This window comes from Hemiscyllium ocellatum, chromosome 11, assembly GCF_020745735.1.
Source record: "Hemiscyllium ocellatum isolate sHemOce1 chromosome 11, sHemOce1.pat.X.cur, whole genome shotgun sequence".
Lineage (NCBI taxonomy): Eukaryota > Metazoa > Chordata > Chondrichthyes > Orectolobiformes > Hemiscylliidae > Hemiscyllium > Hemiscyllium ocellatum.
Window position 1 is genome coordinate 70,372,985 of NC_083411.1, and position 144,179 is coordinate 70,517,163.

The following is a 144,179-nucleotide window of genomic DNA, read 5'->3' on the forward strand; positions in this document are numbered from 1 at the left end:
TGCGATATTAAGAGTGCTCAACGTTTGGCAAGTCAGGTCAGATAGGAAGTTGAATATTAATGGGAGCAAGGTGAGCTGTTAATACATGTATTTAACAAACTATAATCCCCCTTAATTACCACTGCCTAGTAGGAATAACGACACCACTGGGCAGATATGTAAATGACACAGCAAGTTGCTCTCGCCATCAAGATATGCCTTGGCAGACTTTTCCACAATACAAGATCATGGCTGATCTGCTAATCCTCACTTTCCTGCCTCTCCCCTATAACTCTGGATTTTCTTATTGTTTAAAAAACTCTCTTTGTACATAGGCCCTGACACTGTGATATCTATTTAAGACCTTCCCCCACTTCTTAAAAAGCAACAGAGTAAACACAACTCACAAATTGGATTCAGTAACTTGCTTTGTAAAGATGCAGCAATTCTGTCCTCAGTCCTTTTCCCATTTCAGTCCACAATCAACAATCAAGTAAAATAAAGAGATGCAATCTTTACAATGTCCCCTATCACAACCTCAGGTAATCCTAAAGCAGTAGTTATGAAGTTTAGTTACTGTTGCAATGAGAGAAACATGACAGCTAGAGCAAAGCCACACAAATAGCAGTGCATTATAATAGAGCGATTCAAATCAATGAGTTATTCCCCAGATCATTTCCCCCTATCCTTCCCATAGCGCTAATCAACAGATAATCATTTTACTCCCTAGGTATTGTACCGAAGTCTGAGCAAAACTAAGGCCACTTTTTCTAGCGGGCCACCCCCTGCCAAATATTACAAACTAATTTTACCTTCTCAGTTACTACCACAGGTAAAAACAAAACCAGGTTCAAATCCTGCTTCCTTTTCCTTCCCTACAACTGATCCATTATCTAAATTATCATCCACTTCTGCACTTACTCTATCCCTAAAACAAAATCCTTTATCAGCCTCTGGTGATATATCTCAGTTGGGCAAGCACTAGACTGAAGATCTAAAGATCTCTGGTTCAACTGGCAGTGCATATATTTAACTTTCCTTACCCAAAGATGACAAGCCAAATGGTTTCTTTCTATTGTGACTGGTCAGGATATCATTGAGGGGGCTTTACATTTAGTTTTGTTAAAAAGGGAGATCTTTCCTTTGAGTTTAACAGTGTAGAGCAAACTTTTAGCCTTTACCGAACCCTGTGCTTTCCCTAACCTGCAACCATTTGATAGGGACAGTGTACTTGGGACATATATTTTCTGTTTAAAGGAGTAGAGAAAGCTTTATTTTCAGTTTACTTTAAAAGAATAGATCAGGATTTGTGCTGCATGCTGTACCTGCCCTGAGTGTTTGATGAGGACAATGTAGAAAGAGCTTAACTTTCGGTTTAAATGGGTGGAGAGTGCTTTACTCTGCCCATGCTGTCACGGTACAGGCAAAGTTAAAAATCACACAACACCAGCTTATAATCCAACAGCTAGCACTGCTGCCTCACAGCGCCAGGGTCCTGGGCTCGATTCCTGCATGTCTGTGTGGAGTTTACACATTCTCTCTGTGTCTGCGTGGGTTTCCTCCGGTTTCCTCCCACAGTCCAAAGATGTGCAGGTTAGGTGAATTGGCCATGCTAAATTGCCCACAGTGTTAGGTGCATAGTCAGGGGTAAATATAGGGTAGGGGAATGGGTTTGGATGGGTTTCTCTTCGGAGGGGCGGTGTGGACTTGTTGGGCCGAAGGGACTGTTTCCACACTGTAGAGAATCTAATCCAATCATCAGGTTTAATTGGAAACACACTAGCTTTTGGAGCGCCACTCCTTCATCAGGTGGTTGTGGAGGACACAATTGTTAGACACAGAATTTGTAGCAAAAGTTTACACAGTGTGATGTAACGGAAATTATACATTGAAAAAAACCTTGATTTTCTGTTGAGTCTTTCATCTGTTCAAATACCATGATATTCTTCTTTCACACACAGAGCCACATGCACATACATATACGTTTATGGGGTGAATTTGTACTTACAGGGTTGCATTGTGCATTGCTCAAAAACTGTATGAATTCATGTAAAACTTTGTTATCTCACTTATTAGATTAGAATCAATCTAAACATCATGGCACAGACAGAGAACACAGGGGGTTAACATCTTCAACATATTGTCTGGCTAACACCAATTGTTACAGTTAACCTGAGAATGCAATTTTAAAAAGAAAAGTTTTGTGATTTACACATGAAAGAAGTGAAACTATCGTGGTATTCGAACCGATGAAAGACTTAACAGACAATCAAGGCATTTTTCAATGTATAATTTCAGTTACATCACACTGTGTAAACTTTTGCTATAAATTCTGTGTATTACAATTGTGTCCTCCACAACCACTTGATGAAGGAGCGGCACTCCGAAAGCTAGTGCTTCCAATTAAACCTGTTGGACTATAACCTGGTGTTGTGCGATTTTTAACTTGGTACACCCCAGTCCAACACCGGCATCTCCAAATCATGACTGTACAGGCAGCGTTTGATGGAGCCAGTGTCAAGAGGCCCTGAGAGTGTTTAATGTGGACAGTGTCAAGGAAGCTTAATTTTCATTTATTTTTAATTTAAAAATGTACAGCATGCTTTACTTTCAGTTTAAAAAGAGTTGAGGCAGCAATACATTGTCCATGGCTGATCTGTGACCCAAGTCCTGCATTTGGTCCAGACCCTTAGCTTATCTATCTCAGATTTAGACTTAATTGTTCCAGCACCCACTGATGTTTGTGGAAGAGAGCTCCAAACACCTACCACCTTACATGTAAAAATGCTTCCTAACATCTCTCCTGAATAGTATGGTGTAATTCTCAGACTATCATCTCCAATCAGTGGAAATAGTTTATAACTGGAATTGTCCATCTTGCTCCATCCTATGTAAACTCTGCACCCAGAATGCTTCCCCACTGCCATCTTGCCAATTTCACACAGAACCAGATTTAAATTTCAGACAGATACCTGTACTGTCAGTGAAATCATCCTCCTTTTTTCTTTGATGTTAATTCCCCCTCCAATTCCTTCTGACCATGCCCACTGTTGTCAGTCACTGCTCGCTGGACCTCACATCAGTGCTGCCACTTAGTTTCCTTCTTCCAAGGCAATGATCCTTTTCTTCTGTCGCTTCTACACAATCCATTCACTATCCCACTGCCCCGCCAAGCATCTTGAGACCACACCCTCTATATAAAAGTTAAAGCTATTGGGAAGAATATGCATCCAAGGTCTGCTCTTGTAACCATTACATCTGGGATTCTATGTATTAGGAGAATGTAGTAAGACAGGACAATGTGAAATGGATAGAATCACAGTAGGTTTGAGGGCTTTTGTAAAGCTGTGTTTGAGTGCGAACCAGGGAGGGATGGAAAAGACAAAAACACAAATGTAGCCACGACTACAGCAAAATAAAAATCACGGTCACTTGAAGAAAAGGCACCACGCTGCAACAAATGTAATATTTATTAATTTCACTTTTATTTTCTTAATATACATCTTAACAGCCAATGCAACAAATCAAAAGACATGTTCTGGTTTTTAAAAGATTTCTCAAACACAAACTGCAAGGTATCCCACAAATCATTGGAAAGTCCACACTGACAACACTGGTATTTTCTAAAGGTTTCATCAAAACTGGAATATAATGCCATGATGGCTCTTCTGCAGTCATAGAGCCATTGAAACCTGCAGCCACTTCTCCAGATTAGGGGGATTTAAGAATGTCCCCCACGTCAAGCTCACAAGTGCAGAACAAGCGTGTGATTTCCATTCTTCACCTACCTGAAAGCCCCTCCCTTAAAAATTTCATTTTTAGAACTGACAATCAATTAGATTGGCCAAAGTGTTAGCCATTATCTATAACAGGTGTTACCATCACTTTCAAAGTTGTTTTTCAGTGTTTCTAATAGTCTGGTACTTTTTCACTGAATGCTTAGACGATGGAACTAAAGAGAAGCAGAATAGCATATTTGAATTGAAGGAGAAACTAACTGGATGATGAAAAGAAAGGATATATCAACAGGATGTTTTGACACAAGGTGACAGTATAAAGAATAAACATTGGTATAGATATGTTGCACTGAATGCTGACCACATATATTCGAGTAATAGTCAATTTCATATAAAAGTTGACCCCCTATTTTTTCCCAAATAATCTGGGATTTTCCATATATCTTGTGTAAAGGTCGACCCCAGTTTTTTCACAGATTAATGTTTATGAGTCAGTATGGCAGCCGTTGTGAGCTGCTCCAGCTTTCCAGTGTGTCGTTGTTCTGCTCCGCTCCGAGCCCGGCCTTCCAGTCCGCTGGTTGCAGTGCTCAGCTCTGGGTTCTCAGAATTACTCTAACTCATTTGTTTTTCCTTTATTCGTTTAGAGATCAGTTGGGCTTCTGCTAATGATATAGCATGAATTTTGATGGGCGTGAATTTCAGCCCCTCAAAAGTACTAACCATGTAATAGTTGACCCCATAAATGTAACCTTAAAAAGTAGTCAAAAAAATGTGACTATGACTTGAGTATATACGGTATTTCTGTTGTCTTAAGTGGTATGTGTTCTATCTAATTCTAAGGTTATTTTGTACAGCAAAATGAGTGATTATAAGTGAGGTTGCAAGGTGGGTCAGTGGCTAGCACTGATATCTCACAGCACTAGGGACCGGAGTTCAATTCCAACCTCTGGTGACTGTCTGTGTGGAGTTTGCACATTCTCGCCGAGTCTGTGTGGGTTTGTGTCAGGAGCTCAAATTTACTCTCACAGGGCAACGTTATGCAGGTTAGGTGGATTGGTCATGCTAAGTTGTCCATGAAGTGCAGTCTTGATGGATTAGCCATGGGAAATGCAGGAATAGGGTTGGCTCAGGGTGGGATACTCCTTGGAAGGTTGATGTGGACTTGATGGGTCAAATGGCCTGCTTCCACACTGTAGCGACTCTATGATAAGCATTTTGTTTCTGAGGAAAATTATGACTGTGTTTAGCACCATTCTTACAGGAGCAACACAGATATTACCATTAATGGGATTATTTCTGGGGACAGTTAGCGAGTATACAGAAATATTTAAAGAAAATGGGTCAATGATCTTATGTTAGATCAGGCTGTAGAGACAAAGATCTCCCAATTAGGTGCAGCTTTCAATTGGACCACAGGGGGCAGCAAATTCTAGCTTCTTCTGATATTCTGGATGTCCAGATAGCATGAGTATTACACTGAGCAAATGGTGTTGTTGACAAAGAAAAAGTATCTGCTACATGTGGTGGGGACTGTATTAGGATGAGGAATTTGCTGCATCTTTCCTGTCATACTTAAAGCAAGTTATTGTAGAAGGCTGCTTGACCTCAAGATATAACTGAAGATAATTTAGAATCTGAGATTAGAAATGTTGCAAAAATAACTTGTTACTGTACTGGGAAGAAGCACGAGTAATTGGTAAATATTGTTTCACCCTTCTCAGTGATTTTTAAAAGACATTTCAGTGTATTAAACCTCTCCAAAATAATTATCAGTATCAAAGTGTGAGTCTGCATGTTGTTAGCTGTCAAACAGCTCGGAAAATGGCAAGAGGACGCTTATGTTGACTGGAGGAAGCTTAAATTGTACATCAGGTAGTTTGGGAAGAGAATTTTCTTCTTAAACATTCTATTAATCAGTTCAGACATCACATCAACCAAACAGGACAAAACACATTTGCTGTTGTTTCAAAATGCAGTTTAAAATGTACTTGGTTATTGAAATAATTTAAATGCAAAAGGATGAGGATTTGTTAAAAAAGATTAGATAAAGCCTGTGTCATCAGGTTGCATCTAAAAACAGACTCAGAGGCAATGCTGCCCTGTAAAAATAAAGCAAGCTTTTATATTAGAGTAGAATAAATGTGCTGAAAACAAGGAGATGCAGTTTAACTTATTAAAGACCAGAACTTGACTTTTCTCCAGCCGCTTCTATTTGATCATTGTTAAAAACCTGAAACAACATTACAATATCCATTAAATTAATCAGGTAACATGGCACATTTATCTTATTTGTCCTTTGGTTCAGGTATTGGATTCCAAGGAGACCAGCACAAGATATCAGAACAAAACAAGCTCCCTATATGTGAAATAAAGAGTTGAAGCAGATAAGAGACCAGAAGAGTGTGGAACTGTAGAATTAGCAGTGAAATTAACTCAATGCTCACTCTTCAGCCTCAAGAGAGCTTGTTTTGCTGGATTGTCAGAATTACAACTATAAAATTTGGAAAGAATAAACATGCTAGGCAAAGAAATGTTTACTGCAACTTTTCTTTTGGTAATATGTTGGGTGTCTGCTTAAATCAGATGACCAAGTAGAAAAATAAGCTCAAATAAAACTATTAAAAAAGCAATTGTATTCAATACACACTTCATATAAACCTGGTGGTCCACTGTCACCCAGTTACTAGTTATTAATAAAATCTACTGGGTGTTTTAACTAAGTGAGAGAGGCTTCTTTATATCTCACATGGTCCTCTCCAATAAATTGTATACAATCCTAAATCGTACTTTGCTCACACTAGAATAATCTGGTTAGCTGATAATATTTGATGAAATGAAATTGGAGTTCAAGATTCTTGTTTTGCAAGGGCTTCAGCTTCCTGAAAAGGCAAAAACATGAATTAATATTATATATCATAAAATAAAAGCATCACACAACAAGACCGGTCAATCATTTGTTTTCCTTAAGCACCAAGACTGGGAACACCCCAGACATGCACACAAATCAGAGCACTGCTCTTAAACTCACACCCTTGGCAAACTATAAATGAATGTAAATAAGGCTATTAGGGCCAGAGGAACGCAACTAACTTCAGAAGGGATGGTTCCAGAATACTTGGAATAAACGTAACGTTTTTGCTTTCCTGTTGTCACGCACCTTAAAAACAATGTTTGTTTTCTGCAGCGTTTCACACAGGAAATTGGTGATAGCAAACCCTTAACTGTTGTAAACAGTAGTTGTTAGAAAGTGATTGTTGCAGCCACTACTTTCATCTGTTCTCACTTTACTTTAGGCAACACCATACAGAATGGGTGTTTAAACACAGCCTTTACACTAATGATGTAACGCCTTAGATACAACATGCACATTGGATGATAGCACCTGTAACTAATGGTACCTGTTTCCTGCATTGGGAACACACATCTCATTTTATCAATGTTTCCATATATCACAAATTGCGTTTATCACAAATTGCAGATGTATTATGTAATTTACAGAAGTTCAGAAGACATGTTGAGGTTGTACAGAACATTGGTGAAGCCTCTTTGGAGTACTGTTTCCATTTCTGGCCGCCCAGTTATAGGAAGGTTTTAATCTGGTGGAGAGGGTTGAGAAGAGATTTACCAGGGTGGAATTGAGGGTTTGAGGTATAAGGAGAGGCTAGATAGGCGGAGACCCTTTTCACTGGATAAAAGGTAAAAACAATGACTGCAGATGCTGGAAACCAGACTCTGGAGTAGAGTGGTACTGGAAAAGTACAGCAGTTCAGGCAGCATCCGAGGAGCAGCAAAATCGACATTTCGGGCAAAAGCCCTTCATCAGGAATACAGGCAGAGTGCCTGAAGGGTGGAGTATAGGAGATTGAGAGGTGACCTTATCTAGGATCATGAGGGGTATTGATAGGATTAATGGTAGGTGTCTCGTATGGGGAATTTCAAGACTGGGGGGCACATTAAGGTGAGAGGAGATTTAGAAAAAGATATGAAAAGAAACTTTTTGTTCACAGAGGATGGTTTGTGTGTGGAATGAACTTCTACAGGAAGTGATCAATGTGGGTACAATTACAATATGAAAGGTTTGCAGGCATTTGGGCCAGGAGCAGCCAAGTGGGACTAGTTTAGTTTGGGATTATGTTCGGCATGTATTGGTTGGACCGAAGGGTCTGTTTCCGTGCTGTATCACTATGACTCAGGAAGAGGCCACATGGTCTTTCATGTTTTTTTTAAATTCTTTAAACGATTCTACTTTACTGCTTAGCCCTTATAATTCTTCACTTACACGTGGGTGTATTCAATGTTAAAAGTTACTGTCACTTCTGCTTCCAACACTCTTTCCAGTCAGTGCATTCCAGGTTGCAACATTGTATTAGAAAAAAATTCCTCATTGGTCAATTAAGATATTTTGTTCTCTGGTTATTCACCTTAACGACACAGGAAACAGCTTCTCCTCTCTACGACACTGAGTCCCTTCATTATCTTAAACTGCTCCAATAAGTTTTTTTTTGCCACAAGGCTAACTGAGATGTGTCGCTGTGTCTTGCCAAACGCACATTAACTACTCACCCTGTCCTAACAACAATCATAATAACTGATTCTAGCTCCGATATATCATGTGCCATTCCCAGAAGAGATCACCATCCAGGCCAGATCCACTAAAAGATTGGAATCCCTTGTGCTTGTGCTACAGGGTAATGCGTTTACAGTGCATCTTAAATGGGTCCAGTGGTTAGCACTGCTGCCTCACAGGGCCAGAGACCCGGGTTCAATTCCCGCCTCAGGCGGCTGACTGTGTGGAGTTTGCACGTTCTCCCCATGTCAACGCGGGTTTCCGCCGGGTGCTCCGGTTTCCTCCCACAGTCCAAAGATGTGCGGGTCAGGTGAATTGGCCATGCTAAATTGTCCTTAGTGTTAGATAAGGGGTAAATGTAGGAGTATGGGTTGGTTGCACTTCGGCAGGTCGGTGTGGACTTGTTGGGCCGAAGTTTGTGAATAAGGGATCGGAAGGTCCTGCTGGATGGATCGTACAGTGGGCTAAACAGTGGCTGTGTCATTGACCTCCATTACAATGTGTAACGGTTCCCACCTCACTGACTGTGTCCCCTGCTGCTGCACTCCCTCATCTAGATAATTAACCAGCAGTCACCACTTCCTTCTGCTAACAGCCATTGTGGCAATTTAGGACCCATACTGGAGGCAACCCACGGTGTGTATATGGAAAGAGCATGTATGGAAAAAGTGGTGGAGACTGGTACAATTACAACATTTAAAAGGCATCTGGATGGGTATATGAATAGGAAGTCTATACGAATAGTAAAAGGTTTAAAGAGATATGAACCACATGCTGGCAAACGGGACTAGGTCAGATTGGGATGCCCAGTCAGTGCAGACGAGGGGGATGAAACAATCCATTTCCTTGCTGTACATCTCTATGACTCTACAATCACGAGAGGAGAAAATCAGATGAAGATCTGGAAAATGTCAAGCGAGTTCAGCCAGGGGTTTAGAGAACATCAAACACCTCTTCGACTTCCAAGTTGTGCAACATTATATAGCAGAATTGTATGGAGTGGCCTGGGTTATGGTGAGCTGTGCGTTGAGAGAAAAGTCCACCGAGGCCCATGTCACTATTGAGATCATCTTGATCCATCTCCCATGCTTTTCACAAGCAGCGTGATGAGATTCTTGCTGGGCAACGGCGAGATGCCATCTGATGAGGACAAATGCTTGTTAATACAATGTGAGTGAGTGAAAGTGAGGGAGGGAGGGAGGGAGGATGTTGTAGGCAATATGACAGTGGTAGAGCATTAGCCTTGCTGCAAAGTGGGTACAGTACAGGGGTAGAGTGAGTGCGAGGTATTGGAGAGAAGATGGCGGTACTTACATTGGCACAGTGGAAAAGTACATTGACCTTCTTGCTGCAGTGCTGAGCATTCCTCCACATGTCAGGATACTATAGTGCAGGTGGAAACTTTGGACCAGGCTGGGAGGGTCTGGAGACCTTCACTGCTGCTCTGGGGGAAAGAGCAAGTTCCATCTGTCCAGCAGAACTTTCAAGGTCCCTGTCTGCAAAGCGGGGTATGGATATCCACAGTCTGCCATATCTGGGGCAAATGTACAGGGATTGTGCAAGGCAGACCCGGACTGAGAATGATTGCCTTGGTGCCCAGCCACACTGTAAAGATGGCGCCAACGCCATAAATAATGAATGAATTCTGGGATACCCAATGAGTGCAGAGTTCTTCCAGGAATGGAGTGTGGTAAAATGGGATGGAAATCAGGTGCAAGTAATATCACTGGGGTTGGGGCCATTTTGGCAAGAGACACCGAGATACTTGCTAGGCCTCTTGGTGAGAAACCCTCCAAAAAGCTCCACTCAACTTAGACTTAACAAAAAGAAAAACCAAGATTCAATCCATAGAGTTTCAACAAGTTGGTCACAAGTCATTGGAGGTTGGGCTCTCCACTTTTACTCCAAACACAACTAAGTTAACTTGCTAGGCGTACTGTTTGACTGGGACCAGCCAAAGGACATTTCTTTTGAGGAGTGCAGGAGAAAGGAGTGCATCTGCCCATTGGCAGGAATTAGTAAGTCTGGGAATGCAAGTCAAAATCAGATTTAAAAAAACACCCTGCAAAAAAAAATGGCTGGATTCATCCAATTTCCTTCAAAATCCAAATGATTTCTATTATAATCTGATTTAAAAGATACTAACTACCTGATTAACTAATGCAAAATGATGTTTCAGCATATCACCATACAATCACGTGGAGTTCTTAATCTGTTTTGTGAATATTACAATTGATTATTTTCCCCTTTCATAATGTTTGATGCCCGTCCCATTAAAGGAGTGTTGTGACTAACTTCATATATGGATAATCATACAAATGGCATGATTAAATCTGAGTCACTGTAGGGCACCAAAATGATTTGTAATGAGGAATGGTCATTTTAGAATAATTGGGTATTCTAGTTAACACAGTCCTCCAAGATCAGCCTAAATAAATTATTGGAAGTGCACAGCGAAATATAGGTCCAAGGGAGGAAAGCTGGAACAAAAATACATCCAATTATAAAACCTATGCATTATAAATTGTAACTCAGAATTTTACACATCCAGAATCAAAGCCTTTTAAGACCAAATGTGGTCTTCTAACTTGACAGTCAAGTTGTGCAAGTACATTACCATGACTGGTACATGAAGGGCTTATGCCTGAAATGTCAACCCTCCTACTCCTTGGATACTGCCTGACCTGCTGTGCTTTTCCAGCACCACATACTTTCTGACTCAGACTCTCCAGCATCTGCAGGGCTCACTTTCTCCTGGTAACATTATAGCAAATAGAACAGATCATTTCCGAATGGTTGGACACTCGATTTTTATGCCAAGGTGCAAGAGTTTAACTTGTTTCATTCTGTTAAGGCTGGAAGTGATTTTGATTCAGTTCTCCAAATGGGAATGGCCGCAGAAATTGGCCACTCTCATCCCATCCCAGATACTTGTCATCTTTGTCCGGGGCTTTTGTTGCCAAGTTGCCATCAGAACTAGCTCAGAGTCTCAGTGGAGTCCACAAGTCAGGCTGCTATGGCATACAGAAACAAACCCTCCAGTTTCAAATTCAAGATACAAATTAGATGCAACAAATCCCATTTGTAGCAGGTGTTGAGGAGCTATCATGAGAAAGGTGCATTGTAGGCAGTTCACAGAAGAACACAGGAAACATACTGTTTTTCTGATGGGGACATGTGAGCAGATTACTCCTGGGCCCATGAGATTGAGGCCTCTGTTGATCTGACTGTATATCCACAGGATTACCTGCCTTCCTAGAAGGGACAAACTGCAGCAAGATGGCCACTATGTGCATGCAGGTTAGGTCAGCAAAATGGACTAGTCGTCCTGGTGAGTTCCTCCTTCTTTCTCTTTCTCATTCTCCAGCATCAGGTAAAATCACCGCTACTGTTTTATAAATGGGGAACCAGGTAAACATGACCATTGCTCAGATGAATAAAGTCAATCAGCTTCACATCTCGAGCGGAACTTGACCAAAAAGCTAGAAACTCGAGTTAGAAGCTATAATCCTTCTCCCTTCAAACAGTGCCTGTAACTCCCTTGTTGTACCAACGTGATGCCTAAGTAAAACACTGGCGTGATTCCATTACAATCTACAACCATATTATTTGCTTATGTACTTTTGAAAAAAGGAGGGCAGAAAAAGACATACCTTGTAACCCTATCATATCTCCTTTACACAATACATCTTCATTAATAGGGAATTTATGGAGAAGTCATGGCCTTGTGGTATTATCACTAGACTGTTAATCCAGAGACCCCAGTAATGTTCTGGGGACCTAGGTTCAAATCTGGCCACGGCAGACGGTGGAATTTGAATTCAATAGAAAACTGAAATTAAGAATCTAAAGATGACTTTATTTGTCAGAGTATTGATACAGGAGTTGGGAGGTCACGCTGCAGCTGTACAGGACATTGGTTAGGCCATTTTTGGAATATTGCATGCAATTCTGGTCTCCTTCCTATCAAAAGGATGTTGTGAAACTTGAAAAGGTTCAGAAAGGATTTACAAGGATGTTGCCAGGGTTGGAGGGTTTGAGCTATTGTGAGAGGCAGATAGGCTAGGGCTGTTTTCCATGGGGAGTGTCAGAAGCTGAGGGGTGACCTTATAGAGTTTATAAAATCATGAGGGGCATGGATAGAGTAAATAGACAAGGTCTTTTCCCTGGGGTGGTAGAGTCCAGAACTAGAGGGCATAGGCTTAGGGTGAGACCTAAAAGGACCTAAGGGGTAACTTTTTCATGCAGAGGGTGGTGTGTAGAATGAGCTACCAGAGGAAGTGGTGGAGGCTGATACAATTGCAACATTTAAAAGGCAGCTGGATGATATATGAACAGGAAAGGTTTGGAGGAATAGGGCCAGTGCTGATAGGTGGGACTAGATTAGGTTAGGATATCTGGTTGGCATGGATGAGTTGGACTTAAGGGTCTGTTTCTGTGCTGAACATCTCTATGACTCTATGACCATGAATCCATTGTCGATTGTTGGAAATAAAAACATCTGGGTCGCTCATGCCTTTAGGGAAGGAAACTGCCTTCCTAATCTGGACTTACCTACATGTGACTTCAACAGATCCATAGCAATGTGGTTGACTCTTAATGGCTCTCTGGGCAATTAGGGATGGGCAATAAATGCTGGCCTAGCCAGTGAGGCCCTCATCCCATGAGTGAATATATTTTTAAAAATTAAATATGAAAATATACGTTATATACTGTATCCTCCACTTATAAGCATTTCCAAGTAAGAGTTTGTAAAGAAATTTGTTACCTCACACTGTCATCAATATCTCTTATAGAAAAAAAAACTGTTCAACTCAAGCAGAGATATTCATCATTCTGACTTAATTCACCTTACACTGGGTATCAATTGTTGGGATGTGATTATTAAATGTGGAAGAGTATGAACTGTCTGTCACTCATGAGAGAGAGCACTCGCTCTCTCTTACAACAGTGACTACAATTCCAAAGTAGTTTGTTGTTTTGAAACTCCAAGGGATGTTCTCCAATCAGGAGAGATGCTCTGTAACTTCACCACACTGCCTATAGAATTTTTCAAACCTCCTTCAGAAACAGCTAGACTCACTGGTGACCACATGAGAGAGAAGATATGTCCTGTCATTCTTTAGCACATTATATCAGTACCCAAACACACTGTACTTATACTTTTGAATGTTTAATTCTTTTGATATCATTAAGCTCCTGAACCATATGCAAAATTTACATGCTTCACATTTTACATTCAATCAATCTCAGACATATGAATGAGGAATGGGAATAGGCCACTCAGCGACAGTAAAGACTGCAGATGCTGAAAGCCAGAGTCCATAGATTAGAATTAGAATTCCTACAGTGTGGAAACAGGCCCTTCTGCCCAACAAGCCCACGCTGACCCTTCGAAGAGCAACCCACCCAGACCCATTCCCCTAACCTATATTTATCCCGGACTAATAAACTATGCTATGGGCAATTTAGCATAGCTAATTCACCTAATCTGCACATCTTTGGATTGTGGGAGGAAACTGGAGCACCCAGAGGAAACCCACACAGACACTGAGAGAATGTGCAAACTCCACACAGACAGTCACCCGAGGCTGGAATTGAACCTGGGTCCCTGGCACTGAGACAACAGTGCTAACCACTGAGCCACCGTGCCACCCACAATAATAGATGTGGAGCTGGAGAAGCAGGTTGGTCAGCATTGGACAAGCAGGAAAGTCAATGTTTCAGGCTGTGACCCTTCACTCTGCCTGTTCTGGTTTTCAATAATAGTGTGGCATCAATTTCACTTTCTTGTCTATACCCCTCCACTCCACCCTTTGACTCCATTGTCAAGTGAAAATGACTTAAAAAATTACATCGTATTCATGAGTGCGTAGTATGTGCAAATGCATCACTGCTAAGATTTACAATAATAGAGAAAAAGCATTTCAGTAATTTATATTATTTTCATAATAAATTATATTGGTTATATGTTGAAGACTGGAAACCATTTCCCCATAAAACATACTTCTGTTCCAGTGATACCTGCTTTGCTATACCCTACTAGATTAATCTTGACTGAGCTAAATTTGGCACAATCCCTGGAGAATTTCAGGTAGTTGCAAGATCAATTGATGGAGAACTTAAAGTAAACTGATGGATGAACTCTTTCAATAATGTAATGAAGAAACTCGTGAATAAGAATGTGAATCACCTCTGCTTCGTATAAACTGCTGAGTTAATAAAAAATTCAGTTTTTGTAGCTGTTTGTCATGATCTGCCTTTGTAGCTGGAACTAATATTCTGTAAGAAAAGGAATTAATGGGCCAGAATGAGTGGGGTACTGAAAGTTCCAGTGTGCTGACCTCAGATAGTTGGCATTTCCATCTATGATTTAGACAAGGTAAATAAGGGCGCTGCATCAAAGTTTGGTAACAAAGATGAGAAAGTAAGCTCTGAGGAGAATGCAAAGAGGCTACAAGGGAATTAGAGACACGAGTTGAGTCAGCAAAAAAGTGTCCCCTATGGAATATAACGTGGAAGAAGTGAAATTATCCACTTTGCTGAAAAAAATGGAAAAGCAGAATTTTTTATTATAAAAGTGATAAACCCAAAACGTTTACTGATCAAAAACAGTGTGCCCACACATAGGAATCACAGAAAGTTATTGTGCAGGTAAGGCAAGCAATTGGGAAAGAAATTAGTATGTTATTACAAAGGATTAGGTGATAAAAGTTTGAAGACCTTAATGAGACCATATCTGGAGTTCTGTGTACAGTCTTGGTCCCTTACTTATGGAGGGGTATACTGCCCAGAGATGGGCTTCAATGAGGTTTTGTTTGTCTACCTCATCCCTGGAATGATTAGATTGTTCTTTGAAGACTAGAAGTTACAATACTGTGTAGTCTAGGGGCTCAGTGTCACCACATGAGACCAGGCATTTAGGACTGAGATAAGGAGAAATACATTCATATGAAAAAACATTGAGAACCTTAGTAACTTTCTACATTGAAAAGGTGTGGTAGTTTAGTCAGTGGGTATATTGAAGTCAGAGGACTTGTAGATTATGGAGACTTATGGAATCAAGGCATGTGACAATAGAGTGGGAAAGTATTGCCAAGTGAGATAAGCAGCCAAATTGGATGTTAGTGCAGTCCAAAGAGTCAAATAGCCTATTACTGTTACTATCTGCTATGTTCTTAACTAAAATGCTATTGTATCAGCCTTCATTCAGTGACAGCAATTTCATCTGAGACTGTAGATTGAAGCATTGCTAAGGATACTTAAACACAGGATCTAGGCTGATACCTCAGTGAGACACTGAGAAACAACTGCAATGCCAGAGGTGTCATCTTTCAGTTGAGACATTGAACCAATACCCCATCACCCTCTTAAATGGACAAAGGTAACAGGCAGCTATTTCAAAAGAAAGGTGGGAGAGCACTCCTTGTTCTGGCCAATATGTATTCCTCAAACAGATTAGTTTGTCATTCACACTTCACTGTTATGGGAGCTGTGTGCAAAGTATTTTGTATGCCATACTAGGGACTACATTCTATAGCATTTTATTAAGTGTAAATGGTGTTAGGTGATTTTTTTCAGTGTGAAGGGAAGAGATTCCCACACACTGTGGACTCAAGATATCCAATGAATGAGATCTAGTTAGTCAACATTTTGGAAAAGGGATCTATTGCTGAAATTAACCAACCTGCTACAGCAGAGATACCTGGATCTGTCACTAACAGTTAAAATTCTTCCCCAAAAAGGTTCAGAGAACTCTGATGCAAACCAACATTACAATGAGTATGTAAGTCCAAACAGGAGCAGATAGGACAGTGCAATTACTAAACTGTAACTGAATCTGTGATTACATCAGAAAGGGTTTTGCAGATTTTAAGCTAGAATTATCCTACGGGGGCATATCTTGTTATTTTTGTCGATATGTTGAACATCTTGGAAATATTATTAATATTGGAAATATTCCTTCATTGTCACTGGATCAAAATCCTGAAACTTTCTCCCTACCAATAGGAATACTGACACCACACAAGAGTAAGAGTTTCAGATGGTACATTACCAACGCTTTCTCAAGGGCAGTTAGGGAGAAGAAATAAATTTTGAGTTATTTCTAGCAATCTCCAAATCCCATAAACAATTTTTAAAAACTTTTCTTGATACAACTGGAATTGGCTTTGATAATTAATTGAGCAGTGATAATTAATTAGCAGAGACAAACAGACATTTAATGTTACATAAAAATGAAAAGATAGACTTTAAAAAAATCTCTAAAGATCACTTTGCCTCCCCCTTCACAGCTCTGTGCACCCATCCACACCTCTCCCCAACCACCAATTCCTCTCCACTCAATCACACTACCACTGCCCAATCCCAACTGTCTCTCACTGTGGGGTCATGACATTTTTCACACCTTGTGATGGGGTCACACTGGCTAAAGGCTTAGGGAGCACTGTTCTATGTTGACACAATATCCAAGGCACACTCCTCCATGTACCATTCAGTACAGCGAGTGCCAGGAGCTCTGCTTCCCCAGTTTTCCATGAAGAGGCAAGTTCTATCCTACAAATTTGTTGGGAGTAAACGTGAGGCTATGCTATTTGCAACATAATCCTTATAAAGATTAAATTGTATAGTAGGTGGGTAATGCCACATCAGTCGCGAAGGAGCTAATGGTGATAGGATCCATCAAACAGGAGGCTAAGATTGAAATGCTGTACCTTCCAGGATGGTGATCAATGATTTAGAAAAGGTTATGATGAATTGGGGGAAAAAAAACAGATGTACTTTTGAAATTATGCAAAGACTACAAAAGCTTAATGCATTTTTAAAATTAATTTGTTGACTTAGGAAAAGCAGTTACCAATTTTATAATGAGACGGTTTGATACTTATGTCTTGCCATGCAAGCATCAATGTTTTTAATACAGATTCTCTATTAGATACCTACAGTTATTGTAGAAACAAGGAAGTATTGATGACAGGAACCCAGATTGGCTTCTCACTGGAAGAGCTGAACTCAGAATTGTGAATTCTCTATATTTTCAGGTAGTCCCTATATAAACTATACTACTTTATTAATATAGAAATAGAAATATGTATCTATATATATTGTGCATATTTAATATGTATGAAATGTAAATTATGGGTTAAGCCATTTTATATTACAATAATGGTATCATATTCAATGTATCATGCAAAGTAATTTCAAGGTCATAGTGAATGGATCAAGTGAAACTGTCCTGCCATTACACATTGATTAAAATATTACAAAGAAATACCAGCACAAACACGAGAAGCTGGACTTTGCTGACAATGACCCAGTAATAAACGAAAAACCAAGACATGTTGGTGACATTTTAACCCAAACATCCTGAATGAGATTAATCATTGTCCCTACCAATTATATTGAGCAGGCATGATAATGAGTGCATGCCTTCATCCCAGGAACCAGCCTCCTGAATCTCTTTTGCTTGGCATCCATTACCAGAATACAGCTTTGTTTTTAATTACAGGGACCAAAACTGTACATAGTATTCCAGATACAGCCTCACCAATACCCTGCACAGTTGTCACAAGACTTTCCCACTTCTAAACTACAACCTCCTTGCAACAAAAAGGTCAAAATGGCACTTGCCTTCTTGAATACATGCTGCACCAGCATTCTAACTTTATGTGTTTCATGAGACAGGGGGACATCACTGGAATCTTGTGAGCCCCAGCCATTAGAGATAAGGCCACTCAGCTTTTTGGTGCCACATTTAATTATTAGACCGACTTGTAATACAAGACACTGTTGACTTAACATAGTTCACTCATTTCGACTGAACTATGACAGACAGTGAGGTGGGTAGTGGGTGAATTGAAGACCTTCGGCCATCTGATAGTCTCTCTATGGGCTTGGCGATTGGGGGTTGTTGGGTTGGAGGCGGTGGTGGTGGTTGGAGGGACCTTACAGATTGGACACCCTGGGTCAATGAGAGAAGCAGGCCCTCTCATCATGCCACCAACCCACCCACCAAAACAAGACATTTACCATTCTGACACAAAGGCAGCAGCAAGTCCTCATCTCTGAATTGAATTATTGTTCGGCCTGAGTTTTTGAGGAGTGGCTATGTCACACAGGATGCCATTCTGCCTTTTCCTTTCTCACACTTCTACATTTCTGGAAAGGTGATTCCATTCTGGACTCCCTCAAATGAGGAGCCATACTTGCATTCTGACAGCTCTCTCATAGCACCGAGGCAAACTGCGGTCCCGTTTCTCAGCTGTCAACTGCCATATTCTGACATTGAAAGGTCCACATCGGCCGCTGTGGAAAGCAGCTCATCACCACCTCCTCAAGATCAGTTAGGGATGGGCAATAAATTCTGGCCAGTGTTGTCTGTGTCCCAGACAGGATTACAGAAAATAGACAGAGGTTGGTTCTGAGTTAAAATGATTTTAAACTTGTTACTTTACTTATTTGTTGAGTGAGGGAAGTAATTATAACTTGAGGTTTAGTGTTAACAATCCAGTCGCCTTAATACAGTGTGAATGGTAGTAATGTCACTGGGAAAGGACCTGTCGAAGGAAGAGTTTAGTGTAAGGGCCATTGTCGTGTTTGGCCACAGTATTCATTTGAGCTGGTCCTCATGGTGCATTTGTGGTCCACCAGAGGCAGTGTCATAGTGGTACAAGGTCAGGAGGGAATTGTACTGGGAGTCCTTGACATTGAATCCTGACTCTGTGAAATGTCAGAACATCAGATCGAACACAGGCAAGGAAACTTCCTGCTGATTACCACCCTACATAGCTGACACGCTACCCATCTGGCACACTACTCCTTCCAAAGCTAATGTTCCTCTTAGTTGGCAGCCAACCCACTTGACTCCAAAATTAGCTGGCATCATTTCCCCCTTTTGTCCATTGGCATGCTGCACTTCCAGCACCCTAACATTCCTCTGTATGTAGTTGCTCGATAGCAGCTGTCACAGCGGCCGATGTGGACCTTTCAATGTCAGAATATGGCAGCTGACAGCTGAGAAACGGGACCGCAGTTTGCCTCGGTGCTATGAGAGAGCTGTCAGAATGCAAGTATGGCTCCTCATTTGAGGGAGCCCAGAATGGAATCACCTTTCCAGAAATGTAGAAGTGTGAAAAAGGAAAAGGCAGAGTGGCATCCTGTGTGACATAGCCACTCCTCAAAAACTCAGGCCGAACAATAATTCTCCTGGTAACTGAAAGAGCAATGCAATTCAGAGATGAGGACTTGCTGCCGCCTTTGTGTCAGAATGACAAATGGCTTGTTTTGGTGGGTCGGTTGGTGGCATGGTGAACAATTGCAGTCCATTTGATGCAGGTACAGCCATAGTGCCATTCAGAAGGAATTCCAGGATTCTGACCCAGTGACAATGAAGAATCAAAGATACAGGCCCATGTCAGGATGGTGTGTAGTTTGGAGGGGAATGTTAGAGAGAAAACCCCACCCACTCCCCTTTCAATGTCCTCCTTAAAACCTACCATAGATTACATTTACCTTTGAAAAGTTAAACATTTACCTTTGAAGCCTCAAGAAATCTTTCACAAAAAGAAGTTCCCTTTATATGCCAAGTTTAAAGGTCAAACAGTAGAATTGAAATAATGTTTAGTCCTGTGGACTCAAGTTACAAAAGAACAGGAATACAGTGAAGAGTGTACAATGTCGTCACACACAGCACCATCTTAGGTACAAAGTACAAAAAGCAGGTATTGATATATATATATATAGGCGGTCAACATTTAGGTGAAAAATACTTTTAACTCCAAATTAAAGCAATATATCACATTTTATTTCAAGAAATAATTCTACAAGGATAGTTTGAGACACAATCATAGAGGTGAATCTTAACTTTTTAAACCAAAACATCTCGTCCATAAGGTTTCAAAGAAGGATTTCTTGCTGTGAGGCGTGACACGTTTTCTCAAGCATATCATTAATGACTTATTCCATCCCTACGCCCCACTGCTGGCCTGATACTAGCCCCATTCCACCACTCTACACACATAGAACAACTCACTACTGCCAGGATATCCCAGAATTCACCAGCATCTCTGGCACTGATGCCATCATTAAAATTGAATGGTGAATCTGAACGAGTACTGTCAATCTGGTGCTGCCCTACACGACACCTGGCATTTGTCCTGGGCAGGGCAGTGAAGAGGAAAATTGGTGCCCTGCTTTGTGGGCAGGCTCCTGAAAGTCCTGGTGGGTGCAGGTGGAGAATGCTCTCTTACCTCAGGACCAGAGGAGGTGATATCAGCAGACCATGGTCCCTGGATTAGTGCAGTCTTAGTCATCTAGTGAAATGCCCAGCAAGTAGGAAGAAGTTCAATGACATTCTCCACTCAATGCAAGTACCACTAGTTTCCTTACATTTACTCTTACACTTGTCATCAATGCTCAAATAATAAATTAGATGCCTTTATACAGGGAGTAAATCTACAATAACTAGATAAAGTAACTAGATAAAAGATTACACACAAAGGGTCTTCTGAAGTGTATGCAATGGGTTCTGTTACACAGAAACAGATGCAGTGGCTGCTCACAGCTAAAAGTCTTCAGCCATTTTATGTCGACTTAAACTACTTTCAGCTGCAAATGTGTTGCTGGTCAAAGCACAGCAGGTTAGGCAGCATCTCAGGAATAGAGAATTCGACGTTTCGAGCATAAGCCCCACTTTCAGCCATTTTATACGACTTCAGCCACAGGCAGCCCTAACACTCTACAACCATTCCTGCCCTCTATACCGTCTGCTCACTCATTCAGGGCACCTCCTCCTGAAAGTAATAGTTATGCCATCCACTTCATCTCCCTTGATACCTGTCTCTCATTCCAGGGGAATAGGGCAGGGAAAGAGTTAAGATGGATAGTGACCTCCTTAAAAGGATAGGACACTGACTTTAACCACCCCAAGGGGTGTTATGACCATGTCCAAGCCCCTGAGCTAGTGTTGGAGGTTGCCCTTTCTTACTTTGTGCTGGGACCTCTAAGCACCAACTTGACTAAAGACAGCTGACAAGCAAGTTCCTGGTTTTCTGTCTGTGCTAAACAAGGAGGTAACACAGCAATACAGAGAGTCTGTTGAGGCTGAGGAGCAAAGTACAAAAAGGCAAGGCAAAACAAGAGAAATGCTGTAGTTTGGATGATGATGGGATAGTGTAGGGGGAGGAGCTGAGAATAGTTCACAGGTCGGCGCAACATTGAGGCCGAAGGGCCTGATCTGCGCTATATTGTTCTATGTTCTAAATGAGTGAGCGCGAAGAGAGTAAGTAAACAATGCAGAGATGGAGCCGGATCCAGTCCATGAGCTGGGTTGGTGTCCCTGAGTGTACAGTATACTTACTGTTGCATTACAACAAGAGCTACTGGTGCAGCATTGAATTGCGGAAACATACTGTAAATGGATCAGAGATGTTTCGTGAGGGATCTTAGAGACGGGCATATGTCAGATGCCAATGTTTGTGGATTTGGCCAGCGACTGTCTAGCGCTGACAGCAGCATGCCCTGAAAGGTTGGGGTGCCTGGGGTCCCCGTTGAAGAGATGGTAATTGGTGGCAAGCTGCAGTCTCCAAGTACCTGCTTTGACCGCCACGTTGAGAACTCTTGGTCTTCAGTTTGCTTGTGGTTGCATTTTAATGAGGAGAAATGTGTATTTAACAGGGAATAATCCCCCCAATAACAGGCAACTCATCATTCCCTGGTGGGAATCTCACCTCAATGCTCAGAACTCAGTTAAAAGATGCAGTGAGTTCCTCCCAACATCGTGACAAGCCTCATTGGACTTTCCATGTGGTTCAGCAACATTCCTTGCCATAGCCCATGTCATTCAGGCCCTTGTAAGACTCTACCTATAACATTTTCAAATTCATCATTTTTGGAATACCCTGCAAAATATTCGTCCAATTTATTCTGAATCACCATGAGGATTCCACATGGGATCAGCTTTGTGGCCTTCAGTTTGAGAACTCTCTCTCCATAAGATTATCTTCATGGCAGATTCCTTCTTCCATTTCTGGGCCAGGTTTTCACTTACATCAAATTTTCGCAGTCCAGTCTCATTACTTGATCGGTTTGCAGGCGTTATAACTTTTTGTTGGTAACCAGCTTCGTATTTCATTCTTTTCACAGAGGGACCCATTTTCTGTTCGTCAGCCATCATGTGAATTCTCTTTTCAATGAACGTGTTTTAAAAGTCTGTGAACCTCCTTTACAATATGGTCCCTCTAGCTACCTTATTCCCATACATCAACTCATTGGGTTAGTAAAGTCCAAAACATGCAAATATTAGTTGAAATAAGAGACAGTGTGTTGGCTTATACACAGCATATCAGCAAAAGCATGCATTTTTGAGGATGGCAAACGATGGTGTCATCTTGTGGAGATGATTATGCACAGTGGTGTGGTAACTCTCTATCCAAGCTTTTAGTTATGCTTATATCTCCTTATACAGCTCAGTATCAAAGCTCCTGAGAAATACTTTGGAACCTTTTAACTATCCTGAAGGTGTTCTATCAGCATGTCAGAGATTGTTGTTGTGTTATTGCTGAGTTGTGTCAGAAACCACATCAAGGGCTCAAGTTGTACCTCCAAGTTTCAATGGCATATAAACTCTTGACATGCCTATCGACCTGACCAATAATCACGGTTTGCAAACAGTCCTTATTGTGGCTCCTTTGTGGGTTTAAATCAACAGTCTGAATTTTACAATGAAGTAAATTTTGATTTTTGGTGAAAAGAAATCTCATCCTCCCTCTTACCCCACCTTTTCAACTCTGACCCCTTCTCCTACAAAGCTGAAAAGGTCCACTTCCAAGCAATAAGGGCCCTTATGTACTTCAGTGACATGATAACTATACCTGTCGAGGCTGAAGCTGTCAATAACACCAACTGTTCAACAGTAAATCTCACAGCAAACCCAACCCTGTGCTCAGCCACACACTTGTTACAGTCTGGAATGCACTGCCTAAAAAAGGATTCAATGAAGAATTTCAGAAAATACTAATTGGGTAAACACATGAAACAGAAACATTTGCAGAGCTGTTGGAGACAGATGTGAGAACTATCAGAGTTACCCTGACTCAAATAGTCTCCTTCGGTTCGTAATTATTTTAGGCAAGAGCACCAGGTCAAATGCAAGTAAGTACTTTCAATGTTGAGGCAGAGTAGACAACCTTTTTTATTAACACACTACAAATGAGAGCGATAAAAATCATAAATCTAATCAATAAGGATTGCAGAAGCCAGGGCCCATAATTTGAGAGTGCACTTGCATCATGAATTCCAGGGTAAACAAATCTGGACAATAGTACAGAATAAATGAACCATGGCATTACCCTTAAGATGTCAACATAATTGAAAAATCCCCTCTACTATTTCTGTGGAAGACTTGACTCATCTGAAGTAGAGCTTCAACACCGGTATCACAGCAGAAATGGGACATTCGGAAAAGCACAATATATGCTAGCTTTGTTTAGTTGGTTTCTTTCAACACTATATAATGGCAAACAGGTGCCTTTAACTTCAGTGTTTACACATACTACGTAACAATGCACTGTACAAGCTTGTACGCTTTTACATCTGAAAGGAACTTAATGTGTTTTATCATTTGATCTTGGGATGTGTTTAACACTGTCACATCCCTAGTTGCCCTTGAGAAGGTATTGGAGAGCTGCTTTCTTAAACTGCTGCCGTTCATCTGATGAACATCCATTAGGGAGAGAGTTCAAAGACTTTTACCCAATGACAGCTGTATGGTTTCAGTCAGTCAAGGTGTGTGATTTGGAGGGGAACCTGTAAATGCTACAATTGTCAGCCATCTGTCTGTCCCTGTCCTTCTAGATGGTAGAAAGTCTGGGTTTTGGAAAGTGTTGTCAGAGAAGCCTTCACGAGTTTATGTGGTACATCTTGTAGATGGTATATACTCCAAATCTCAACGTTGGAAGTACTGTTAATAACGTTGGTTAGGTTAATATTTGTACAGATAGATTCATGTGAAATTTCTGTTTCTAATATGTTTGGTTAATGTTTCAGTGAAAATTGTTTGACAATATTAAAATGCGTTCATGAATGTAATTTCCACATTGTGAATTGGAGCCCAAGCACAATTACCCACATCCATAAAAATGTCTGGTTCATTCATTTGTCAAGACAGAATTAATGAAAAGTCTTGGTTTATTTTCATTCTAACCTTTGATCCAGGTGGAGCTGTCAGGCCTAGAAATGCATAGACGGCATTGTTCTCTCTGGCATCGAAAAATGCTTCAAAGTTCTAAACAGAGAAGATAGAATTATTGAATGACAATACACTGAGGGCATTCGGCCCATTATACCGGTGTTAGCTCTTCGAGAGCATTGTCTACATTGTTCCAGTCGCATGTTCTTTCTCTCTAAGTCCCGCAGATATTTCTATAAATACCCCATAAATACAAACAATTCCCTTCAATCTGGTTACTGACTTTCTCTTTTATCTTTCAGTAATTTCTGGATGAACACTGAGATGCAAAAGAAAGTGTGAAATGTAAAATGACATAGTAAAGGCATACAAGGAAATTTGTATTGGAGAATCTGCATTTCTTGCAAATAACAAGTGTAAAATGAATGTCATCTGTTGTGATAGGAGTTGTATTTTCCTTAAAATATTGAATAAGGTCATCATAATTAAGTTAAATTACTAATAATTATTTCACTGATTTATTTATTGATATGTAAAGAAAGGATAATTACATTATGCAGGAAAGGATAAATTAAGATTAGCAGCATCAGCATTTACTATTATCGGTAACAGATCAGCAATAAATGTCCCGATGTGATTCTTTATGCAGTTCAGAAATGGACAGGAAAAACCAAAACATTTTTACATATCGTTAGAAAGTGCCAATATAAAACTGAGCTAATCAGAGCTGGTGTGGACAAAAATGATTGTTCATATTGAATCAGGTGATGGGCATTTCAGGGCATACAGAAGGAAGGGTTTTGACACATATGAATAGGGAACAACTTGGCCCTCTAACCTACTCCACCCTTCAGTCAGTTCTGATCTGATATTCACCCCAACTGTCTATTCCTGCACTGAAAATGTGTTGCTGGTTAAAGCACAGCAGGTCAGGCAGCATCCAAGGAACAGGAAATTCGACGTTCCGGGCCAGAGCCCTTCATCAGGAATGAGGAGAGGGTGCCAGACAGCCTGTCTGGCACCCTCTCCTCATTCTTGATGAAGGGCTCTGGCCCGAAACGTCGAATTTCCTGTTCCTTGGATGCTGCCTGACCTGCTGTGCTTTAACCAGCAACATATTTGCAGCTCTGATCTCCAGCATCTGCAGACCTCACTTTTTACTGTCTATTCCTGCACACTACTGAAAATCTTTCCTCCCCCTTGGTTATCAAAAATCTATCTACTTCTGCCTGAAAAATATTGAAGGATTCTTCACCCACTGTCTTTTCAGAAAAGGAATAAAGACTCACAACCCACAGAGAAAAAAAAACTTCTCATCTCGATTTTAAATGCATGGCCCCCTTATCTTTAAACTATGACTTCCAGTTCAATACTCTAAGAGAGACCATAAGATCTAAGAGAAAAGTTAGGGTATCTGGTCCATTGAGTCTGTTCCACCATTCAATCATAGCTGATATGTTTCTCAACTCCATTCTCCTGTCATCTCCCATTGCCATTGACCCCCTTACCAATCAAGAACCCCTGTTTTAAAATACACTTACTGACTTGGCTTTCACAGCCCCTTATGGCAATGAGTTCCACAGATTCACCACCCTCTGGCTGAAGAAATTCCTCATCTCAGTCTCTCTTCACTCTGAGGCAGTGTCCTTGGGTCCGGGTCTCTCTTACTAATGGAAACATCTCCTCTATGTCCACTCTATTCAGGCCTCTCACTATTCTGTAAACTCCATTGAACATAGTCCCAGAGCCTTCAATTAGCCCTTATATGACAACTTTATTCCTGGGATCATTCTTGTAAACCTCTTCTGGACATGCTCCAAGCACATCCTTCCTGAGGTACAGAGCCCAAAACTACTCACAATATTCTAAATGTGGGCTGACCAGAGACTTATACAGCCTCAGCACTACATCTCTGCTCTTGTATTCCAGTCCTCTCGAAATGAATGCCAACATTGCATTTGTCTTTCTAACTACCAACTGAACCTGCATGTTAACTTTAAGAGAATCCTCAATTAGCACTCTCTTTCTGCTTCAGATTTATGAAGTCTATCCCGGTGCAGAAAATAGTATTTGCCTGTTCTTCCTACTGAAGTGCATAACCTCACACTTTCTCATATTGTATACCATCTGCCACTTCCTTGTCCATTTTTCTAGCCTGTGCTCCTCAACACTGCCTGTCCCTCCACCTATCTTTATGTCATTTACAAACGTAGCAACAATGTCTTCAGTTCATTCATCCAGATTGTTCATGCATAGTGTGGGTGGCACAGTGGTTAGCACTGCTGCCTCACAGCACCAGAGACTTGGGTTCAGTTCCCACGGCTGTCTGTGTAGAGTTTGCACATTCTCCCAGTGTCTGCGTGGGTTTCCTCCGGGTGCTCTGGTTTCCTCCCACAGTCCAAACCTATGCAGGTTAGGTGAATTGGCCATGCTAAATTGCCCATAGTGTTAGGTGAAGGGGTAAATGTAGGGGAATGGGTCTGGGTGGCTTGCTCTTCGGAAGGTCAGTGTGGACTTGTTGGGCTGAAGGGCCTGTTTCCACACTGTAAGTAATCTAATCTAATCTAATGTGAACAGTTGTGGTCCGGTTTGGACCCCTGTGGAACTCCACTAGTCACCAGCTTCCATCCAGAAAAAAAAACCCTTATACCCACTCTCTGCCTTCTGCCAATCAGCCAATCCATGCCAGTATCTTGCCCCAAACACCATTAATTTTAGCAGGCTCCTGTGTGGTACTTTGTTAAAGGTCTTCTCAAAATCCAAATTGATCATGTCCACTGGCTCTCCTTTGTCTAACTTTCTCATTACCTCCTCAAAGAATTCTCACTGGTTTATCATGCATGACACCCCCTTGATGAAGCTGTGCTGACTCAGCCCTATGTTACCATGCATTTCCAAGTCCTCCTCAATCTTATCCTTAACAATGGACTCTCAAATCTTACAAACAACAGAAGTCAGGCTAACCAGCCAATAGTATCCTGTTTTCTGCCTCCTTCTCATCTTAAACAGGGGGTTAAATTAGCTATTTTCCTCTGGCACTATCCCTGACTGCAGTGATTCCTGAAAGATCACCACCAATGCCTCTACAGCTATCTCTTTCAGAGCTCTGAGGTGTGGTCCATCTGGTCCGGCTGAATTATCCACCTTCCAGCTTACCCAGCAGCTTCTCCTCAGTTGATGGGCACTACACTCACTTCTGCCCCGTGACTCTTGAGGTTCTGGCATGCTAATGGTGCCTTTCACCAGTGAAGACTGATGCAAAGTACCGATTCAGTTCCTCTGTTATTTCTTTGCTCCCAACTATGACTTCTCCAGCCTCATTTTCAAGTGGTCTAGTGTCCAGTGTTGCTTCTCTCTTACCTTTAATATATCTACAACAACTCTTCCAATCTTCTTTAATATTATTACCTAGCATATTCTCATATTTCATCTTCTGCCCTTTTGTTACTTTTATAGTTGCCCTCAGCTTGTTCTTAAAGGCTTGGTTTTCCAATAATCCTCACCACATTCTTTTTGCTGTCCCTCACTTCCGTTGTCAGGCATGGTTGCCTCATCCTCTCAGTGTGTTTCTTCTTCCTTGGGAAGGATTTCTGCTGTGCCTCCCGAATAACCCTGAGAAATTCCTGTTTTTGTTACTGCACTACCTTCCCTGCCAGGCTCCCCTTCCAATCAAATCTAGCCAGCTCCTCCCTCAAGTCTTTGTAGTTAACTTTACTCAATGATAATTCTGTTACATCTGATTCCAGCTTCTCCTTCTCAAATTCCAGGGCGAATTCCATCATATTACAGTCACTGGCCCCCTAGGGGCTCCTTCACTTAAGCTCCTTAATCAAGTCTGCCTGATTACACACCACCAAATCCAGAATTACCTGCTCCCTGATGAGCTCTAACACAATTTGCTCCAAAAACAGAAACCATGCCATGGACATTTTATAAATTCCTTTTTTTTTAAAATCCACTACCAGCATGATACTCCCCATCCACCTGCCTATTGAAGACCCCCATGCTTATTATAATGGTGTCTTTCTTACATGCCTTTTCTACCTCCTAATTTATTGACTGATCCACATCCTGACTACTGCGTATAACTCCCTACAGGATCTTTATCCTTTGTGGGTCCTCAACTCTGCCCACACAGATTCTACACCTTCCAACACTATATCATTTCTTGCTATCGATTTAATTTCATGTCTTACAAACAAGGCAGCCCCACCCCCTCTACCCAACTGCCCGTCCTCACGATAGAAAACAAATCCTTGGATATCTAGTTGCCAGCCCTGATATCCTTGTAGGAGACAGTGAGGACTGCCGATGCTGGAGATCAGAGTTGAGAGTGCATTGCTGGAAATCATGATTCCTGATGAAGGGCTCCAGCCCCAAATGTCGATTTTCCTGCTCCTCGGTTGCTGCCTGACCTGTGCTTTTCCAGCAACACACTCAACTCTGATACCCTTGTAGCCAAGTCTCCGTGATGCCTAAAGCATTGTACCTGCCAATTTCAATAGAAAACATACTTCCCACACCACTTGGTCAAATCACTTCACGATCTTATTAGTTTTAATTCAGTCGCCTCTGACTATTCTAAACTCCAGACAGTACAGGTGTACTCTATCCAGACTCTCCTCATAAAACAACCTGCTCATTCCAGACACTAATCTGGTAAACCTCTTGAAAGTAAAGCAGGAAGAGAAGCCAAGGAGGTAGCTTCTTAGCATGCGTGAGCAGTCGTGGGGGCTGGAAGCTAACACACCCTTACCAGGGAAACTAAACAAGCAAAACAAGGTAACAAACTTCTCCTGTTCAGTAAGCTCATGAGTGATTTATGATCTGTTTGAAATTGGAAATTACTGTCTATACACTGTACTATGTTCATCTTTGTACCAACAAATGTTTAGCTGTCACTAACTGGAATCAGACATGCTTCATCACTGGAAGCAAATCTCTTTATTTATTCTTTCAAAACTAGTCATAATCGTGAACTTCTTTTGTGTCTTCTCTTCACCCCTTTGATCAAAGGAGAATAGCCTCAGTTTCTCTAGTTTCTGCATGATTGAACTTTTTCATCTCGAGCACTGTTCTAGTGAATCCCCCCTTACATCCTTCTTATCTTTCTTAAAGTTAAGCTTGTATCAAACAGTATTCTTGCTGGAGCCTAACCAGTCATTTGTAAAGCTTTAGTACAACTTTCCTAATTTTGCACACACTGCTCCGGTTTATGCAGCCATTTATGGATCTGATGTTTTGAAAAGGAAAACCATCTTTGCAACTTATCTCAGTAAACTTTCATCTGCCATGTGCCTGGCCATTTCACCAGCCTGTCAGCATCTTCTTGAAGTCTACTACTATCACTTTTCGCTTTTCACAACCTCTGAGTTTTGTATCATTGTCAAATTTAAGTACTCCACACCCAAGCCCATATAATGAGCACAGGTCAAAAACAGCAGAGATTCCAATGGCAACACTTAAGAAACACCCTTATGCACTTTGTCAGAACCACATTGCCATTAGGAACAATGAAACGTCAAACTCAGCATCTATATTTGGACATCATCCTTGGGAATGGGTTAATGATTCCAACAAGCCTCTGAAATGAAACAACCATTCTACTGATCCCTAGAGCTTAAAATTATTCCAAAGAATCTCCATGGATCTATGGATGTTTACGGGGATGTAAGGAATGCATCAATATTTCTGGTGGACAACACAAATGTGTCAAAGTTTGTATGAAGATTTGTAGCTCGGGTTCTTGTTGTGGTTCTGTTCGCTGAGCTGGGAATTTGTGTTGCAGACGTTTCGTCCCCTGTCTATGAGTTTGACTGGGACAACACTACTATTATAGGACAAGCCAAACAGAGAACAGCCAGGGAATTCCTAGAGGCATGGCACTTATTCACTGACTCAATCAACAAGCACATCGACCTGGACCCAATATACTGACCACTGCAGCGGACAGCTGGAACCGACAACCGGAAGCGGCAGAGACAAACCACTATAAATGCCGGAGGAAACATCACAGAAGTGATTCACAGGGAGGCTCCCAAGCACTGAGGATGTCACCTAGACAGGGGGCAAAACGTCTATAACACAAATTCCCAGCTCGGTGAACAGAACCACAACAAATGTGTCACTTTGAAATCCTGAAATTATTTAAATGGTTCCAATGAATCCTGATCATCAACTTTACGTTAGTATGAGAGATTCATTAAGTCAATTAATGGATTGGTACTCAAAAGTATCACCAAGCCTTAAGTTGAAAGATGTGGTCCGGCACAGTGGCACAGTGGTTAGCACTGCTGCCTCACAGCGCCTGAAGACCCGGGTTCAATTCCCGACTCAGGCGACTGACTGTGTGGAGTTTGCACGTTCTCCCCGTGTCTGCGTGGGTTTCCTCCGGGTGCTCCGGTTTCCTCCCACAGTCCAAAGATGTGCGGGTCAGGTGAATTGGCCATGCTAAATTGCCCGTAGTGTTAGGTAAGGGGTAATGTAGGGGTATGGGTGGGTTTCGCTTTGGCGGGTCGGTGTGGACTTGTTGGGCCAAAGGGCCTGTTTCCACACTGTAAGTCTAATCTAAAAATCTAATCTAAATGACATGAGCATGAGAATTCGGAGGAAGAGGAGAATGAAAATGATGAAGAAACCCAAACTTAGACCGATCACAAGGTAATGTAGTCCTGCAATGAATGTGATAGCCACAGACTCCTTTAACTGTGCAGCATTGAACAGTAACCGTGCTTCGATAGTATGTGGGACGCAGAGTAAAATATGATCTTGATTCACTAATTTTGAGGATTGATGGAAGATTGAGGAATATGGATGTAGGTTTGCTTGCTAAGCTGCAAGGTTCATCTCCCTACTGGGTAACATCTTCAGTGGGTCCCCAGGTGAAGCACTGCTGATAATTCCTGCTTTCTATTTATATGTTTGGGTTTCTTTGGGTGACGAAACATCTGGAAATGAACCTTCTAACGCAGCGAGCAAACCTACATCCAGAACCTCAACCTGAGCTACAAATCTTCTCAAAACACAGTGAGGAATATAAAAAGAATTACTTGCTTTAAGCTTAGTGATGACAGTACATTGCAATCACCAAAGATGATTTTAATTCCATGAAAAGTTGCTGAAATGAGTCATTGAATAAGCAATGACATAGTTTACAATTCGATGAATTTGTCTTCTGTAAAAATGGTCCAGATAAAACCTCACACGTCACAATTTGGAGGGAAAGGAAATGTTTAAAGATAAATATGTGGATGCAAGTCATAGGTGTCAGATTGTTAAAAAAAATGCAGATATGAAGAAATTATTCATGGCCCTAGATGAGACGTGTCCAATGATAGAGTGCTGTTTACAGAATACCCTGTGATTGATTTAACCTATTTTAAAATTTTGCTTGCACAAAAAAAACAATTTTATTTAGATGAAGGGGAATATGTTAATTAGATTACTTACAGTGTGGAAACAGGCCCCTCGGCCCAACAAGTCCATACCAACCCTCTGAAGAGCAACCCCCCCAGACCCATTCCTCTACATTTACCCTTCACCTAACACTATGGGCAATTTAGCATGGCCAATTCACCTAACCTGCTCATTTTTGGCCTGTGGGAGGAAACCCGCGCAGACACTGGGAGAATGTGCAAACTCCACACAGACAGTTGCCCGAGGCAGGAATTGAACCCAGGTCTCTGGTGCTATGAGGCAGCAGTGCTAACCCCTGTGCCACCCAATTGTAGGTAGGGGATGCTATCAGGGGATTCACTTAAAGTCTACAAATAGGGGCAGTCTATAACGTTTGGAGTAGATTCATCTCAGTAAATGACAAGCTTAGAAAAAAGTGTGTCAAGATTTGATTCAGGTCTATCTGGAATATCAGACTGAGTGTGTTGATACTTTCAGGGAAACCTATCAATATTGGGCAAAAGTGAGGACTGCAGATGCTGGAGATCAGAGTCAAGATTAGAGTAGTGCTGGAAAAGCACAGCAGGTCAAGCAGCATCCGAGGAACAGGAAAATCGATGTTTCGGGCAAAAGCCCTTCATCAAGAAACATTAGGCTTTTGCCCAAAACGTCGATTTTCCTGCTCCTCAGATGCTGCCTGACCTGCTGTGTTTTTCCAGCACTACTCTAATCTTGAACCTATCAAAATTGTCAGATGGCCCCGCACAGAGTTTGCAAACTTCTTGTCTCCAAAAAAGCAAAATCCCCATAAAGTCTTGGGAATTAGTTTCAAACCATATTAAGCTCATGCGATGTCACTGAACTCCAATCTGATAAATGGTTACTGCCTGCACTAATGAATTCTAACACATTCTCGGTGACCTTCAAAGTTGAAAATCAGTGCTACATTTCAAACACATTAGGCAAAGGTTTATTTTGAAGACGTTAGCCTTCACTGCACGGTCAAACTCCCATAGGTTTATTCACTTTGGATCCACTCAGCTGGTCTAACAAATATTCATATTATTACATCTCCCAATTCTCCCAGTAACTAATTAGTTTCATTTTTATTTCGACAGCTGTTTAATTCAGCCTTCAAGACTATTTCGGTCATTTAGTGTCAGTGGTGAGGAAGCGTAATAAAAGATTCTTCAAATGTGCATATACCGGACAAATAACTTTGCATGTTAATTACCAAAGCCTGCCATGATTAGAATCCCCAGCTACTGATCAATACACACACACACTTTTTTTCAGCAACACAGAGCCCTTTGCTAATTGGAAACACATTAATTCCAAAGCATTGATTTCTGGTGTAAATGTGTTATTAAAAGAAATAAATGTAATAAGCTTTTACAATTTGATGTTGTTTGAGCAATTTTAACAAGGTGACATTATAACTCAAAGTTTACAGCGAAGAGGGATGTCATCAGTTAGAGATTATTCTTGGCACCACGAGTGGATGAAAGCAGAGTGTGTTCATATATTCCTCTACAGTCATTTTAACCTGATGCAAGAAGGTTCATGATGCCACTCAGAGTGGTCAAAGAGAATAGCACACAGCAAGCTGCAGATCAAATACATTGTTCACATATTCAGGGCAACACCTCAAAAGGCTTCAGTTAAAGAGTGGACATTGTATGGGAGGAGAGTGGACAACATTGGGGTTATATTGTATGACCAAGAGAAGGTTGTTGTAAGTATATAGGCTGGTAGTAACTTGGAAAGAATGAGGTGTAAGTTCTGAATGACAGGAGCGAAGCGACCACCAGTGACGAAAAGGGAGAAGAGCAGTTTTAAAGCAGTGCAGGACATTTATTGGAACCCTAACAAGGCAGACTACTAATATACAGTGATGTGCATCATGTCGTTCACCCATTTATAACATCAACATTCACTGCTAAGTCTATTAAAAGCTTTGCACATTACTTGACTGACTTACTGTACTTCATTTTCAAGAATAGGTTCATGTAAGCAATTGAGCAATATTCTTTTTGTGAAAATTTGCCTTACCCCACAGTAATGGTCATTATTGAAGATCTGAGGTGGAAGTGGGTTTCCACCTACAGGTCGGCAGTTCTCTGGAACATTCTCCCTCATAAACATTTTGCTTTCGTCACTGATTGCAATGTCACATCTTTCAAACTCAATTTTGTTTGCCTGTAGGTAGTCCAATACCTCCTGTTGCTGCTTCTTAATCTAGAAATGAAACCAATACAATGATTACTCAATGCAGGAACCTATGAAAGCTGTTTCCTATACTTGAGATGCTAGTACAAAACCAGGCACATGGCTCATTGTAAAATTATACACTAAATGTATATATATAGTGCTCCTCCTTTGTCAGTTGTCATTCTAAAGATGCTTTCCAGTTCTATATAAACATACTACTGTTGCATGTTTATCAGAAAATGATACAAAATGTGGTCATGAATTAACAAGAGTTCTGCATTCCTGAAAGTGGAGGCATAGGCAACGGTCAAACCTTAACACTAATTCAGACACCAGAATGTTTCAAATTTGCCTTCCTCTCTACTTTAAGACGACATCAATGCAGCTCACTCCCTATCAATCCATCATGTAATCATTGAGTGTTCTCCTGACTTTCTCTCATTTCCATTTTCTGCAATGTTCACAGCACATCCCCTGGAATGTGTTTTTGAAACATTCACAAAACAATCAATGTGTAACCAACAACACGAACTGCACTGTATCAAATTAGCCCTGATTTTGTGTCCAGAGCAGTTATAAACGCTGAGAGGTTCACAGCTAAATTGAGGGTCACAACAGTTCCCTAAGTTCTGGGGAGTTTTCTTACCCTCAAAACACTTGCAGCGAATTATGACTGGCTGTCTCAGATCCTCAGGACATCCCAAGATTGCTGCACCAAACCACTGACTATTCTAGTACAATCACTGTTCTGTGGAAAGCTATCGTCAAAGGTGGCTTTGTTTGACCTGTGTTTGCAGTTTCAAAGCACGAGAGTTACCCATCCTGCCACTCTCCACTCTCCCCATGGTTCCACAAGCTCCTCCTACTGCTTGCCACCACTGGGCTGCAGTGGAATGCAGGAATGAGAGGTTACTGCTAGGGGGAGAACTGCAATTAAAAGTAGGTGAAATTAAAATAATTGACAATCAGTTAAAACACTTAACCATCACTGAACTGAAGGCAACTGTGTTGATACCAGGCTTTAGAAAGGTGCCTTTTTTTTTTGAAGAGAGGTTTTCAGTCAGAGGTACAGAGCTGTCGATTGAAAGTCCATAACTTAAACAGCTTTTGAGACCTTGGGTTTGTATTTCAAGTTGAAACAATAGAAGCAGCCTGAAAGAGATGAGCAAGCTCCCACAAAAGCAAGATTTCTAGTTTCAGTTTTTCAGTAGTAGCAGTTGCTAGGTTTTGAAGTTGCAGTACACCTCTGCCTACTCCTCTTTCTCGCTCTCTCTCTTTCTCTCTCTCTCTCTCCCCCACCGCCTCCCCCACACAGAGTTTTCTCTTGATGATTTTCTTCCTGGACTGGAGAATTGGATGGGAGACAATATATTTTACTGAATTTACTTTTGCCAAGGGTGTGTTTATGAGATGCTACTATATTATAAAAGTTAATTAGTAATAGCTACTATATCTAATATTTTGTTAAGTCTTTTGAAAGAGTTACAGCTATTCCAATTTTGTTTTCTCTTTTGTTGTATTTTAACTGTGGGGTATGAATAAAGCATATTTTGCTTCAAGCCTGGTAGTTTGACCAATCAATTTGCACCCAGAATACAACATCTGGCACTTGCCTTGAAAATAAGTTAGGGTCCAGGCTATCATCTTAACATATTTTGAGGGGGCTTGGACTGGTCCATAATACAGGCTTCACAGAAGTTTGGGATTATGGTTGGCATGGACCGGTTGGATCTATTTCTGTGCTGTGTAGGTGACTCTATGACTGGTGAAAATGTTCTCCACCAGTGACACCTTCACTGAACATAGGTCTGAAGACAAAAATCAACAAGGTTTATGAGAAAAAGCAGATACTGAGCACAAGAATAGGCTGACAAATCTTGAGCTGAAGTTGTGCAGTCAGCAAAGCAGCTGCAAATTGTCAATCAACTGACAAACCAGATTTGATTTTGTTACCAGATGATGACTTCACCCAAGTTCAAAAGCAAATGTTCAACTGTTCGCTTCCAAAGGAAGAATTATCAGCACCAATGATAACCATCATGCTAAATTAGGCAGCAGCTCTCCAGTAACACAACTGAGCATCTGAAAATATCTAGCTCCCCACAAATTACCTGTAGATGGCAAGTGTACATGTCTAACCCAATCAACAAGTTGTAATAAGGAATGTAGGAGCTGAAAAATGTCCATATTACAGAGGAGGAAGTGCTGGATATCTTGGAATGCATAAAGGTGGAAAAATCCACAGGACCTGATCAAGTCATAGAGTCATAGAGATGTACAGCATGGAAACAGACCCTTCGGTCTAACCCATCCATGCCGACCAGATATCCCAACCCAATCTTGTCCCACCTGCCAGCACCCAGCCCATATCCCTCCAAACTGTTCCTATTCATATAACCATCCAAATGCCTCTTAAATGTTGCAATTGTACCAGCCTCCACCACTTCCTCTGGCAGCTCATTCCATATACGTATCACCCTCGGTGTGAAAGAGTTGCCCCTTAGGTCTCTTTTATATCTTTCCCCTCTCACCCTAAACCTATGCCCTCTAGTTCTGGTCTCCCCGACTCTAGGGAAAAGACTTTGCCTATTTACCCTATCCATGCCCCTCATAATTTTGTAAACCTCTATAAGGTCACCCCTCAGCCTCCAACACTCCAGGGAAAACAGCCCCAGCCTGTTCAGCCTCTCCCTGTAGCTCAGATCCTCCAACCCTGGCAACATCCTTGTAAATCTTTTCTGAACCCTTTCAAGTTTCACAACATGCTTTCAATAGGAAGGAGACCAGAATTGCAAGCAATATTCCAACAGTGGTCTGACCAACATCCTGTACAGCCACAACATGACCTCCCAAATCCCATACTCAGTACTCTGACCAATAAAGGAATGCCTTCTTCACTATCCTATCTACCTGCGACTCCACTTTCAAGGAGCCATGAACCTGCACTCCAAGGTCTCTTTGTTCCACAACACTCCCTAGGACCTTACCATTAAGTGTATAAGTCCTGCTAAGATTTGCTTTCCCAAAATGCAGCACCTCGCATTTATCTGAATTAAACTCCATCTGCCACTTCTCAACCCATTGGCCCATATGTTAAGATCCTGTTGTAATCTGAAATAACCCTCTTCGCTGTCCACTACACCTCCAATTTTGGTGTCATCTGCAAACTTACTAACTGTACCTTTTATGCTCGCATCCAAATCATTTATGTAAATATCAAAAAGTAGAGGACCCAGCACCGATCCTTGTGGCACTCCACTGGTCACAGGCCTCCAGTCTGAAAAACAATCCTCCGCCACCACCCTCTGCCTTCTACCTTTGAACTAGTTCTGTATCCAAATGGCTAGTTCTCCTGTATTCCACGAGACCTAACCTTGCTACCCAGTCTCTCATGGGGAACCTTATCAAATGCCTTACTGAAGTGTACCCTAGAACTATGTGGGAAGCTAGGGAAATGATTGCTGCACCTCTTACAGAGATATTTGTATCATCGATAGTCACAGGTGAGGTGCTGGAAGACTGGAGGTTGGCTAACGTGGTGCCACTGTTTAAGAAGGGTGGTAAGGACAAGCCAGGGAACTATAGACCAGCGAACCTGACAGGTTGTTGGAGGGAATCCTGAGGGGGGTGTACATGTATTGGGAAAGGCAAGGACCAATTAGGGATAGCCAACATGGCTTTGTGCGTGAGAAATCATGTCTCACAAATTTGATTGAGTTTTTTGAAGAAGTAACAAAGAGGATTGATGAGGGCAGAATAGTAGATGTGATCTATATGGACTTCACTAAGGTGTTCGATAAGGTTCCCTATGGGAGACTGGTTAGCAAGATTAGATCTCACAGAATACAGGAAGAACTAGCCATTTGGATACAGAACTGGCTCAAAAGGTAGAAGACACAGGGTGGTGGTGGAGGGTTGTTTTTCAGATTGGAGGCCTGTGACCAGTGGAGTGCCGCAAGGATCAGTGCTGGGTCCTCTACTTTTGATCATTTATATAAATGATTTGGGTGTGAGCATAAGCGGTATAGTTAGTAAGTTTGCAGATGACACCAAAATTGGAGGTCTTTGGACAACAAAGAGGGTTACCTCAGATTACAACAGGATCTGGACCAGATGGGTCAATGGGCTGAGAAGTGGCAGATGGAGTTTAATTCAGATAAATGAGAGGTGCTGCATTTTGGGAAAGTAAATCTCAGCAGGACTTATACACTTAATGGTAAGGTCCGAGGGAGTGTTGCTGAAAAGAGAGACCTTGGAGTGCAGGTTCATAGCTCCTTGAAAGTGGAGTCGCAGGTAGATAGGATAGTGAAGAAGGTGTTTGGTATGCTTTTTTTTATTGTTCAGAGTATTGAGTAGAGAGTTGGGAGGTCATGTTGCAGCTGTACGGGATGTTGGTTAGACCACTGTGGGAATATTGCGTGCAATTTTGGACTCCTTCCTTTGGAGGGATGTTGTGAAACTTGAAAGGGTTCAGAAAAGATTTACAAGGATGTTGCCAGGGTTGGAGGATTTGAGCTATAAAGAGAGAGGCTGAACAGGCTGGGGCTGTTTTCCCTGGAGCATCGGAGGCTGAGGGGTGATCTTATAGAGGTTTACAAAATTATGAGGGGCATGGATAGGGTAAATAGGCAAAGTATTTTCCCTGGGGTTGGGGAGTCCAGAACTAGAGGGTATAGGTTTAGGGTGAGAGGGGAAAGATATAAAAGAGACCTAATGGAAAACTTTTCCATGCAGAGGGTGGTACGTGTATGGAATGAGCTGCTGGAGGAAGTGGTGGAGACTAGTAGAATCGCAACATTTAAGAGGCATTTGGATGGGTATATGAATAGGAAGGGTTTGGAGGGATATGGGCCGGGTGCTGGCAGGTGGGACTAGATTGGGTTGGGATATCTGGTCGGCATGGACGAGTTGGACCAAAGGATCTGTTTCCATGCTGTACATCTCTATGACTCTAAGCGGAGGAGAGGGCAATTCAGCCCCTTGAGCTTGCTCCATCATTTAATATAATCGTGGCTGATCTCAACTAGGCCACAGTTTCACTTTCCTGCAGCTCTCCATAACCCTTTAACACACAGAAATAAAAATCTGTCTATCTCCTCACATTTATTCAGTGTCCTGACATAGAATTCACTATAGGATAGTGAATTCCACAGATTCATGAACTTCGAGTGGGGTGACCTTATCAAGGTTTATAAAATCATGAGGGACATGGATAGAGTGAATAACCAAGGGTTTTTTTTGATGGGGTAGGGGAGTCAAAACTAGAGGGCATAGGTTTAAGGTGAGAAGGGAAAAATTTAAAAATGACCTGAGGGGCACATTTTTCATACAAAGGGTTGAGAGTGTATGAAATGAGCTGCCAGAGGAAGTGGTGGATGCAGGTACAATTACAACAGAAGGCATCTGGATGACTACACGAATAGGTAGGAAGAGTTTACAGAAATATGGGCCAAACACTGACAAACAGGATTAGGCCAGGTTGGGATGTCTGGTCAGCACAAACGAGTTGGATCAAAGGGTCTGTTTCTACACTGTATGACTCGAAATAATTCCTCCTCATCTCTGTTTTAACTCTGCCAGCCTTTATCCTAGAAGTATTCTAGAACAGCTTTCTACTTCAACACAGATAGATCAGCAAATTGAGAATAAAAAAATTGCTTGAACAAAATGGAGATAAGCTCCATCTTAGCTTACAGATATTCAGTGGGATGGTGCTAATATTATTGGACTAATGAGCCAGATCCCCAGCTTATTGGTTCACATCCTTCCAAGGCAGATTTTAATTTTAAATCTACTAATAAAATCTGGAACAATAGTTTTCACTGTATCTTGGTACGTGACAATATTAAATCAAATTTCAAATCAAAAAATAAGGGTTGTCACTAACCTTTAAAAACTCATCTTATGCCCTTTATGGAAGGTAATCAGCCATCCTTTCCTGGTTCACATGTGATTCAAAACATATAACAATGTGCTTCACCCTTAGTTACCCTGTGAAATGGTCATGCAAGCCAGTCAGCTGTAATTTATCATGACAAAATCTAAAGAAAAGATGTATAACACAGAATCGACAACTGCAGAGTCACCCTTATTAACCTCAGGAGGGCTTGTGCCAAATTTGGGAAAGTTGTCCCTCAAGTACTAGCTTGCCATAGTTACGCTCATATCTTACTGACAGACAACGTCCCAGGTGCCACCATCCTCGAAACGTCCTGTCTCACCAACAGGCCAGACCCATCAGAAGTTGCATTGGGAGCCCTCCACATTCAATCCAGACCCCGGGTAGTGTAGGTACATCGGGTCAAAAATGGGCAAGGAATCTCCTCTTGATTACTATGTACTGTAACCATCCCCTCATCCCCAGCAGTTGATGGGTCAGTACTCCCTCATGTTAAATACTAGTCGAAAGAAGCACTGAACGTGACAGAGGCACAAAGCGACCATGCTGGTTGAGTTCTAAAGTTGCTGGATTGATCTGTAATGAGTGGAGAGGGCACCAACAAGAAGGCAAAAGGTACATGAAATCTCCCTTGCCAAACTACCTGTAGCAGATGCATTTGTCTGTGATCGTGTTGGTCAGACATTAAAGAGACAATGTTCTATCTTCACGTGTGGGGAAATTCTCCACCATGTTGGCTGGTACCTCCACCACATTAACTGGAACAGTCTCAAATACATCCAGCGACTCAAAACTGGCTACCCAGAAAGCTCTGTAGGCCTGGAAAGTTGATCGCAACTGTGGCCTATAAGCACTTGAGGGCCAGATGGTCCAAGGAGTAGCAACCCCTCACAGACTGCCACACCGCTCTTCAATTTTTGCCGTGAATGAGATCCGTAATTCTCAGAGGAGATTCCATTTTGACAGTCCCCTCATTGAGCAGAACTGTCAGAGGAAGGCAAACTTTAATGAGCAGTTAGTGTCATACTCTAAAGTTTAAAAGTCCAGAGTCACAGATCGCCACTTTGGCAGTCACTATCAAAGGGTAATAAATTTAACATAAAAATGTGAAGTTAGGATGCTAAGAGGGTAGGATGCCTAGTCAGTAGGTAGTAGATTACCAGGGGGTATGGTGCCAGGTGGATAGGAGTACACTGCCAAGTTGGTTAGGTGCCAAGATGCAATGTGGCCAGGGACATGTTGGAGTGTTTAGGGTTGAGACATATTGAGTCTAGTGAAGGGGTGGGGAATTGGTGGTGATGGTGGCCATGTCAGGTCCTTTTGGAGGGAGGGGACAAGGAGGGGGTTTTGGATCTGGATCAGGGGAACGATTGGATGCAACAGCAGGAACAAATGTGCTGAGCCCGCAGTGGGTGAAGAAAGGTCCGGCCAAAGGCAGGGGAATGGGAAATTCAGGTGCTATGGGGTTGGAGAATGTAGGGTCCGTCAGCAAGGAAAGGGAGGTTGAATACAGAGGGATGGTGAGTGGTGTAGGGGGCATTTGCCAAGTGTCGTGCACAGAGGGTTTGGTGTCAGGTGAATCAGTGGAGGTTGTTGGGGTCTGAGAGTAGGTGGGAGGGGGGAGTGAGGGAATTGTTGGATCATAGGGTCTCCATGCAAAGCTCCTGTGAGAAACGAAGCTCACTCACTTCAATAATTTCAGTCCGAGACAAGATCTGAAGCGATCAGTATGTTTACTATACGCTTGCAAATGTGGTGTCTAAAATAGACACTCCGAGTTTAGCAAGTACATATCTTATATAGGATTCACTACTCCAAACCCAGTGCCCATTACTGTTGTTTATTTCTTGCCGTATCCGGCCTTGTGCATAACAAAGTACAAGTTTTACTCGGCCATTTCACCACATCCTGCTGTGGCCCATTGTTAGACATATCCTTCTTCATGATTATCTACTTTCTCCACATGTGCAATTTCCTCCCTTTCCCTAACCATATTGATCCTTATGACCTTTTAACTGGGGTTTGTTTTTGTGTTTTTGCAAAAGTGGGAAACAGATGCTTGCACAAGCATATCTGGCTTAACCTACATCTTCACAGCACCTTATCTATTTGTCTACCATTGTTTGCAGGCACCCTCCACATAGTTTTTATTCTTGTTGACTCAGCTCTTAGAGTGAAACAATTATACACTGGTGTGAGTGCATTTACCTTGCATAAGTAATTATGATTGCAGAAGTAACACTAGTTTACCTATATTCCACACTCCCAACTACTCTGGAATAACTGCCAGAGTAAAACCGAAAGCCATAGTTTCACACCCCATCAGCAATGTACACCTCTGCTTCGCCACTGATGAAAAGATCCATACAACTATGATTGTAACATGGTTCTAAGCTCTCACTGTGATTGGAATTACAGGAATCAAAATTTCACCCTTCTTGTTGCAAAAATTAAGCAGCTTACAGTGACTAAATGGATCTTGCATTTGTATCTTGTATCACAGTGGTCTGAATGCTAGTCAGGAATAGAATGAACTTGATTGTAGAATCTACACTGCTAAACAATGAGGTGGAATGGGGGAGTAAATTGGACCACAAAACTTTCATCTATGCTGTACAATATGGAAATCTGAAGACATAGAGTTAGCATCATTTATGTGCCATCATTTGGAGATGGTTAGAGTCCCTGCAACATAGGAACATTACGATCGAGCCCTCTACAATCACCCGATGAAGGAGCGTCGCTCCAAAAGCTAGTGTGCTTCCAATTAAACCTGTTGGACTATAACCTGGTGTTGTGTGATTTTTAACTAGGAAATTAAAGGTGGTGATCTGATTAAGACTTTTAGGACTTGGAAGAAGTGAGAGTAGACAAAGTCCTAACCTGGGATTTTGTTGATTGATATAGCTCAGCTACGGAGATTAACAGTTTCAGAATTCGGGGGGGGGGTCACAAAATGGTTGATGTCAGTCAGCACAGTAGAGTTGTAGAGCTGTAGTGAGGACTGCTTTGGGTTGATATTGGGTACATAACTGTGGCAATGAAAACAAGGCTTCATTGCATTCCACCAACCGATACCTTAATCTGGTAAATGTATAAAAAAGGAGGAAAATGTTTATTTTTGCCAAGACTGCAACAAAAATTTGCAACAAATATTCCAAAACTTCAAATGATTTTGTCGAGATCACACAAAACAAAAATACTTGCAGGGCTAGGAACTTACAAAATATTGCAAATGAAACCATTTAAATATGCTTTGTTTTGTGTAGAAACAAGAAAGAAGCCAAGAAAACAAACTGCCCCAAACAGCAAGTCTTCTGAGCAGATAAAAAAAGGACTTGTTTTGCTTCATGAAATCATTTATGAAACAGGAACAAGAGCAAAACAAGAGGCTAAATACTTTTGCTGCTAATGCCATCAGGGGTGACTGAGGGGTCACTTGCTTTGAGAATAATGGCACAGTGCCATTGTTTTAGTGTTAACATTGACAGCACAAGGTAAGGTCCAGTGGGCCACTGCAACTTGAATCCTGCCAGGTCAGTCTAAACACAGTCCACAGACGATCCCAGAATGCCAAAACAAAAAAAAAAGCAACCGTTAACAAGGAATCAAAAATAGCATGTATGGTTCATCCAGTGCTGAGCTGTAAGTGTATCATGGACTGTGCCACTAATCGGAATCAAATAGAATGTAACAGTAATGCAATGCAACCCCTTATGTCTCTCATTTGTATCTGAAGCCTGGTGAATTTTACCATGGAATTACCACTCCCAATACGAACTTCATTTCTCAATAAAGTATGCTTAGGTTATAATGCAACTGTTGCCTGGATATTAATGTAATCCATAGCAAGACAGCAATGACGATCTTCCCATTTATGGGAAAGTAAAAACAAACTGACTCTGAACTGAGCTGCTGCTCAGCAGTTGATGGCCAAATTTGGTAGCAATAAGAGGCTGCCTGATTTCAAATTCAAGCACGACTCAAGGTCTGCAAAGGCAGCCAAGATACCAGCATTCAGACTCAAAACCTTAAACACGTTAACAGCTACTCCAAGGACCTCTTCAAAGTGTGCCCACCAGCATGGGGATTCAACTCATGGGTTTTGGCATAAAATGGGTTGGAACGGACTCTTCAACTTCCATTCTAAAGTCATACCTTTAAAGTCAAACAGAGATCTCCACACAAGGTCTTGCAAATGCTGCAGCAGCTATTTTCGAGTGTACCTCAGGGTCACATGGACGCCAAACTCTGCCAACTTGGCTCCATATGTGGTTACATTTCCTACTTTGTGAATCTGGATTTTTCGGAAGTGTCTTTTTAGCATTCATCATAATTAGTGGACAAATTGAGACATACATAATCTTTCCAAGTTTCTCATCTTCAGGTTGAGGGCTCTGTGTCAATCAATGCCCATCTCTAATTGCCATTGGGAAGGTGCCTACGTATCTTGAACTGTTGCAATCCGTGTGGTGTAGGTGCAACCACAATGCTGTTAACTAGCGAGTACCAAGATTTTGACCCAGACACAAACCACTGAATTTAGACGTTGCATGTGGCACAGGCCTCTGAACATCTACTTTGCACACAACAGGAATAAAAGCCTCAACTGCATTGTTCAATCCCAAATCCCTTTTGATACTCTATGTCAGGACTATGAATGATGACTGCAGATGGAGGTCTTTTGGCAATCGTGCTCACGCCAGTTTTCTTCAAAACCAATTCAGCCTGCCCGATTCCCTGACACTTTCACCTATAGCCTTTGCAAATTCTCCTTCGTCAGCTGATTATTCAATTCATTTTTGGAAGCTATCTTTAAATCTGTCTCCCCCACACTCTGTGCTCCAGATCCAAACAATTCACTATGTAAAAGTGCTGCCTGTCACATTGCTTTCCGTACAGTTAGATGACAGATTTTCTTGTGCCTGATTATCCTGTGGACAGCAATAATCCAATGCTGCACTAGACAGTGCATGACCCCTCATGGTTTTGTGTGAATGCACTGAAGTATTCAACAGTGGCCGGCTGCCGATAAACTGGGTTCAGCTTCAGAAGCACATAACTTCAGAACAACCTATCCTGTAGTTGGGCAGGATAAAAGGAGGAAGAACTTCTCTTTTATATCACACCTTTCTTGACTTCAGGACATTTGCAGCCAACCGTGTTCTTTATAAATGCAGGAAAAGTGACAGGAAAATGGTCCAAAGCAAAGTGTCACAAACAGTAATGCGCCAATGATAGTTTTAGTGACATTTGCTGAGGGACAAACATTGACAAGGAGACCGAGAAATGTTGTTTTACTCATTTAAGAGAAGTACATGAGATCCATAAGAGTTAGAGCCTTTGTTTAAATGGCTCATCTGAAAGATGGCACCTCCAACAATGCAGCACTATCTCAGGACTGCACTAATGCAGTCCAAAGGGTTAATAGCCTACTCCTTTCCTGTGTTTCTACCTCCTTATTCTAACATATATTTATAATTCTTAAGTGCATTACAACAGTGCAGGATCATTTAGCACACTCAACAATGAGTTCAACTCCCACCACAGCATTAATTGGACAAAATTTTGGGCCCCATTATATAAGAATGATATAGGCATCTGAACCAGCAAAGACAAGCTGTAACCATGAATAATAGTAACCTGTGATCCTCTTTCAAAAACCAGGGTTTAAGTAGTTTTGAAAAGTAAATTTAGGTACAAATTAAATCAAGACTGTTGTTGAGAGGTAACAAAATGTTACCTGATATCAGTTATGGAGGGGAACTCTCAATAATAAAACAGTATTTTCTTAGAGCAACCAACTTAGATGTCTCAAGTACTGAAAAATCATTTACAGTACACATTTTCTCAAGGGCTGGACAGCAAATATGGAAAACTCCTTGCCCTCTCTCGCCCCGAGATAATCCGAATTACAGCTAAAGAGTTGTTCAGCAGCTTTGAGTAGATTGGAAAGAGTTAAGTGGAGTAATGAAGCAGATCTGACCAATTCTCTAATGTGACCTGCTAAATGTAGTATTATTATGCTGCATTCTTCCTATCACTAGGGTGAAATATTAATCTTTCACACACAAAAAAAATACAATTACGCAGTTTTAGACTTAATTTCAACTAGCTAGTCGATATGTTGAATATTTGAACTGAAGGTGCTGCAAAGGAGATGAAGGAGGACTATTGACTCAGTTAAATGCAGCGAAGGTCATACAGAGGTCAGAAAGATAAATGGAGTTGGCATATGGCAGTAGTTGGAGTGCAATTAACTACAAGGAAAGAGATTCCACCTGGGAAGGGAAGTTAAGCAGATTGCAGTAACTGCACTTCCTGAGTCAGTGATAACCACTTCATTCCAGTGTTGCCCATTGCACAACAATGAAGCTCTATGCCGTGGCACCATTATTCTTCCCTTTGTCTGTCATAAATAAACATTAAATTGATTTTAGCTATATATAGTATATGTATAAAATTGTCTCTGATTGGAAGGGCCAAACTCAAATTTCACTCAGGAGACACTATCCTCAGGCCAGCTTAATGAAAGACAGGTCACAGTAAACTTTCGATAAACAATATAAACTTGGAGAAGATAATGACACCCTAATGCTAAGGTGTCAATGCAATGTGCATTGACTGACAATATTCAGGCTCCCCATAAAGTCCTCAAGATTATCTCCAAATAGAGGGAAGCAAAGGTGAACCAATCCGTCAATGGGATGGAAAGTGGGGAGAAACAACAATAAAGAAAATGGGTTGATAGCCAAGTTTTTCCCATTATTCCGTAACACTACTAGGCACAGATCAGAACAGTTCAAAATGGGGAAATGTGGCTGGATATGAGGTTCACGAAGGAGAACCAATGTTAGACTTGGATGAGACTTAGACTTTGAGATGAGAATCATAAGTCGGAACATTTCCTGATGTTGTTGACCCAATTCCGTGCCCAGTAGCAGCCCCTGCTATTTATGTCAAGAGGTGACAGTAGTGGGAGGAGGCAGAGCTGCTGTTGAAGCACAGTAAGATGTGGGAACATTGGCAGGTGAATGCCAGTGGCGGTGCAGGCTAAAAGTGCATTTTGCTTCCCTGGAATGTCAGCCCAGTGCAGTAGATGGGTCTTAGGCACCATCACTTTTACACATGTCCCTTGCCTCCTCCAAAAATCATCCCTGGCCCCTCCATATCCACCATATGCCACCCATATCCCCTTTGTACACCTTATCTGCCCCAATAAACCCATTCCCCATGTCCACTCACCCAATATCCACAATGGTCAAAACCCCTGAACATTGTTGTGAAATACATCCCATACCGAAAGCGGAGCCAACTCCATGGAAGATGCAGGTGCTCTAAAATGCCAACATCCCAATGCAACTCCAACCACACAAGTCAGGGTGCCATCTCTAGGCTCACCAGCCACATCCTTATCCTGCACCACTAACAATTACCATCCATCAGGAATGGAGACAGGAATCCTGGCATGGAGTCCTATTCCGCCACTCCTACACAAAAGGAAAGTGTGGCCCGAGCTGAGGGAGATTTATGGAATTCAACGTGAACAAATGCGAGGTCTTGCACTTTGGCAAAAAGAATAAAAGCATAGACTACTTTCTAAATGGTAAGAAAATTCTTAAAGCCAAAGTACAAAGGGATCTGGAGTGCTAGTCGAGGATTCTCTAAAGGTAAACATGCAGGTTGAGTCCGTGATTAAGAAAGCGAATGCAATGTTGTCACTTATCTCAAAAGGGTTGGAATATAAAAGCACCGTTGTGCTACTGAGACTTTATAAAACTCTGGTTAGGCCCCATTTGGAATACTGTGTCCAGTTTTGGTCCCCACACCTCAGGAAGGACATACTGGCACTGGAATGTGTCCAGCAGAGATTCACATGGATGATCCCTGGAATGGTTAGTGTAACACACAAGAAACGTTCTGAGGATCCTGGGATTGTATTCATTGGAGTTTAGAAGATTAAGGGGAGACTTAATAGAAACTTACAAGATAATACATGGCTTGGAAAGGGTGGACGCTAGGAAATTGTTTCCGTTAGGCGAGGAGACTAGGACCCGTGGACACAGCCTTAAAATTAGAGGGGTCAATTCAGAACAGAAATGCGGAGGCATTTCTTCAGCCAGAGAGTGGTGGGTCTGTGGAATTCATTGCCGCAGAGTGCAGTGGAGGCCGGGACGCTAAATGTTTTCAAGGCAGAGATTGATAGATTCTTGATGTCACGAGGAATTAAGGGCTACGGGGAGAATGCGGGTAAGTGGAGTTGAAATGCCCATCAGCCATGATTGAATGGCGGAGTGGACTCGATGGGCCGAATGGCCTTACTTCCACTCCTATGTCTTATGGTCTTATGGAGATCAGAATATTGCAGATTCCAAAACTTAGAAATGAAGGCAGAAATTGCTGGAAGTGCTCAGTAGATCCGGCAGTCTCTGTAGTACAAGAAACAAGGTCAGCAGGCAGAACCTTCAGGGCTCAGGAGATGTTAGTCAGTCTGGACCATTCATAACCAGACAGGACAGATGCCAATGGTCTGTGGCACTGGAGGAATGGCGGCCCCCATAGCCAGAGGTAGGCACTGCCACTGTCGGATATTGAACACTTCAAAAAGGTCAATCTAGATCGAGATGCTCTCTGGAGAAATTTGGATTTTGTTTAACAGTCTTTACCCAGAGCCGTGACCCCCATAGAGGGGAAACTCATTATTAAGATGGTCAGTCCCATGGAGTCAGTGACATGTGAAAGGAGACTTGATATCCCCCACTGTAAATGGCTTCCAGACACCAGTATACTTTTTTTAAAAGTATTCACTCATGGATGTGTGCCCCACTGGCATTTATCACCCATCCCTAATTGCCCAGACGGCAGTTAAGAGTGAATGACATTGTTGTGGATCTGGAGTCACATGTAGGCCAGACCAGGTAGGGATGACAGATTTCCTTCACTAAAAGATATTAGTGAAGCAGATGGGTTACACAACATTCAGTAGAGTTTACATGGTCATCATTCTGATCGTGTTTTTTATTCCAGATGTTGAATTTAATTCAAACTTCACTGTTGGCCTAGTAAGATTTAAAACCATGGCCGCAGAACTTTCCTAGGATTTGTGGATTATTGGTCCTGTGACTCTTGACCCCTAGCCTCTGAAATTCTCCCAAATCTCCCCTTCAAGCTTATCCCTACGTATCAGGTCAAAGACTCAGCTGCAAGTCACAAAAAAGACAGAAATTAAATATAGGAAGAAAGAAACAGTTCGAAGATTTCGCACTGATGGATATTAATAGATGATCAAAAATAATACAGTTTTAAACAAAATGGTTGATACTCTAAATTATATCATGTAATGCTGCATGGTGTCAGAGAGAATGGGTAGCACTGTGGCTCAGTGGTTAGCACCGCTGCCTCACAGCACAAGGGACCCAGGTTCAATTCCAGCATCAGGTGACTGTGTGGAGTTTGCACGTTCTCCCCGTGTCTGCGTGGGTTTCCTCCACGTGCTCCAGTTTCCTCCCATAGTCCAAAGATGTGCAAGTTAGACGAATTGGTCGTACTAAATTGCCCGTAGTATTCGGTGCATTAGTCAGAGGGGAATGGGTCTGGGTGCGTTACTCTTCAGAGGGTCGATATGGACTTGTTGGGCCGAAGCGCCTGTTTCCACATTGTAGGGATTCTATGACAAAACCCAAATCGTAATTCTTTCTGTGAACAAGGAAATGAGAGGTTTGCAAATCTCTGCTGCAGAATTTTCCAGTTAGCTAATATTGTGCAAATTCTGCAGCATCTATTGAGAATCCAAGGACTGTCTGAGATAATGTTATTTAGATTGGAAAACAGCCATCTTCCACAGAGTTCAGAATTCAAATCGAGAAAAATCAGCCAGCAATAAAGATTAATTGTCAGTCTGAACTTGCCAGCACTGAAAAATAGCAGGGTGACATTTGGGCACATTTACTGGAAATTTTCTGTCAACAAAAGAAGGTTTTAGGCTTAATTGAGGAAATCAGCATCTGGTGTTGGTTACTCTTTGTACAGCAAGAATCTGGATTCGGGATTTAATATGAAGAAATGACTTCGAATAACAATTGCTTTCTCATAAAATCCTCTGTGATATAGATAGAGTCATAGAGATGTACAGCATGGAAACTTCGGTCCAACTCGTCCATGCCATCAGATATCCCAACCCAATCTAGTCCCACCTGCCAGCACTTGGCCCATATCCCACCAAACCGTTCCTATTCATATACCCATCCAAATGCCTCTTAAATGTTGCAATTATACCAGCCTCCACCACTTTCTCTGACAGCTCATTCAATGTATGTACCACCCTCTGAGAGAAAAAGTTGCCCCTTAGGTCTCATTTATATCTTTCCCCTCTCACCCTAAACTTATGCCCTCTAGTTCTGGATTCCCCCACCCCAGAGAAAAGACTTTGTCCACTTACCTTATCCATGCTCCTCATAATTTTGTAAACCTCTATAAGGTCACCCCTCAGCCTCCGATGCTCCAGGGAAAACAGTCTCTGCCTATTCAGCTTCTCCTTATAGCTCAAATCCTCCAACCCTGGCAACATCCTTGTAAATCTTTTCTGAGCCCTTTCAAGTTTCACAACATCCTTCCAATAGGAAGGAGACCAGAATTGTACGCAATATTCCAACAGTGGTCTGACCAATGTCCTGTACAGCCACAACATGACCTCCCAACTCCTGTACTCAATACTCTGACCAATAAAGGAAAATTACCAAACGCCATCTTCATTATCCTATCTACCTGCGACTCCACTTTGTCTCGTCACTTAACAGATTTCTGGTGACCTTCTTGCTGCTCTCCTCTTTTGTAGTGAAAGTTAGTTATTAATTGTCAAATTAACCTACTGCTTAAACACCAGAGGTCTTGACAATTGAAAAGTCAATATCTTGCTTGATTTGTGTGCAATTCTGTTGATATTCCTATCAGAAGGATGTTGTGAAACTTGAAAGGGTTCAGAAAACATTTACAAGGATGTTGCCAGGGTTGGAGGGTTTGAGTTATATGGAAAAGCTGAATAGGCTGGGACTTTTTCTGTGAAGCGTCGGAGGTTGATGGGTGACCTTATAGAGGTTTATAAAACCATGAGGGGCATGGGTAGAGTGAATAGACAAAGTCTTTTTCCTGGAGTGGGAGAGTCCAAATCTAGAGGGCATAGGTTTAAGGTGAGAGGGGAAAAAGTTAAAAGGGACCTAAGGGGTAACATTTTCACACAGAGGCTGGTGCTTGTATGGAATGAGCTGCTAGAGGAAGTGGTGGAGGCTGGTACAGTTACAACATTTAAAAGGCATCTGGATGAGCACATGAATAGTAAAGGTTTAGAGGAAAATGGGCCAAGTGCTGGCAAATGGGACTAGATTAATTTAGGATATCTGGTCAGCATGGATGAGTTGGACCAAAGAGTCTGTTTCTGTGCAATGCATGTCTACGACTATGACCTATATACTTTTTAAGCACACAGGCTATCACACTAAGGAGCAAATCTCTTAACAAGGCTTAACCTACATTTAAAATCATTGATAAGTAACATTTTTGTTAAAACCATCTTTAAAAATCTTCAGTACATTAATTCTTACAGATACACCTCAATGCTTACACTGAGCCAAAAAAAGATGCACAGTCAACAATATGACAGGAAGAAATTAGAAAGTTTCCACTTAACTTGTGGTTGTCCTAATCAAAGAACATTCACAGACAGTTTCCAGCCAATGCAGTATTTTTGAACGTACCCAATGTTGTAATGTGGGAAACATGACAGACAAATTAAGTTCTCACACACAGCAATGAGATAATGGCCAGATCATTTCTTTTGGCAATAATATAAAACAAAAAACTGCAAATACTGGAAATCTGAAACAAAAATCAAAATTACTGGAGAAACGCAATGGGTCTGGCAGTATCTGTGGAGAAAGAGCTGAGTTTTGCAACCAGCGATCCTTCTTCAGGAATATCTCTTTTAATAATGCTAATTGAGGACTCAATATCACATGTACAACTGAGAACAAAGAACAGTGTAGCACAGGTGCAGGCCCTTCAGCCCACCAAGACTGTGCTGTCACACACTTCTTTCTCAACTAAAAATCCTTTGCCTCTACTCAGTCTGCAACTTCAATTCCCTGCCTATTCACATAGCTGACAAAATGCCTCTTAAACATTGCTATTATCTCCCCCTCCACCACCTCCTCTGCAAGTGCATTCCTGGCACTTACCTCCCTCTGCATAAGAAAACCTGACTCTCACATCTTCTTTAAACTTTCCCCTTTTACCTTGAACTGAAGTCTCCTAGTAATTGACATTTCTACCCTTGGAAAAAGACTCCAACTATCTATTCTATCCCAAGCCTCTCATAATTTTGTAAACTTCTATCACGTCAGCCCTCAGCCTCCAACGTTCAAATGAAAACAAACAGAGTTTGTCTAATCTTGCCCTGTAGCTAATACCCTCCAAACCAGGCAACATCCCGGTAAAATGTTTCTGTACTCTCTCCAAAGTTTACCAGAAGGATGTGGAGTGTGGTGACTAGAGCTATACACAATATACTCATGCACAATGTCTAGTTGTTTAGACAGTGGTGTCACAAGACAAGGGCAAAAACAATGACTGCAGATACTGAAAACCAAATTCTGGATTAGAGTGGTGCTGGAAAAGCACAGCAGTTCAGGCAACATCCGAGGAGCAGGAAAATCGACGTTTTGGGTAAAAGCCCTTCATCAGGAATAGAGGCAGAGAGCCTGAAGGATCCTGCAGGCACCCTGCCTGTATTCCTGATGAAGGGCTTTTGCCCAAAACGTCGATATTCCTGCTCCTCGGATGTTGCCTGAACTGCTGTGCTTTTCTAGCACCACTCTAATCCAGAATCTCAAGACAATCTCTAATCCAGCCCAGATTACAGAGATACATTCTTTGTTCATTCAGTCAGACAGTATAGATGTCTTAAAATCGAGTTTGAGTTCAGGAACAAGAATATTTTGCTGCAGTTATATAGGATATTGGTGTGTTCACACCAGAAATACTGTGTGTAGTTTTGGTCTTCTTATCTGAGGAAGGATTTTCTTGGTATAGAGGGAGTGAAGCAAATGTTTACCAGGCTGATTCCTGGGATAACAGTACTGACAAAGGCGGAGATATTGAGTTGGTTAGGATTGTATTCAGTGGAGTTTAGAAGAACTGCGGGGGGGGGGGGGGAATTTCACTGAATCCTAAGTAATTCTGCCGTGACTGGACAGATTGGATGCAAGAAGGATGTTCCCAATGATGGGGGAGTGGTTAACCAGCACCATAGTTTAAAGTAAGGGATAAATCTTTTTGGACCGAAATGAGGAGCAATTTCTTCATCCAGAGGAGTAGTTATTCTGTGGAATTCACTACCATGGAAAGTGGTTGAGGCCAAACCATTCTATATTTGCAAGAAGTAGGTAGATATAGCTCTTGTGGCTAAAGGGAAGCGATAAGTGGCTGGAGGGGGTGAAGGATTAGGGTATTGAGTTTGATGATCAGCCATGATCATAATGAATAACAGAGCAGGCTCAAGGGGTTGAATAATCTACTCCTGCTCCTATGTTTCTATGTTTTTGGTTGATGCTGTTGGACATGAACTTACAGCAGAATAATTTATTGAAAAGCAAACACTCAAGGGCACAACAGATGAACAGTACACATATGCAGTCACATGTACATACAGATGCACATGTACAACATAGAAAGGTATATTTCTGTACAATGATCAAGGACAGAATCTTCAGTTGGGAATTTTCTCCTCTTTATTTCAAAGTGCTCAGTTTATGCCGACACAACATAACAGGATGCAAAACGAAGCAGAGCAAGATTGCAGACGAAAACACACCCTTCCCCGATGTGGCCAATGTTTTCTATGCTTGGTTCAAGTAGAATGCCAGTTGTACTGACAGCTCTGGATCACCGCTGCAGATCAGTCTTCCTGGAGGTCAACACAAGGAAAGCAATGGGTCCCGATCACGCACTTAGATCCTGTGCAGACCAGCTAACGGAGACATTCAGTGACATCTCCAACCTCTCCCTCCTTTAAAGGGTAATCCCCAACTGCTTCAAGAAGGCCACCATCATCCCCGTACCCAGAAAGCACATGCAACGTGCCTTAATGACCATCGCCCAGTGGCTCTGACCTCCATAATCATGAAGTGCCTCAAGAGGCTGGTCATGGCCGACATCAACTCGAGTCTCCCTTGATCCCTACAACTTGCCCCCTGACTTAACAGGTCCACATTGGAGGATATTTCCCTCACCCTGTACTCATCCCTGGAACATCGGGACAACAAGGACACCTACGTCAGACTCCTGCTTGCTGACCACAGCTCTGCCTTCAACACCATTATCCCCTCCAGACTGATCACACTCTCTGCAACTGGATCCTCAGCTTCCTGACCCATAGACCAAAATCAGTGAAGATGGACTGCACCTCCTCCATGATAACCCTCAACACTGGAGCTGCCCCCACCCCCCTCAAGAATGTGTTCTCAGCTCCCTTCTGTACTCCCTCTACAGCCACAACCGTGTAACCAAATTCTGAATGAACAACTATTTACAAGTTTGCTGATGACACCACCATGGTAGGACAGATAACTAACAATGACGAGTCAGAATACAGTAAGGAAATAGAGGGCTTAGTGTTGTGGTGCAATGGGAACAACCTCTCTCTCTTAATGTCGGCAAAACAAAACAACCAATCATTGACTTTGGGATGTAAGGAGGACATGCCCCCATCTACATCAATGGAGCTGAAGTGGAGAAGGTCAAGAGTGTAAAGTTGCTTGGAGTGACAATATGTGACAACCTGTCCCACACCTCCCACATGGATGCAAAGGTCAATATAGCACAACGACAACTCTTCTTTCTCAGGCGGCTAAGGAAATTCAGCCTGTCCATCAGGACCCGCACCAACTTTAACAGACGCACCACTGAAAGCATACTATCCAGGTGCGTAATGACCTAGTACAGCAACTGCTCTGCCCAGGACTGTAAGAAACTACACAATGTTGTGAACACAGCCCAGACAATCACAGAAGCCAACCTGCCATCCGTGGACTCTGTTTACATTTCTCGTTGCCGTAGAAAGGCTGCCAACATCATCAAAGACCCCTCCCATCCCAGTAATGCCCTTTTCCAACCTCTTCCATGAGGCAGAAGATACAGAAGCTTGAACACATGCACCAATAGGTTCAAGAACAGCTCCTTCCCTGCTGTTAGTAGACTGCCAAATGGACCTCTCTAACTTCAAATCATGTTGATCTTGCTTTGTGCAGCTGTAACCTTGTATGCCTCACTCTGTCTGATCTGTATGTCCTTGTTTGCTACAATCTGCACTGCTCACAGAACAAACCTTTTCACTGTACTTAGGTACATGTGACTACAATAAATCAAATCAAAATAAATTCAATTTATCTCTCTGACTGAGCCAAGGTTAATTTTTTTAAAAGCTTGAGTCAGATTCTTTGATATTAATTCATCAGTAAAACACACTTCTTTGAAAAATGTCTTCCTAAGTTTTAAAGCTCTAAACATGCAGATATCAAATATGATAGTATTAGCAGGATTCTTGCAAGTTTTTTTTTCCCCAATGTGGGAAACACAAGATAACAGAGATAGGCTGCATCATCATCTCCCAGTCTCACAAGAACCTGACTTATATCATCTATTCCTCAATTGTTACTAGGTCAAAATTCTGAAATTCATTCCTTAACACGACTGTGGGAGTGTCCTAGCCACATAGACTGCAACTTCTCAATATTAACAGAGGAATTGCAATACAGGCAGTGAGCCCAGTAGTGTCCATATCCTGAAAAATGAAGTTTTATTATCTTTGAAGGACACCAGAGTTTGCTTCAGCAGTTATCCAGCCTGGCAGAGACTCTGGTGTGCTGAGTTTTTTAAAAAAATGTTATCCAGCCTGATCAGCTTTTGGTGTTCCTCCATCTCTGGGCTGTATACCTTACAAAATTGAAGCAGACCAATTACTTTCACTGGGGGAAGCAGAGGAGGTCTTATATAAATGCCAGAACCGCCAAGTGCCACACTGATTTGACAGTCACAGTTTGTCTGCCCTGGTTTTACATTACACTGGACACAACAATCAAATCAGTACAATGGTAGATTTACCAGCAAAGAACCACACAAAACCACAGCTGTCTGTCAGTCTAATTTGAGCTTTCAGCATAACTAACATAATTTCTGTTTTAATTTGTTTACAGTTTGTTACACAAAACTTAAACACATGCTGTTCCATTGCTGTCAGAAACTGAGCCAGCAACAACTCAGTAATTCTTCATATTCCCCAGTATTCCAAATATTCAGTGTGTCTTAAACACTCAATATCATGAGGACTATTCAAACTCTCCTTCTGACAGTTAGTGACTATAATTCATGATCACGGATTAACAAAAGGAGAATGAGAATATTATTCCAAAAACCTTCATTCTTTTCTTAAATCTCTTTGTGGTCTCTGTAACCTTCTTCAAGTCAAATGTTTTAATATCAAAATCTCTTATTTACAGAGTATTAGGTGTTTTGCTTTGAGTTCCAGACCTCAGGAAGGATATATTATCCTCAGACGGAGTGGAATGCATAGTTATCAAAATGATAAAGGAATTTAAATGGTTAAGTTTTGAGGTTGTAAATAGAAATGTAGCATTTATTCCCTTCAATTTAAGAGTTTCTTTTCTTTCTTTATTCCTCCTGTATTTAAATACATTCCCCATATATGAAACTATGTTAAAAAGGAAATGAGAAAAAAAAGGGGGCAACACGATGGCTCAGCGGTTAGCACTGCTACCTCACAGTACCAGGGACTCAGGTTCAATTCCAGCCTCGGACTACTGTCTGTGTGGAATTTGTGCATTCTACCGGTGTCAGCGGTGATTTCCTTCGGGTGCTTCAGCTTCCCCCCATAGCTCAAAGATTTGCAGGTTAGGTGAATTGGCCATGCTAACTTGCTTATAGTCTCCAGGTATGGGCAGGCTAAATGGATTAGCATGGAGAATGCAGGGTTACAGGGTAGAGGGGGGTGGGTCTGGGTGGGATGCACTTCAGAGGTTATAGAGTCATAAGAGATGTACAGCACAGAAACAGATCCTTGGCTCCAACACATATCCTAAATTAATCTAGTCCCATTTTCCAGTACTTGGCCCATATCCTTCTATAAACCCTTCCTATTCATACACCCATTCAGATGCCTTTTAAATGGTGTAACTGTACCATCCTCCACAAAGTCCTCTGGCAGCTCATTCCATACATGCACCATCATCTGCATGAAAAAGTTGCCCCTTAGGTCCCTTTTTCAATCTTGCCCCTATTACCCTTAACCTCTGCTGTCTAGTTCTGGACTCGCCCACCTCAGGGAAAAGACCTTGTCTATTTACCCTATCCATGCCCCTTCTTCAAAAAACTCAAATCAAATTTGTGAGACATGATTTCCCACTCACAAAGCCATGTTGATTATGCCTAATCAGTCCTTGCCTTTCCAAATACATGTACATCCTGTCACTCAGGATTCCCTCCAACAACTTGCCCACCACTGAAATCAGGTGTATAGTTCCCTGGCTTTTCCTTGCCACCTTTCTTAAATACTGGCACCACGTTAGCCAACCTCCAGTCTTCCAGCACCTCACCTGTGACTATTGCTGATACAAGTATCTTAGCAAGGGGCCCAGCAATCACTTCTCTAGCTTCCCACAGAGATCTAGAGTACACTTGATCAGGCCCTGGGAATTTATCCACTTTTATGCATTTTAAGACCAGCACCTGCTCCTCCGTAATATGGATATTTTTCAAGATGTCACCATCTATTTCCCCACATTCTCTATCTTCTATGCCATTCTCCATGTAAACATGGATGCAAAGTACTCCTTTAGTATCTCTCCCATTTCCTGCAGCTCCACACATAAGCTGCCTTGCTGATCTTTGAGGGGCCTTATTCTATCCATAGTTACCCTTTTTGTCCTTAATATATTTATAAATTTTCTTTGGATTCTCCATATTTGCCATTTCATGTCTGCTTTTTGTCCTCCGGATTTCCCCCTTAAGTATACTCCTACTGCTTTGATACTCTTCTCAGGATTCACTCAATCTCTGCTGGCTATACTTGACACACGCTCCCTTCTTTTTCTTAACCAAACCCTCAATTTCTCTCGTCATCCAGCATTCCCTATATCTACTAGCCTTTCCTTTCACCCTCACAGGAATATACTGTCTCTGGACTCTCGTTATCTCATTTCTGAGAGTTTCCCATTTTCCAGTGGTCCCTTTACCTGCAAACATCTGCCCCCATTCAGCTTTTGAAAGTTCTTGCCCAATACCATCAAAACTGACCTTCCTCAATTTAGAATCTCACCTTTTTGATCCAGACTATCCTTTTCCATCACTATTTTAAAACTAATAGAATTATGGTCGCTGGCCCCAGAGTGCTCCCCCACTGACACCTCAGTCACTTGCACTGACTTATTTGCCCAGAGGAGGTCAGGTTTTGCACCTTCTCTGGTTGGTACATCCACATACTAAATCAGAAAATCTTCTTGTACACACTTAACAAGTTCCTCTCCATCTAAACCGTTAACACCATGGCATCCCCAGGATTGGTGTGAAATAGAAGGGCCAAATGACTTGCTTCCACACTGTAGGGGTTCTATGGTTCTAACTTCCCTTTATATAGCATCTTGTTTTGTAGAAGATGTTTGGTTCTGAAAGTGTTAATGCTGAGGACTGCTTCAAATGTGATGGATTTGGGTGGAGAGGATATCTCTGGATCTCAAAGAGGCAGACCTACCATCTAGGGTTACCCTCATACAGTATTAACAATATTTATCATACCAATGTTACTTCCGTTTGCTTGCGATCATACAGCAAACTACATTCTGTTTAAGACAAGAGCTGCTTGGCATTGGAGTACCACATGGATTTCCTCCAGCAGGCTCATAGAGTAGGTCCCGTAAATCCAAATCTCAAAGGAGGGTGGTGGCACCAAATCTATCTTCTGGAGCCCACGAGTCCAGTTAGTGCATTCACATGATGAGCAGTGGTGAGGAGTAATCATACAACATCTTTCACAACTTGACACAATTCCAATAAAATCATTAAAGTCAATTAAATGTTTTAAGTTATATATTACCAAGAAAGAGCTTACATTTTGGAAGTAAGTTCCGCAAACAACATTTTTTGAGTGATGTTGGTTGTGGGTCAAAAACTAGTCAGAACTTCAGGGAAGAAATCTTATGCTTTTCTTCAAGATAATGTCATGGGATTTTTTTTGTCCAACTGAGAGTGTGAACAGGACCTTGCCTCAGCCTATCATCTGGCACCTTCGGCCACATCCTTGGATCTGCACTGGTATGTCAGCATCAATTTTGTGTTCAAGGCTCTAGAGTGAGAATTCAACTTTCTGGGTTGGATCTTGAATCTGGATAAGGAACCTGACTCCCAGATGAATTCTGCAAACCACTCAACTGGAGTGCTCAACCTGCTCTATTTTTTTAACTGTTTAAATTTTAATTGGCCTGGAGGTAGGAGTTGCCTGCCTAGAACCTGCTTCAAAGGCAGGCAGCAGCCATGTTGGGGAACGCTGCTCCCTTTCTTAATGGAGCAGGCTGTTCCCCAAAAGGGCCAGCAGTACAACGCAAGTGATGGAGGGTCAAACTGAGGACATGTTTACAACGGCTTTTGTTTCCCCTGAAACAAACACGAAAGCTGTGCACCAAAACACACAGATTGTTTATGCTCACTCCAGTATCATTAACAACTTCAGTAAAGGGTTAATTATACCTTTACTCTATGAATCGTCCTTGAGCATATACGTAACAAGGTCTGACACAGTGACACATTAGTGAGACCAAACGCAGACTAGGTGACCACTTTGTGGAACACCTCCGACCTGTCCGTGGAAATGAGCCTGACCTTTCAGTTGCTTACCATTTCTAGAAACCATCTCGTTCCCATGCTAACAATTCCATCCTAGGCTTGCTACACAGTGTTCCAGTGAAGCTCAACATCATCTGAATTAACAAGACTTTGTTTTCTGCTTAGGCACTTTAAAGCCCTTAGGACTCAACACTGACTTCCAAAACTTCAGAGTATGACTTCTGTCCTCCATTTTACTTGTACATGTCCTCCCACCTCATCCCCCACCATGTCTTGTTGGCCTTATTCTCTGTAGAATGGATCCATTTTCTTCCTTTTCACACCTATTTTGTATCTCTATCATTCCTTCATCACCATTAGTACTCCCTTTATCTTTTGCTCTGGGCACTCACTCTCGCTCCTCCATTGCTCTATTACACACAAAAATAAATTCTCACCCCTTGCAGGCTCTGAAGAACAGGCATATTGGAATCAACAGTTAGTTGTGTTTTTCTCTCTCACCAGACCTGCTGTGTTTCTCCAGTACTTTTAGTTCAAATTTCCAGCGTCTGCAATATTTTGTTTTTATGGGTTAATGATGTCCACTCTAATGAAACCAGGACATGAATAGGTAGGGTTTCAGGAAGATCCTCTCCTTCCATCTTTTGTATATAGTGTGAGGAGTTAATAAGGGGCTGTCATGTTCACTGACATGGGGATGGGCTGCTTTCTACTAAATCCCTACTCCTAACCTCACTACTATGGCCAGCTTCCCCAACCATGAACTATCTCTTAAAGAAACTTAATTAGCGGAGAAAGGGTTTTCTGATCCCTTCCTCCTCTCCCTTACACCCTGTTCCCAAAAGCATAATGTAAATTGAAGACATTAAGCTTACAGAAGCTCTCTGTGAGTGGGTCCTCATCAGGTACTATCCCCACAGTGTTTTAGTCCAGTCCCTCTCATTCAAAAACAGTAAAGTTCTGAGCCACAGGCGCTAAAAGAAAATGAGGCATTAAACAGACAATAGAACATTTACTCAATGACTAGTGCATTCCCTATCATGTCCCTGAACCATATTAACTGCTTTGAAAATGTAAACGATTAGAATATCACATGGCACATTGGCGTTCCTTAATCATTAGTGCATTTAAATCCAACTGACTCATTCAATGGTTTATTTCGTCAGCCACTTTAGGCACCCAAATCACGAAAATCCCAATCATGTTCAGACTAATTCTCTGGGCAAATATTCAGCCTACTTCAAGCAAAGGAAGAAAATAATGACAAAGTTTGCCTCTCAATTCCATTGGATTTCATTTGAACTTAAGTTCAACTTAGGGTTATGATTAATCTAAATGTTAAAGGGGTTTTGATGCTTTCTGTAATTTGATGAAACAAAAGTTGGTCATTACTTTACATTTCTGTAACAGGATAAGTTGAAAATTTATGAATGTATGTAGCCATTATAGATTTCATAGAATCCCTACAGTGTGGAAACAGGTGATTGGATCCAACAAGTCCACACCAATTCTCTGAAGAGCATCCCACTCAAACTCACCACCCTAATCTACACCTGTAATTCTGCATTTCCCATGGCTAATCCACCGAATGTATACATCCCTGGACATTCTGGGCAATTTAGCACGGCCTATCCACTTAACCTGCACATCTTTGGACTGTGGGAGGAAACCAGATCACTTGAAGGAAACCCAGGCAGACATGGGGAGAATGTACAAATTCCACACAGTCACACAAGAGTGGAATTTAACCCTGAGACACCATGCTGCCCTGACAGATAATTTAATAATGGATTGAATGTCATACCAATGCAAACTTGTATCTATTGATATCACACAGTTCTCTATATCTTGGTTAAAGATAAAAACCTCTTGTTGTTAGATGGCCTAGTAATTTTTTTACCATACTAGACAAAATAGGGCCTGTAAATCCCAAGCCGAAAGGAAATTGAATTTCAGATACTTGTTTTGAAATTCGCAATACAGCCTTCTGTCTAACACTGTGGAATTAGGAGTAGTTTTGTACCATCCTCAAGAACAGGATACAGTACTTTTGAATTTGAAATCACCTCTTAACTCCTTGTCCTCAATACCCAGAACCAAAACGGTCCTTAACCTCAGAACCGCTCCCCAGCTCCCACCTCTCATTCATAATCAAACACTGTGGCGTCACCATCTAAAACCATAAAGATATGTCACAGTAAACTGGTGCTAATATGCTCACTGCCTCAGTAAACACAGCGCCCTGTAGTTAACCATTTTGTTTGTGTCCACCCACAATAGCAGAAAGCAGGTAACTTTCCCACTCAACCTTGTCAGATCCTAAATTTGTCATGTCTCACTTCCAGCAACTGTTAAAACATGGAAGATGTAACGTGTTTGGATGGAATCAATGTGTGGTTCTCGAAGCACTCCACCAGTGATGGGGTTTTCTCAGCTTGGCCTGCATTTTCGCAGAGATAGATGGGCCCTGCACTGAGCAAAATAGCACTGGAGTTTCCAACCTGACATACTATCCAGGAGGTGGTGGTGATGGTGATGGTGGGGTGCAGTGGGGAACACAGATGGAGCAATTTCACACGTCTGCACTTCATGGGGGCAGCAGCATATTTAAAACTACAAATCTTAACCACTGTTAGCGTTGGATAAAGATACTGGCCTACAGCAACAGCCCATAAATGAATAAGAAAAATAAACATCTGGACAGCGGGGCCAAATTCAACAGGCATAGGATTTGTTCTGTCCAGATTCCAAGAAGGACAGCATACTTAAAAAATGTTTTTAAAAAACAAAAAAAAACCGTAATTTTAAATCATGGGCCATTATGCACAACACAAAATATTAATCCCCAAATGCTTGTTGGAATGACCCATATTAAACCTGCTAGATCTGGAAAGAAGCATGAAAAACTGCAGTGCCTTAATTTTGCCAATGGATGGCTCAACCTGCCTCTGAAACAAACGCCAGAGTTCTACATGACTCAAGTTCCTGTGAAATGTTTGAAATTTTCTAGATTTTGACATCCTGGCAAACTACATCCATAGAAGAAACTACCCACCCCTTAATAAGGAGGAAAACTGGACAAAGAGAATGATGCCTCTGGATAACCGCCAGGAAATAGTTTGAAATCTGCTGACAACTTTTGTTTTGTATTATACAGCTGTAGACATTTTTGCACTGTAGGTCATTACCATGTGAATTCTGTTCAAGATGGTTCGTTGGACTGAAACCTGTAGTTTACAGAAACAACAACAGAAACATTGTAGGTACAACCTACTGTCCGCGCACAAACAAGAAGTACAGAGTAACAGGGCTTTCGCCAAATGTTAACACTTCAACTTCTGAGAGAGAAGATTGTTGTCCTCTTCACCCATAATTCTTTAGTCACTGAATTGACTCCCACTCTGGCAATGCCTCAACTTTAAAATGCTCATTATTCCATGGCCCTCCTAAACTTCCTAGCCCTCCAAACTCCAATCCTCTGAAAACGTCACAAGCATCTCATCCTGATTCCTCGGATATTCCCAGTTTTCTTCACTTCATTAGAACTTCCAGCTGGTCTCTAAGATTGTGCCCCACAAGCTTTTCCCTCTCTATGTCTCTCACCTCCTGAGGCACTCCTTGAAACTTACTGTTTTGACCAAGATCTAGCCTTATGGATCTAAATACCAAATTCTGTTTGACAGTTTTTATTATCAGGTGGCTTGAAGTAACCATGACATTGTGGCTACTTAAAAGAAGGTGATTGTTTTTGTTCTCAAGTCCTAATTTAGAGATTTGAACATGTATAGAGCACCAGCCTGGATTACAACACCAAGGGACTGCTGTATTGCCGATTCACTATAATGTGGGTGACGCATTAACCTGAGACCTACTCTCCTGTTACAGATGGACATAAATGACCCAGGGCACAAGGTAAAAGAAAGCAGAGGAGCTCTCCTGATGACAAAATTTATGATTTTTTTTTATTTTGTGGAAAAAGAAGAGTCTATTAGAGACCACCAGGATAATTTGTCTGCAGATATGTAAGATGTTGGTATTGCTCCTAATGAATAGTTTGTGTCTTTTTTCACAAATAAGAGACCAAGCAAAGGCTGCAGTTAAGGAGGAATGATGAATATTGGATGAAATAAGCATAGTGAAGGAGAAAATATTAACATATTTATCATACTTGAAAATGGATAATGGATTGATTAATTGTATTCCAGGCTGCTAAGCAAAGCAAGGGATGAAATAGCAGAAATTCTGACTATCTTTTTCCAATCCTCTCTGGTTTTACGAACGTGACAGAAGATTGGAGAATTGCTAACACATTACTTTTCTTTACAAAGGGCAGAAGGGAGATCCAGAGTGATTATACACCATAGTTTGGTAGCATGCAAATTTTGGGGAAAAACTTCTGGAAGACATTATACATTGGCATTTACACAGACATGGATTACTCAAAGGTCAGTTTGTTACTGGTAGGTCCGGTCTAAAGAATTTGAATTGATCTTTTAAATAGGACAGTAGATGTGTGCAGCACATTTGAAGTCCGTGTTGAATTTTGCAAGATCCTTGTTGTGGACCCACATGGTAGACTGGTCAAAAAATTAAAACCAACTGAATTCAACTAACAAGTTTGATGCAAAACTGGTTGAACAGCAGAGGGAAAGAGCTCCAATTGACAGGGGTTTGAGACTACAAGAGAATTTCCTTCAACATCCTGTTGGACTTGGTAGTGAGTCCCTTGCTGTTGGTGCTAAGTATCAATGAATTAGACCGATACATGGAAGGTCTGATGAAGAATTTTCAGATCATACATAAGTTGGGTATGTGAATGATGATGAGAAAGCAAGGAATTATCAATGGATTAGATAGGTAGGCAGGAAAGTGGAAAAGTCTCAAGTTGTGTGGAAGACAAATAAAAGGTAAGAAAATGAGTAATAAATGGTAGGATTCCATAAAATGTAGATACAGCAAAAAAGAGAGACATTGGAATTCATCAAGTTAGCAAGATACGGTGGTCAAGGACATATAGGATGTTTCCCCTGCTAGGGCAAGCTCTCAACTTTAAAAGCAAAGAGTCTATGAAGTAACCGTATAGAATATTGCTTAAACCACAGCTGGACAATTGCATACAGCACTGATCACCACACCACAGGAAGGATGTGATTGCACTAGAGAGGGTACAGAGGTGATTCACGAGGATTTTAGGAATTTTCGCTAAGTGAATATATTGGATAGGCTAGGGTTGTTTTCTTTGGAACGGAGGAGGCTAAGGGGAGATTTAATTGAAGACCATATAAAATATAAGACCTAGAGTGAGTAAGAATGATTGAATTCCCTTAGTAGATTGGTCAATAACCAGAGAAGATGGATTTAAAAGTAATTGGATGGAACAAGTAGAGGGAGATCAATGAGAATATTTTTCTCCATGAGTTTGATGGGCGTCTGGGACTCTCTGCCTTGTCAGGGGTGGAGGAGAATAGGGTGAGGTAGAAACCCTCCTCATATTAGAAACATGTTTGGATATGCTCTTGAAATGCTCCAAACTACAAAGACCGTGGACAATAGCTGGAGATTTGATTGCTCTTTTCCAGCTGGCATAGAAATGACAGAATGACTGGTCTCCTCGTGCAACAGAAATCTTTATACACATTTCTTTCTCAAGCAGCATCAGGAAATGGTCACCTGCCTAGTCCACGACATTGCAGCTGTTTATTGGATCTTGCTGTACACATGTTCGCTATTCCAACAATACAATTTGCGACTCTACTTCTACACCTTGTTACTGGTGCTATACAACACAAGGTCCTTCTTTCTCTACTTGTAAGGCACTTGAATCTGGTTTCTGAATTTAAACAGAACTAAATACAAATGTGAACAAACTAGCAGTCAAGGAAGGTTTTGTGTGGTGAGGAGGAGGGCGGATGGAGAGCTAACATAAACTCAAAGTCAGAAAATTGAGATTCATAAAAGCCAGATACATAGCAGAGCATGTAATCGGTTTGTACTATGCCAAAATTAGAGGATTATTGCTAACGAACAGTGAGAAATAATGAGAGTCTGTAGAAAGAATCCAGATTCAATAAGAAGGATTTAGATTCAGACTAAAAAGTTATTGGAAGATAAGCTTAAATATTTTTGTGTAGACAGAAGGATGACCACAACTTGGATTATAAAACCCACATTATGCAGAATCTTTCACAAGGTCAGAGAAAAGGATATTATCAGTGGAAAGTACACCAGAAGATGCAGTGAAAAGGTTTGGGAGAAGAATTTCAAAAGGTCAGGGTGCAGTAACTGACTGAGTGATGGCGCTCATGAGAGATGAAAGGAAACAGGAATTAATCCCCAATTTACAGTACAGAGGGATAAAAGAGATATGTGGCTAGAGACAACAGTCCAGGGCATGGGCAGTTCTGACACAAACCAGATCACTGGAGTACAGGTGATAAGGGGCTTTCCAAAAACAGGAAGAGTGATAGGCAAACATGGTATGATGGGATATTCTTGTCTTTTTACACTGTTCCAGTGTGTAGACCGTGATGTCAAGGCCAGAATCTATTGTCCATCCCTGGTTCTCCTGAAGAAAATGGTGGATCTATATCCCTTCGCCCCCATTCCTCCTTCAAACACTGCAGTCCACATGGTGAGGTTACTGTAATATGGTGCTCTGGGATATGACAAATCTAATTCTGAAATTGGCTCGCCAACCCCTAGTGAAAAGAATATTCAAATCTGGCCTCTCGAGGTTGGACAACCCCTGCTGGAGATGGTAAATCCCACAGCCATTGCGCACAAGTGGCATAGGGGCAGAACCTTTAACATGATGCATGGAGTGCCTGCCAAGTAGATGACTTGCTCTTGGCTAACCATAAAGCTTCGTGAGTGTGGAAAAGGACCAATATTAAACATCTTCAAGGTTGGAGACTGGGGCTTCAGAGAGGGGAATGTTTTGTGAAGTCAATTTGCTGACTTGCATTTAAATTTCAGATCTGGAAGTGAGGGAAAGGCATGAGAAGGTATATGTTACAGAGGAAAAATATTGAAACCCTGTGATGGGATAAATCTAGGGGATGAAGCTAAACTCAGAGTAAGGCATGCTGAACGATGGGCCGAATGGCCTTACTTCCACTCCCACGTCTTATGGTCTTATGAACAATATTGTACCCAAAAGGGAATCAAAGCCAGACACAATAATGCATCGGAAAATATCAAATGGACAATTCATGTCAATGACATGCTTGGTGCTGAGTGGGTACTCGACAATAGCAACTTACTTCTGTAACACATCTTTAACAAAGCATTTCTCAAGTGTATACTCAATCAAAAACAAAACTGACATCAGGTAAGGGAGGACACAAGCAAAAGTGATGAAAAGTTTGGTTAAGAGGTTTAAAGGAGCATCTTTGAAAAGAAAATCAATGAGGCAGAGGGTAAAGAGAAAAACAAAGAAGTGCAGAAGCTGGAAATCAGAAACAAAAATAGAAATAACTGGAGAAACTCAGCACGTCTTACAACATCTGTACAAAGAAAGCAAAGATAACGTTTTGGGTCCAGTGACCCTTTGTCAGGACTGATTATAGTTAGGAAACTGTTGGCATAAATGTTGAAGACTAGTGATGGGGAGGGAGGGGGAGAAGCGAACAATCTGTGAAGATGGAGCCTGGAGAGGGAGGGAGAACAGTGGTTGGGCAGACAATGGAATGGATAATGCTGAGCTGAGGGAGAAGAAAAGCTGAGAGTAGGGGCTGACAATAGATTAGCTGTGATGAAAGCAGCCCATGTCATAAGAGGGCCTGGTGTGTGCAGGTGGGAGAAGGTCATGGGAAAAGGTGGTCAGGCCTTAAAGTTATTGAAGTCAATATCAAGTACTGAAGGCTGCAGGCTCCCAATGGGTGAAATAGGATGCTGGTCTTCCAGCTTGCGCTAAGCTTCACTCAAGCACTGCAGCAAGCCCAAGACAGAAATGTTGGCCAGGGAACTGGGCAGTGTGTTGAAGTGGCAGGCAACAGGAAACGCAGGGTCTTTTTTGTGGTCAGGACATAGGTGTTCTGTAAAAGTGCTCACCTAGTCTATGCTTCGTTTCCCCAATGTAAAGGCAACCACATTGTGAGCAGCGAATGCAGTAGAGTAGATTGTGCTGCTTCACCTCCAAGGTGTGTTTGGGCCCTTGAATACTGAGGAAGCAAATGGGCAAACGTTACATGTTCTGCGATTGTAGGTGAAGGTGCAGTGGGGCTGTGGGGAGGCGTTGGCAATGGGGAAGTGAACCAGCGTAATCTGGAAGGTGGACAAGGAAGGGGAGGGGAATATTCGTCTAGTGGTGGCATCCTGCTGGAGATGGCAGAAATGGCAATTTATGATCCTAGAGTAGGGTAAAGGGTTGAGTATCTGTGTAACTGGAAGCATGACTACCAATGCTACAGCACAAGACAAGGAAGCAAAATAGGCTAAATATGGAAGAGCACCGAGTTTTCTGAAATATTTCAAGTTTAATATTTGCGCAGCAATATGTCGGATAAGCTCAAGTTTATGGAGGATGAGAGGCCAGAAGGTAACAAGCAAAACATTAAAATTGTAAAGCCCCAACGCTGTCAGCTTAAGCATACAACTGAGGAAGACATTTGAATGCAAGTTTGTGGGGGTGCAACTTTGGCAGAGGTGCTATTGTTCAAATGAGCTGCTGAACTACAATCTCATTGGAGCTCTCGGCTGGAAGCAAATTTAAAGGCAAGTAGAGTCTTGTCCTGGTCAACAATGTCACTCAAAACAGAATAATTTGTTCACCTGATTTACGGTTAGAGATTCAAGCAATTTGCAACTGTACTTGCCACAGTTTCCTACATATTAATGACTATTCTTAGTAAAATAATCATCAGATGTAAATCACTGTGGGACCTTCCAAGGGAGGTAAAATAAATTTCTGATTTTGCTGGCGTTGAATTGAAGGACATTTTAACTTAACCCAAGAATAGAAGGCAGGTTGCTGATACAAAGATGAACTGTGGTGTCAAGAGCAGTGCCTGACTCAAAGGTAATTGTTATCAGGATTTATATGGAAGCTGCCCCTATAATTGTAATTAATATGTTGGGCAGGAGCAGAGATAAATATAATGAGACCAACAATGGCACCTTCTGGACAGGGTTTGTGAAACATGGTAAATGTACACTGAAGATATATCCTGAACTACTGACAATCATTACCACTTACCTGGATGGATGCAGCTCCAACCAAACTCAAGAAGCTTGACACCATCCGGGACAAAGCAACCCACATGAATGGCACCACATCTACAAACGTTCAATCCCTCCACCCCCGGTGCTCAGGAACAGCAATCTGTACTGTCTACAAGATGCACTGCAGAAATTCATCGAAGATCCTTAGACCACACCTTCCAAACCCACGACCACTTCCATCTCGAAGGACAAAGGCAGCAGATACTTGGGAACACCACTACCTGCAAGTTCCCCTCCAAGCCATTCCCTATCCTGACTTGGAAATATCCTGCCGTTCCTTCACAGTCAGTTGGAATTCTCCTCCCTACCAGCATTGAGAGCCAACCCATAGCAAGTGGACTGCAGCGGTTCGAGAAGATAGCTCACCACCATCTTCTCAAGGGCAAGTAGGGATGGACAATCAATGCTGGCCCAGCCAGCGACGCCCACGTCCCACAAGTGAATCAAAAAAATTCAACAGTGTGAGCTCCTGAAGGTGTGGGAACACTTGAATGAATGTGTGAGGGCAAATCAAAGCTTTATTGTTTAATTTAGATTGTGTGATAAGCACAATTAATATTATTTCCTTTTTGTTTGGAAAGAAACTTGCAGGAAAGTTTCTGTGGGCTGTTTAGAAGTCACAGCACTTAAACAGACATTGAACTCGCAAGCAGATTTATATTATAAGGAAATTGTTGCAGTCAAAAGAAGGGTGAAAAGAAAGGGGAATCATTCCACACCACTGCTTACCTGACTATATAACCCTATTAGCCACTGACTGTACAATCAAACACATTCAAACTATGTCAATTTCCAAATAATAGCTCCTACACAATTTGTTGGAAAAATGCACCACAAATTAAAGCAATCAGTGTGTAAATTAACTTTAAAAATCAACTCAGTGCTATGCCTGACTTCCTAAAGTTCCTGTTGGTTAATGTTGGCAGGAGAGGCATAACAAGAAACTATAGCCAGAAATAAAAAGGTGCTCAAAGATCAGACCAAATGAAAACAAAAGTTTTGAAGTCCAATCTCAAACATGTTGTGGCTATGGCGTTGTCAAAAATGAACATGTTATTCAGGAACTTTTCTGCAGAATGTGAGCGAGGAATAAAGGTCAGACTTGCTCACTGTCTTTATCAGGTAACTTGCACAGCCTTGAGATATCCCAAGGCAATTGTGATGGAATTTGTAGATGTGACTTTTATTTCATTGAGACAGATTCTAATTTTTAAAAAAAGGGAAACTGAGATAAGAAACTGACCCTCCCAGTTTCTGAGAGAACCGAGATTAGAACTAAAAAGGTGTCTGAATTAAATGACCCCGAAGGACTCAGAGACAACAGAGCACAGCAGAGGTTGATGAGTTCAGTGGTATAGCAGGCTGAAGACAGAGGACTACATCCAGAAGCTGAAAGAAGCAAATGCACATTGTTACAACTCTTTCTGTTAAAACTGAAGATAACATTGGGAGATCTACATCACCCTAGACCTAGTTGGGGAACATTCTAAAGACATGTGCCATGGCATCGACCACAGAACTGGAAGCAACAACAGCAATCTCTACCCTGACGATCAGGCAAAGTCCTCCTCACTAATCTCTGTGGACCAGTGACAAAATTGAGTGCAGTCTACCGCAACCTAATCAAGCAACCATTTTGATAATAACAGGAGCAGTCTGCACGGCATGGTTTCATGAGTATGACAATGGCCCAGACACCACCATCACCATCCCTGGGCAGTCTGGTCCGACTTGCAGAACAGGCCCAACAGAGATGGCAGCACAGTGATATACTTTCAGGAGGGAGTTGCTCTGGGAATCTTCAGCATTGACCCTAGATCTCATGAAGTCTCATAGCAATAGATCAAACTTTGGCAAGGAAGCCTCTTGCTGGCTACTCTATACCATACCTCTTACAGCTGATGACTCAGCACTCCATGTTGAGCAACATTTGGAGCAGACAAGATGGACGATCCATCTCGGCCTCCTCCAGTGGTCCCCAGCATTACAGATACCAGTCTTCAGGCAATTCGATTCACTCCACATGATATCAAGAAGCAGTTGGCAACACTGGATAGAGAAAAGGCTATGGACCCTGACAACATTCCTGTAAGAGTATTGAAGGCTTGTGTTCCAGAACTTGCCACTCCCCCAGTCAGGTGGTTCCAGTACAGTTATAACACTGGCATCCAACCAACAATGTGGGAAAGTTGTCTCGGTATGTCCTATACATAAAAAGCAGACAAATCCAGCCCATCCAATTACCATCCTATCATACTATTCCTGATCATCAGTAAAGTGATGGAAAGTGCCATCAGCAGTGGTATCAAGCAGCACCTGCTCAGCGACACCCAGTTTAGGTTCTGCCAGGGCCACTCAGTTCCTGACTTCATCACAGCCTTGGTTCACACATTGACATAAGAACTGTATTCCAGAGTTCAGGTGAGAATGACAGCCCTTAATGTCAAGTCCACATTTTACTAAATGTGGCATTGAGGAACTCTAGCAAACTGGAGATACTGGAAACCAAGAGGTAATCTCTCCAATGGTTGAAGTCATATCTGGCTAATGGGATGGATGGTTGTGGTTTTGGAGGTCAGTCTTTTCAGCTCCAAAACATCTCTGCAGGAATGGTGGGGCTTCAGTTCCAACATGCTATCTAAGTGAGAAAATAGTGTTCACTACAACTACATCCATTACACATACCCCCCACTCTACAAACTCTCACTCCACTCTGTCCCTATCCAGCACCTCACTCGCCCTTTGCAGCTATTTGGTGTCACCCGCCATGTCTCTTGCTGACTCCTGTCAACCACCTCATTATACCAATCACAGTCTTGGTCCTCTTCTGTATTTGCTACTGATGGCCCCACTCTGAACCTGAACCTATCAGCAGCAAGTGTGGAAGACAGCCGTACCGTGATTGGAGCAGTAGCTCCTCACCATTTCCTCCAATGCTATTTACAATGGTGACTTTGCTCGGACTGGTTGTCCCCTGAAGTGAGTTTTTGTGGGCAATTTGGCAGTTTTAAGGTGAAATCTGCCTGTAGCCCAATGTGTATTTTGAGCGCAGCTGGACAGTTTTTCTTCTGGAGATGTTGGTCGAGGAATCACTACCGGCCAGATGCTTATCCTGGGGCTTTTCATGAGCCATTATCGAAAAGAACCGCACTAACAAGTCTGATTTACATCTGTACTTTTCAAACAGGACCCATGGATTACTTTGAAAGTCCTAATGTGAAATCAGAACTTTTGTCAGTGACCTCAATTAGCTCAGAGCGAGGAATCTGCAGGAGTTGGGTCAAGTTCTGCCTGCCTGTAGGAAATGCTTGAAATGATTACTTTAAATGCATAATTTTCAGTGATCAAAAAGATCTTGGATATTACAAGGCCATAAGGCGACAATCGCACAATACATTTAAACTGTTCAACCTATATCCCAGGTCCCCAGTTTTCCAGATTAAGGTTATGTTAGCAGAAACAATCCCGATTTATGTTTTCTAACAAAGAGTAACAGCACAGATCAATTATAGTTGAAGGATCTAGTGTAGAACGATCTTCATTATGGAGTGTAAGATATTATACAAAGCATGGCCACAGGCTCTATTATTTAACTTAAGATTCATTAAGCCATATACAAACCTTCATTAGAAATGAAACCATCCATACAGCAAAGTCTTGTAATGTAGATATAAAAGCTTCAGAAACACTTCCATCCATCATTTCCTTTCAAAGCCTTTCCACATTGCCTCTTGGCTTTCAAACAAATGTAAACACAAAATGAAAACTGCTAAGTGTTAGCTATTTTCCCAACTCAACAAGCTAGATGTATAAGTAAGCACTGTCCAAATGTAATCAATTCTCCCATCAGCACTTCACGTCTGAACATTGGGGAGCTACATGTTTATTACTGCTTTTCAGAAGTTTGGTTATTCGAACGTCTCTAACTGGTAAACATGGCAATGAACTAAATCACAAGAGTCAAGTCCACCGATGAAGAGAGATTGTTTATAATCAAAAGCTACTTTTTCCGCTCCTATTATCCCAGTTCTGTCAATATAAAAGTCTGCTGTTCCCACTTCTCAGTGCAGTTAGAAAGCCAGTGCCTTTCCAAGCATGCTGCAGATTCCAAGCCAAATCTACTCATAGTTAAGTCACATAAGATCCATTGGAATGTATGTGTGTGTGCGGCAGTGAATTATGATCGTCCTTCTCTCACTGCAAGAACCCACCACTCTCACCATTAATTATCCAAGGGGTGCGATAGGTAGGAGTGGGCCAGACAGTCATTCCAGAGTGGTTCTGGTGCTTTGGTTCAGCTCACTCCAGCAGTGACCACTCCATGACCTGTCTCATGACAGTGCAGCGTGGAACATGAATGTTGATGTGAAAAACCTGTTTATAAAGAAAAAGACTGACTCCCCTGCAGTCTACCAAATGTTATGGATTTGCGCTTTGGAATACTTCCAACTTCTTAAAAGCCACAATTCTGTGTTAACTTTAACTCTTTGATATCAGATCTGTCACATTTTTAACAGCCTGAATTAATCCAGTTGCTTTCTTTCCTGAGTAAACAACTGACTGGAAACGCTGGAATTTCAGTGCAGTATTGGAAGGATGCTGCAGTGTTGATGGTGCTGTCTTCTGAATGCGGTATTAATCTGATATCTCTTCTATAGTGTGCAGTGGATGTAAAAGGTCCCATAGCACTCAAAACGAAAAGCAGACTACCTGGTTATTATTGTATTGCTGCTTTTGGAAGGGTGCTGTAGACACACTGACTATTGTTTGGTATGGCACAACTATGTCCACACTGCAAACACTTCTGTGACTATGAGAGGCTTTAGGGACATCCTGAGATTGTAAAAGATGCTCAATAAATGAAGGTCTCTCTTTCGTTTCCACAAATGTCCATTCTAATTTCTGAAAAAATATGCTAGTCTGCATTAAATTCAATATAAAACCAACTTCTAACTTCCAGGGCTTACTGGGGTCATCAGATCCGAAACGTTAATTCTGATTTCTCTTCACAGATGCTGCCAGACCTGCTGAGTTTTTCTAGCAACTTCTGTTTTTGTTTCTGTTTAAAACCCTGAGGGGGAGGGGGGTCATGTTAATTGCCTGCTGCATTACTAGAGTCTGACATTGTCTGTGATGGCATCCTGCCCCGCCCAAAACAGCAGGAAGTGGCCTTCAACCATCTTGATGACCAACCCTCATTAATAAATGGCCAACACATTATAATAGTTGAAGATGCCAGCTCACTAACCAGATAGGACAAGAAATTATCTGTTCCTTGCATTGGGCTGGCCAATAACATAGGTCTGGAGTGCTGTGGAGTGAAGGACAACCAAGGACTGAAAGGAAGGATGGACAGAAAAGGAAGAAAGGATGGGTGGAAACATGTAGAAACACTTTTTCCTCCTCTTGTTGGATATACTTTTTAGCTGAGCTTATTGTCACTGCACCCATCAATTCTACACTACAAAATGTGTGGATTTGGAGCTATTCAATTCTAGTGATTGGTATTAAAAGCAACACATCTAACCGCAACTTTTTTTACAAAAATAAAGACCGGCAACAAAAAAAATTTCAGTTCACCGAGCTTGATGTCAAAATAGGGAGCATTAAAGCTATACCCTGCGGAATGATGGCTGTCACAACCATTTCATTGGTGGCTGTGGATAGCACACTCTCATGAATGGGTCTGAGGTTGCGACTTTTAGGCCTGAAGAGAGAGCCCGAGGTATCTCAAAAACTGAGCATCAGGTGAACTTAGCTGCTTCACGCCGCGAGTGTGCAGCAGCAACAGAACTAGTTTTCGCAATGAACAGGATGCTATCAAGCTGCAAAGACATTCTACCCACCACAGGTTGTGTCCATGAATTTCAGTGCTGTTACACAGGCTGCATTTCCCAATGGATCAACAACAATCTCTTGAATAGGCAAATAGTGACCATACTAAACTAGCCCATACTTTCAAAACTCAGAGCATAACATCTAACATTAAATATGGCTCTGTTGATAGACAGTGCCTGCAAACAATCCGAAGTATTCTAACAATTATATTAACAACCAGTCACCAGTTAGATTCACAATATGGTTCATTTTCCCATGCTACCAAAGGTTTTACATAACATCCCAGAAATAACTGGAAGTGGGAAGGAGGAACTCAAGAAAATGAGAATCACCACAGAACTGATGCTTGGTGAATTGTTCATCCCAGCATCTTCAACCAAAAAAAGGCCTCGTGCAATAGCTGATTCATTGCATTTAATTTTCCAACATTTCCTTAATTTGATTGCATTAGACTGAAAGTTAGCAAATGTAACTCCTTTATTTCAAACAATGGAGTGAGACAAAAAGCATGAAACTACAAGCCAGTTCATATTTGTCGTAGGGAAGATGTGGGAAACTATTATAAAAAATATCAAAGCAGGTCATTTAGATAAATCCTGATAATGATAGGTCACGGTGTAGGATACACACAACATCTGAATTGAGATGGATGGAAAATTGAGGTAACGTGAAGCAAAGTGCAAGTATTAATGGGGCATTTTCTGGTTGGCAAGTTACAAAATATCTGGGATCAGCATTGGGGCTCAGTTTATAACAAGTTATGTTTATAACTTGGATGACAAGAACAAAGGAATGGCTGTCAAAATAGGTGGGAAAGTAAGTTACAAAGAAAATAAAGAGAGGTATAAAGGCATATAAATAGGATAAGAAAAATCTGGCAAATGGATTTTAATATGGGAAAATTTGACAGGAAGAATAAAAAGACATTTTTTCTAAATGGTGAAAGAATGCAGAGCTCTGAGATTAAGAGGAATGTGTGTGTGGTCACGCATGAATCACAAAAGGTTAGGATACAGATACAACAAGCAATTAAAAAAAGCTCATATAATATTATTGTTTATTGCAAGGGGAATTGAACACAAAAGTCGTAAGGTCATGCTTCAGTTATACAAGACACTGGTGAGATCCGCATTTGCTACGCTGTGTACAGGATTCATCTCTTTATTTCAGGAAGGGTGCACATATATTCAAAACAGTTCACAAAAGGTTGCCTAGACTATTTCTTGGAGTGAACCATTTTTCTTATGGAGAAGACTCTTTGACTTCCACATCCAGTGCACTTTAAAACAGCAACATGTTGAATTGAAGTAACTTTATTGTCATTGGATTAGAACATGCAAGATCCTGTGCGATCTTGACAGAGTAGATATGGAAAGTATGTTTCCATTTATGGAGAATTTAAAATTGAATGCCACAGTTTAAAAATCAGAGGTCACCCACTTAGGACAGCGATGAGGGGAAACAGTTTCTCAGGAAAGGCTGAGGGGTTTTAGAACTCTTCTCCTTAAAAGGCAATGGAAGCAGAATCTTTAAAATATTTAAGGCAGAGGCGAATAAATTATTGATAAGAAAGGAGATGAAAGATTATCAGGAGTCAGTAAGAATATGATGTAATTAGGCCAGTCATGATCTTAACGAATGATGGAGCCAAATAGTCTACTTCAGCCACTGATTGTCTTGTTCATGAGTCAGCTTCATATCCAGATTCCGGCCCTCTGCAAGTAAAAGGAACATGTCTGGGCATTGCACCTTTCCTTAATTAGACAAAACCCTGGTGTGGAGGAATCAATAATTTCTTGGTGCATTGTCCATTGCAGTGCCTCAACTGATCAGCACGTTTTCTTGTGCATTATAAGTTGCTGTGACCATTTGAAGTTTGGCATTTGTGTGGCTGTGATGAAGAGTTCAAGGTGAAAAGCTTTAACATCGTGTCTCATTTCTCATCAACATCAACCAGCATATTTCAATCCTTAATTTTTTTTATCTCAGGATCTACAAGAATCTTTGCTTCTCTTCTATTTTCGTGTTAACAGACAAATAGCAATGTTGGAATATGATCTTATGCTCATCCTTTCTCCTTTTTCCCACATTATGGCACAAAAACTAGTGAGTCATCGTTATCTTCTGCCACTTGATTTAATGCATTACAAGGGGTTAGAGATGAACTTCCCAAACCCTTGATGTAAGCATTTGTTTGCCTTTTCCAGGCTATTTCAAGGTAGCTAAAGGGTGGAGGTTTGGGGGTTTGGGGTACAGAATTGCAACAGTATAGGACTGTCTCAAGGTGGCTAATCCTTTCCTGTTTGCCATTTTTACATAATTTTATATTCCTAGTTACCTTGCCCCTGACTCTGGAACTCTTATCCTAAACATTTTACACTTGTTTCCTAATTTTTAATTCTTCTCTCTTGCTTTAATTTGGCTCCTCTCTGTAAAGTTCCTTTCTAATAATCACCAAACTCAATGACAGTTTGTTCCATACTTTAGACATGAAGATATTGCTTAAGTGACAGTTAATTCATTTTCATTTAGCTTAGCTTTATACTCCATTGTGTTTTAATCCTCATGGTCTGAAAACACCAGAATCTTTCAACTGCATTCATCCTTGAAAAGTTCCATGTCATTTGGGTGAATAAGTGGCCCATGAGTGATTCATGTTTGGAAACAACTGACACGGAACGTGCAATTATATCAGCACATTAACCATCCTGTTTGCACAGAAGAAATTTGCATTAGTTAACAGCACCACAATCTGCTACTTCATCCCAAACTAAATGATTTCATTTGTTGGGAAACAATTTGTGAGAAAGCTCATACCCATAACACACCCTGATCATCTCCTATTCCTCTAAGTTCCTCCAATGGGAGGCACATTGAAATATTTTCCTCATAAGAACATAAGATCAAAAGAAATAGAAGCAAGAATGGGCCATGCAGCCCATCCAACCCACTCTGCCTTTCAATATGATCGTGATTTCAATTTTAACAAAAACCTGCTGAAAATCACAATGGATCAGACAGCATCTGGTGAGAGAGAACAAGCTAATGTTCTTCACCAGAGCTGGTTTCAATTCTATTTGCCTGTTTGCTCCCTATAATCCTGGACTCCCCTCAGGAATCTCTCTCTCTCTCTCTGTCTCCCTCTCACTCTATCCGAAGTGTGAACATATTAAGCTTCCCAGCCTCCACCTAACTCTCTGGGATAGAGTACACCAAAGATTCATAACATTGGCAAAAACAGAATTTGTCCTCATCTCTATCATGTGAGTGACCCCTTATCCTGACCCTCTGCCTCAGAGTTCTAGATTCCCCCTTGAGGGAAAACAATCCTCTCAACATCTACCTTGTCAAGTCCACCTGGAAACATATGATCACCTCTCATTTTTGTTCAACCTTCCTTCAGAAGATAATCCCTTTGCTGCAGGAATCAACCCAGCGAACCTTCTCTGAACTGCTTCCAATGCAGTTGAATCCTGCCTTCAGTAAGGAGACCAAAGCTGCACACAGTGCTGTAGATGTAGTCTCACCAGTGCCCTATATAATTACAGCAAGACATTGGTACGTTTACATTCCATTCCATTCACAATAAAAGGCAACATCCTATTTGCCTTCCGAGTTACTTGCTGTACTTGTAAGCTGACATTTTGTGATTCGTGTACAAGGACACTTGTATCCTTCTGTATTGCAGCATTTTGGCATCTCTCACCATTTAAATAATATTGCATTTTTCTGTCCTTATACAAACTGGACAGCCTCTCAGCGACATATATTGTACTTTATCAGGCAGGGTTTCCCCATTTACTTGCCTATGGATTTTCATTTTTTTAAACTAACCCATTCACAAATGTTATTACACACCCCTGGTGTGTGTGGAACTTGAACCCAAGTCTCATGGTCCAAAGATAGAGACACTATCACTGCTTCACAGGCTGTATTTTCACCCGGGGAATGGGAAACAGGAATCATCTGGTGCCCAATCTCAAACCCATGCCCAGGAAGAAACAATCACTTGCGTAATTGATTTTGGCTGGGAGTGGCCCTTAGTTGGCATGGTAACAGGTTCCTGTTCAAGTAAGGATGATGGGAAGACTCTCAAAGCTGCAGGGGCAAACAGAGGCCTACCAGTTGAGAACAGCAGCAGCCTTTGAAGCAAGTTAAGAAACAGAGAGGGTACCTCAACATGAATGGACCCTCTCCAAGTTACTTCGATCTTTAAGTAAAATAATAAAATAGAACAAAGGAACAGGAAATTCGACGTTTCAGGCATAAGCCCTTCATCAGGAATCCTGATGAAGGGCTTATGCCCGAAACGTCGAATCTCCTGTTCCTTGGATGCTGCCTGACCTGCTGCGCTTTTCCAGCAACACATTTTCAGCTCTGATCTCCAGCATCTGCAGACCTCACTTTCTCCTCCAATAAAATAGAACACCATGCCACAGTTGGGAAGTATCAAAGTGATAGGGGTGAAAGAGGAATTGTATAGCAATTGGTACTTTTCATGTATGGTCACCATTGTAGAGCATGTAAACAACTTAAACACAGTTAGGTTTTACAAACAACGTTGAACTGAATAACCAGATACTCTTGAATAACATCACTGTAACAGAATAACGATTGGTCAGGATGTCAAAAGTATTGATCCTGTCAGTCATTCTTTGGATGGTGCTGTGGCATCTTTTAAAATGGATCGGAGATTGCAGGGATTACTAATATTTACCAGTATTAGTTGTAGTTACTTTTGACAATCAAAAATGACAGGTAGAAGCCCCAATCCAAAAAGCCTGAGCACAGAATTAAATGCTGACACCCTCAAGCAGGACGAAGCAGCGCTATATTGTTAGGAAATATTAATGTTCTGATGAGATCTTCAGCCGAAGTGCTGTCAGACCTTTCAGCCAATGATGAAAGATTCTATAGATTCAAAGCAGGGCAGGGAAGATCTGACCAATAGTCATCCTTGAACTAACATTATTAAAACAGATTACCTAGTTATTCACCATCATAAAAAAAACAGAAGAACTGCACATGCTGGAAATCAGAAACAAAAACAGAAATTGCTGGAAAAGCTCAGCAGATCTGGAAGCATAGACTCAGAGATGTAAAGCATGGAAAAAGATCCTTTGATCCAACTCGTCCATGCCGACCAGATATCCTAAGCTAATCTAGTCCTATTTGTCAGCAATTGGCCCATATCGCTCTATGCCCTTCCTATTCATATACCATCCAGCTGCCTTTTAAATGCTGTAACTGTATCAGCCTCCACCACTTCCTCTGGCACCTCATTCTATACACATACCGCTCTCTGCGTGAAAAGGTTGCCCGTTAGGTCCCTTTTAAATCTTTCCCCTCTCACCCTAAACCTATGCCCTCGAGTACCGGACTTTCCCACCCCAGGGAAAAGACTTTGTCTATTTATTCTATCCATGCCCCTTATGATTTCATAAACATCTATAAGGTCACCCCTCAGCCTCCGATGCTCCAGGGAAACAGCTCCAGTCTATTCAGCCTCTCCCTACAGCTCAAACCTTCCAACCCTGGCAATCTTTTCTGAACCCTTTCAAGTTTCACAACATCCTTCCAAGAGCAGGAGACCAGAATTGCATGAGTATTCCAAAAGCGGCCTAACCAATGTCCTGTACAGCCATAACATGACCTCCCAACTCCTATACTCAATGTTCTGACAATAAAGGAAAGCCTGCCAAATGCCTTCCTGACTATCCCGTCTACCTGTGACTCCACTTTCATGGAATTATCAACCTGTGGAGAGAAATCAGAGTTAACTGAACTGGAAACATTAACTCTGATTTCACTCCACAAATGTTGCCAGACCTGCTGAGCTTTTCTAGCAATTTCTGGATTCACTTATTCACCTTAACGTTGTGTATGGATGAAGACCACCTGCAAATTGGTGTTTCCCTGCATTGCAAAAGCTACTACCCTTCAAAAGTGCTTCACTGGCTGTAATACATTTTTATGAGGTTGTGAGAGATGCTATATAAATGCAGGTTGTTTTCTTTTCCAATGTGACAAAACTAAAATGCTGCTTTAAAATTCAATAGGGAAGTTTAAATCAGGAAAACATGAAATGAACAGGTTACCTGTAAACCTGCACAGAGTGTTTGATGGTTAAATCACAGGGGCGAAGAATTACATATAAGGATGAATAGATGCAGAATTCCTAACCTCTATAAATGGACGATCACTTAATTGCAAAATCCCAATGAGCAAAAGCCTCCTATGTGGACTGTCAAACTACCTGCAACTAGTAACTGGTGAATAGCACGCAAACCCTGCAATCTCAGAGAGATGTTAAAAGGTGCTACAGTACTATCCATAGAAGTGTCTGAGCTGTGACCGGTGAAAGACTGAAACCGAGAGACCTGCAAAAGTACAAGAGGAAGGGAGTGTACCTTTATTGCAGCTCACATCCTGGTTATGCAAGGGGTTTGGAAAGCTCAGTCTGTTGGCCCAAGAGAGTGAGTTCTATTCCCAAACCAGCTGAGGTTACCATAAAGGATTCTCGTGCTCAGCCTCTTCCCTCGCCTGAGGTGTGGTAACCACTAACAATCATCTCTCTCGAATGACACGGCTGCCCTATGTGAACTAGACAGAAGTGGGTACTGCAGATGCTGGAAATCAGCATCAGCTCCCCCTCCCACTCTGCCGAGAACATTCAGGTCCTGGGCCTCCTCCACTGCCACTCCCACACTGCCTGACGCCTGGAGGAAGAACACCTCATCTTTCACCTCAGGACACTTCAACCCCAGGGCATCAATGTGGATTTCACCAGTTTCCTCATTTCCTCTCACCCCCCCCCCCCCCACCTTACCCCAGTTCCATGACCTGTCCTACCTGCCAATTTTCCTTCCCACCTATCCATTCCACCCTCCTCTTTGACCTATCATCCCCTCCTCCATCCACCTATTGTACTCTTGGCTGCCTTCTCCCCACCCTCACCCTCCCATTTATCTCTCCACGCCGGAAGCTCCCTGCCTTAATTCCCGATGAAGGGTTTTTGCCTGAAACGTCGGTTTTCCTGCTCCTCGGATGCTGCCTGATCTGCTGTGTTTTTCTAGCATCATTCTAATCTAGACTCTGCCCTATGTGAAGACTAGGTGACATTACGTTTACCCCTTCCTGGCTATATACCTATCTATCTGATCTGAAGGTAAGGCTTTGGCAACTGGCTGTTCCATGTTTTTTGTAGAACACTCGATTGATTAATTCATCAAATTTATGCTTTCGCAGACCGTGAGAAGTTATATGTTTTCCTTCAACCAGAGATTAGGTCTTTTTTTTTAATAGTTGCTGGTGCTTTACATCAACATTATTGAAAATCAAGCTGACAGCTCAAAACAGTGGAAGCAAGACAGGAGCTCCAAATAGGCATATCAAGAAAACTCGGGCAACAAAGCCATTTGAACTGCTCAGGGCACGGACTCCACTGCCTGACTAAACTAACCCGCATTTAAAAAAAATTCATGACTCCCCACTAAGTCTGCAAAACCTGAGAACTTTTCATGTGCTCAACTCCTCAATGGACATTCCAAATCAGGCAATGACTTGGATACATCAAGAAAAAACAAAATGTATAAACAAAGACTTAATTCAGACCATTTTCTCCAGAGGATTGATGGTTCGGAGTCAGTTTTTGTCTTGTCTTAAGGCTCCTGTTGCATTTTGCGAAGTCCATTTCCACCTGGTTGCTTAAACACTGGATTTTTTGGGAGATCTTCCACGACGCGCTGCATCCTGTTCAACCCGTTTTGAAATAACAGCAGAGCAAGCCCCCATCAGGCTCATTGATATCCCCATTCCCCCGGCCAGCTGATGTAACCCTCAGACTGGCGGATCAGACCAGACACTGCAAAGGTCTCTCTCTCTCTACATACTGTACCTGTATACAGATTTAAATTCCATGGCATGCAAATGTAATGTCGTTTTTTGCGAAAAATCAAAGCCATTCAGGGAAATTATCAGTGTGTTCAAGAAACTGCCATCTTAAAAGGAAATGTTTTAACAGAGAAGTAGCCTCAACAATGTCAAATCCCGAAATATTTAACAATGCCCCAACGCTTCAACGATCACTGAATAAATCACTTGCAAATGTTTAACTCAGCTTCTTGGGGAAAACAATTGCTTTTAACTCTTACACGTTTCTGTTTTCGTCTTCCTGCACCATATAAAGAATATTCTGTAAATTCTGACTCAGGGGTATATTCTTACCACTTTGGAACCGGAGGAGGATGCGATGAACACTTTAATCACCATGCTGCAAGCTGGATGTGTGACGGTGGAATGCCAGGTATGTAGCAGCTGCCAGGGAGAGAGAGGACACAGTCTGAACACGGCTGCTCAGTGTGCAGAAAAGCGAACGTTCAAGCAATATTTCCCCAGCATTAAATACTCAAATCCCGGGTAACCACGCGAGATCATAGGGAAAAAAAACAGCGACGACAATCTTAGAACTATTCGTCCAGAATTTTGGATTGTAGAGTTTTAGAATGACGCTTTGTGGAAAATGATAGAATATTAGCAGCCTTAGAATCATTATCTTCAAATATAGGTGTTTTCTAATCAACTTGTTGGGCGTTGTTATTTTTTAACTTTTTATTTCTTGTTTTCCAAGTTTAAATTATGACTAGTATAAAGTATTACCTATTTCTTCATTTTTCTAATAGTCTATGAAGTAATGCTTAACTTTTTAACTCTTGTTTCTGTTACTACGTTGTACCTAAGCTTTTTTTTGAACCTAGGTCCCTTATCTAAGATGGCACCAAGTGTGATGACATTGTACACTTTTCACTGTACTTCTGCTCTTGAGTACACGTGACAGTAAAATCTCAAAATCTTAAACACTCTGGAGTAGATGGGACTTGAACCTATGTCTGCTAGCACTTCGTAATCACATACTTTTAGCTTTGAGGAATGATACAATCATAGAGGTTCAGATTTAAGGACATGTAGAAGCTTAGAATCATAATTCTGACATTATGGAATCTGAGAGTCAGCTTGTTTCATAATTCTAAAAATCTTAAAATTATAGTATTTAAAATTAAACAATCGCAGAATCTCTACAGTGTAGGAGCAGGACATTCAACCCATTGAGTTCACACCGACTCTCAGACCATCCCACACAGACCAACCTTCCTACCCTGCCCATCACTGATACACCTAGCCTGCACATCCCTGGACACTATGGGCAATTTGGCATTGCTAATCCACCTGACCTGCACATCTTTGGACTGTAGGAGGAAACTGAAGCATCCAGAGAAAACCCATGTAGACGCGGGGAGAATGTGCAAACTCCACACAGACAGTTGCTCAAGGCTGGAATTGAACTCGGATTCCCATCACTAACCACTGAGCCACCATGCTACCCTAATCATAGACTAACAATTGTAAGTTGTAAATTCTATAGCACCCATACACTTTTAAAATTGACATTTTCATATTGTATGCATACTTCTGATACAATCAATGTCACCTTCGTTCAGGTATTAATGCTCACATAGATGATGGGCACAAGATGGATACAGAATAGGCAGATCATGACACCAAGCAGCACAAAATCTCCATTGTCACTTTTGAGCACAGTCCAGAGCTAACATTCCGTATCAAACATACACAGCTAAACTTACTTGTATCATCGATAGTCACAGGTGAGGTGCCGGAAGATTGGAAGTTGGCAAACGTGGTGCCACTGTTTAAGAAGGGTGGTAAAGACAAGCCAGGGAACTATAGACCGGTGAGCCTGACCTTGGTGGTGGGCAAGTTGTTGGAAGGAATCCTGAGGGACAGGATGTACATGTTTTTGAAAAGGCAAGGACTGATTCGGGATAGTCAACATGGCTTTGTGCGGGGGAAATCATGTCTCACAAACTTGAGTGAGTTTTTTGAAGAAGTAACAAAGAAGATTGATGAGGGCAGAGCAGTAGATGTGATCTATATGGACTTCAGTTCGACAAGGTTCCCCATGGGAGACTGATTAGCAAGGTTAGATCTCACAGAATACAGGGAGAACTAGCCATTTGGATACAGAACTGGCTCAAAGGTAGAAAACAGAGGGTGGTGGTGGAGGGTTGTTTTTCAGACTGGAGGCCTGTGACCAATGGAGTGTCACAAAGATCAGTGCTGGGTCCTCTACTTTTTGATATTTACATAAATGATATGGATGCGAGCATATGAGGTACAGTTAGTAAGTTTGCAGATGACACCAAAATTGGAGGTGTAATGGACAGCGAAGAAGGTTACCTCAGATTACAACAGGATCTGGACAGATGGGCCAATGGGCTGAGAAGTGGCAGATGGAGTTTTATTCAGATAAATGTGAGGTGCTGCATTTTGGGAAAGCAAATCTTAGCAGGACTTATGCACTTAATGATAAGGTCCTAGGGAGTGTTGCTGAACAAAGAGACCTTGGAGTGCAGGTTCTTAGCTCCTTGAAAGTGGAGTCGCAGGTAGATGGGAGAGTGAAGAAGGCATTTGGTATGCGTTCCTTCATTGGTCAGAGTATTGAATACAGGAGTTGGGAGGTCATGATGTGGCTGTACAGGCCACTGTTATAATATTGCGTGCAATTCTGGTCTCCTTCCTATCGGAAAGATGTGAAACTTGAAAGGGTTCAGAAAAGATTTACAAGGATGTTGCCAGGGTTGGAGGATCTGAGCTACAGGGAAAGGCTGAACAGGCTGGGGCCGTTTTCCCTGGAGCGTCGGAGGCTGAGGGGTGACCTTATAGAGGTTTACAAATTATGAGGGACATGGATAGGATAAATAGACAAAGTCTTTTCCCTGGGATCGGGAGTCCAGAACTAGGGGGCATAGGTTTAGGGTCAGAGGGGAAAGATATAAAAGAGACCTAAGGGGCAACTTTTTCACACAGAGGGTGGTACGTGTATGGAATGAGCTGCCAGAGGATGTGGTGGAGGCTGGTACAATTGCAACATTTAAGAGGCATTTGGATGGGTATATGAATAGGAAGGGTTTAGAGGGATATGGGCCGGGTGCTGGCAGGTGGGACTAGTATGGGTTGGGATATCTGGTCGGCATGGACGGGTTGGACCGAAGGGTCTGTTTCCATGCTGTACATCTCTCTGACTCTAAACATGCAGGGAGGACCTGGGCACAGACAATTTAAATGAATCATTCATATAAGTAGTGAGTGCAAGTAAGTAACTGGTCCAGAAATAGCTAAAATATATACCGATCCAACTCTCTGAATAGTTTGTGAACAGTGGATAAAGGAACAAGTGATTTGTGGTATCTTGAGTTTTGGAGATTGAAATCTTTTTGTCTTGTTTTATTTTGTCAATGGTTGGCAAATAGTACTCAGAATGGGACAGCCCTTGTTATACTGTTTCCTTCCGACTTGTTTGCGAGCTATTTTGCTCTAGCACTCAGAGTGAGGGAGTCCTTTCACCTGTGATAGAGAGGCTTCTCATAGGTGGTTCTTGAGCTGTGACCTTCACAACATACTAGCAGGCAAACCCAGGCTAGTGCACAAAGCTGCCTGTGTTCACTAATGCACCTCTTCCCATAAGCACACCTATTTCCACTAGATCAGGGTCGCAGTCAGATTTTAATCTTTTTTCTCTGGAAGGGCAGGACAAAAAGGGTCTGCAAAAAATGGCTCTTACTGAAGGAGGCAAGATAGTCAGGCCCATTGTTACCTCTTCTCATTATGTCTGTGTTACCATTTGATGTTTCCCTGACACTCTGCAGGTGTGGCATTCCATGGGTCCCACACAGGACTTGACCAGACCAGCAAATGAATCCATTTTTGTTTTTTTGTTCTGTAGGTGTCTTCTTGAAAAAACAAATTCTGGAGTAAAAGTTAAAAATATTTGTTAAAAACCTTTGAGGCTCAGGATTTTGTGGTCAACGAGAGGCAGCCAATAATGTATATCAATTTTCAGATACTTTATTGAGCAGCAGCAGTTTAGATAAGGTACATTAGTTAATTAGATGAAGAAAAAGAAGTACACAACTCATGAAGGATGCGAATGCTCTTCCAGTCCCAGAGCCACACTGTAGAATGGAGTAGAGGCAGCACACTCCCATGTCCCACTAGTCTTATACCATTTTGTGCTGGTTTTTGATATTCTGCAGTGGCCTTGGTGACAACAGTTTTTGCTCTTCCCTCAGGCTAATGGAAGGGAACTCCTGGTCTTCATCCAAGGGGATGATGTGGCTCATCTCCCTGGATTCTTGCTTCTTCTTCTCCCCCTATGCCTTTTAATGTTCCTTATTTTGGGATCTGACCATTGATGATGTGACAATCACCAGTCTAACCCCGCTTGGCCAATGGCCTTGATGATTCTGATGGCCACCCCTTTGTTTCCAAATTGAGATTTATTTCTGTATGCAGAAAATTAGTTATTAATGTGACACAGTTAGATGCCTCCTGTTACACAGAAAATACCAAGTATGGAATGCAGAGTTAACATAGGTTTAAAGAGTCCCTAATTCTTAACACCAGGTACATGGCAAACAGCTGAGGAAGAAGGACAGAATCTAGTGGACAATGAGGAGGTGATCAACATCTCCCATTGTCCGCTGGACTGTTCATGATTAGCTCAACTGGTCAGTACATGGAACACTGATTCCTCTGTCACTACCAGTCCTACAGCTGTACCACTGGTTAGCCCTCACTGCCACAATGCTGAAATAGAGGCCACTATAAAAGAAACATTCCAAATCAACTCTCTCAATCAAAACAATCCAATTTCTCATCAAAAAGCAAATGAATCAGTCTTGTGCATTCCCATTGGTGCTGACCGTCTGCATTCCTTTACATGGCCTGGTGTTCCTTTACAGAGTGCTGCTTGGGAGAGGGTTCTTCCTATGGTTAAACTCATGTATAGACATGTAGGAGTGAGTGTTTGTGTTCAAAATGGCAGTGTTAGAATCAAATCAGTGTTACAGGCTAAAAGTCAGTGTAAATGTACCTACTGTGGTCGTAGCTGCAAATGTGTTGCTGGTCAAAGCACAGCAGGTTAGGCAGCATCTCAGGAATAGAGAATTCAACGTTTCGAGCATAAGCCCTTCATATTGCTACCTGACTGAAATGGTATCTTCTGCAGCCTGAGAAGACTGCATAAAAGGGCTGTAATTAATGGAGGTGACAAGAGTCACTCACTCCAGCATAAGAGAGATGATGGGAGTACATTGCCACCTCCTTTAAGGAAGGCCCACCAAACTGTGTGCCACTGGGGTTTGTAACTGGAGAGTAATTGTCTTCCCTCAGATCAAGGGTCACAAAACTTGCACAGAGTTTCCAGCTAATTAGAGGCTGGCAGGGCTATTGAATGGCAGCATCACCAAGGAGACAGTGGCTGCTGCCAGTGAGATAACCTATCCCCGGTCCTTGGATCATCATTCCCAGGTCACGGCTGAGTGATGGTAGAAGGAAATCCATGAGGAGGAGGGTGGTAGGGTTTGGCACAGCAAGAAATGATCCACTTTTCCAATGCTGGTTTCCTCAGTCAGGCTCTGAGTTTCTTTGATGGAGTGACCCAGGCTACCCTACCTCTACCTTGAGATCTGCAAGTAACCCCAGACTGCTTTATTCATCATCTTGCTCACATGGAAGGCTGCTGGGTTGATATCACTGATGATCCTCTACTGGTGGCAGGACTGGAAGGACATCCACAGGCCAAGGACTTAATCGGGGTGGAGATGGGAAGGTGAAGGGGGTGGGGGGGTTCATCCTTCTAATCTTAGAAACCTCAAATCATCAAATCTTAGAATCTTACAGATAATCCTCTCCTATCCGTAATTCGTGAGGAACCAAAAACGTCCTCACCCCCACAAAACCTGACCTGCTGAATCCACCCCTACAAGACACACCAACATTTTAAATGCAGAAGACTTCACAGTTGCTAGCTGTGATTTCAAGTGTTAAGCTTTTCACTTCAGTGAAAGGAACTCAAGCAATGAACCCCAACAGTGGGAGCCAATTGAGGCTTTCTTTAAAGCATTCTTTTGTCTTATCTGTATTTGTCTTAATCTTCGTCTGTAGAACATTTTAGTTTTAAAACTTTATCTCTTTATTCTCAAAAACTTCCAGCAACAGTTTGTAATGAACTAACCTTTGTCTAGTTCAAACAAAAACTTGATGGTTACTTTAACTAAATCATGCGAATTAAAGGAAGGGCCCAAATAAGTTGGGTGACATGGTGGCTCAGTGGTTAGCACTGATACCTCACAGCGCCAGGGACCCGGGTTTGATTCCAGCCTCGGGCGACTGTGTGGAGTTTGCACATTCTCCCTCTGTCTGCGTGGGTTTCCTCCATGTGCTCTGGTTTCCTGTCAAGATCCAAAGATGTGCAGGTTATGTGAATTGGCCATGCTAAATTGCCCGTAGTGACCAGGTGTATGTAGGCTAGGTGCACTGTTCAAATATAAGATAGTGGAATACAGGAATGGGTCTGGGTGGGTTACTGTTCAGAGGATCAGTGTGGTTTGTTGGGCCAAAGAGCCTGTTTCCACACTGTAGGAATTCTATGAAGTTATATCGATTCAAAGTTCACTGACCACACCGGAAACACGCCTGGTGGTCATACAGCACAATCGATGACACGTGTCCTTGGGTAATGCACTAAGTTTTCTATCGCTTTTGGACCAGGTGATATGTTGAAGAACATAGAAACATGAGTAGGCCATTCTGTCCCTCAAACCTCTTCTGCTATTCAATTAGATCATAACGGTTATGTATTCCAACCCAAACCACCCCATTTCCTCCTTAACCATGAAACCTTACCGTAGAAAAATTTGTCAATGCAATTGGCCCAACATCCACAGCCTTTTACAAGAGAGACTTGTAGATTTCTGATATTCTTTCCATGTCAACATGTTGCCCGATTCCACTGCTGAATGTCCTTTCCAATTCTTCCTTGTTCTTGATTGTCCTATCAATAGAATACTATCAACATGTCTACCCTATTAAAACCGCTGAATATGTTAAACTTCCTAAACATATCGCCACTCAAACATTTATCTTCAAGAGAATACAAAGCAAGTTTGTGCAACCTGGTCTCAAATTGAATCCTCCAAGCCCTTAGCAGTGTTAAAGATCTATCTAAAGACCTTAGAGTGCAGGTTCATCGCTCATTGAAAGTAGAGTCACAGGTAGATAGAATAGTGAAGAAGGCATTTCGTATGCTTTCTTTTATTGGTCAGAGTATTGAGTACAGGAGTTGGGAGGTCATGTTGCAGCTCTACAGGACATTGGTTAGGCCACTGTTGGAATATTGCATGCATCGGAAAAATATTGTGAAACTTAAAAGGGTTCAGAAAAGATTTACAAGGTAGTTGCCAGAGTTGGAAGATTTGAGCTATAGGGAGAGGTTGAATAGGCTGGGGCTGTACTCCCTGGAGCGTCGGAGGCTGAGGGATGACCTTATAGAGGTTTATAAAATCATGAGGGGCACGGATAGGATAAATAGACAAAGTCTTTTCCCTGGGATAGGGGAGTCTAGAACTAGAGGGCATAGGTTTAGGGTGAAAGGGGAAAGATATAAAAGAGACCTAAGGGGCAGAGGGCGGTACGTGTATTGGAATGGGCTGCCAGAGGAAGTGGTGGAGATTAGTACAATTGCAATGTTTAAAAGGCATTTGGACGGGTATATGAATAGGAAGGGTTTGGACAGATATGGGCTGGGTGCTGGCAGGTGGGACTAGATTGGGTTGGGATATCTGGTCGGCATGACACTATGACTTTAAATGAGGTCCTCCTCGCTGTTTTTCTGCTGCCTGGTTTATTTAACCTTTCTTGGCAGTTGCACCAATTGAGGTCTGCTATGAGTCTGATTATTACTCCCAAACCTGTAATATAAACAAAGAAGTTCCAGCAGGTCTGGTAGCATCTGAGCACTGTTCTGAAGAAGGATCACTGGACTCAAAACATTAGCTCTTCCACCAGATGCAGAGTTTCTCCAGCAATTCCGGCTTTTATTTTGTCCAAATCTCTTTGTTCCTCCACTATTCTTAGTTTTTCACCACTTTCAAATTTCTGATTTATTTTTCTTGGGTGCAAACTAGACCCACCTGACACTTGCTCATATTGCATTCCATTTGCTGTAGTCTTGCTCATTAATTTTTCTTAAATTAGTTATCTAGGAAATGCATTAACCTGCATTGATCCTTGCAGGCTTAACAGATATCTACTGAGGTCTTGACAACCTGGTCTATTGCTATGCTAGGTTAACAAAAACATCACATTGGTGAAATCCATTAGGTCTGACTATAGTCTGCATTGCTGCATATGCTGAAGAATTCACACAGCAACAAAATGTAAACAAGCAAACTGTTTTCCCACCTCAATTTCCTAAAACCCTTCCATTGGACAATTTCCACACTTCATTTACAAATTCATACAGGAATACTTCAATTTTGGATTCATAATTTCCAAATTCTACTCCAGTGAGAATAGGTTGATTGGTTCATAGTTTTGGAGGAAGTTCGTTTCATCAATAAATATGGAGCCAACATGAATATCTGGAAGAATTAGATATTGGAAATCTATCAGAATTGATAATATATGAATAGTTATTTCTATCACCAAGGGAAGAAAATCTCTTTCCCCTGGAGAGTGGTGAGAATCTGGAACCATCTGCCTGGTAAGGAAGATAGAAACAGACAACCTCATAATGTTTAAGAAGTATTTGGATGTACACTTGCAATCTCAAGACACACAAGAGTATGGGCCAGATCCTGGATAATGGGCCTACAATAGTTAGGTGGTTGTTTCTGACCAACATGAACACAATGGGCCAAATGGCCTTTTTCATTTCCTTAAATCTCTATGACAGTAAGTTGTAGTATATTAGCAACCATATTCTTGAAATAGACTCGATTACATAAATTGTTACACTCTTTTCATATCATCTGTCTGAGGAAATGTAAGTATGTCACTGTGAAGTCATATCTGCAGTAACAAAAACATTGCAATTATTCACATCTTTAACAAAATGTTACTATTGACAATCAAGGCACAGAATTTCAATCTTCATCCAGAACTCTGAACACTACCAGAACTATAGCAATACAAAAAAAAGACACACATGTATAGTACTGTATATAGGAGCTACAATGTTGCAAAACATCTTATTGAGAAATTATTTGGTGGATTGAAGTATCAATCTCCTGAACAATATGTTTACCAGCTCCAGATGATAAACAGTGCCTCGTTGCGAACGATAATATCAACTGTAGTGCCACTGCCTTTGACACAATCACCCAAGAAAGAGGGACTCATTAAAAGACTTTTGGAAGTAATCTCTCACCATTTTTACCACAGGCCTTAGAATCTCTTTCTTTTTCACTTTCATTTATCTTCAATTTGTACATTTTCAGCATCATCTGCAAAAAAAACAGGGCTCAGTGGTTAGCACTGCTGCCTCACAGCGCCAGGGACCCAGGTTCAATTCTACCCTTAGGTGACTGTCTGTATGGAGTTTGCACATTCTTCCTGTGTCTGGATGGGTTTCCTCGGAGTGTTCTGGTTTCCTCCCACAAATTCCAAAGAGGTGCAGGCCAGGTGGATTGGCCATGCAAAATTGTCCTGTAGTACTCAGGGATGTGCAGGCTAGGTGGGTTAGCTATAGGAAATACACGATTACAAGGGTAGGTGGTGGGTTTGTGTCAGATGCTCTTTGGATGGTCAATGGGCCAAATGGCCTCTTTCCATGCTGTACGGATTTTATGATATGCTATCGAAAGGTTAGCTCATAAGATGGAAGGTGAGTTTAGTGTCACTCAACTAATTTATGAAGAATTTAGGAACCATAACAGTGATACCAAATGTTCAGCAGGGTATGCTTTTCTGAATTAATATTGATGGAGGAGAATTCTTTCGTGTATATTAGCGTGAAGGTGAGTGCTGCAATGTTAATGGCATTTTCAAATTCCTAAGCCTGACTCAGCATTTTGATTTTATTAATTCACTCAAAAGGATGTGAACATCACTGGTGGTAGTGGTGAGGGGGGGGGGGGGGGGGGGGGGGAGGCTGGCATTTGGGTCCAGAGCATGCGAAGGGGGAGGTGCCCCAGAGTGGGTGAAGTGGGGGAGCAGGTCCACAGCAAGGTAGACTTGTAGCGTTCCAGGAATGTAAGGTCAAAGTCTGTGATGTATATATGGTTTGGGAATGAGTAGATGGGGATGTGAGAGGTTAGTATGCGGTCAGTTAGATAGTTACTCAGAGTTAGACTATGTATTTAATAGGAGAAAGCGAGGACTGCAGATGCTGGAGACCAGAGCTGAAAATGTGTTGCTGGAAAAGTGCAGCAGGTCAGGCAGCATCCAAAGAGCAGGAGAATCGACGTTTCAGGCATGAGCCCTTCTTCAGGAATGAGGAAAGTGTGTCCAGCAGGCTAAGATAAAAGGTAGGGAGGAGGGACTTGGGGGAGGGGCGTTGGAGATGCGATAGGTGGAAAGTTGACCATAGCAACACGATGGTTGGAGGAAGAGCGCCTCATCTTCCGCCTAGGAACCCTCCAACCACAAGGGATGAACTCAGATTTCTCCAGTTTCCTCATTTCCCCTCCCCCCACCTGGTCTCAGTCAAATCCCTCAAACTCAGCACCGCCTTCCTAACCTGCAATCTTCTTCCTGACCTCTCCGCCCCCACCCCACTCCGGCCTATCACCCTCACCTAGACTTCCTTCCACCTATCGTATCTCCAACGCCCCTCCCCCAAGTCCCTACTCCCTACCTTTTATCTTAGCCTGCTGGACACACTTTCCTCATTCCTGAAGAAGGGCTTATGCCCGAAACGTCGATTCGCCTGCTCCTTGGATGCTGCCTGACCTGCTGCGCTTTTCCAGCAACACATTTTCAGCTACGTATTTAATAGTCAATGTTTCCTGAGTAACTATTTACTTAATTCCATTGGTACCTCCAAACTCCCCAATTGAAGTGGAGACATTTGGATGCAGGGGAAACGCTCAGCAGAATGTTCACTTCCCCAGTCAATCCTGTGATGAAAATTAAACAGGATCCCCATGCGATACTCCCATCTACGCTGGCACAAAAATGGGCCAGTGCAAAATATTAACCATTGTTTTCCTGATTGTGACTGACTCATGCATACATTTTCTGATCTGAGAGAAACAGATAGCCACACCAAAGTCTCAGCATGTTACCTTTGGTTAGTAGAGACCAGAAAAAAGATATTTAAGCGCACTCAGCTTCAAACCTCCAACAGAATATCTTATTTCCTGAAGAATCTTAAGATAGCAATTATCATATCTTTTAATTGTCCCCTTGAAGTTCTTTATATGGAGACTTTTTACTCTGTAATGAAAAGTTAAATTGGAAGACAGGTGCCTTGTTTCGGAGCTGTCATAAAAAGGAGCTGGTTCATTTCCTTTAACTTCCTCAGAAATGTACCCTAATTTCTCCTTTCTTGGTATTTTTTGACATTAAGTGATTGACCGGACAATGTGTCAAAAATGCCTGAAGGCTCTCCTTCCACTTGTTTGTATTTTTAACCTTAACTGCAGTGATGTGAGCAAGCCAGGATGCAGCATCGTGCTTCCATAAGTCATACAATTTGTGAAAACCTGTACATTTATTAACAGATTGCACTGTCCAAAGTTTAATGTGCGGTCCTTTAAACACAAACCTAGAATTTTATAATGATTAAGGATGCCCGAAATAATCTCAATTTTTGTGAAGTGCCCAAAGTTTTCTCTGCATCTATGTTAAAGTGAGTTGGCATTTATAGCTGTCGCAGTGATGCATTTGCATTTTGAAGCAACGGTCCATTAAGATGCCTTATCTTCTGTCTAATCGAAAACAACCCAGTTACTGTAAATATTAAAAGGATTAATAATGGCATGTTCCAGATGTTCTCAAAGTAGGTGGTAGCATAAACATCCTTATTGATTCATTACCCCATGAGCAAGATTGGGATAAATGGCTCTGTACCAGCGAATGTAAGTCTGAGATACTTGGCATCAGTGAGTCAAAAATGCATAATAGGTAGTTGGTTGAAGTAAAATAGTGATTTGTCTCAAAATAAATGTATAGTTGACAAGTAGATAGATATATTAATTAGAAAGCTAATTAAGTCTTTTCCCTGGGATGGGAGAGTCCAGAACTAGAGGGCATAGGTTTAGGGTGAGAGGGAATAGATATAAAAGAGACCTAAGGGGCAACTGTTTCACGCAGAGGGTGGTACATGTTTTGGAATGAGCTGTCAGAGAAAGTGGCGGAGGCTGGTACAATTGCAACATTTAAGAGGCATTTGGATGGGTATATGAATAGGAAGGGTTTGGAGGGATCTGGGCCGGGTGTCGGCAAGTGGGACTAGATTAGGTTGGGATATCTGGTCGGCATGGACGAGTTAGACCGAAGGATCTGTTTCCATGCTGTACATCTGTATGACGCTATGACTCTAAGTGCAAAAAAAATCAGAGTCCATCATAAATAATGACACTCAGAACCAGCCTTGCAAAGGAGCCTTGGAAATTTGGGCCGTCACTTTGCCATTTTCCAAACACTAGCTGTTTCAACCAATTTCTTTTGGATGAGGTATTTACAAATATGCTTATTGAGCATTGCAGTATAGTTTGCTAAAGTGAACAGGTACCATATCATTTCAAAGTGGTACTGGAAATTCAATAGGAGTTGTCTCAATTTCAGCACAAGTTTGTCTGAAATGTCAGTGAAACAGCCAAATAGTTCCCACCAATTTTGCACACTAAGGTGGAGTGCCAAATGATTAGGGAACCTGAATGGAAATTCCATTACCTTTCAACCAATTCTGTAAAATTGGATAGAGATCTGTAGCCAAACTTTAGTAGACTCTAACCAGTCTATCTGTCTGAAGACGCCAATATCAAGCTTTCACAACCCTTATCTCCCTTATTCCAATTGAAACTTGAGACAGATAGAGGCTTACAATCCCAATCCTTACCAGAGGGCTTTTTGGTTCATTTGACACCCTATTGTTGGGATATTCTTAAATGTTTCATGTAGAACCGATCAGTTTGAAATGCACCCTAAGCCAAATTGAGCTGCCATTTTGCACCTTATGTACTAACATCGATTTCTTCACCTCCTGATGCTGCCTGGCTTGCTGTGCTCTTCCAGCCTCCTGCTTGTCTACCTTGGATTCCAGCATCTGCAATTTTTTTTGTCTCTAGCCATTTTGCACCTAGCTGGGAGAATGACTATTATACCATCTCAGCATCAAAAATTCAAACAAAATAAATGAATTAATAAATAAATGAATAAATTATTTATTTATTAATTTAAGAGCAAGGAGACCTTAAAGTTCACATGCTTCACAACTTACTAAAAGGCTAATAGGATCATCCTTGAGTTTATGAGTAAAGGCATAGAGTCTAAAAGCAGGGAAGTAATGCTACACCTCTGTACATCATTGGTCAAGTGACATTTGGAGCATACTGGGCACCTTATTTAAGGAGGGATGTTAAAACCTTCGAGAGAGTACAAAGGAGATTTGTTAGAATGATACCAGGAATGATGGATTTTAGACACAAGGAAAGATTAGAGAGATTGGGTTTATTCTCTTTGGAGTAGGGAACATTAAGGCGTGACTGTATTGAGGTGTGAACAATTTTGACAGAAAGATATTCTGTTTCTACTAGTTCTTATGTCAGTAACTGGGCACCAGAATTTCAGGCTTGTCAGCGAGAGAGCTAGGAGTAAGATGAGAAGAAATGCCATTTCTCAGAGAGTTATTGGGATTTGGAATGTGCTGCCAGGAGGCTGGTGGATTCCATAGCAGGTTTCAAGACAGATGGATATAAGTTTGGAAGTGATGCAGTTAGAGGGCTACAAAGATAGGGCTGGAGAATGGGACAAGCTGGATAATTCTTTCAGGAGATGGTACAGCCAAGATGGGTCGAATGGTCTGTGTCTGTACTGTAAAGTTCTAAATTCTAATAAAGAGCCGCAGATGCAGGAGGTCTGAAGCAAACAAAAACAGAAATTATTGGAGAAACTCAGCATGTTTGATAGATAGAGAAACAGAATGAATCTGATTGAAACTCACGGAATACTGAATGGCCTGGACATAGTGGGCGTTGGTAAGATGATTCCATTGGCAGGACAGATGAGAACCCGAGGGCACAGCCTGAGAGTAAAGAGAAGACCATTTAAAATGGAGATAAGGAGAAACTTCCTTAGCCAGAGAGTGGTGAATCTGTGGAATTCATTGCTACAGAAGATTGTGGAGGCCAGGTCATTGAATATTCTTAAACCAGAGATAGATAGGTTTTTGATTGCCAAGGGGATCAAAGATGACAAGGACAAAGTGGGAAAATGGGGTTGAAAAACCAATCAGCCATGATCAACAGGTGGAGCAGACTCGATGGGCCAAATGGCCTCATTTCTGCTCCTCTGTCTTATGGTTTTATGAACCTTCTGAGTCCTGTGACTCTTCTTCGGAAACAGAAAGAACCAACTATTTTGAACAATCCTTTGCATGGGTTCCCACTAATGTTGGGTCCTCCATTACTGGCTGCTAGCTGGCACGTCCAAAAGGTTGTTAAACAGAATTCAGCCTAGCAGGGAGAGAAAATTGAACTAACAAGGGATTGTTCATGTCAGTGCGCCTGCAAAACAGGAGGTGGATTGATGAGGGAAAAAAAAAGTGCTTATTGTAAGTTACACCCAAATGAAAACATCGAGATCAGTCGATTGGAAACAGCACCAAAGATGATGAGACATGAGTCAGGCTGTCCTGGAATTGCACACTGCTTTGTGAATGTGGTATTCTGAAACCTTTCACTGCAGGCTACAGCTATATCGCCTGACACTGCACCTTTTGTGCCAGCCACAAGCACTCCATGGGGCATTGTAAACATTTGCTGAGTGGAAACATTCCTCGATATTACCATGCATGATTAAACAGCAAACATTTTGTGCAATTTGGGAAGCAAAGGAATGGAGGTCATTGTAGTATAGGATTACAGAACCACACCACTGTGAAATTCAATGAGATCCCAATTCAGCCGTGGGGTTGGTAATGCTGATTAATTCACACTCACTACATCTGATGGCGGCAGCTTTGTGTGGAATGTTCACTTAAATTATCATAAAGCGCACCCAGCTCTTAAAGTGCATTTCTACACAGGTTAGTAAGTGATACAACTAACTTCCAACTACTTAAAGTCATCCTGCACCTCTTAAAGGGGATGTGCATTGTGGCTGCAGCAGATGTTGGAACTGAGTAAACTGAATTATGGAACCAATGTTGACAGTAGGCTCCCAAAATATTCCAATGTTGCTTTGGAAACCTTGGATTTGAAGGTGCCAAGGAGAAGAGAGGTTATCTTCCTATAAGACTTGAAGAAACCATCCAGGCCATCAAAAGACAGCGGAAATCGATAGCTGTCATGAACTGTGCCAGAAATACAGGCTGAGGTGCTGGATGGTGTTGTTGAAAGTTCAAAGTCCACCCACAAGTAGTCAAGGTAAGTGAATGCATCTTCAAACACCCTGTGCCACCATATAGAAGGTAGCATGTTGGCTCAGTGGTTAGGACCCAGGTTCAATTCCAACCTCAGGTGGCTGTCTGTGTGGAGTTTGCACATTCTCCCCGTGTCTGTGTGGGCTTCCTCCGGGTGCTCTGGTTTCCTCCCACAATCCAAAGATGTGCAGGTCAGGTGAATTGGCCATGGGCATTGCAGGGTCACAGAGGTAGACTAGAGGAGTGGGCCAGAATGGGATGCTCTTTGGAGGGTCAGTGTGGACTCAGTGGGTCAAGTTGTCTGCTTCCTGTAATGATTCTATGATTCTATGAACTGTGCCTTCAGCATCATGTATGGCATGCAATTATGGCTTATGCAGAACTTTCAGAACTCCATCTCACCTTCACACACACCCAACACTGCTCTAAACTTCCCAGCCAAATCTCACACACAGGCCTGTTGTGATAGCCATACCGAACTAACACACTGCACCACACTTACTGACAGATGTCTGTCTTCCATTGGCAGCAGGAGCTGACTTGCAGGGGGCAGGCATGGCTGCCTCTCCTAGACCCCAGGGAGGAAACTTGCCATCATCAGCATGCCTGTGGTTGAGGCCGTGCCCAAGGTGAGGCTGAAACCATTGAACATTGCAATCTGCTCATCCAAGATCCTTCTCACTTGCCTATCACCTCACAATTTCGTCTTATACACTGCAGCTAATGAGGGTCGCACCTCGTACTGTCGCTGCTCCCTCACCCTTCTCCAGAACTTCATGTCCCTCACACCGATTTAGCCCTCTTCCTTTCTCTCTCCAGACACCTGAGAACTGCAATCCGGCCAGGCAGTGGGAAGCTAGTGGAGGGGGTGAAGGATCACTGTTGCTTTCCCATTCCTAACCACCAGCTCACATACTGACACCACACACAGCCTGGAGGCAGCAGGACCCACATGCTGTGAGTCACCGGCTCTGGAGTGACCTGTAGGCAAGGAAGAGGGGAAGAGGAGGAGGGACAAGGAATAGGGAGGACTCTAGCATCAAGTAGGCACAAAGGGTTTCGGCCAAGCAAGGGGTACATCCTTGGTTTGAGTGAAAGTCGTGCAATTCTCATCAACAGGCTTGCAGACCTGACCGTGCCGATGACAATGCAACACAAATAGAAGCCATACAACATCTCAAAGCTGCAGTGGGAGCTCAGATAGAGCAGTCGCTGGAGCTCGGATTCCTAGCACCATTCCGTCCACAGATAGCGATGCTCAATCAGGCTTGCAGCCTCTCCCCACAACAACCTGTGCACCAAGACATTGCAATCACACTGCCTGGGGGAAGTGGCAGTGACTGTAGAGCATTAGCCCTGCTGTCCTCCCTCAGAATAACAGTATTCATTCTGTCACCACTGCCAGACCTCCATGTTCTTTCAGGCAGCCTGGTCCATTCTGTGATTGGACAGTCTGAGGCCAACCATTCAAGATGCCGACTCCAGGGTCATTCGACAAATACCTCTTTCTTATTTCAAAAATATACGTTATTCATAAAATGTCTCTTTGTATATATACATTGTCACAAAAGCAGCTTGTTTCTGGACAGTTACATGTCAAGTTAATAAACAAGACATTAGACTTTGACTCTATTCAAAAAAAACAAATTCCCCCTTACATTTATTCGAGGCACTAGGAAGGTCCAATAACTGAATGGACCCCCTCTTACCTTCAACAGGAAGACCTCAGACGGTGGTCTTTCCCCAATGTGCCTTGATAGGAGCTGCCCCAAGCTTTAGTGCATCTCTTAGCACGTAATCGTGGACCTTGGAATGTGCCGGTCTGCAACACTTGTTTGGAAGACCAACAAGTTTTGGGTAGACCAAAGAGTGCCTATCACCGAGCTGATGGTCCTCCAAGCATTGTTGATGTTTGTCGTGGTGTGTGCCCTGGAGAACACACCAAAGGGCACAGAGTCCCGCGTCACGGAGTTGCTCGCGACGACCCTCAACACAAACCATTGCATTTTCCTCCAAATGTCTTTTGCAAAGGCACATTCCTGCAGGAGATTTGTGACAGTCTCCACCTTCTGGAGCCACATCGAGGGCAGTGTGCCGTGGCGCAGACTGGCCAGGTGTACATGAAGGATCTCACAGGTAGCGCCCTTCTTACCACTGACCAAGTGATGTCTTGGTGCATGTTGAGGTATTCTGCCAAATGACTTTGACAGTCTGCTCAGGGAACAACCCAACAGGATCCACCACCCCTCTTCCCTGCAGGGTCTCGAAGATGCTACGTACTGATCACTTCCTGATGGACTGGTGGTTAAAGGTGCTTCTCTTTGCAAATTCCTCGATGAAGGACAGGTGAGACAGAATGTTCTAACTACTTGAGAGGTGTTCCATGGCAGTGAGGCCAGAGCCATCCTTCGCAACATCAATGACAGGTAGAACCTCAGTATGTAGTGACACTTGGTGTTTGTGTACCAAGGGTCTATGCACAGCTTGATGCAAAGGTAGCCATCAGGTTGAGAGCAACATTGAGTACATTCTTCCCCCTCTTATCTAGAGTTTTGTACGTGATGTCCCTGCGGACTTGTCTATCTTAGGCTTCCAGTTGAAGTGGAAGATGGCTCGGGTGATTGAAACAGCGTAAATTTAGGGGATTGGCCAGTCCTACACCACGTACAACAACAGAGAGAGAGCCTCACACCTGATTGTCAGGTTTTTACCCACTGTGGAGAGGGAGAGGTGTTCCCAAAAGCCCAGTCATTCTACAAAAACCCCATTGTTGTGAGCATCAATAGACAATAGGTGCAGGAGTTGGCCATTCTGCCCCTCGAGCCTGCACCACCATTCAATATGATCATGGCTGATCATCCTTAATCAGTATTCTGTTCCTGCCTTATCTCCATAACCCTTGATTCCACTACCCTTGAGAGCTCTATCCAACTCTTTCTTAAATGAATCCAGAGACTGGGCCTCCACTGCCCTCTGGGGCAGAGCATTCCACACACCCACCACTCTCTGGGTGAACAAGTTTCTCCTCATCTCTGTCCTAAATGGTCTACCCCATATTTTTATGCTGTGTCCTCTGGTTCAGCACTCACCCATCAGCGGAAACATGTTCCCTGCCTCCAGAGTGTCCAATCTTTTAATAATCTTATATGTCTCAATCAGATTTCCTCTCAGTCTTCTAAACTCAAGGGTTTACAAGCCCAGTCGCTCCAGTCTTTCAGCATAAGGTAGTCCCGCCATTCCAGGAATTGACCTCATGAACTTACGTTACACTCCCCCAGTAGCCAGAATGTCTTTCCTCAAATTTGGAGACCAGAACTGCACACAATATTCCAGGTGTGGTTTCACCAGGGCCCTGTACAGCTGCAGAAGAACCTCTTTGCTTCTATACTCAATCCATCTTGTTATAAAGACTAGGTATCCCACCAGTCACTGCCTGCCATTCTGAAATGGAGCCGTTTATCACTACTCTTTGTTTCCTGTCAGCCAACCAACTTTCAATCCAAGTTGGTACTTTGCCCCAATACCATGTGCCCTAATTTTGATCACTCACCTCCTAAGTGGGACTTTATCAAAAGCTTTCTGAAAGTCCAGGTACAGTACATCTACTGGATCTTCCTCGTCCATCTTCAGAGTTACATCCTCAAAAAATTCCAGAAGATTAGTCAAGCATGATTTCCCTTTCATAAATCCATGCTGACTCTGACCTATCCTGTTACTACTATCCAGATGGGCCGTAATTTCATCCTTTATAATGGACTCCAGCATCTTTCCCACCACTAAAGTCAGACTAACTGGTCTATAATTACCTGCTTTCTCTCTCCCACCTTTCTTCAAAAGTGGTACAACATTAGTCACCCTCCAATCCGCAGGAACTGATCCCGAAACTATCGAACTCTGGAAAATAATCACCAACGCATCCACGATTTCTCAAGCCACCTCCTTCAGTACCCTGGGATGTAGACCATCAGGCCCCAGGGACTTATCAACCTTCAGACCTAACAGTCTCTCCAACACCAATTCCTGGCAAATTTAAATTCCCTTAAGTTCAGGTCCTTCAGCCACTGTTACCTCAGGGAAATTGCTTGGGTCTTCCCCAGTGAAGACAGATCTGAAGTACCAATTCAATTCTTCTGCCATTTCTTTGTTCCCCATAATATATTCCCCTGTTTCTGTCTTCAAGGGCCCAATTGTAGTCTTAACCGTTTTTTTGCCTTTGACATACCTAAAAAAGCTTTTACTATCCTCCTTTATATTTTTGGCCAGTTTACCTTCGTACCTCATTTTTTCTCTGCTTAGTAATCCTCTGTTGTTCTTTAAAAGCTTCCCTGTCCTCCATTTTCCCACTTATCTTTGCTATTTTATACTTTTTCTCTTTTAACTTTATATGTTTCTTAACTTCCCTCGTCAGCCACGGCCGCCCATGCCTCCTCCTAGGATCTTTCTTCCTTTTTGGAATGAACTGATCCTGCATCTTCTGCATTATATACAGAAATATCTGCCATTGTTCCTCCACTGTCATCCCTGCTAAGGTATTGCACCATTGAACTTTGGCCAGCTCCTCCCTCATTGCTCCATAGTTCCCTTTATTCAACAAAACTATTGTCACTCCCTCCCAAATTGCAGATTGAAGCTTATTGTATTATGGTCACTACTTGCCAATGGCTCCTTCACTTCGAGGTCCCTGATCAATTCTGGTTCATTTTACAATACCAGATCCAGAATTGCCTTCTCCCTGGTAGGCTCCAGCACCAGCTGTTCTAAGAATCCATCTCGGAGGCACTCCACAAAGTCTCTTTCTTGAGGTCCAATACCATTCTGATTTTTCCAGTCTGTCTGCATGTTGAAATCCCCCATAACAACTGTAGTAACATCTTTGCGACTGGCCCATTTCAGCCCCTGATTCAACTTACATCCGACATCCAGACTACTGTTTAGGCCCTGTAGATAACTCCCAAGAGGGTCTTTTTACCCTTAGAATTTCTCAGCTGTATCCATACTGACTCTATATCCCCTGATTCTAGATCCCCCCATGCAAGGGACTGAATATCGTCCCTTACCAACAGGGCCACCCCCCCCCCCCGCCCTAGGTTAATGGACCATTCTAGGTCCATTCAGGTTTGTCTGGGTCTTTTCGGGGCCTATGAGTAAACTTCACTTTTTGGTACGCTTTGATAATGTTCAACTTTGATCATTTGACTTTCAGACCTGAGACTTTCAAGGACTAAAAGTGGTTTTAAAAAACATGGACATTGCTAATCTAAAATGGCTGCCGTGATCACCTGACAAGCCCAAACAACTAACATGGATTCTCTAAAACAAACTGCTTTGAAATGGCCATTTTAACAAAGGCCCTGAAATTCAGCGAATCCTCAAAATGTTTTCCTTACCCTTGCATGGTAACATTGCAAGTAGCAGACAAGAGGTTACCAGCAGCTTAGAGTGCAACAGACACTGGAGCCTGCAAAAGAATGGTAAACCAACAGCAGCCTTTGAGCAATAGGGGAGAGAAAACAACAAATAACCCACAAGGTCTAGATTCAGTGCCCAGATTGAATCACAGAGCTGTGGTTGACACTGGACATCTGTCTTTTCCTCCCCTGAACAGTCAGCATTTTACCCAATGGCTCAGTCACTGAATGCATTGTGTTATGCAACTAAATCACACTGAATACAGGGTCCTAAAATCAGAACCCTGCAGAACTTGCAACTACAACAATGTTTGAAGAGGAAGGAGACAATGAGTATTCAAAGCTGAAAGGAGCACTTAAAAACAATTGTTACTCTTGCTTCAGCTTGGACAGCTGTAAGTCTACTTGTCACTTGCTGTTGTGCAGGGGCCAACATACAGTGATAATTACAAAAGCAAGAAAGTAAGTCAAAGAGTGCCCTGCAAAACTCTCCTGTAAAATGCTTGGTTGATCGATTCAAGCAAAGTTCACTGTCTTTTATTGCCACCCAGCTCTTAGTCTGGCACTTAATTTAAGATCAGGCACTCTATCACCCTCTGCTGACTGGAGTTAGTCATAAAATCAATGAGCATAGCTTCGTCTCTTGATCCTTGGAAAGGGTGAAACTGAAAAACAGTGTGTCGCCGTAACATGGGTCAGCATGTGCATGTATATAAGTGCTGCTTATGTGTGAGTGTGTGTAACAGCTGCATAGTTATGTGGGCTGTGTATATATATATATATATATGCGTGTAGGATTGTGTATATGATGGCACATGTACATGTGAATGAGTGTTTGAGCAACAATGTATGTGGGAATGAACATGTGAACCTGATGCATGTTTGCAGTCAGGGTTGTGTGATACATGCATCGTGGAGTTTGTATGTGTGTGTTCTTTAAAGAGCCTTGTCTCTATAAATGTGTGTCAATCAGTCCAACATGAGAGTCAGTGTGTGTCTGGTTGGATCAAGCTTGTATTTTCTGGGTGAGAGGAGTTTTAGTGATTGTACACAAGTGTGGAGAACATGTGTGTATGTTTCTGTGTGGGTATTTTTACCCATGTGTCTGGGTATGAGTATACATGTTTCTGTTCCTGTACCCAATACTGCTGGGACCCCTAAATGTGAACACTCACTTTGGGACCTGGAGGTAGGAGTCAGGATGGTTCACACGTCATAAACCCAAGCCCTAGATTGTCATCCTTTGGAATTATGTCCTTGAACATAGAGACTGTTCCCTTAGAAGCCTCTGGAACAGCAAATGGTGGTACAGGGTGAGGAACTGACATAATGATACTTTAATGTGATTTGAGGTACTCCTTCATCAACCTTTTACAATTTTTAAATTAAAATCAGGAAGAGCAGCCAGGTCACTGGGTTGGAAGAAATCCCTTACAGGACAACTTCCAGTAACACCTACCATTTGTACCAATGCAGGCAGGGAATGCCAGAATATAGTTGCTCCCAGCACCGCTCCAGCCTGCCTCTGGGTTTCTGCCTAGTCCATGTCAGTTACAATTGTCTGAGAGAGACTGAACCAGCCTAGCCATAACCCTGACTCTTAGGAGACGTACCTCCCACTAATCGACTCCATCATCATTATCTGCCCTAGTCCATTGACTGTTGAAATCCTAACTCATGCTGTGGTCATCTCTAGCTTTGACTCTTCCAATTTATTCCCAGCAACTACCATCCTCCACAAACTTCAATCACTTCAAAACTGCTATCTGTTTTCTAACTCTGGCAAATCTCATTCACCCATAGCCCTGTGTTCACTGAACAGTATAACTCATGATCCGGAACACCACAACTTGAAAATTCTCACTTTTGATTTCAGACCTCCCCGTGGTTTGATCACTCCTTACAATCTTTTCCAGGCACCCAGCCCTCCAAAATATTTGACTGCTAATTCTGGCCTCTTGTACAATTTTTAATTTTAATTGCTCCATCATCTGTATCTCTACTGTCAACTCTTAGAATTCCTCTTGCAAACTTCAATTCTACTTTTCTTCCTTTAATGTGTTCCTCTAAACCCGCATCCTTGACACGTGTTTGGTCGTCTGTGCTAACATCACCTGGTGTGGGTCAATGTGAACAACCTTGGAACATTTTACTATGTTAAAGATGCAATACAAATACACATTGTGTGTCTGTAGAGTACTGTTTGTCGGTGTTGTCCCTCTGAAGAACTGAACTCTGACTCCAAAATAGGTGAGTCCCATTGCTGTGCCTGAGACCTGATCCAACCCTTAGTGACATCACAGCACCTGTCAAAAGGCACTTTCTTGTTCTAAAGTTTTGCCTGTGTAAACCCCAGTTACTCTACTTGTATTGTTCAAACTCATACTTCTGATATTCTTATCATGTGGTACATTACATACTGAATTGCATCATTGTTGTACCAAGGCTTATTGTAATTTTGGGAACAGGGTCGTGGTCTACCCATTAAAAGAAATCACCTTCATAGCAGTTACATGTGAATGAAAGTCAGTGTGATTTGATAAAACATTCACAAACAGTGCTGTTGATAATGCAGATGACTCATATACTAGCCTGGAAATAGGCAAGACCATAGCAGCAGAGAAAAGAGGTGGTCTTAATTCAAAAACAGTTTCCATAAAGTCATAAAATTTTACAGTACAGATGGAAACCATTCAACTCAATGGGATTGTGCCAGTCATAAACATTTGACTAACACTCTGCAGCTGCCTCCGAGATTGCTTAGAGTAAGTGCTAACTTAGACCACGGGTAGCGAGATCCCCCTAAACATTGTTAAGTAGGAACTGGGCCTTGTGTATATAGTCAGTGATGTGATGGCTGGTTCCCACTGTTCCGTGTTGCTTTATAAACCTTCTCCTTAAACATATGATAATTGGACAACAATTCCACAGCTACAAAAAAAAATGCTTTATTTAAACAAATGACTTTGTACCTTTAAAGGCTTTCTTTTGCAGCACAGCGCACTGTTGCCTGACCTTAACTTTCACTTCTAATGGGAAGGTAGCACATAGTTTTAATCAAGCGATATTGAAAATCAAAAACTTGTCACAATTTTCTCATTGGAAGTTGGAACGCAGGACTTAACTTGGATTCTGGAGTGCCCAGTTGGAGTCAGTCAGCCCTTCAGACAGACCAGGGGAAGGAATGGCAACAGGCCACCCTGGAACTCACTACCAGTAGTCTAGGTCTGAGGATCTTGAAGCAGAAGAAATCCACTGAGCCTACTGAAACAGTCATGTCAATGAATGGAACACCAAGAACCATATCCTAGCTCAGTACCTGCACAACCAAACCTCACAGGCTGCTCCATGTGACACATCCAATCACTAACTCATTAATAATCGGGGCGGCATGTTGACTCAATGGTTAGCACTACTGTCTCGCAGCAGGGGCCCAGGTTCAATTCCAACCTCGGGCAACTGACTGTGGAGATTGTGCATTCTCCCCGTGTCTGCATGGGTTTCCTCCGGGTGCTCTGGTTTTTTTCCCACAATCCAAAGATGTGCAGGTCAGGTGGATTGGCCGTGCTAAATTGCCCAGAGTTCAGGTACTGTGTTCTGGATTAGTGGTGCTGGAAAAGCACAGCAGTTCAGGCAGCATCCGAGGAGCAGTAAAATCAACGTTTTGGGCAAAAGCCATTCATCAGGAATACAAGCAGAGTGCCTGAAGGGTGGAGAGATAAATGAGAGGAGGGTGGGAGTGGGGAGAAAGTAGCATAGAGTACAATAGGTGAGTGGGGGAGGGGGTGGAGGTGATAGGTCAGAGAGGAGGGTGGAGTCGCTCGTCTACAACACACTGCACCCACCTGGACACCCCGCGCTGGCCTATTACCTGCCCTCGACCTCGTCATTTCCAACTGCCACTGGGACATCAACCGCCTCAACCTGTCTACCCCCCTCCCCCACTCCAATCTGTCACCCTCGCAACGCGCTGCCCTCCACTCCCGTTGCTCCAATCCTGACCTCACCATCAAGCCAGCAGATAAAGAGGGCACAGTGGTAGTCTGGCACACTGACCTCTACACCGCTGAAGCCAAACGCCAACTCGAGGACACCTCTTCCTACCGCCCCCTAAACCATGATCCACCTCCCCATCACCAAACCATCATCTCCCAGACCATACAGAACCTCATCACCTCAGGAGATCTCCCACCCACAGCTTCCAACTTCATAGTCTGGGAACCCCGCACTGACCGGTTCTACCTCATTCCCAAGATCCACAAGCCTGACCACCCTGGACGACCCATTGTCTCAGCGTGCTCCTGCCCCACTGAACTCATCTCCACCTACCTCGACACTGTCCTATCCCCTCTAGTCCAGGAACTCCCGACATACGTTCGAGACACCACCCACGCCCTCCAATTCCTCCAAGACTCCGTTTCCCCAGCCCCCAATTCCTCATCTTCACCATGGATATCCAATCCCTCTACAGCTCCATCTGCCGTGACCAGGGCTTCCAAACCCTCCGTTTTTCCCTCTCACGACGTTCCCACCAGTACCCTTCCACTGACACTCTCATTCGTTTGGCCAAACTGGTCCTCACCCTTAACAATTTTCCCTTTGAATCCTCCCACTTTCTCCAGACCAAACGGGTAGCCATGGGCACCTGCATGGGCCCCAGCTGTGTCTGTCTCTTTGTTGGCTACTTGGAACAGTCCATGTTCCATAATTACACCGGCACCACTCCCCACCTCTTCCTCCACTACATTGATGACTGCATTGGTGCCACCTCGTGCTCCCGCGAGGAGGTTGAGCAATTCATCAACTTCACCAACACATTCCACCCTGACCTTAAATTTACCTGGACCATCTCTGGCACCTCCCTCCCCTTCCTGGACCTCTCCATCTCCATTAATGACAACCAACTTGACACCGACATTTTTTACAAACCCACAGACTCCCACAGCTACCTGGATTACACCTCTTCCCAACCTATCTCCTGCAAAAATGCCATCCCGTATTCCCAATTCCTCCGCCTCCGCCATATCTGCTCCCAGGAGGACCAGTTCCACCACAGAACACAGCAGATAGCCTCCTTCTTTAGAGACCATGATTTCCCTTCCCACGTGGTTAAAGATGCCCTCCAGTGCATCTCATCCACATCTTGCACCTCCACCCTCAGACCCCACCCCTCCAACCGTATCAAGGACAGAACCCCCCTGGTGCTCACCTTCCACCCTACCAACCTTCGCATAAACCAAATCATCCGCCGACATTTCCGCCACCTCCAAACAGACCCCACCACCAGGGATATATTTCCCTACCCATCTCTTTCCGCCTTCCGCAAAGACTGTTCCCTCCGTGACTACCTGATCAGGTCCATGCCCCCCAACAACCCACCCTCCCGTCCTGGCACCTTCCCCTGCCACCGCAGGAATTGCAAAACCTGTGCCCACACCTCCTCCCTCACCTCTATCCAAGGCCCTAAAGGAGCGTTCCACATCCAAAGATTTACCTACACATCCACCAATATCATTTACTGTCTCAGTTGCTCCCGATGCGGTCTCCTCTACATTGGGGAGACTGGATGCCTCCTAGCAGAGCGCTTTAGGGAACATCTCTGGGACACCCGCACCAATCAACCACACCGCCCTGTGGCCCAACATTTCAACTCCCCCTCCCACTTTTCCGAGGACACCACCCGACGCCAGGAGGAAGAACGACTCATCTTCCACCGCGGAACACTTCAACCCCAGGGCATCAATGTGGACTTCAACAGTTTCGTCATTTCCCCTTCCCCCACCTCATCCCAGTTCCAAACTTCCAGTTCAGCACTGTCCCCATAACGTGTCCTACCTGCCTATCTTCTTTTCCACCTATCCACTCCACCCTCCTCCCTGACCTATCACCTTCATCCCACCCCTATCCACCCATTGTACTCTTTGCTACCTTCCCCCACCCTCCTCCCTGATCTATCACCTCCATCCCCTCCCCCACTCACCTATTGTACTCTATGCTACTTTCTCCCCACCCCCACCCTCCGAAACGTTGATTTTCCTGCTCCTCGGATGCTGTCTGAACTGCTGTGCTTTTCCAGCACCACTCTAACCCAGAATCTGGTTTCCAGCATCAGCAGTCGTTGTTTTTACTCAGGTACTGTGTGCAGTTGCAAAGGTAGTTGAATCAATGAGTGAACAACAAGCACCAGGAGAAAAGAATAACTTCTATACCCGCACAATAGAGGGCATAGATGAGCACTTCGATAGGGTGGATTCCAGGAACCCTGATGGACAGGTGCACAGTATTGGCAGGTTTACCAGCATTGTCATGGAAGAATGCACCAACTGCCTTTCACTAAGCCTGGCCCCATCCCCCTCTAGCAGGGAAGTGGTAGTCAGCTCTATAAGGACATTGCTGACACAAACACATCAGAACGTATGATAGCTGATGATTCAAATCCCTTTGAGGCACAAGTGGATGCCATCCAATGTCCAAGAGTATTGGTGAAGCTTATAGACTGCGCTCATGAGCTCTGTATCACTGCCTTACTAGCCCAGTTTGGTGCCAGGCAGGTTCAGACAGCTGCTACTGTGGCAACAGGTACTGGTTAAACTCTCACAGCAGTTGGGTTATCTGTGATTAAGCAGATTACTTCTGAGACATCACCACAGTGGGAATGGCAACGGCTGTGTGGCACCTGAATTTGTTGCCCACTTTTGGGATGGCAGCATTTGCCTTCTCACCATTGCCATACTGACAGTGCCACTGCCAATCAACTAATCCAGGCTATGCCACTATGCCAAGATGATATGGTCCAAAGCCAGAGCCTGTACGCCCAAAGCTATTCAAAGTCAATCTGCAAGGCCATCTTCAGTCTCCCCGACGGTGAGCCAGCAATCTTCCTCACAATCTGTATATCAGTGTACCCTTTATTGATATGCTCAAGGCATCAGCACTATATCATGTGACCATGGGGTACTAAGGTCGCAGATTCCATCTTAACTGGGCCCACTTGAAACATGGCACATTCAGTTCCTTGGATCCAACTAATTGAATATTAACCCATACACAAACAGAGATTTGTTCATGAATGAGTGAAATAAATATCTTTGGATCTTTCAATGACATTTGCTCTGTCTGAATTTCTTAAATTGTGAAGGATCGTGTAATTATTGCTGCATCAGATAACCATGTACTGCTGGAGGCAAAGCACTCATTGTGCACCTAACCTGCACATCTTTAGAGTGTGGGAGGAAACCTACACAGACATGGAGAAAACGTGCAAACTCCACACAGACAGTCGCCAAAAGCTGAAATCAAACCCGAGGCCCTGGTGCTGTGAGGCAGCAGTGCTAACCACTGAGCCACCCCAAATGTCCCAGTCATAAATTGTGACCAAATGTAGACATATAGAGGAACGTCAATTATCCTAATGAGATAGGCAGGCATCATTTCGTTCAGATAATTGATTATTCGGTTAATTGCCACACCTCTGGGGCTCAGAGTTTTCTGAAGTTTCCTTTTTCCTCGCTCGGCCTGCCTTGCTCCCCCTCTTTCTGTCTCAGGGTTTGTTTCTGAGCAGAGACACACTTGTGTTTAAGGGAGCCGCAGCATTGCTGAAGCCTCTCCCCACCACCCCCGCATCAGTTTAATGGGATTAACACAGATGGCCCTTGCTAAGTCCGCTGCCCGTTCAGGAGACTAGGCAGCATTACACCAAGCAGGAGCCCTTGCCCAACCCCCCCACCATCTGCCCCCCCACCCTGGCCCCAGCCTCCCCAACCTCGCCCCCGTCCGGCCCTACCTACCATCCACCTGACCTGACCACCCCGACCCCACATCCCCATCACCCTCTGTCCACCATCCGTGCCCCACCCCCTCCCCCTCCAGGCAGCCAGACTGGACACGAACAGCAAGACTGCTGCGGACTTCTTCAGGGAGGGGGGGGAGGGAGGGAGTCTCAAAATACTGTGTGTGCGCGCGCACACACACGCACACGCACGCACACGCACACACACGCACACACACGCAGACACACACACAAGCTTATTGACAAGTTTCACCTTTATCCTGTAAAGGACAATGTTGGAGAGATTATCTAGGGGAGGTAAGTTTAGGCTACACCCCTGTGTAGAACTCCAGGGAAAGTGGAGTTACAATGGAATGTTACAATGGAATTATCCAAATGTCTTTGGAATATTGTAACTGTACCCACATCCACCATTTCCTCAGGAAGTTCATCCACACACGAACCATTGTCTGTGTAAAAATAATTGCGTCCCATGTCTTTTTTAAAATGTCATCCCTCACTTAAAAATATGCCCCATAGTCTTGAAATCCCCCACCTTGAGGAAAAGACACCTATTATCCCTCCAGGGGGGATGAAGAGAGAGAGTGTGAGAAAGAGCAAAAGAGAGGACGGCAGTCATTTGGAGATGGTGCCTGGGCTCCCATTGATGTCCAAGACTGTTCTCGGCAGCAGTTCAGTAAGACAAATTCACTTTTAACCATTGTAAACAAAAGCCGCAGTCACTGTTGGAAACACCTCTTTGATGTAATGTTTCTATCGGGCCCTTGAGATCTTCTTTGGATAATCTGAAATTTGGATAATTGCTAGTTGGATAATCGAGGTTCCTCTGCACTTTTTGCTAGCATGCTATAAACCTGCTTGTTATAGAAGACCAGTAACTCTTCTGTCGATACTCTAGTGCTGTATTCCCTGGTAGCAGTGAACTTCCTCAAACAACCCTGACCCAGTAATACATGCTTTTGGAGGTGAAAAATACCTCCAGATACCAGGGGTGGTCATCTTGGAAAATACCACCCAAAGAGTCACTCATTGCTAGTTCATCCAGAATGATGACATGATGGCTCACACCTTCTTGTCCTGCTGAGGTAGCCACTGAAGCCCTGGCAGAAGGGATGTGTCCTCATGATGGTCTATTTGTGGAGGATGTTATGGACCAGGCCTGACTCCCTCAAAACATTTCAAGAAAGTAGCCCAGATCCTAACACTTAGTTTCAAACAAAATAGAGTTTACTTACAAGATTACTGAATGAAACACAAACAAAAGAGAACAGAATACTTAACCCATCCAAAAACCTAATAGATTACGCCAGCTTAATGATGCTGTTCCAAATACTTGCAACAATGCCCATAAACATACCTTGGCACAAAAGGTAAAATCAAATCCAGGGTCTTAGAGGAGAGAAGTCAGGGAGAGGATCAGCATGAACCTGTTTCTTTGGATCCAGCAGCTTTTACAGCTGCCTGACCCCTTTCAGTGAATAGCCAGACCAAACCAGAGAAAAGCTGGGCTGGAAGAACTAGCCACTCCCTTTTCATTGTACAAGTTTTTTAAAACTTGGAAGCTTTTTTTTCTGAGGCAGTATCTGTTAGCTATAATCGAACTGGCCCTAAAACCCCTCAACGCCAGACTTATTGGAACCTATGCTTTCCAATCGGCTGAAAAGTCAAGGAAGATATAACTTTGTTAGTGCAGCAGTACCACTACAAGGATACAGCAGCATGATACAAATGAGAAAATCTACCTCATCAACAACTAAACAGCCCTTCCTCCCCAATTAGTCCATGCAGAGGAACTATTACTTTAGGATACAGTCTTCCCTATAAAACCTGGTTGTTATAGAGTCATACATCATGGAAACAGACCCTTCAGTCTAACCAGTCCATGCTAACCATAATCCCAAACTAACCTAGTCCCATCTGCATGCACTTGACCATGATCCCTCCAAACATTCCCCAACCATATGCTTATCCAAATGTCTTTGGAATATTGTAACTGTTCCCACTTATTAAAGGCTTTCAGACCACACGGCACTGCTGCCAACATGTAGAAATAACACAGGCCATAGAAATGTTAGATGTGGAATGGACACCATATTAGTGTGAACTACTAACATTAATGTTATATAGAGAGGATGACAGAGGGATTATAGTACAGCATATTTATATAGAGGATGATAGTACAACTCTAGAACTTTCCTTCCACACATCTCAGTCTTATGTGATCTTGTACACCCTTGCTCTGAGGATATTAATCCTAAATACCACGCCAGGCCTGATATTTTTCACTGAATATAATTTGTAGATGGTACAATTATGTTTTTGTACAAATCACACTCTGCAAGTCATCATTTATTAAATGTGCAAAACTAATCCCCAAAAAGAGAAAATAACCCTGAGAATTACTCTATAATCTGATGTTTACAATGCATTTACTGAAAAAATTTACAAAAACAACTTACAATCTCGATTGTCAAAGTTACTGAGCAACAGAAATGGCTCCACATCAAATTTACAGGGTGAAATTTTAACTGACTCAAAATCCATTCAGTCAATTATGTTAAAATCAGGCGTCCAGAAGCAAGTTTCAGACTCCAATACCCCCACCCCTTCCCTCCACATATTACCATATGAAATCAGTTACCATTTTATAACAGGTCAGTCCTAAAGCCCCCTTCTCAGGGGTGTCAAAAAGTACCTGTCAATCAATGTATCGCAAACAATTGCTTACAACATTTAATTATAACCAATTAGATAAGCGACAATTGCATTCAGATGTTGTGTTACTTACCTTAAGCATTGCTTGCTTACAATAGCCACTTGTACTATTTTTCCAAAAATGCTTCAAATAAGGTGCAAAGCAAGTAAGAATGTTCATACAAACATTGGCGCCGATTTGTAGGAAGAAAAGAAATTGGAACTTCTCGCATATAAATCCGAGATTGAAAACAGAAATAAAACTCAGGCAAATGTGTAGAAAAGCACAAGGTACTTATTTTTCCACTGTAATTATCTTGTCTTTTTACAGACTGTGTGTTTTTTTCCTGTTTATATTTTTTTTATTTTACTAAACAAATTACAAAACAGTTTACAAAAAACATTTACAGCTATACAAAAGACAGCAATTTTACAAGGGAGAGGAGCAGCAAAGCTAGGCCCCAAACCCTACCGTTTAACCATTTTACAGGGAGATGAGGACACACCTCAAATCCCTGTTCCACATATGACAAGACAGTGACAATGACATTTGTACATTAAAACAATACGGTTACATACAAAAGTGCGTCAATACAGACCCAGCAAGCCCCCGCCCCTCCCACCTTCCGACCACGCTGAGGCAGCCCGCCCCTACCCACCTTCCAGTTCTCAGTCCACCCTGTGCCCCTTCCAGTTCTCAGTCCGCCCTCACACATCTTTCAACCACCTCTGGGGCAACCCGCCCCGGTACCTGCCCGGGATGACAGCACCGAGGACAGCTACCCACCTTCTGGCTCTCGGTCTGCCCCTACGCACCATTGGGCTCTCACCCACCCCGCTGCGCCTCCGACCAGTAGGCTATCCTAGCATACCTTTCGACCACCTCTGGGGCAGCCCGTCCCCTTCCCTGGGACGACAGCGTATAGGGTAACTACAGACTGTGTTAACTGTCAGGATTATAAGTAGCCTTGATAATCAGCACACCCAAAGCCTGTTCACAGGGTGCAATTTTAACTCACTCAAAATCCATTCGCTTCAACTGTGTTAAAATCAGGCCTCCAGAAGCAAGTTTCAGACTCCCTCCCCCAATGAATTCAGTTTATACCGACAGATTCTACTTCAAAGAAAACTCCTGGGTTTTGGATTATAAAGCTGGAATTGAATTTAGACTGAACTTCCCTAGTTAGTACAATTAGGAGTCCCAAGGCCACACCAAAAGTAGATACTCTTTTTTTTAAATGCTAAATGAAAGTGGAATGCTTAATCTAAAAGTGAAATAATCCATCTTGATAAATGTAAGTAATTTTATCGAGTGATTGGTTTGCAGTGCATTGTCAAAACTTCTATTACATTGACTAGTTTATAAACTAGATTGCAAATGTGAACCTAGTTAGCTGTAACATCACACAAGCAATAATGGCTTCTGTGAACCCAGTCTCTTGTGTGATCCTTGCCATCTGCAAAATATGTCTGCAACTTTTTGCAGCTCTATAACTTCTTTATCTCATTAACCTTTGTGAGGATTGACCTAACTTCAAAGAAAAGGCATTTGTTTTGTTACTAATTGGGGAGGTGTAGAGACAGATTTACCATTTTCTCAATGTGTAAGTCTTTTGAAATTTGTGAGATTTTGGGTTGGGACTAAATAGTGTTTAAATGCAACAATGGAAAGAAAATGTTATTTTATTTACATTATCGTAGGACCCATGGTTGAACAGGATTTGAGAAACAGTTTTCAAATGGATAAAGCTAGGCTTTGAAACTCTGTAGCAAATGCTATGCCTTTACATTTAAAGTTAAAAGTCCTGATTTTTTTTAATAAGGTGTCTCTAAGTGGTACAGATTGGCTTTGTACCTTTCAAAGATTCACCTGGTTTAAATTGAATCATCATCTTAATTACAGGAAATGTGAAAAGTGCAGCTAACAAGCTGTTGCTGCTGGCTCTTGCTTCTCTTTCAAAAGAGATTAGTTTGCTCCTTTTCACCAGAGACTGAAATAATCAGTTGCATTTCCTGTGGGCTGCTACATATTGGTTCCGTCTGCCCATGTCTTGAGCAACTCTGCTATTTAATAATTGTTTAGTTGCAAACAAGCTGTTTAAAAACAGGTAAATGCATATTTGTTATATTAACTTGGTGATAATTGCAATGATTTCCCTTTTTGGTCTCATTCAGTTTCGTCCAAAAAAAACAATTTTAGCCATTGCAATGTTAAAGCAAGGTTGTTGTCCTGCCTTCACTGAAAAGCATTCACATGTGTGTTCCTCTTCTGTTCATTTTGAAGCATAATTTATAAAATGAAATAAAATCCTTCCCTGGAGAAGGATCACTCTTGATGCTAACACTATAAAGAGGACAAATTCTCTAGTCTTGACCCTTGCAGACACCTGTTTCCTGTTTCTGCGACCTGTGTAATTCAGATTGTATGGAATACTGAAGTCGATTGGGAGGGAATGCTGTACTTAAAAGGCAAGCATTATACCAGCAGACGTGAGTGTTCTCAGTTATGACTCCTGAAGTCTAAGATTTAATGAGGTCCTTAGGGATAGATGAATCAACTGGGGACCTCCAGGCTATGCAAACACATGGAATATCAACTCCCCACGAAGTTTGGGATTGTGGGGTGGAGGGCAGAAATGAAAACAGAGAAGGTGGAATGAGGTGATGTCAAGAACTCCAGAGGAGGGAGCGGTGAGAAGAAGGGGTGCCTGTAAGTAGGATACATAAAGAAGAAAAGGCAAGTAAAAGTAATTTTGTTTTCAATCAGTAAAAGATTATTTGTGTGGTTCTCACTTCTAACCTTAGGAAAGTAAGAAGTAGGAGTGGGCCCCTCAAGCCCACTCTGTCATTTGATAATATTGCAATTCACGTGACCTCTACTTTGCTGCCTGGTCCCTTTATCCTTTGACTTCCTTGTCAGTCAAGAATCATTCCAAATCAGCCTTGAAATTATACAGTGATCCTGCCCCTACTGCACTTTGGGAAAAGAATTCAATGGACTGATGAACTAAAATGAACTTTAAAAAACTCAACTCTCACTTAAAGAGACACCCTTTTGTTTTAAACTGTGCCCCACAGCTATCCTCTCACTGTCCTATGAGCAATCCTCACCACTGACCACTGGTTGCCTGGACTGTTACTCACAATAGAGTAGATTTGCTGCCACCATCTTGTTTTAGGGTAAGGTTCCAGGGGGTCTGCTTGGTCTGGTGCAGGAAGGGAAACAAGATGTCCTTTGATGCAATAAACTACAAGTTACACTGATATGCTAGATATCTAGATCTAGGGGGTCATTGTTTAAAAACAAGGAGCATCTATTTAAAACAGATGAGGAAACCTTTTCTTCTCTGTGGGTTCAGAGTCTTTGGAATTCTCTCCCTCAAAAAACAGTGGCTTATCAAAGGGGATGAAAGATTATCAGCGAAATGCTGGAATGTAGAGTTGGAGTTAAAAATCAGATCAGCTGTCATCTTATTGAATGGTAGGACAGACTTGAAGGACCAAATGGCCTACTCTTGTTCCTTGTGTTTATGTTGGTAGACTGAACGGCACCTAGATGGTAGGTCTTATTCTTCAAGTTGTTTAAATGACTCTCCCATCAGGTCCATGTGAAATCATCCTAGAGGGTGATAAAGTTTTTCACTTTTGTGACAACACTCGAACTAATGGTTTTCAGTGCGGTACTCCTGTGAAGTGCAACGATTGGATAGAGTTAATTGGAAAGTCTATGGGACTTTAAATGCAAATCTGTTTAATCAAAATCTCCCAAGTGAAGTTTAAAAATGAGGTAAGCAATCTCGATTGCTCATCCAATAGCACCAGCCTATTTTTTTGTGTTGAATTTTACAAAAACTCTTCTGTTGCAGATTGTTTGTTTGATTTTATCAACTCCTTTATGACTATTTGAATGATCACTTTTCTGTCCTAATGAGATAAGATTGTATTTTGGAGAACATCTTTTGCCTGTCTTGGTTGGTACACTGTCATGATGATTCCTGCTGTTGTATGTGGAGTTGTAGTCTTTCTATATGGATTAATCTATTTTAAAGATAGCCAAGTGAGGTACTGTCTAATTAGTGTTTCTATCACAGTTCATTACAAATATCAGAAGAGAGAGAAATTACTTTATCAGAGAAAAGATGAAAGAGTAGACAGACCCAGGTTTGGTAACAGAGAAAGTGAGGACTGCACATGATGGAGATCAGAGTTGAGAGTGTGGTGCTGGAAAGACACAGCAAATCAGGCAGCATCTGAGCAGGAGAATTAATGTTTCCTGATGAAGGGCTTATGCCTGAAACATTAATTCTCCTACTCCTCAAATGCTGCCTGATCTGTGTCTTTCCAGCACCACACTCTCAACCTAGGTTTGGTAACACCCTACGCTTGAAAGGACTGTTTATTGGACCCATGAAGCATGGGACATCATCTGTGCTAAGGATCACAGAGGAGTGAGAAGGAAGCTGCAACTTCACTTCATTGTCTCATGAAGATTTGACTTCAGTACCACAGGAAGTAGTTTAGGGTAAAATGTATATAAATTGTGGCTGGACTAATAATCCAGAGATGTGGTCTAAAGCTCCATGGAGACATGTTCAAATCCCACAGTGGTAGATGGTGGAATTTGAGTTCAATTGAGAAACTTGAAACTGGAAGCTGGTCAGGTTGCCTTGAAATCACTTGATGTAAAACATCTGGTTCACTAAGATCCTTTTTAGAGAAGAAAAATTTGGTCTGGTTCACATGTAACTCCAAATCCACAGCAATATGGTTGACTCTTTAACCGACTAAAAAACTACTCTCTCTTATGTCAAAGTACTACAAAGTCTGATAAAAGGAATAGATCTGGATGGACCTTCTAGCATCAACCAAGTCACTAGAAAAGATAAAGGCATGCACTGTCTTTTTACCCCTGCAAAGTGAGCCATACTAACATCTAGAAACTTGTGGCAAAACTGAGAGATGCCCCACACATTAGTCAAGTAACAACCTAACATAGCCATTCTCACAGAATCATGCTTTACAATGTCTCAAGACATCTATCACCATCCCTGCTGAGAGCTTTCTGAGGGCTCCATCATCATAGGTGCCAGCCTTCAGCCAATTTGACCACCATCACCAGCCCATGGTTGGGGGGGGGGGGGGCACACAATAGCATGCGGTTGGGAAGCAGATGAACAGGGAGTCCTTAACAGAGACACCAAATGCCAAAAGATTTCATTGCAGTCTTACTGTAACCCTTCAAGGTAGTGGTAAGATTGCAAATGAAGTTCTTTGAAATGTTTCGGCTGTCTTATTTAAGGAAGGACATAATTTCATTGCAGATAGTTCAGAGAAGGTTCACCAGGATAATCCCCAGTATGGAAGGATTCTCTTAAGAGCAAAGGTTAAACAAGTTGGGACAATACCCTAAGGAATTTACAAGAATTGGAGGTGATCTCATGGAAACACATAGGATTGACAGGGTACGTGTTAAGAGGATCTTTCACTCATCTCATAACAAAAGGATGCCAATTTAAGACTGAGATGAGGTGGAACTTCTTGGTTGAGTTTTTGGAACTCCTTGTTGTAAGCAGTTGTGGGGACAGACTCCTTTCCTAGATTTAAGGCTGAGATAGATCAATTCTTGATCAGTAGGGTAATGAAGGGTTATGGGAAAAGGGCAGAAAAGTGGTTATGAGGAATGTCGGATCAGACATGATCCTATTGAACGGTGGGAGTGCAAGCTTAAGGGGTCAACTCCTGTTTCCATTTCTTATGGTCTTACCAGGTGAACCATGGACAGAAATGTCCTGTTGATTATCAGCTACTATACCTTCCTCAGCTGATGAATCAGTTCTTTTCACTGTGGAACACCACTTAGACAAGGTACTGAGGGTGGCAAGAACACAGAATATATGTTGGGGGGGGTGGTGGATTTCAATATCACTTGCCAATGTTCAGCAGTATTGTTGATTGAGCAGTTTGAGTCTTAAAGAGCTTAGCTGTTAAAATAAGTCTGTGAAAGGTGGTGAGGGAACCAAGAAGAGTACCATAATAATATAGGTAGGAGTGACTACAACTTATGGAGATAAAAATTGCACCTTCATATTGACAAAATCACCACAGGGGTGACATGATGGCTCAATGGTTTGCACTGCTTCCTCTCAGTGCCAAGGACTAGGGTTTGATTCCAGCCTCGGGTGACTGTCTGTGTGGAGTTTCTCCCATGATCCGCGAGAGTTTCCTCAGGATGCTTTGGTTTCCTCCTACAGTCCAAAGGTGTGCACGTTAGGTGAATCAGCTATGCTAAATTGTCTGTAGTGTTCAGAGACAAGGTAAGATAGCCATGGGAAATGTGGGTTTGCAGGATGTGGTAGGCAGCTGGGGCTAGGACTGGGTCTGTGTGGGAAGCTCTTCGGAAGGTTGGTGCAGACTCAATGGGCCTCCTTCACTTAAATGATTCTATGATTTTATTTCAGCACATTTTCTGGGGGTCTTTTATGTTACGGGGAAATACTTCCTTTTTAAATAGCTAACAGCGCTTGTGCCTGTGTTTTTTGTAGTCAACAGGAATATTTCTGCCTTTTGTGGTTAAAATGACAGATTTCTGCCTTTCTTGTGGCTTTTCTATCTGAAATCTTTTTTTTTTGCAGCCTAAATAAATTATTAAGATGTCCTTAACAACTGTACTTCTTTCACTGATTTTCCTCAATGATTTCACTTTTTTTTTGGCATAACCTTTGATGGAACTCCTGCCTTTTCTGATTCCTTCATAGAATCATAAATTCCTACTGTACGGAAGGAGGCTATTCGGCCCATCAAGACTACAAAGACCCTCCGAAGAGCATCCCACCTAGACCTATCCCTGAAACCCTGCATTTCCCATGGTTAATACACCTAGCTTGCTCCTTCCTGGACGCGATTTAGTGTGGCCAGTCCACTTAACCTGCACATCATTGGACTGTGGGAGAAGTCCAGAGCACCTGGAGGAAACGCATTCTCTGTGTGGGTTAACTCCACACTGACCTGAACAAAGCCTCCTCCTGCTTAGGCTTCTCATCTTTCCCTGCTATCTGTTTTTTATCGTTCTGATTTCGCCACACCCCTAGGTCTGAAAACTCAGTTTGAATGACTTCTATAGATTTTGATTTCCTCTACTTGTTGTGGTACCCCATGGCACCGATTCACTGTGTCAGTGATGCTCGATCTGAGCTGTAAGTACTATTTGTTACTTCTGGCTTTCTGTCTTATAGTTGTGCCACTTTTTTAAAAGCTGTCTCTTGCCCATTAGATATTATAACTTTAGAGATTCAGTCTCCAACGTCCATTCGCTCTCCAGCTGAGCCCTAAATCAGGACCAGCACTCAGTACACACTAAAACTACCTTAGCATTACTAATACTCCAGCTCCAGGGAGATACTAACTGTCTGTCTGCAGATGGCTCTTACAGTGCCTAAAATGCTTTTATGATTACCTATCAAATCTTGCCACAAAGTCTTTCACTGTAGGGTTCCTGGATGCACAACTCTTCCTGCTATTGACTATCTACATGAGTAGAATTTTTAAACTGTTCCTAAAGAAATCATCAGACCAAGCCACAACCAGCCTGGGATATGAGGCAGCTAGATGGAATTTGTGCTACTGCTCACAATGTTGTACGATCAGTCCTCATCGTTGCTCAACATGTTGCATAACGTTGTCTGTACTATCGATCACCATTGGATAGGTTTGTGCCACCATCCTCTTTCAGAGTAGAGCTCTCCTTGGTCTAATATGGGAATGGAAACCACAACCCAGTCTAATAAAAATAGTCTTCTGTCTTAAACAAGATGTAGTATACTGCGTTTTAGCAACAAAGTACAAGTCACACTGATATGATACAAAGATCATAGTTAGGATTCACATGGTTGGTATTGCTCCTTTGAGATCCTAATCTGTTCTCTCACCAAGCCCTGGATGATATTATCATAGTGGGTGGTGCTGAAGTAACTCTCTTTCAGATCCTTAAATCTTTATACAACAGTCCCTCCCACAGAGGGGAATGACCTTTCAGCATCTACCGTGACAACCCCCCTCAGACCCTTTTATATCTTTCAATGAGATCACCTCTGTGGCATGTCCAGCAGTGTTCCTATTCCTGATTCTCCCACTCTTGTTTGATCTATGTTCCTTCCCTGATTTATTCCTTTGCATTTGTTCCTGCTTTACTGATTTGATCTCTCAGAAAATTACCATCCTCCTCAAGCAGACTTCCTGTTTCCAGAGCTTTAATTAGTGAAGGTTGAAAGCAAAATCTATTTCATTCAAAGGGAATGCTGTGCGAGATGCTATCTCACTCAAATGTACTCTGTAAGCCCAATTTAAAGCTTTTGTCCATTACCCCATTCATATGAAGTTTCCAAATAAGCAAAAGCTCTACCGAAGTACAATTTCCATTATATTTCTTTGCCTAAGAAAAGTCCATGCATTTTTGTTCTCAGTGTCTGATGAGGACAGTGTGGCACATTACATCTTGAAGAAGCAGCCTGTATTGTGTGATTCTGCACAAGGTCTGATCTTTAGCGTTAATTGATAATGACTGATACCAAGAAGAGATATAAAACTCAATGAACAGATCATTTACTGTGAGCAGAAGTGTAGACAGAGTGGTTTTTAAATTGTTTAATATTCCCATTGAGTAGCACAGAAGTAGATTTTATGAATTCACTAACTCGATGTCGATCGTCCAGAAGAAACTCCAACTCCCTGCAGACTTTTCTAATTAGGCTTAGTCATGGCGTGGCACATGTGTACAGTGTGTTCTGCTTTAGTGTAATTAATCCCCTGGGAAGGCAAACTATCACTGGCAATATTTTCAAGAATTAGAGCTGCTGTAAAACAATCTCCAGAGACAATCAAGTCAGAAAGTCATGAATGACGTTTCCACTGTCAGACAATAACGGGGGGAGTTTTCTCTTTGGAGATGGTGAGCACAATGGTGTGCAAGATGCCTTAATTGGGAGGAGAGTCAAAAATCAGACTCTCTCTGTCAGGAAGAAATGTTGCAATTACGTCTTAGATGATTTCAAAATGATACTTTTGGGTGACAAGGAGCCTATTTGCATCTCATGAAATACACACCTTCGTGAACCCCTAATCTCCCTCTCCACAACTAAGAAGCTCACCAGCACAAAATGTCGAGCTTGTCTCATTACAGCCCATTGCAGTTCATGGAATGGCTGTGCCAGTCACGTAGCTACTCTTCACATGGGACCTTTCATCTCTGGAAGATACCACAGGGGTCAATGCACATGCTTTTCCTGCCCTCTTCCATGCAGTGCGGCATCGTCAAAGCACAATGGAATCTCACGGCAACATTCTGCTTGCACCCGGGTGAACTCGGCAGGACGTGAGTGCTTCAGGCATATATCTTTGAGCTGGGAAGGGCCAGTGGACTTGTGGAGGATTGTTTTGTGCTGAGGGAGAACTAGGCATCTCGTGTATCTCTACATAACTTTCCATTCTGACATGGCGTTACACATCTTATGTCATGAGTCAAGACTAGAGTGATGAAGTGCTTTTGCCCAAAATGTCGATTTTCCTGCTCCTCGGATGCTGCCTGACCTGCTTTGCTTTTCCAGCACCACTCTAATCTAGACTCTAATCTCGAGTACACACTTTCGCCTATCTTGTGTCATGACATTGTTTTGTAGCACAGAGTCTTATTTGGTTTATCGCACGTTTTAGTGCAGACAGATTGCCTACCTCTCTGTGGGACCGGGGAATGCTGAAGAGTAAATGAGTCAGTCAGAGAGGGGACATGTCATATTACAGCACGATGCTGTGTCAATATTCAAACTCAGCACGTGCCACCAGTCTACATGGCAGGCACACAGTTTGGACATGAAGTAGATGGTGATGCATGAAAGGCAACCGGGAAGAGTGTTAAGTGGGACAAAGATGGACTCCAGTCAGTGCTTCCACAGTCAATCAAGGGATGATCCAATGCAGTCTAGTCAGTTAGGTATTTGATCCTATATCAGGCTGGAGATCTGTGCCTCTGCAGTCTGAGAACTGGGCTGCTATCAGTCTCTGAGCTCAAGTGGAAGCAAGCTCAGGATTACATTAAGGTCAGCTAGCGTGCTGTGTGAGATGAGTCAGGGCTGTCCTACCAAGGCCATTGGACGGGTAGTAGCACCAACACTAAGCAGAAAAAAAGGGAACATCCACAACATTCTGGAGGGAGAGCACTGAAAGGGCTCAGAAAAGACAGTATTATAATTATAATACTATCAACAGACAAAAGGCACATGCCCGTCAACCTGATCACAACACAATATATTGAGAAACCAAACCCACTACTGGCAGATACCAACAGCTAGAAAAACCACATTACAGCGGCCCTGAGGAAATTCACAAGATAGATCTCCAAAGAATGAAACCTGAAGGATCCAACATATCGCGTTTCTACAGATTACCAAAGGTACATAAACAAGGGGCCCCCCCTCAGACCCATAGTATCACTTCCTGATACACCGACATACAGACTAACAAAGGAACTGCAATGCAAACTGAAACATCTAGTTTAAGCCTCAAGCCACTCCATCCACTCCACCCAGGAATTCCTTAACATCATCAAAGACACCAAGGTAGAAGACAATGAGGTCATGGTTTTCTTTAACATGACAGCCCTATTCACACCAATAAACATCACCCTGGCCAAAGAAATACTGGCCTCACTGCTGGATGAACCAAGGACAGAAACACCTGACAGTGCTCCATCAGCAAGGACAGCATCCTCAAACTATAAACCTGTGCCTCTCAACCCACTTCACCTTCAACGATAAGGTTTACAAACAAATCAATGGGACACCTATGGGATTACCAGTATTAAGACGTTTTAACAGAAGCAGTTATGCAGAGGTTAGAATGAACAGCCCTTCTCATGATCCAGCCCAAGCTTTGGGTCTGCTTTGTGGATGACACCTTTGTCATCACGGAACACAACAAGTTAGAAGAAACCCACAAACACATAAACAACATCCTTACTGGTGTAAAGTTCACCAAAGAGGAAGAGAACAACAACAGACTCCCCTTCCTAGATGTCACAGTAGAACAAGAAGCCAATGGAGAGCTGCAGACCAACGTTTACAGGAAAAGCCACACACACTGACGAGATACTCAACTACAGGAGCAATCATCCTTACATCCACCAGTGGAGCTGCATCAGGACATCATTTAAATAATGAGCTACAACACACTACAGCATCCAGGAGCTATGGGAAGCCGAGTAAAAGCACTGAGGCAATGTATTCAGGAACAATGGGTACCTGATAAGCGCAGTCTGCCAATTTATACACAAGACCTAAACAAGAAGACACAATGTGCCTAGAGACTCTAACCACCCTGCCATACGTCAAAGACATCTGAGATGATGATCAGACTACTCTGGAGCCCAGGCATTGTGAAAGCCCACAAACCTACCACCACACTGAAACAGCTCCTGATGAATTTAAAGGACCCTGTACCAACAACCAGCAGAACGAATGTCACATTCAAAATACCCTGCAAGGACTGAGACAAACATTTCATTGGGCAGATGGACAGGAAGCTAGCCACCAGGACACATGAGCACCACTATCCACCAACAAACATGACTAACTATCACTGGTATCCATACACACCAGTTTGACTGGGACAATACATCCAGCCTGGGACAGGCTAAGAAAGACACACACAGGAATTCCTAGAGGCCTAGTATTCAAATTGGACCTCCATTAACAAACATATCGAATTGGACCCTATTTACCAAATTCTCAGAAAAAGAACTGGAAGTGATATCACCCACCACAACGTGGAAGTGCTAGTGTTGAACTGGGGTGTACAAAGCTAAAAATCACACAACACCAAGTTATAGTCCAACAGGTTTATCTGGAAGCACTAGCTTTCGGAGCGACGGTCTTTCCTCAGGTAGCTGTGGAGCAGGACCATAAGACACAGAATTGAGAGCAAAACATTACAGTGTCAAGCAACTGAAATGATCTATTGAACAAACTTAGATTGTTGTGAAGCCTTTCATGTTTTAGGATGGGTTTCAGGTTTTGGTTCATTTATGTCTAAATCCCAGAACTACTTTCCAGTCACATTCTCAAGATAACAAGGTTTTATGGGGAATAAAAGGTGACATCTCAGCTCAGACAGTGCATTAAAAGGTGTGAGGTTAGAGTCTGTCTGTATTCCAATCTTGAATCAGACTGGTTCTTTTTCGAAAGTGGAATTTACAAAATATTACATGGGTTGACTGCCTGCAAGTTGTGTGCATTTTGAGCAAAATAGAATGTATCTGCATATAAGTCTGCAACTACTATATTTGCTCCGAAACCTAGTGCTTACAAATAAAATTGTTGGATGATAGCCTGGTGTAGGGTGATTTTTAACTTTGATCACCCACCACAACAAACCAAGACAAATGAATTGAAAGTGGGAATTAACACCAACACTCATGATGTTGTTACCTGATGATCATGATGTTACCTAGAAGGGTGGTGAAATGTCTGAGAACAAATCTACCAGCTCAGTGAGCAAACATACATATCTGATTTTTGTAGTAATCTTATCTTCACTGATGAAGCAAAAATAATCATTGACTTTCAACTCTCACTTTATCTGGAGGTCAGTGTTTGCAACAAGAGCAATGAATAAATGGTACAGATAGAGAGAAGTGGATCTTAATCAATGGGTATCACTGAGATATGGTTCCACGTGGCAAAAGCTGGGAGCTAAATGTTGCAGAGGTACTCAACTTTGGAACTAATAAGCAAAATGGAAATAAGGGATTAGGTAGCCATAATAACAAAGGATGAGATAAAGGAAATAGACACAAAGCATCATGACTCAAAGTCAGGCAGCGGAACATCTCTGGACAAAACTAACTGACAACAAGGAATGATGGAGATCTCAAAAAAGCTTGAAAGGTTATTGGAGAAGGATGAAGAATGATTTGTGGTTTGTATTGGGCCTAACAAGGTAGGGAAGACTAGGTCAGGAGCCCTTTTTGAAGAGAACCAAGAACTGGGAGCTAAAGTAATAACCTTGTGAATTATAATTGTTATTTTTGTTTTGTTACCTGAGTCAGGTGCAATTAATATCAGGATAAAAAGCAGGTTGGTGAGGTGACCATGAGGCAGAGGCAATATTGGACACAGATCTTCCATTTCATACAGCATTGACACCAGTACTGAGACAGAAAGGTTCACTACTATTGGAACAGGACTGAAACCAGGGTTCTGGCGAAAATGATAAATAGGGTGGTCACAATAACTTGAGCACTCACTGTTGTCATTAGCTTTAAGTGGAAAAGGAAGCTCAGTAGTTGAGGAACAGTCAAACTGTGCTTCAAGCTTGCCAGGCAAAAAATTTTGTCTGTTAGACTTATGTACAAAGCGTTGCTTTTGCATTGAGGAGTCTGGATTGAAATACAATCACATACAAATGTCTATCCTAGGCTACCATCGCTGTGTGACTTCTACCATGAGGTACACACCCTGCAACTAGACACCTTGAGCTTCACTTCAATAAAGTCCTTGTGTTGAACACACTGCTGTGCTGTACACTTGAGGCACGGTGTCGGAAGTGATGAGTATCCAGAGCTGAAATGAAAAGCAAAAGGTGCAGAGCTTTGAGCTGTCACTGAAAAAGGAAAAGAAATAAAGATTCCAGTGAAAACTCTGCTTAAAACAAATGGTTGCTGTTTTTCCCTTATTAGTTCCAGTTCAAATTGTGTGGGTACAGGTCATAATTCAATTCTTTCATGAAAAATGGCAGAATTTCACAATTGCTACAGATCTGAGCAGTTGAGCAAAGTGGAACACGTTCACGTCACAATACTTTTATCACTGAAAAGATACATATTCCACCCAAAATCTCTTAGAAAATTTTAAGATATGCTGTGAGTATCTCGATAACATTTTATATGAACGGTATATATTCAACATATATAAGGTATGAAGGTGAAAAAGAGCCCATTGATTAATACTTAACTCACCTTACAGAAATCTGTGAACTTATACAGTTAAATTGTGAGCTTGTTAGACGATTATATTACGAATAAGGAAGCTAAAAGTCAAAGCACACCTATTAGAGAAGGCAAACTTACACTGACAAGAGTGATTGACCTGTGCAGAAGTGCTAAGGTTGTGAATCAACTGTAATGGAAAATTCATGGCAGAACAGATCAGGTCTTGCATTATATTGCCAGATACTCCAGGCACAGCAGACAGAACACTTTCAGGCAAAGGACAGGATAGAAATACTGTGAAAGAGATCATTCCACAAGAAAATAAGGCATATCTGGGATGGGGGAAGCCAGTATTCTCATTGCAAAAATCTGAACCATTTTGCACACAAGTATATGTATTAAAATAAGCCCAATAAGCAATTACTGATGGTCACTGGAGAGATAGCAGCTAAAGATTCCGTTGAATCATTAAACATCATATAACAGTTTGGTTCGGTCAGGTCAATGGGTGAGACTTGGCTTGTGACTATTGGACTAGGGACTGCAGAGCATTAGGTCAACAATGTCTGATGAACACCGGTGCATCATGTCCTTCACAGACCTGTACAAAGTGGCTCAGATTGGCGATCCAAACATGAAGCTTTTGTGTGTAAAGTTAATACAATATGATGGCATCGTGTGTATGCCTAAAGACCAGATACCACCATGAGTCCATTGGAAAACATGAATGAGAATCTAGAGTTCCACATTACAGAAGGCAAGTGAGTACCCCTTGCAACCCAAAACAAGTGTAAAACCTGGATTAACACTTCATGTGCCAAAAGAGTTTGCAACATGTGACAGTGCACACTGACCTTGGCATACATCCTAGATATGTACAGTGATGTGTTCACATGGTTAAGATGTCTTCCAGGAGAATATCATATGGAAGTAAGTAAGAATGCAAGACCAATTCAGGATCTGCAGAGGAAAGTTCCAACTGCCTTTAAGGCGACCTGAAAGACCAGATGGAAGAACTAGAAAAGAATGGTATAATCAAGAAAGTTGACAACAACTACAGAATGGATTAGCAGCAGGGTAGCAAAGAACCTACCTGGAAAGCTGAAAGTCTGCATTGACTCAAATAACCAAAGTAAAGCTTTGATGAGATCTCACTTCCATGCTGACCATTGAAGGAATTTTAGTACAAATTGCAAAGATAAGTGAAGCTGGATGAAAGTAGCAACTGTCTAACAGCATTCTGGACACCCTTTAAGAAATTCGGATAGTCGTATGTGCTAGTTTGCATTCCTAATACCCCTGAAGAATTTCGTTGCAGGCACCATGTGATTCCAAGTGATACCTGGGGTGGATAACTTGCTAGTTTGTGGATGTGGAGATACGATGGAATAAGCTGTTGCTGATCACGATCAAAAGTTTTAAAATGTGCAAAGTCAAGTACACAGGCCACATACTGACAGTAAAACTGACATCCTGAAAAGATGAGAGCTATATCAGCAATACACTGACCAACAGATGTAAAAGCTGTGCAGCAATATGTTGCATTCATCAGCTATTTGGCAAAAATATTACCGATTTGACATCAGTGTGTCAGCAGGAATTTGTTAAATATGTACAAGGAAAGCTTTCTTCTTCAATATGTTGACGTACCTACTTGAGAAAGTGTAATACTTGAGCTTCTGTCGGGAAAGAAGGCAGGGCATGTGATTGAGTCATCAGGAGAGCATTTTGGGACAGGTGATCAAAGTTCTATTAGTGAGTTCTATTAGCAAAGGATATGCAGAGGCAGTAGGGAATGGAACATGAAGTAGCTTACAATAAAGTCAAGCAACTAATGAAGGCATCACCATCACTGAAGTACCATGAGGGAGAAATGGTAAATGATGTAGTGTGATGCCAATTAGATGGGACTTGAGCAATCCAAATACATCAAGGTCAATCTCTAACATCTGTATGGAAAGTACTAATAGCAGCAGAAAGATGTTATGCCCAGATTGCCATTATCTTTGGTCAACATTTCAATCAAAACCTTGGAAGAGACCAGTTCAGTCCAACCACAAGCCACTTAAAAAATGTTTCCTCATGGCACCATCTGCTCCAAAACATTTCAGAGAGTTATTCCAGTTACAGAGCTAACATCTGGATGTGACGTACCAGTGAGAGAAGGGGGTGCACATTGTAGTCATGAAGTGGAGAACAGCCTACCCACTAGGCAAAGTAGAGGGTGCTACAACACAGTATAAAAACTTCCAGATTCATTATGAAGCAGAAGCTCATCATGCTCTAGAAATTATCAACCCAGCAGAGGCACTGAATATAAAAGAAAATTGCCTTGCTCAGGTCCAGCAATCTACCCAATAAGCCCCTAATAGTTAGTGGGAAATTGAGAAACAAATATATAAGGAAATTTCTGATATCTGTAAAATAATAGGGTCTTAATGGTAGGTGATTTTAACTTTATCAGCATAGCCTGGGACTGCCATTATGTTAAGCGCTTGGATGGAGAGGAATTTGTTAAGTTTGTACGAGAAAACTTTCTTATCACAGGTTGATAGGATAGTGAAGAAGGTGTTTGGTTTGCTTGCCTTTATTGATCAGTGCAACGAGTAAAGGAGTTGGAGGTCATATTGCAGCTGCACAGAATATTGGTTAGGCCACTTTTGGAATACTGCATGCAATTCTGGTCTCCCTGCAATAGGAAGGATGTTGTGAAACTTGAAAGGATGGATAAAGATTTACAAGGGTGTTGCCAGGGTTGGAGGATTTGAGCTATAGGGAGAGGCTGAATAGGCTGGGGCTGTTTTCCCTGGAATATCAGACACTGATGGGTGACCTTTATAGAGGTTTATAAAATTGTGAGAGGCATGGATAGGGTAAATAGACATGGACTTTTCCCCAGAGTGGGTGAGTCCAAAACTAGAGGACATAGGTTTAGAGTGAGAGGTGGCAGGGGCAACCTTTTTATGCAGAGCGTGCCAGAAGAAGTGGTGGAGGCTGATACAATTATGTCATTTAAAAGGCATCTAGATGGGTATGTGAATAGGAAGGGTTTAGAGAGATATGGGCCAATGCTGATAAATGGGACTAGATTTATTTAGGATATCTGGCATGGATAAGTTGACTGAAGGGTCTGTTTTCATGCTGTATATCTCTGACTGTATTCAATATGTCGATGTACCTACAAGAGAAGGAGCAATAATTGACCTTCAGTTAGGAAATAAGGCTGGGCACGTGACTGAGGTTTGAATGGCGGAGGAGGGGATACTTTAGGGCCAGTGATCATAATTCCATTAGTGCTAATATAGTTATGGAAAAGGATAGAACTGACCAAAATATTGAAGTTATAAATTGAAGTAAGGCCAATTTTGATGGTATTAGATAGGAATTTTCAAAAGTTGATTGGGGGAAGCTATTCACAGGTAACAGGACAGTTGGGAAGTGAGAGGCCTTTAAAAATGAGATAAGAGTTCAGAGACAACATGTTCCTGTTAGTGCAAAGGGCAAAGCTGGTAGGTTTAGGGAATGCTGGATGACCGGAGAAATTGAGGCTCTGGTCAAGAAAAATGAAGCATATGTCAGAGGCAGCTGGGATCGAGTGAAGTGTATAAGGGCAATCAGAATATACTCAAGGGAAATCAGAAGGAGACATGAGATGGCTTTGACAATTGGAGTAAAGAAAAATTCAAAAAGATTCTACAAGTACATTAAGGGCTAAAGAGTAACGAGAGACAGAATAGGCCCCCTGAACGGTCAATTGGCTTGAAGGTAGAAGACAAAGGATGGTGGTTGAGTGTTGCTTTTCAGACTGGAGGTCTGTGACTAGCAGCGTGCCACAAGGATCAGTGCTGGGTGCACTGCTGTTTGTTATTCATATAAATGGTTTCGATGATAATATAGGGGGTAAGGAGTAAGTTTGCCGATGACACCAAATAGTTGGTGTCGTTGAGGATTATCCCAGCGTATAGCGGGACCTTGATCAGATGTCCAATGGGCCAAGGAGTGGCAGATGGAATTTAATTGTGATAAATGTGAGGTGAGGCATTTTGCTAAGGCAAATCAGGGCAGGACTTATACGCTTAGTGGTAAGGTCTTAGGGAATGTTGCTGAACAAAGACACCTTGGGATGCAGGTGCATAAAGCTTAAAAGTGGAGTCACAGGTAGTCAGAGTGGTGACAAAGGTGTTTGGCATGTTTACCTTCATTGATCGGAACATTGAGTATGAGTTTGGACGTTATGTTGTAGCTTTACATTGGTGAGGACACCTTTGGAATACTGCATATAATTCTGGTCACCCTTCCATAGGAAGGATGTTTTTAAACTTGAGAGGGTACAGAAAAGATTTACAAGGATATTGCCAGGACTGGAGAGTTTGAGTTTAGGGAATAGCTGAATAGACTTTTTTTTTTCCCCCCTGGAACATCCAAGGATGAGGGGTGACCTTAAGAGGTTTATAAAATCATGAGGGGCATGGATAGTGTGAATAGACCAAAGATAGGGGAGTCTAAACCTAGAGGGCATAGATTTAAGATGAGAGGAGAAAGGTTCTTTTTAATTCTGAGGGGTAACCTTTTTACCCAGAGGGTGGTGTGTATATGGAATGAGCTGCCAGAGGAAGTGGTGGAGGCTGGTACAATTACAACATTTAAAAGGCATCTGGATGGGTATGTTAATAGGAAGGGTTTAGATGGATATGGGACAAATGCTGGCAATGGGACTAGGTCAGATTGAGATGTCTGGTCAGCGCAGACAAGTTGAACTGAAGGATCTGTTTCCATGCTGTATGACTGTATATAAGATTCAAATCTCCAAGTGTAACCAGGAGTGGTACAAGGATGACCAGAGAACATGAAGGTCACACCCATTGCTATAAGAACATATTGGGCATACAGAGATGAATTAACTGGCCAATGTGGCAAAAGAAATGAGTCATTATCCCCAAGGTGTTGAGAGGTGATGCTAAAATGCATTAATGCAAGCCACATTGGAATTATGTTAAGTCTGAGATAAGAGGTCTACTGGACAAATGTGAGCAATAAACTCAAGGAACGCATCAGTGACTGCAGTGCCTTAGTGAGTCCCACACAAGAGAACCATTGATGGCACAAAACATCAGATACTATGGATGAAACTGGGAATAGGGCCCATCACACCCTCAGGAACTGATTATCTTGTCACAATAGATTACAATTCTGACTACAAGGAGGTGACCAATGACTACTGCTGAGATTGACGAATCAGCCGTTACTGCATTCCCAACATTGTCATGAGTGACAATTGTCCGGAATACATGAGTGAAAAATTCAACCGCTTCATAAAGGCTTGGGAAATTCAACATCACCTGTCATTACCACACTGTCCCCAGTCAATCAGAAAGGCTGAAGTAGTAGTGAAAATCACCAAAATCCAGCACAGACTTTGAACAAGGCAATCCTTGAGTGGAGAAATAGGCTTACTGGAGACATGGAAAGTAATCCAGTTCAAGGCCTGATGTAGAGCCACATACAAACTGTTCCTTCTCTATAACACTATATTCTGCGTCCTGTTCTGTTACTCTGATGTATTTACATAAGGTATGATTTGTTTGGATAGTACCCAAAATAATAATTTTCACTATATTTTAGTATATGTGACAATAATAAATCAAATCAAACCTTGCAATGGCAATGTGGATTTCAACAGCTTCCTCATTTCCCCTCCCCCACATTATCCCAGTCCCAACCCTCCAACTTGGCAGTGCCCTCCGGACCCGTGCATCACTGCCCCCTCCGACCTACCACATTCTCCCTCACCTTCAACCACCTATCCCTTTCCCAGCTACTTCCCTCATCCCCAACTCCACTCCCACCCCCTTTCCCCCTTGTCCCGCAAACCCCTTTATCCACAGTTACTTTGGCTGACAGGATCCTCTTTTTGAAGAAACAAATGCTGGAATTAAAGATTAATATGGCCATCAGTGACACAGCGTTAAGATTTATGGTCATGACAACTGTTATTTTACATAGATATTTGGAAGTATAATTGGTCCATATGACTTAGAATCATTAGAATCCTACAATGCAGATAGAAGCCATTTGGCCCATCAAGTCTGCACCCATCTTGAACAGCATCCCATCCTATCCCCATAACTCCACCTTTCCCATAGCTAACCCATCTAACCTACACATCAGTTCATTTTAGCATGGCCAAACCGCCTAACCCACACATCTTTGGATGGTGGGAGGAAAACAGAACACCCAGAGGAAACGAACACAGACACAGGGAGAATGTGCAAACCCCACACAGACATTCACCCAAGGCTGAAATTAAACCTGGGTCCCTGGCACTTGTGAGGAATACAGAGCAAATAATCGACCAAAACAAAATGTTGTTTGAAGTCTTATGGTAACTAGGAATTTGCTGGGATTTCACATGTCATTTTTATGGGTGTTTTATGGGTCTTTGGATGAAGGCATTTGTTAGCTTGTGTCAAAATTCTGAATGAATCCAGCCTTAGATCGAGTTGACCACCCACTTTGGGTTGCATTCACTTGTGTGTTCATTACTTATGTTGTTTGATAAACGTCTCGCGCATCTTCAGCATAACAAATATTGCAAATATCCTAAACACAGAAGTAAAAGCCAGTTTGCCTTTACCTATGCATTGTTTGTGAGGAATGGGGAAAGGGTTGGATCATCCTTCAGTGAATAAACCAAGGAGATTGATGCAAAATGGGGAGAATGTATTTGCATAGGAGACTTTGAGGATGGGAGACACTGATACAATCATTATAATGTTGCAGAGTCTAAGAGGATCTTCTAGTCCATTGCATTTGTGCTAGCTCTTCACTTGAAGTAGCTAATTATCCCAATCCCTCCTACTCCTTACCAGTAGCCTTGTACTTTTTATTCCCTTTCATATAGCTGTTAATTTCCCTTTTGAATGTAACGATTGAAGTTGTTTCCACCATCCTTTCAAACAGCAAGTTTCAGATCATAACAGCCTGTCGTGTGAAAGAAATTCCCTTATGTCACCACTGATTCTTCTGCCAATCACTTCATTTTTGCTTCTCTGGTTACTGACCCTTTAGCCATTGGAAACAGTCTCTCTTTATTTACTCAATCAAAACAATGCCACACCTTCAGCAATGCCTTGACACTAGCCCTTTCTAAAGTGCGGTGCCCAGGATTGAGTACAATGCTGAAGCTGAGGCCTGATACTTATCGAGGTTTCGCATAATGTCCTCGATTTTCTAAAGCTGGGATTTACTGCATCAGCAGCCCTTTCAACTTATCCTACCACCTGCAAAGAAATCTGTGTATACACCCTCCCCCAGTACTATGTGTTGCTGCACCCTGACCCACTTACCTACCCACTCATTATTCATCCTTGTGTCACTTCACATTTTTCTATGCTTTATGATATATTGCTGAGCACTTCCTCCTTTTATGTCTTCTAAAGTCTGGACTATCCACAATGTTGTTTGTTACATTTCCACGTTTTGTTTTAACTGCCAGCTTGAAATTATGTCCAGAATGCCCAATTCCATGCAAGTAATAGGTATCAAAAAAGAACGGTGATCTTAATAGTCTGAAAGTCAATATTCACCACTGCTTTCTTCTTTCTGTCCTTTTGCCAATTTTGTATCTGTGCCGGCATTGCCCATTAAATGCCCTGGAGTTTAATTTTGCCCATACACCTCCTGCATGCTATTTTGCCATAATTAATTTGGGAGGACATTCTCATAAGCAATATTAGTAATATATCTTCATCAACCCTGTCCATTATGTCATCAAAGAATTTGATTAAATTAATCAAATTTGACTTTACTTTAGCAAATCCATGCCAAATTTCATGTATTGATCCATACTTTAAGAAATGCCAGCTCATCTTGTTGTTGATTATTACCTCTAACTATTTACCAGTGGGAGGTTCTTAGCAACTTGGCCAGGTAAATAAACTGTTACGACAACTTTAGAAACAAAAGGAGACTCAGCTGCAACAATTATTTTACTGATTCAAGATGCTCATATCATTGGAGGTTCTGGTATTTTGATCCCAAATTTGCAACTAATTACATAGTGGATAAAACATCCACAAGTCTGGGTTCAGTCCTATCCAGGGATATGAAGACCTGTTAGTCTTCACAGGCCCTCACTGCAACCAAATAGTGGTGTGCAGTGATAGAGAAAGAAGTACTCACAATGAATGGGCATGTGAGGAATTTTCTGCTTGTGTGTCTTAGTCCTACTATTTAAGATTGAAACTGACCACAAACGAGTAAAAAATGAGGTCTGCAGATGCTGGAGATCACAGCTGCAAATGTGTTGCTGGTCAAAGCACAGCAGGTTAGGCAGCATCTCAGGAATAGAGAATTCAACGTTTCGAGCATAAGCCCTTCATCAGGAATAAGAGAGAGAGAGCCAAGCAGGCTGAGATAAAAGGTAGGGAGGAGGGACTAGGGGGAGGGGCGATGGAGGTGGGATAGGTGGAAGGAGGTCAAGGTGAGGGTGATAGGCCGGAGTGGGGTGGGGGCGGAGAGGTCAGGAAGAGGATTGCAGGTTAGGAGGGCGGTGCTGAGTTGAGGGAACCGACTGAGACAAGGTGGGGGGAGGGGAAATGAGGAAGCTGGAGAAATCTGAATTCATACCTTGTGGTTGGAGGGTTCCCAGGCGGAAGATGAGGCGCTCCTCCTCCAGCCGTCGTGTAGTTGTGTTCTGCCGGTGGAGGAGTCCGAGGACCTGCATGTCCTCGGTGGAGTGGGAGGGGGAGTTAAAGTGTTGAGCCACGGGGTGATTGGGTTGGTTGGTTCGGGCGGCCCAGAGGTGTTCTCTGAAGCGTTCCGCAAGTAAGCGGCCTGTCTCACCAATATAGAGGAGGCCACATCGGGTGCAGCGGATGCAATAGATGATGTGTGTGGAGGTACAGGTGAACTTGTGGCGGATATGGAAGGATCCCTTGGGGCCTTGGAGGGAAGTGAGTGTGGAGGTGTGGGCGCAAGTTTTACATTTCCTGCGGTTGCAGGGGAAGGTGCCGGGGGTGGAGGTTGGGTTGGTGGGGGGTGTGGATCTGACAAGGGAGTCACGAAGGGAGTGGTCCTTCCATCCCGACCTGAAATTCACCTGGACTGTCTCAGACTCCTCCCTCCCCTTCCTAGACCTTTCCATTTCTATCTCGGGCGACCGACTCAACACAGACATCTATTATAAACCGACTGACTCCCACAGCTACCTGGACTACACCTCCTCCCACCCTGCCCCCTGTAAAAACGCCATCCCATATTCCCAATTCCTTCGTCTCCGCCGCATCTGCTCCCAGGAGGACCAATTCCAACACCGCACAACCCAGATGGCCTCCTTCTTCAAGGACCGCAGATTCCCCCCAGACGTGATCGACGATGCCCTCCACCGCATCTCCTCCACTTCCCGCTCCTCCGCCCTTGAGCCCCGCTCCTCCAACCGCCACCAAGACAGAACCCCACTGGTTCTCACCTACCACCCCACCAACCTGCGCATACAACGTATTATCCGCCGCCATTTCCGCCACCTCCAAACGGACCCCACCACCAAGGATATATTTCCCTCCCCTCCCCTATCAGCGTTCCGCAAGGACCACTCCCTTCGTGACTCCCTTGTCAGATCCACACCCCCCACCAACCCAACCTCCACCCCCGGCACCTTCCCCTGCAACCGCAGGAAATGTAAAACTTGCGCCCACACCTCCACACTCACTTCCCTCCAAGGCCCCAAGGGATCCTTCCATATCCGCCACAAGTTCACCTGTACCTCCACACACATCATCTATTGCATCCGCTGCACCCGATGTGGCCTCCTCTATATTGGTGAGACAGGCCGCTTACTTGCGGAACGCTTCAGAGAACACCTCTGGGCCGCCCGAACCAACCAACCCAATCACCCCGTGGCTCAACACTTTAACTCCCCCTCCCACTCCACCGAGGACATGCAGGTCCTCGGACTCCTCCACCGGCAGAACACAACTACACGACGGCTGGAGGAGGAGCGCCTCATCTTCCGCCTGGGAACCCTCCAACCACAAGGTATGAATTCAGATTTCTCCAGCTTCCTCATTTCCCCGCCCCCCACCTTGTCTCAGTCGGTTCCCTCAACTCAGCACCGCCCTCCTAACCTGCAATCCTCTTCCTGACCTCTCCGCCCCCACCCCACTCCGGCCTATCACCCTCACCTTGACCTCCTTCCACCTATCCCACCTCCATCGCCCCTCCCCCTAGTCCCTCCTCCCTACCTTTTATCTCAGCCTGCTTGGCTCTCTCTCTCTTATTCCTGATGAAGGGCTTATGCTCGAAACGTTGAATTCTCTATTCCTGAGATGCTGCCTAACCTGCTGTGCACTGACCACAAACCACTGGTAACTTCATTGAAGGCAAAGGAGACGAAACAATGCTACCCAGAATCAAGGGATTCAGTTATACTTGGTGCAGGTAGACATTAAATGGAGTATGTGCAAGGGAAACACTTGATATTGCTGACGCCCTATTAAGTAAATCCACTAATAGGGAAAAAAAGGAATGACAATTCTGTTCATGATCATGAAGACTTTACAGCCTTAACTGTTTGATATTTGACAACAATGAGGAGAGGCTCAAAAACTTAATGAAGAATGTGTGTAGATTCATGTTTGTTAGGAATTCTGTTAATTTGTTCACTGCTGGAGTTAGATAAACCTTTACTTGTTAGCCACACAGTGGGTGAAAGGATTCCGTTTCATTTAACCACTCCTTCATAACAGATTTGGGGGGGGTAAGAGGTAGGTTATACCACTTTTCACACTACTTTTATCAGATTGTGAAGTGATCTTTTCTGAGTGTTTTGGTTTTAATTATCAGAGGGTGCCTTGAGGACTGACCTGACCAATCCTTAACGATCCCATTTTGGGTTAGTACTTGAACCAATGTTGCCACGTTAGTGTCATCAATGATCCTGTGCTTTGTGATGAATGTTGGTCTCCATCAAAACATCTTCCAGAAGTTCCATTAAGGCCATTAGGATATATCCAAATATTGGGCAAAGAACCAGCAATCTGTTGTCAAAGTCATGCACCACCTACACTACTCAGAAACAGAGATAGAACTCCTCTGTCTTGTCTAACCAACCCGTGGGAAAGATATGGCATTGTAATCCTTTTGACTTCAAGGGGATAGCTTTTTCATCCTATTCAATAGTATTCTCATTGGATTGAGGTTCAGAAGTTAATTCAATCTAGTTGTGAAGCTGTTAAAACCTCCCTGAATAGAATATTCTTCACAGATAGAATTCTGAACATTGTCAACTCTGAACAAGACCAGAATTTTTGGTCACAATTCAGTAAAGGGTGTTTCTAAAGCTCAACATGACACCCTCCAGCCAATGGCAAAACTGAGCAAGGATAGAAAGCATTAAAAACTCCCTGAGAGAAAAAAAGGTTTTTGGAGAGGTGATGGCCTAGTGATATTATCACTGGGCTGTTAATTCAGAGACCCAGGCAATGTTCCAGGGATTGGATCCTGCCAAGATAAATGGTGGAATTTGAATTTTTTTTAAAAATCTGGAATTAAGAGTCTCACGTTGGCAATAGTTTCACGGTCAATTGTGAGAAAACCCACCTGGTTCACTAAGGTACTTTTTAAGGAAGAAAACTGCCATCTTTACCTGGCCTACATGTGACTCCAGAACCACAGCAATATAGTTGACTCTTAGCTGCCCTGTTGGCAATGAGGATAAGCAATAAATTCTGGCGCTGCTAGCAACTCAGTCATTCTGTAAATGAAGAAAAAAAAATTAAGCCCACCTGAGTACCACTGTACTTCACAAGCCAGCCTTCCACAAGGCCACAGGCTTCAAATTCAATTCCCTCTCCCAGCACTAATGCCAAGCATCTCAATTCAAGGTGAAGATAAAGCACAACAGAAAGAAGAACATTCGAGGGCAGCTCACACCTTCAGAGACACAGGACTTATTACCTGGCCACATTGGAAAGGGAAGCCCAGATGTGATTCACGAACCATTAACAAGACGGCACCCTGTTTGTGAGGCTGCAATCATCAAAATCATGCCCTTTTCAAACACCCAATGGTACCATACAAACAGAAGTGTCTTGATTTGAGTGAGAAAGGAACAGTTAGGCTGCATTCCCTGATTCTCAGGAGGAAACTATAACAAAACAATGATTGATAACGCAGACAAGGAAAGAAAGTGCACAGAATAAGAGTATGGAGCACCCAAAACAGCCACAAAAAGAACTTCACATGCGTTCAGGGGAATTTGGAAAAGAGATCTGGGAAACCATCTCTGTGAAGAACAAAAATGTTGCAGGGAGTTGTGGGAGGGTAGGTAATAGGTAAGTAAATAGTGGAACTGGATGGAGTGGGGTGTTGTATAGCAAAGAGTTTGCTTTGTCAATACCCTCAATAGCCATTGAGCATGTGCATAATGAGCTATGACACATAACATGGAAGCTGATATCAGCAGTCTCCACAGAAACCCTGCTCTACCAGACTAATGGTTATAATTAATAGGCAATAAATGTTCATTGTTTGAATGTATTTCTTGAGTTCCTTGAAGCTACTAACAATATTTGTAAACTTAGGTCTGAAAGAGTACAGAATATCATTTGAATGTGCAAAACTAGTCATATTTTGAAATAAAGGAAAGGAAGGTGGTGTGTCTGTGAAGATATATATTTTTGGACATTTAGTGCATTTATGGCCAGCTTGAATCTGAAGCTTTTTCAATCTAAAGCATATGCCAATTCACTGTTGAATCATTTGCCCATTTAAGGGATATTAAAATTAGATTTACACGTGATGAGTGTTATGTGATATAACATTTCTGGTATTTTAATTCTAAATCAAACTCAGAGTGGATAACTGGAGACTCCATGATTGTAACTCTGTAACTTATGAAAAAATTTTGGCTCGACAAATACAACCAGTTTACAAAATCTTATCATCTGTTGTCATTATTTTGTCACACCTTTTCTGCCAGTTGTTTGTCTTTTTGTGGTATTTTGTCTATATTTGGGATGAAGTAAGCTGGCCATAAAATGATCTCACCACCAGGTGGTGCTGGCTTTCCCCTAGAAGTCATTCAAACTTCTTTCAAAAAGAACCTTCATTTTCCATCGCCATTTTGATATCTTTAATTGAAATTATAATGTCCAAGGTGATAGTCAACAAAAATGCCAACCAAGAGTGCAGCATTCACAATACCATCATCCAAATACCTTTACTTGTGTTAGTCTCTGATACGAATAGGACAAAGAAGGATGTTCAGATATTAGTGCCTTCAATGACTTGTTACAAAAGTTGTCCAATTAGTTCCACACCCCCACTGTTTTCCGCAAAGCCCAGCAATTTCTTTTCACATATTCCTTCAATTCCCTTGAAGATCTTATTGAATCTGCTTCCACTACTTTTTTTAAAATGGTACATTTCAGTTCACCACAGCCAACTGTGTAAAAGTTACCCCCATCAAATTGCCTCTGCTTCTTGTGCCAATCACCTGAAATCTGTGCCTTGTCATTGATGCTCTTTCTTGCCTCTGGGAAACAGCTTCATCTGACTCATTCAAACCACACGCTGAAAGGTTGTATCAAACCTCCCCTCCCCCCACCCATCAACTTTCTCTGCACCGAGGCAAACAAACCTCAAACTGGTGATAGCTCACCACGGATCTAAAGCCTTTTGCCCCAATTCCATTCCCGAACTCTTCCTTTCAACCTTCTCGAAGACCTTGACCTCTTTCCAAAAATGCAGTGTCCAGGATTGGCCACAGAATCTCAGTTGGACTGACCTAGTGTTTGCCTTAATCAGGCTATCTAAATAGAGGCACAGTGTACTATCAGCCTTCTCAGTTCAACTAACCTTGTGTTTTTTTTTTAATCAACCTGCTCATTGATGTTATGATATGCCTCTGGTACATGTGGTACTCAAACTCAGTCCGTTGGCCCAAAGGTAGAGATACTACCAATTGATTTGATTTACTTTGTTATTGTCATGTGTATCTAGGTACAGTGAAAATTTTTGTTTTGCATGCAGCACCAGCAGATCATTGCAATACAAAGTGCATTAGCGCATGAGCAAAGAATATAATGTTGCAGGTGCAAGGAAGGTGCACAAAGAGCGAGATCAACTTTAAATTTAAAATTTGAGAGGTTCATTAAGAGGTCTAATAACAGTGGGGAAGAAGCTGTTCTTGAATCTGATGGAATGTGTGTTTAAGCTTTTAGAATTTAGACTTTGCCATGTTTACTCTTACAAGGAAAATACAATGAAACGTGTAAAATGTCACCCTACCATGGCGCCAGTATTAGATTAGATTACTTACTTACAGTGTGGAAACAGTCCCTTTGGCCCAACAAGTCCACACCGACCCGCCGAAGTGCAACCCACCCATACCCCTACATTTACCCCTTACCTAACACTAGCATGGCCAATTCACCTGACCCGCACATCTTTAGACTGTGGGAGGAAACCGGAGCACCCGGAGGAAACCCATGCAGACACGGGGAGAATGTACAAACTCCACACAGTCAGTCGCCTGAGGTGGGAATTGAACCCAGGTCTCTGGCGCTGCGAGGCAGCAGTGCTAGCCACTGTGCCGCCCACAATTTTGTATTTTCTGCCACAATTGTGCCACAAATATCTTAACTACCATTTTATATGCATACCCACAAGCCTTTTGGCTGAACCCCTTCAAACATTTATTAATTAGTTTAAACTGTTTCTCTTTGATTTTGTTAGTAACTATAACTTCACTCAGCACCATGTTAAATTGTCTGCCCATTTCACTGGTCTATGCCCTCCTGAAATTGTCACTGTGCTCCTCATGGTTTATGGTACTTCCAACATTTATGTTATCTGCACATCTTTAAATCAGGCTCTGAGCATTGATATCCTTGTCTTTAATATAGCAATTTCACTAATACAAGTCCCAGGCAGAGGGGTGAAAGAGGGCATGAACTGGGTGCAGAGGGGGGTCAGAGGGGAGGTGGGTGTGGGTTGGGGGGGTGAAGTGCAGGACAGGGGTGGGTAGGTGGGTTGAAAGACTGACCATTCATCTTTACTGTCTTCTGTCGTTCAGCATTTCTTCACCTAATTTGTCTACTTAAATAATCCCATTTAACTTAGTCATTCAATTTGTACACAAATATATATACACCAAACCTTGTTTTAACCAGCACACTCAATAAACTGGCAAAAATTATATACCTCCAATACCAAGAAGTTTATATACCATTCAGTTCTACCCTGATTTGCCAGTCCCGTATGTGCTGGTTAATAAGAAACTTGCTGCATGGCATATTTCTGTAAGGTCTTTTCTCCGATGTCCCCACTGATTGTTAAATGAGTCTAGATGTTATTATATATCTCTGGAGCAAGTGGGACTTAAACCTTGGTCCAGAGGTAGGGACACTACCATCGCACCACAAGAGGCCCATAGGATCAGGTCATTTTTGTTTTTCCCCATAACCGAATCTACTGACTGGTCTTGTGAATGAGCTTCAAGACGTTTTACTGTGTCTTGCTGACATAGGTGAGGACTGAAGGCACACACTGCCCAGTGGACTTTTACAGCCTGAGCAACACCTTTCTCCAATCTGTGTGAGGTTCGCTTAGCAGTCATTCCTTTACCTATTCTGGTTCCTGTGCTATGTCTTTTCCTGATCCCCTCCCATCTATGTAACCTTCATGGTACTTGTATGACATGAAGTTTCCCTGGCAGGGCTCTGAGATACATTATCACACTTTATGTTGTATAGCTTTACCAGCAATACACTAAGTGCTCAAGGACAGCTGTTGTATTCCTGTAGGTATGAAACGCTTATACAGTACACTTGTGAAAACTAAACATTGTGAAAATTTGCGATTTTAAGTATTCTAGTGCTCGGAAAAAGTCTTGTCTTATAACTAGGCATGTCAAGAGTTTCCTTACGGT

At 42.4% G+C, this 144,179-nt stretch overlaps 1 protein-coding gene across 1 annotated transcript; it reads right to left on the reverse strand.

Moving 5' to 3' along the window:
* Positions 1-3,431: 3,431 nt before the first annotated feature.
* LOC132820451 (adapter SH3BGRL-like) lies at positions 3,432-83,324 on the reverse strand. Its single transcript, XM_060832602.1, has 4 exons — positions 83,163-83,324; positions 33,917-34,102; positions 24,485-24,565; positions 3,432-6,595 (listed from the first exon to the last, which is right to left on the reverse strand). The coding sequence occupies exons 1-4, from the start codon at positions 83,205-83,207 to the stop codon at positions 6,563-6,565; spliced, it is 345 nt and encodes a 114-aa protein (XP_060688585.1). The 5' UTR covers positions 83,208-83,324; the 3' UTR covers positions 3,432-6,562.
* Positions 83,325-144,179: the final 60,855 nt, after the last annotated feature.

Coding starts and splice junctions, on each gene's coding strand:
- LOC132820451 (XM_060832602.1), bottom strand. CDS start 83,207: ATGGTGATTAAAGTGTTCATCGCATCCTCCTCCGGTTCCAAAGTG. Junction 24,566..33,916: donor ATAATGACCATTACTGTGGG/GTAAGGCAAATT, acceptor TTCTCTGTTTAG/AACTTTGAAGCATTTTTCGA. Junction 6,596..24,484: donor CAGCTCCACCTGGATCAAAG/GTTAGAATGAAA, acceptor TTGCCTTTTCAG/GAAGCTGAAGCCCTTGCAAA.